We start from the raw sequence: 115,657 nt of genomic DNA, 5'->3' as shown, positions 1-115,657 counted from the left end.
TGACTAGTGTGGTGGAACAGTGGAGCATACGATTGTGAGATATAATTATTCAACTGGAAGAATGGATGGAGATCTAAGGGAAGTGGTGAAGCGGATACGGTGAGACTTTAAAACTTCCATTTGCCTCAACTGATGAAGCACGAATGGCCATTGATCTTATGTCACCACATCCCACTGCCACTACTCTCATCCACAACTAATTCCCCCACTGCCTTCTGTCGAGAACATTCTGCTGACTCTTTAACATTCCGTCCCGTGTAGTGGTGGGTCGTGGAAACCGGGAGCGGTGCAACTCTCCGGGAACAATTCGTCGGCGGAGGAATGGACGGCGTTCGCTTCCCGCCACTCACGCGCCGGCCACGCCCCTCGCGGGAAGCGTCTGGACACGTGCGGACAGCTCGCGCTGGCGGGGCTGCTGTCAGTGCGGCTGCTCTTCGTTTCTCAGACAACAGGCTGCTCCGGTGTTTCTCGGAGGTTAGTCGCCCCCCTCCCCCATTAGCGAACAATGAGTGGAGTGGAGCCGGGTCATTACAGGACGGCAGAGTCTATGCCGACGGGCACGTTAAGCGGGTCCCGTTTTGTGACGCGTCATGTTGCTTCGATCGGCCCGAGGTGGTGGGCAACGCAACCCCCGAACAGGTCCTCCGGTTCAGGGGATGCGCTCTGTTACGGAACCTGCGGCCGCGGCTGTGCACCATCTTGTTATGACCATTGTCACAACCGCCGAGCACCTTATATCCCGGACTCATTCCATTTCCCCCCCTCATATCACCTCCCGCATCCACCTCGGTCGCCTAACCCCGGTCCCACCGCCAATATCTGTTACCGTCTGGTTTTCCTCCTGATCCCCTCTCCGTTCCGAGTAACCCCCACCGCCCAGCCGTGTTTTGATCGGGCGCTGAAGTGCGGGGTTGTTTGTCTTCACTCGCAGATGTATCGGTGCTTGCGGCGATAACGGCACCTCTGACTGGATTTCTGTGTTCTTCGGGTTGTGTGGCTGAAACGGGGAATTGCTGAGCTCTGAGTGCATCGTCTTCACTCAAGGGGACCTCTCTCTCCTTCGACAAATTAAAACCGCAACAGTGGTAAAGCATTTGCATTCGACCTGTCTCGGGCAGATATTTGCTTTTGATTAACTCTTCCTATACATTTCGTGATCTGTTAGAATCGATCATCAATCCAATGTAAGCTTAAAACTCTTCAATCATAATTTCATATAAGATCATAAGTTCTTTACTTAATGGAAAAAGATGGGAATAGATCAGGATTTCATATATTAAATTGGGTAAGGCTAATTTCAATAAAATAAGAGGACCTGGCCAAGGTAAATGACAAACATCTATTTTGCAGGTGGGGAACATAAAAAAGGAAAAATATCAAGAGCTTAGGATCAGCGTGTTCTGATAAGGATGATACCCTTCAGTGTAATGTACACGGAACCCTGGATAATTAAGGTTAAGTGGGGGGGGGGGGTGCGCAGAAGCATAAGAACCTAAAGACCAGGAAGTCTATCAAGTGCATAAGGAGTGTAAGCAGGTTATTAAGAGGGAAATCAGAAAGGCAAAGAGCTATCATGAAACATCACTGATAGACATGATTAACATAAAACTGAAGTCATTCATATGGTAAAGGAGAAAGGATAATCAGAGAAAGCCAATCAACATACAACTAGAGAACAGGTGAGATCCTGAATGAAAGCGTTTCTTTAGTATTTACAAAGGAAATTGACTTTATAAATGGAGAGTTCATTATTAAATTTTAGTATGGGCTTAAAGGTAGATAAATGTAAACGCTGGTGAGATTTTTCCTAGGCTGCTGTTGATGGTAAGGAAAAAGATAGCTGGGGCTCTGGCTTGAGAATTTTAAAATCTGCTGGCCACAAGTGAGTTAACAGATCACTGGAGGACTGTAAATGCAGTTATTTTTTCAAAAACTGCAACATGGGAAAACCTAACAATTACAGTCCTGTAAGTTGAACATCAGAAGTTACTGGAAAAGTTGAGGGGCTGGATTAATGATCACTTGGAAAGGCAGGGACAGCTAGCAGATACAGCTAGCATTGCTTTGTCAATGGCATATCTTATCTGACCAATCTGATTGAATATTTTGAAGAGGTAACAAATGTATTTATGAGGACAGTGCAGTAGGTGAGGTTTACATGTTAAGTCTTTACAAAGTCCCACATGAAAGATAGTCCATATGTTTAGGGGCTATGGGACCCAAGGTAAGTGGAATCTGAAGTTGGCTTGAAGTAGGAACAGAAGGTAATGGTTGTTTTTTTGATTGGGTGCCTGTGACTAGTGGTGTGACCCTTTTGTACATGCAAGACATAAGTTTGTTAATGATGTAAAGGGTGGGATTGTTGGTAGTAAAGGGTAGTAGTCATAACCTCTAGGGTAATATGATACATTAGTGAAATGGGCTAGAAAAATGACAGTCATTAAATGTGAGCTAACATATTTTGGGAATACCAGTGAAGGTGAGTGACATTGGTGTATGTCCAAATAACCTTGAAAATGGGCATGTAGGTGGTTTGAAAGGCAGAAGGGACTCTAACGTTCATTTGTTCAAAGTTCAAAGTAAATTTATTATCAAAGTGCATATATATCACCAAATACAACCCAGAGATTCATTTTCTCATGGGCATACTCAATAAATGCATTAAATGGTTTAATAACCATAATAGTAACAATGAAAAATTGTTGGAGCCTTTAATAAAAGAGCAAGATGCTTAAATGTTATAAAACATCAGTCGGATGTCTGCTGCAGTATGGCATGCAATTCTAGTCAAGGTGTGATAGAGATTCTCCAGGATGTTGCCTGGGATGGAATGTTTCAATTATAGGGAGAGACTGGAGAGGCTGGATTTGTTTTCCCTGGAGTGCAGGAAGTTACGAGAGGCTATGAGCATAAAATTATAAGGAATAGATGGGTAGACTGCAGGTATCATTTCCCCTTATTAGAGATAGATAAGACTAGAGAATATAGATTGAGGGTAGGAATAAGAGGTTTAGTGGAGAACTAAGGAGATTATTTTTACCCAGAGAATGGTGAGTCCTGGAATACATTGTCTAAGAACCTAGTGGAGACAGACATTGACAGCATTTAACTGCACTTGAATTGCCCAGACATGGAAGCCTATGTGCCAAGTGCTGATGTAATTGATATGGATGGGTGCTCTAGGTGCTTTGGTTTCCTCCTACATCCGGAAAGGCTGCAAGTCAGTAGCTTAAATGCCCAGTGTATTGTCTGTATTGTGTAGATAAGTAGTAAAATCTGAGGAAAGGTTGATAGAAATGTTAGGGGAATAAGGTAGGTTAGGTCAGAATTAGTATAATTGAGTGCTTCAAATCTCACTTTTAAAGTCAATATTTAAGCATTGTCTCCTAGTAAGGTTTCAGATTCATATGCATGGACCATGATACTCCAGTTCCAGTGTACTTATCAGGGAGTACTGAATGTGTTATGTTTCTGTGGCATTGTGTTTCAGAAGCTAAAGTTCTAAGGCTTGTCACTCTGATGGTATGTACTTAGAAAAAAATCTCATAATGCTATTTTCTGACCATGAGGATGAAAACTTTTGGAATTATTAAGGAAGTGCTTGAAAAATATTAGAGGGTAGACAGTAAACTGGGATTTATGGAAGACAAATTGTTTTTTTACATATCAGATTTATGTAGCCATACAGCACAAAAATGGGTCCTTCAACCTCATGATTCTGCACTAACCATGAAGCCTCCATCTGCACCAATTCTACACTAATCTCATTAAATTTTCCCAACATTCCTATCACTTCCTCAATGTTTCCACCACTAGCCTGCATATTCAGGGCAATTTACATGACCAATTAACCCTTCAACCCATTGTTGGAAAGTGCAGAAACCACATCAGCTTGATGAGAGCTGTCTGGTGACGAGGAGAATATGCAGTCTCCAGGTCAGGATTGAATTTGCATTGCTGATATTGTGAGTCAGTGACTCCACAGCTGCGGCATCCTTAAATGGATTTGTTTGAAGTTTTAACTAGTGAACATTTGTACCTCCTGTACCTAATCAAGTGGCCACTGATTGTACATTTATGATCTTCTGCTGCTGTAGCCCATCCACTTAGATGTTTGGTGTGTTGTGAATTCTGAGATGCTCTGCTGCACATCACTGTTGTAATGTATGGTTATTCAAGTTGCCTTCCTGTCAGTTTGAACAAGTCTGGCCATTCTCCTCTGACCTCTTCTCATTAAACATTTTCACCTACAGAACTACTGTTCACTAGATATTTTTGTTCCACACACTGTTCCCTCCAAATTCTAGACCAGGGATTCTGAACCTGGGATCCATGGATCCCTTGATAAACAGTGAAGATCCATGGCATGATCAACGTTGGTATTCCTCCTCTCAGACTGTGGTGTGAAAATCCCAGGTGATCAGCAGTTTCTGATTAGACATTAGATTACAATTTTTCCCATTCTGATGTCTAGTCTGAACCTGTTGACCATGTCTGCATGCTTTTATGCATGGAGTTGCTGCCAAGTGGTTGCCTGATTAGATATTTGCATTGCATCAATAATAAAATGAGGGGTTGTGTAATACCAAGTGGTTTGATGATGCTAGCTAGATGACATTGTGATTCATGAGGAAGATGCAGAGATACAGAGAAGCTGCATAAAAGAGAAAGACTAGCAGACTGGGCCACTGCTATTTTGGTTAGAAAAACTAGTGATCATGTTGAGAAGTGTGATTTTTTTTCAAGTCGCTTGCCAGAGTAGATGCACAATTATTATTTCCCCTGGCCAGGGTGTCTAGAATTAGGAATCACATAAAAATAAGTGGTCAACCAATAAAGACAATTGAGAAGATACTTCTGCACCCAAAAGGATATTCCACTTAAGAATTCCACTCAGCTGGTTGCAGAAGGTTAATCGCTGAGTAAGGAGACACAAGAGATTGTAGGTGCTAAAATCTGAATATCATATAAAAAGCTAGAGAAAATTATTGGGTTGGGAATCATCAAAAGAAGGAAATTGGTAGTCATTGTTCTGGGTCAAGACCATCTGGACTCAGCCATTGTAGCAGAAAAACAAGTGTTAACGTTGCCTTTCATACTGAAGCTGCACAGCATACTGAAGTTACACCAGATTGCCTAAATAAAGATTGTGTTGCAGTTGCTCACAGATGAAGGCTAAACTTTTGTGTGGGCTTGTGTGCATTTCCATTTTGAATGTTTTGGCTAGTTGTGGACTTGTGCAGGCTTTGACACCAAACATTGCAGCTTTCACTGCCGTGCAAGCAGTATGATGCACACGTGTTACAGTGGAAGGCTAGCTTGCTGTCAGTTAAATCATTGCTGCATGGTTACAAAATCCATTACAGGCAGAAGCTTCCAAGTTTTTGAGGGCACTCCAGCACATTACAGGAGAAATTAATGCCCCACATTCTGAAAGTGGCAGTGGATCCATGAAATACAGATTTTGTGTGATGACAGACAATAGTCAGAAAAGGATTGGCAACAGTAATTAAATGTCTCTTTTAAATATGTCAGTTATCACTGGTGATAACAGCATGTTTGTTCAGAATTGGGCAATGATAATGCCACTTACAGTATTGTGGAAATGGTTTAATTGCACTTCATTACTAGATTTTGATTTGGAAAGATGGTGAATTGCAACAGTATTCCAAGTCTAATTAGTGGCAAGTCTTGCTTGATTTGGCTATAAACTGGCTCATAATGCCTTACTCATAATAAGATTTCAGGTGAACCTTTGTACAAAGACTGCCACTCTCTTTAGCTAGCTACTGACTTCTAGTCAAGTCCCAAAAGTGACTCTCCCTTACTATTGGCTCACAGCAGGTAAGGCTTTGTTCTTACTTTAATCGGCAAAGGTGAAGTACAAAGTCTTCTCTGGGCAGTACTATAGGGTGCTCCAGGAGTGATTAGAAGTGCTGTTTCTTCTCTTCCTCACCTTAGTTGCACTCTCTGCCAAGTTCCTTGTGACCGATTGTTGTGATTATAATTGCGTTTTTCATCCCCAAAACCAGGAGCTCAGATTTGAGTGAGGGACTTGTGATAGAGAATGTAACTTGTGCCTTCCATGTTTACCACTCATTTGTAGAAGGAAGTTGTAAAGGACTGATAACTCCCAGAAGGTGCAGATTCATTCTTAAAGGATCATAGAGGGTAATCTGTGCATTCCTGAAGATGAATGTGTTACATCAGCTTCCTGAATGCTTTCCTCTTGGACCAGAGACAATTTAATGTGTTCAAGGTGTCTCAGTCTTTGTAGGTTGGGGAGGCTCCATAGATTGCATTAGGATGGTATGTTTGTCAGAATTTACTGGATGCCCACAATCCTGGGAAATCTGCAACCTTATAATGTCTGGTTTCAGTCTATGAAAACAAAATGAGTTTCCCTCATTCTGAGTAGAGAATGCCAGTTTATTTGATTGTGAAACGTGGCATAAAGCAGATGGAACTTTCTAGAAGGGGTATAATTTAGAAGCCAGTGGGTTTTACTTCTAAAGGTAAAGTAGCACAGGTCTTTGCACTGGCCTTTCTTTGGACAACCTAAACTTTGGTTATACTGGTCCTCCAATTGTTGTAGGAGCTTGTATTTCAGAAGACTCCTTGCTAAGCCTGAAAGACCCTCTTCCTTCAGTTTCTGGAGGAGATGTCAAGAGCCACTTAGCTCCTCTTCTGCTTTGCTATGCTGAGTGGGACCAAACGAACCCACTTATAACGAATGATAATAAAAGCCTTCTGTGATCTCACATTCACAAAGATTCCATCCAACAGTTTCAAGTCTGAGGAATTAATTCTTGTTCAAGCCAATCCCAACAAACCTGCAAGTAATTGATGATTCTCTGAATAGCATTGATGTAGGGTTTTTTCTGCTGTGTGCTTCATGTGGATTGATGTCAACAAAGCACACTGTGGTACAGGGAAGTACTCAATTATCCAAGTTAAGAGGGTTTGATTGTGTTTTAGATTGACCTTTATGTTATAAATCATGGAGAGTGAATTGAAAACATGCTCTATCATTTTCTTTTGTACCTACAAAAAAAGAGAATCAAAGGTATTTAGAAGTTGTTTGTATTTGCTGGATGGAATGCAGTAGAGAGATTCGCCAGTCAGGCATGTATGTCACATGAGAGATTGAGCAGCTTGTGCTCCTATTCTTTAGAGTTTAGAAGAATTCAAGGTGACCTCATTGAAACCTTCAAAATTCTTGGAGGCATCAACAAGAGTGATAAGGGGAAGATGTTTCAAGATCAAGTTTAATTGTCATTCAACCTTACATGTACACCCACAATTTTAGCCAAGTGAAACAGCATTACTCCGGGGCCAAGGTGCAAAACAGCATACTAACAGACAGCACAAGGCACACGTAGCACATATAAGTTATCAGTAAAATACAGTCACACAAAAAAATATATAGTCCAAGATCCTGAGTCCATGAATGTTGCAGCAGTCTGGAGTCGAGCACGTCTTCTGCTGAGCGAGCACTGAGGTGGCAGAACTGACTCCAATTTGGCCACCACTCCACACTGTCTCCGGTGGAGAACACCAACTCTGCTGCCTCTCTCTTGGGCAGCTGTAAACAGATGACACCACGGCTTGAAGCCTAGTCCTCCCTATGACCAAAGCTATGCAGCTACCCTGCCAGTAAATCAGTGAATCAGACTTGCAGCATTGCGCATTAACAATGTCCAAAGAGTCTTGCAATCACAAGAAAATTGACTGAGACGATCATTCACTGTTAGTCTGCACACCACCTTGGTGCACCAACACCTCTCTGACACAGGCAGCATCACGATCTGAACCAATTCTAGCTCTTTCAAGCCAAGGACTCTAAAATGAAGGTATGAAAATAAGGGACAGGCCATTTAGGACTTAAATGTTAGTAAATGATCTTTTGGAATTCTCTATCCTGGGATCGTTCTGCAGGCTCAGTCATTGATTTCATTCAGCTGTGAGATCAGTAGAGTTTTAAATATCAGGGATCAATGGATATAGGAACATGGCAGGAAAATAGTGTTCAGAGAATATCAGTCATGAGATTGTTGTGTGATTGGGCAAGCACATTACTTAACAAATGAATTTATAAAAGATTGCAACATTTTGTTCTTAAAGCTTATCATTCAATCCATTCTGTCAATAACCTTGTATCAAGTACTTGTGTGGTTTTCCTTTAAAATAATCACGGCCTCAACAATTTAAATCTACTGTTGAAGATTCTTCAAAATATTCTGATTTGATGGCCTGTGAGTAACTCCCTGACATGTTTTCTATATTTGTTGAGTCTTGATTTACCCAAACCAATTTTAATATTCTAATTCTACATTATGATCTTGCTTTTGTACATCACACATCCCTTATTCAATATCTCATCTTTTCCTTTTTTCCTGTTATTCATAAACAATGAATTTTATATTTTACTTTAAAATACTTTGGTTATCCTATAGCCATGTTTCTCTATGGCATTTGGATCATAACAATTTATATCTGTGTTTGTGTTGTCAGTTCATCTATCCTTTTGCATGTGTAATGGCTTCTTTGTAATGTTTCTCTGCTAAGGCTAATGTAATGGCTTCTCTGTAATGTTCACTGCTGAGGTAACAGTTTCTCTGTAGCAGCAATGTTTGGGTTATGGCTGGAGATAACAGGACTGTCGTATGGATGTTAGCCGATCGGAGATTGTTGTTTTGTCTTTTGCACCTGGAAGGATGTTGTTTTCACGGTCTTTTGTCGAGGAGAGGTGAAGAGGGAAGATGCGTGTGGAGAGAGCAGGTAGACCACTAGACGCAGTGGACTGGGATCTGAGGGTCTAAAAGTTGGCGACATTCGGAGGAGACCGATAGTGGAAGAATGACTACTGAGTGAGCTCCAACATGACTTTGACTTGACTTGGGCCCTTTTTTTTATTTTCATTACTAACCCTATATTCAGATTAAGATTCATAAAGTCCAATCATTTAATTGCATATGATGTACTATCTGATATTCTGCATTGTGGGTTTGTAACTGGGGTACATTACACAGCATCCACACAAACGTGATTACCCAGTTTGGCGGGGCTGAAGGCTGTTACCCCTAAACGAGCACAAGCTGGACGGGCCTGAGGGTTACAGTTGTGGGGGGCTACATCCTGGATTGATTCTGTTGGATGCTGTGTGATTGTCCTGTTTAAATCTGTGCTGGTATGGATGCTGCTGGGGTGGAGCACTGGTGTGCCTCTGTGGGATTGCTGGTAATTAATGCGTGCATTTTGAGTGGCGTGGATATTCATACCCTGGATGAATTGTTAATTCGTTACTCAAGTATGGTTAAAGACTGTTGACAAAAGTTGAAATCGTAGTGCGAAGATTTGATAAAATGGCGGGCTCAGACCTTGTTTTAGTTCAGACTAGTGCTGACGTAATGGCGCTGGGACTGCCAGTGTCTATCAGTGCTTCAAGTGAGGCAGGGCCATGGGCTGTTAGTCAGGGAGGAGGAGAAAGGAGCCTAGCAGGCTGGGTCACAAGCTAAGTCGCTCGCGGTTGGAGGCGGAGATTTCAGACACAGGGTTCTATCATTTCTGAGGAGTGAGGGGGGTGGTCTGATTTGTTAAGCTTAATTAGTCCCCATCCCCCAGTGAAGACTGAGGGTTCTGAGTTGGGATCAGCTTCTTAGCTCCCTGACGAATAAGTGGCCCAGTACACAGGCAGCGGTTTCCCGCCACAAGCTAAGAATTTTCTCTGGAATAATGCCCACCTCCAAGGGGGAAGAGGAGTATGAGACTTGGGTGGAGAAGACCTCTCAGTTGTTAGATGAGTGGCAGTGCTCTGATGACGAAAAGCGACAGAGATCGGTTGAAAGTTTGAAGGGGTTGGCGGCTGGTGTAGTAAGAGGCGTGACAGTTAGCTAACCCTCTGCTCCCTTTGCTGAGTATCTAGACATATTAGAGAGCACTTTTGGTATGACAGAGAGCCCACTGGAGCTCCTCGGGGGGGGGGGGGGGGGGGTTCAAAATATGCGTCAGGAGAAGGGGGAGAAGCTTTCCACGTACCTTTCTCAGCTAGAGAGACAGCTAAATAGTTTGCAGTGCCGGGGGATGTCTTTCAGACAGCTGAGGTGGCTAAGTTTAGGATGGACCAGATAGCCAAGGGCGCCCAGCCTCAGGATGTGATTGCTTGGGGTCTCGGTAGTCCCATAAAATGCACCGCCCCCTCATTTGTTCAGCTAATCAGAGAGGTGCGGGAGGAGGAGAACACTCGAGTGGACTCCGTCAGTAGGGTACAGTCCTCAGTAGTAGCCCCATGTTGTGAAGCGACCAGGGCCAGCCCAACCCAGGAAATGCTTAAGAAGATGGTGGCGGAGCTGAGAACTGTGATGTTCTGGGTGTTAACAGTGGGTATGGACTGGTAGAGAGGCCCCCCCCCCCACCCAAGGGGACGGACTACGCAGAGGGCTGTGGGTGGCTGGGGTTCCGTGAGAAGAGGGGTGGCTGGTAGCATGTGCTGTAACTGTGGGGAAGAGGGACACTTTCAGCGGGGATGTGAGTGGCAGGAAGCCCCTCGAAGAGCAAGCCCCTGGGTATCTAAGCAGGGAGAAGTGTCAGGAAACTTAGAGGAGACCCAGTGAGGGAACGTCATGGTGTCTCTGGGGCAAACCTTTCCCAGCAATGTACCAAGGAACTTCAGAAAGCAAAAGACCCTATTCCTAAAGTCTAGAGGGACCACGCTCCAGTGTGTTGCTACGGATAGAGGGAATATACGCTAAAGCCATACTTGACACCGGGTCGCAAGTCACGTTACAGTACCATTCGTTTTACAACCGGTGAAGCATTTACCCTTGACACCATTCAGTGCACTGGAGATTTGGGGTATCGGTGATGGTGATTATCCATACGACAGTTATTTGCCAGTGAAACTGGAGTTCTCGGAGGCCAATGTGGGAGTGTATGAGGTTCTTGATACATTAATGTTGGTTTGTCTGGACTCTGTTGGGATGAGCAGCGTTTCAATTCTGGTGGGACCAACACTTCTCTTGTGAGAAGGCTAATGGGGTCCTGCAAGAAGAAAGTATGTGAGAGTTTTTTGCAGACGTTGTCCGTGCACCCAGTCTTTCGAACACTGGGCCAGATACCGAATTTAAACGAGTGACTGGGTGGTTCATTCAATCGAAGCCAATGGTGGTATGGCCAAGGAAGTAGCAAGTGTGATGGGGACCCCCAAATTTCCCGGAGTGCCTGAGGGCAAAGCCCTCTTAGTGGATGCTCCGGAAGACCATGACGGGGAGTTGGGATTTCCTGCTGGGGTGAGAGGGGATAATTTCAAAGGGGATGTGAAGGGCAAGTTTTTTTTCACAGAGAGCAGTCAGTGCCTGGAATGCACTGCCTGGAGTGCTGGTAGGGACAGATACATTAAAGACTTTTAAGAGATACTTAGATAGGCACATGAATATGAAGAAGGATGTGGACATTGTATAGGTAGAAGGGATTAGATTAGTTAATTAATTTGTTACAGCACAACATTGTGGACAGAAGGCCCTGTTCTTGTGGTGTACTATTCTGTATTTTATGTTTTTCTTGTGAATGATTATCTGATTTTATATGTATGTGATACTTCTGCAAGTAAGTCTATCATTGCACCTGCACATTACAGAATCAAAACAAGGTTGGCTGGCAGTGCAGTGAGATCAGCACCAGTCTTGAGAACAAAGGTTCCCGAGTTCGATCCAGTGACAGACCGCTCCCAATCGTGCTCTCCATCCATGCCGGGTTGATGTTGAGCTTGTAACTCCACCTCATTAAAAAAAGACACTGGCACCTCCAGTTTAAATTCCCACTCAGAATTTTGTGGAGGGTCAAATACCCAAACCCAGAGTCAGGTTTATTTTCTCCAGCATGTGTAATGAAATTTGTTAACTTAGGTGACAATAAATCGTACTTTGACTATGATCTCATCAAATTTAAAGAACTCCACAAAACACCAAACAATTCTTTTTTTGTAATTTTTTTTTGAAGTTCATCATCAAACAAACATTTTCATAAGATGTATTTCAGACATTGTACATATATATCATATAATCATATATATCACAAATCTCCACAAAGTATTTATCTAAGGTATACACTTATAGAAAAGAGTGGAAAGAAAAAAACAAGCAAAAGGAAAGAACTATGTACAAGTAGGGAGTGATTTTTTTTTACAACAGATTCATTGATTTGTGAGAATAAAATCAGGCCTATGAGGCATTATGTAGTTAAACCATTTTTCCCAGTATGAATCAAATTGTTCCAGCTTATGATTAACAGATGTTATCTTCTCCATTTTGTAAATGTCCATTGTGATTTCCATTCATGTATTTAAAGTTGGTCTCTCCTGTGGTAAACATTTCCTAGTAAGAGTCGTTTTACCAGCCACTAACAGTAAATTCATTATTTATCTCTTTTCATCCATCCTTGAAGTATATATCCAAAAAATATGGTCTTACTCTCGAAGGGTATTTCACATTTAAAGATGTCTTGTAGGGCATTGTGTATCCCCCTCCAATAGTTTTTGATAACAGGGCAGTCCCAAAAAATATGATAATAATTTGCATTTTGATTTCCACAATTTTTCCAGCAAACAGGGAGGTTGCTATCATAATGGGATTTCTGAGAGGGTGTAATAAAATATCTTATCAAGTTTTTCCATCCAAACTCCCTCCATTTCTGTGAATTGGTACACTTCCATTGATATCTCCATATTGTTGTCCATTCTTCCTCAGATATAATTATCCCTCCTTCCTTCTCCCATTTTGTTTTAATGTATGAAGTTGAATGTGTTTTAAGATTTGACAACCACTTATACATATTTGAAATGATTCTACTACCATTATCTGAATTGTATGCTTTTCTAAAGAGCTCTATCAAGCATGTATTTGCCTTGGTTACATTTTTAAGCATCTTATTAACACATTGTCGCATCTGTAAATACCGATAAAAATCTTGTTTTTCTAATAAGTGTTTCTCTTTAAGCATTTCAAAACTGAACAGTGTTCCTTCTTTCATTATGTTGCAAAGAACTGTTATTCCTATAGCTGTCCAGTCCATAAATGTAGCATCCAATTTATTTGGTGCAAAATCCAAGTCATATGCACACCATTTAAGAATTGCAATATCTCCCTCTCAATTATTTTCTTTATAGTAGTTTTCCATATTTTAAGAGTCAATTTCTCCCATGGGTTATCAATAATATTTATGTACCTTTGCAGGTTGTTATCAGCCAAAATTGCTTGTATGGGGATGGGAAGTACCTGCTCCTCAATGTTTTTCCATTGAGCGTCATATGATGGGTTGCACCAACATATCACAGCTCTCAACTGTGCTGCAAAATAATAATCTCTAAGAGAAAGTAGGCCCCATCCCCCCTTTTCCGTTGCTAATTGCAAAGTTTTGAGATGAACTCTAGGACTTTTACTCTGCCAAATATACCTTGATAGCAAACATGAGGAAATCTGCAGATGCTGGAAATTCAAACAAAAACATACACAAAATGCTGGTGGAACACAGCAGGCCAGGCAGCATCTATAGGGAGAAGCGCTGTCGACGTTTTGGGCCGAGCATCTTGTTCCATTCATTGAATTGATTTTGATTCACCTCCGTTGGTAGGGTCTGAAAGAGATATAACAGTCTGGGCAGTGTATTCATTTTAATAGAATCAGTCCTTGACTGAGACTGAAAAAAGGGATCAGGTTCCATCACATCTTCCTTAATTTTTTTATATTAAGGCTGATAATTACATTCTGATAATTTTGCCAAATCTTTTGGCATAATGATGCCCAAATATTTGAAAGGCTCTGTGCCATGCCCAGGGGTATTGACTTTCAATTTCTCTTGGTGGGCTTTAGTAATATAAACATAATTGGGTTTTATCTATGTTGATCTTGTATCTTGATAATTGACCATATTGTTCAAAGGATTGCATCAATTTAAGCAAAGAGTATGTTGGTTGCCCTAGTTAGATCAAAATGTCATCCTCATAACAAGCCAATTTATGCTCTGTCCCTTTAATAGTAATTCCCCTGATATCTTCATTTTGTTTGATGTATTGAGCTAATGGTTCCAGATATAACACGAAGAGTAGTGGTCACCATGTACAACCCAGTCTCATGCCCCTTTCTAGGGTAAGACTATTTGATAAATATCCATTGATTTTAATACAACAGTAGGATCGTCATATAGTGTCTGTATAGTTTTAATAATTGTGTCTTGGAAACCAAATCTATGTAAAACTCTGTAAAGAAAATTCCAATGAACTGAATCAAATGCCTCTTCAGCGTCCACGCTTATCACTATTGCTTCAATTTTTTTTTTGTATATGATCCATAATGTGAAGTATCCTTCGTATATTGTCTTAAGTCTGGCGTTGTCGTATAAAACCTGTTTGATCATTACCTATCAGTATGGGTAGAAACTCCTCTAATTGTTTGGCCATGATGGAGGTAAATAACCTATAGTCTACATTAAGAACAGATATTGCATAAAACTCCAAAATGCTAATATTGTATTCATTGTGCAAAGGGCATTATAATCTGCATGCAATGTACTGCATCTTGGGTTGCTTAAATCTGAAGACATCACATTAATAAAATGTACTGCCACTAATAGAGGACATCAGATGGTGTAGGGAATCTAATCAGCATACAAAGTGCTAGAACATGCATCCTGCAAAGCTATATTTACACTTTTGTACTGTTATCTATGTCTGTTTTAGTTATGGGCTGCTTGGCTGACTGAATTTTTTTCCAGAATTGCATCACCCTGTTAGTAGTGTACATTCCACCCCTGGCCAATGTCATGCTGGCACTTGGAGGAGCTGAGCATTGTGATCATAAGTCATGAGACAGTGCACTCTGATGCCTTACAGATCATTGCAGGGGAAATCAACTAGGCCAGCTTAAGGAAGTCCCTGACCAACTTACACTAATATATCACCTGTGGAACCGTAGGAGTCAACACACCTGACTACTGCTACATCACCAACAAGCAAGCTCACTTTGCCTACTGTGGAAGAAAAATGTCTTTAGAGACCAGACTTAAAGTGATGATACCTTTATTTAGCATGGTATCATGAAGAGCTTGCAGAAATGTGTAAGACTCCAAGTTACAGACAGATTTCAGCATACAGTCGGCCCTGCTTATCCGTGGGTTCCACATGCGCGGATTCAACCAACCGCAGATTGGGAATACCCGGAAGTTCTCTCTCCAGCACTTGTTGTTTGAGCATGTACAGACTTTTTTCTTGTTACTATTCCCTAAACAGCACAGTGTAACAACTATTTACATAGCTTTTATATTGTATTAGGTAGCATATGTAATCTAGAAATTATGTAAAGTACACGGGAGGATGTGTATAAGTTACCACGGATCGGGATCAGAAAAAAACCGGAAATTCTCTGAGTCAGAACAGGTACATCCGATATTATTTACCATCAGTTAGTCATATGTTTGTCTTAGTATATAGTATATACTTTACCTTCCTATGCATATAAAACACTTAGAAACGTAATTAAATAATTAAACCACTGCGTTGCTTAGTAATAATTGTAGCTTTCCATTATTCTTATTTTATCCTTCAAAGTTGTTCCGATCATTGAGCTATCACCCCCTAAATTAAGCCGCTGGCTGAAGCGAGAGTTACAATTGTGGAGGCTATGTTCGGGATTGATTCCGTTGGATGCCATTTGATTACCCTAAGCAATGAACCAGTGGGGCAGAATGGTTAATTCCACTGTTAAGTGTTGAAGATGAATTGTGGGCGGAGGTTTGATAAAATGGCTGGCGCAGCTCTTGTTTTGATGCAGACCAATGCTGAGGTAGCGGTAGCTGGGGGCAGAAATTTCAAAGACGGTTCTCTTTTCTGAGGAGGGAGGGGAAAGAGTGGTCGGATTTGGAATGTCTAATTAGTCCACGTCCCCTGGTGAAGAGAAAGAATTCTGAGTTAATATCCGCCCTGACTTCTCCGGCGAATAAATGGAAAAATCAGATTCAAAGTCCCAGCTATGGCAGGCTCCACTGTTATAAATCAGCAACATTGAATATATGATTTGAGACTGGTTTTTTTATAACAAATAAAACATTTATTAAACACTGTATATAAAAAAAACCCAAAAAAAAACAGAAGTAAACAAACGATTAACTTGCTGCATTATGGCAGCTCAAACAGTTCTTAAAGCGAGAATGCGAAAACAGTTCCTTGAAGTAGTAATGCGAAAGTCCAAATGCTTACTCAGTCCGTTAAAGGAGAGACTTCTTGAAATGATTTAAATCCTCTTTCGTGGAGTTACTGCTGATCCCAGCCGAAGTATGTTATTCCCCAGAGGATTTACAATCGAAGGAAATAAAACGGCTTAAAGGCACTGAACTGCCTTTGACGAAACTTTGTATCCAACCCTCTGCTCTTATGGCAGAACAGGAATTATCATGGATACTTGTTACTAATTCCTCGTGCGAAGATTAAACAAAGGTAGAATCTGTTTCACCGTCGACATTAACTTTCCCAATCCTTCGGGATTTCCGAACTCCTTTAAAATCTTCACCCTCCACTGACCAAACTGGCAGTATTATAGCGATACTACTGGCAATAACCTTTGAGACTTAAAACAGAAAGTAAAACTGCACTTGTAAACGAAACTGCATCATAATATCGGAATACACAGCAACATGGAGTCATTGGTGAATTCAGCCACGAAATATGATTGTAGAGGCCATTACGGAGACCTGGCTGGCACCAGGGCAGGAATGGATTCTCAATATTCCTGGATTTCAGTGCTTTAAAAGGGATTGGGGAGGTGGAGGGAAGGAGGTGTGGCATTACTGGTCAGGGATACTATTACAGCTGCAGAAAGGGTGGGTAATGTAGCAGGATCCTCTTTTGAGTCAGTATGGGTAGAAGTCAGGAACAGGAAGGGAGCAGTTACTCTACTGGGGGTATTCTATAGGCCCCCTGGTAGCAGCAGAGATACAGAGGAGCAGATTGGGAGGCAGATTTTGGAAAAGTGCAAAAATAACAGGGTTTTTATCATGGGTGACTTTAACTTCTCTAATATTGATTGGCACTTGATTAGTTCAAGGGTTTAAATGGGGCAGAATTTGTTAAGTGTGTCCAGGATGGATTCCTGTCACAGTATGTTGACAGGCCGACTAGGGGGAATGCCATACTAGATCTAGTATTAGGTAACGAACTGGGTCAGGTCACAGATCTGTCAGTGGGTGAGCATCTGGGGGACAGTGATCACTGCTCCCTGATCTATAGCATTATCATGGAAAAAGATAGAATCAGAGAGGACAGGAAAATTTTTAATTGGGGGCAAATTATGAGGCTATAAGGCTAGAACTTGCGGGTGTGAACTGAGATGATGTTTTTCAGGGAAATGTACTATGGACATGTGGTCGATGTTTAAGGATCTCTTGCAGGATGTTAGGGATAAATTTGTCCTGGTGAGGAAGATAAAGAATGGTAGGGTGAAGGAACCATGGGTGACAAGTGAAGTGGAAAATCTAGTCAGGTGGAAGAAGGCAGCATACATGAGGTTTAGGAAGCAAGGATCAGATGGGTCTATTGAGGAATATAGGGTAGCAAGAAAGAGCAAGAAGGGGGCATGAGAAGGCCTTGGTGAGTATGGTCAAGGAAAACCCCAAGGCATTCTTCAATTATGTGAAGAACAAAAGGATGACAGGAGTGAAGGTAGGACCAATTAGAGATAAAAATGGGAAGATGTGCCTGGAGGCTGTGGAAGTGAGGGAACTTGATGACAGTGAGGACAATATGAGTGAGGTTGATGTACTGGAGCATGTTGATATTAAGGGAGAGGAGGTGTTGGAGTTGCTAAAATACATTTTGACAGATAAGTCCCCGGGGCCTGGTGGAATATTCCCCAGGCTGCTCCATGAAGCAAGGGAAGAGATTGCTGAACCTCTGGCTAGTATCTTTATGTCCTCATTGTCCATGGGAATGGAACTGGAGGAACCTCTACTTTTAGTGATTTTTATTAAAGACCTGAATGTGGAGGTAGAAGGGTGGGTTGGCAAGTTTGCAGATGACACAAAGGTTGGTGGTGTTGTAGATAGTGTAGAGGATTGTCGATGGTTGCAGAGAGACATTGATGGGATGCAGAATTGGGACAAAGAGAAGACAGCATTTATATGTCCCCTGGGATTCTTCCAGTTTGAAAGGATGCACCAGGGCAAATCGGGAGCCTCTGCAGCCTTCCACTGGGTAACGGAGAAGACGGTGGGGGATATGAACTTGCTTGAGGTGTTGGTGTATTTGGATGACCTCATAGTATTTGGATCCACCTTGGAAGAACATGAAGCGAGGCTGCTGAAGGTGCTCAACCGCCTGAAAGCTGAAGGGTTAAAACTTTCCCTGGACAATCGACAGTTCTGAAAAACGTCTGTTAGCTATGTAGGTCATATAATCTCACAGAATGGAGTAGCTACAGACCTGGTAAGATAGAAGCAGTGACCACTTGGCCAAGGCCCCAGACTGTGAGCGCTCTGTGCTCATTCCTTGGGTTCTGTGGTTATTATTGGAGATTCGTGAAGAGCTACACCAAAGTGAGTTAGCCCTTGAATCAGCTTCTGTGTGGTTACCCTACCTTGGGGAAGAAAGGGATGGGGGAAAAAAGGACAGGAGGGTGGAGAATATCTAAACCCGTCAGAGCCCTTTGGACAGAGGTGGGATGTAAAATGTGAGGAGGCTTTTTTCAGTTACTTTCAGACCTCAGATTGCCATATGTACTGCACACAGATGCCAGCCAAGAGGGTTTAGGGGGCGTCCTGTATCAGGATCAGGGCACCATGTTGAGGCCAGAGTTTGTCGCCCTCCAAGAGAAACTATCCCATGCACAAGTTGGAATTCCTGGCGTTGAAATGGGTGGTGGTGGACAACCTGAGTGACTATCTCTATGGGGCTAAGTTTGAGGTGAGAACTTGTATCCTAACCTCAGCAAAACTGGATGCCACAGGCCATTGGTGGTTGGCAGCCTTGTCTGCCTATGATTTCAGCCTGGGGAGCTGGAACATTGATGTGGATGCTTTGTCCCGACGGGTGCCTGAGGACATGGATGAGGAATGGGAGAGCGTCCCCTGCCCCTGGGGTGAAGGCCATGTGTCAGTTTGCCATCACTGTGAAGGCAGAGGAAAAGGAGAGGCAGGATTGAGCAGTGGATCATTTGGGGTCTTCTGATGATGCCATACCCCAAGTTTACTGTAACCTGACTGCTCTGAAGACTAATCAGCTGCTGGAATTGACTTCTGGGGAAGTGGCAGTTGCTCAGCGGGATGATCTGGGCATTGGCACTATTTGGTCCATGGTTGAAAAGGGAGACATGGCTCAGGCGGAGAAGACAAAACACGGTTTGGTACCTCCATTACTGAAAGAATGGCCTCGGTTGGAGTTGAAGAACCAGATCTTACACCAGGTCATGTCACCCCCAGACCGACCTCGGCGTTGCCAGCTGGTTCTGCCCAAGAAGTATTGGAGGATTGCGTTGAAGTCACTTCATGATGATTCTGGACATTTGGGGGTGGAAAAGACTTATGGATTGCTCAGAGACCTGTTTTACTGGCCCCAAATGAAGTCGGAGGTTGAAGAATACTGCAAGTTGTGCATTTGCTGCATATGGCGGAAGACACTACCTATGTGGGCAGCTCCTTTGTCACACTTGCAGAGTGCAGGGCCCCTGGACCTGGTGTGTATGGACTTCCTGTCCATAGAACCCGATGCCAGCAACACAGCGAATGTCTTAGTCATCACGGACCACTACACCAGATGTGCTCAGGCTTTTCCTACCAAGGACCAGAGGACAACTACAGTGGCAAAAGTGGATACACAGTGACCAGGGACGGGACTCCATACATGGAGTAGAGAAGTCGAGGACCACACCCCATCACCCACAGGGCGATCCCCAGACTGAGAGGTTTAATCGGACCTTGCTAGACATGCTGGGGACCTGGAGATCAAGAAAAGCAGGTGGAGTCAACATATTGGGCATCTGGTTCACTGTTACAACTTACACGAAATGAAGCTACTGGGTACTTACCATATTATCTAATGTTTGGGTGCAAGGCAAGGTTGCCCATTGACCTTTGTCTTGGGACTGACAAGGGTGACTTACCACCAAAGCCTTATCTGAAGTATGTGTCTAATATGAGGAGAGAGCTGAAAAGGGCCTATGAATTGGCTGAGGTCGCAACCACCAAGCAGAATCAAGGAAATAGGAGGTATGATCAGAAGATGAGGTTCTTCCAACTCCTGCCAGGAGAAGGAATTTGGAGCTACCTGGAAAGCACAAGTTAGCTGACCGCTAGATGGCCATACCCTATGTGGTGGAGAGTCTGATGCCAAACCTATTAGTTTTCTGGATGAAACCAGAGGATGGGAATGGGCCTGTCAAGATTCTCCATCGGAACCACCTGTTGCCCCTGGGACAAGAGGTGCAGGTAGACCCAGAGCCTGACTTGGAGTGTACACCTAGTAAGAGGACACTGCGAAAATGTGGGGCGACTGCAGGGCCCACAGTAGGAGAGGCTGGGCTGGGCCCCACCCATGAGAGGGATACAGATTCGGAGGATGATGATCTGGATGTGTGGTACATGCTGCCTTTCGCTAGCTCCCCCATTGATTGAGGAAGAGACTCCTGACCCTGCTCTGACTGAGTCAGGTGGTGGGGGGGCTATCTGTGGACAGCCTGGGTTACAGCAGGACCCTGAAGGAGAGGAAGCGGGGCCTGGACACGAGACAGAGGGCTCCGAGTTGCAGGGTGGCATAAGTGATAGATTGAGGAAGGATTCGCCAAGTAGACCCGAAGTATCCCCAGTAGCATCAGAGCCTGAAGAGTTAGATGAGTAGGTACAGAGATTTCAAAGAATTCGGGGACCACTGGGTAGGTTAGCCTATGTTAGCGCTTGGGGAACAGGGCGTAATCTCTACTGTTTTGGGGAGCTATGTCATTGTCTTTTGCATCTGGATTGGGCTTTGTATTTTACAGGAAGGGGTGGCAAATTATCTTAACATCATGAGGACATGACTAAGTTTGGTGGGGGGGAGAATATAATGGCTTCTTTGTAACGTTTCACTGCTAAGGCTAATGTAAATGCTTCTCTGTAATGTTCACTGCTGAGGTAACAGTTTCTCTGTAGAAACAACGTTTATGTTATGGCTGGAGATAAGAGGACTGTAGTATGCATGTTAGCCAATCGAAGGTTGCCTTGTGTATCTGGAAGGATGTTGTTTTCGCAGTCTTTTGTCAAGGAGAGATGAAGAGGGAAGATGTGTGTGGAGAGAGCTGGTAAACCACTAGACAGAGTGGACTGGGATCTGGGGGTCTGAAGATCGGCGACTTTCGGAGGAGACCGATAGTGGAAAAATGACTACTGAGTGAGCTTCAACGTGGCTTTGACTTGACTTGGGCCCTTTTTTTCATTTATTTTCATTACTAACCCTATAATCAGATTAAGATTCATAAAGTTCAATTATTTAATTGCGTATAGTGTACTGTCTGTTATTTTGTGTTGTGGGTTTGTAACTGGGGTGCATTACACAGCTTCCACACAAACGCGATTACCCAGTTTGGCGGGGCCGAAGGTTGTTTCCGCTAGCTGAATATGAACTGGGCAAGCCTGAGGGTTACACATGTATTAACCCTGTTTCCCTTTCCATAGGTGCTGCCTGATATGCTGAGCATAACTAGTATTTTCCATATTTACTACAGGTTTGAGGGTAGCAAAAATGATGCTGTTCAAGAAAGGCGTGACTGAGTGAAGGGAACTGTTGACTTGGATGTCGGTAATAAGGAAATGCTGCAATCTGTAATGAAAAAAAATCCTGAACAAAGACCACATCTAAACACAAGAGAGTCTAGACACTTACTGTTGATATTCAATGAATGCCATCAACATTTTGTTCTCAAACTGGTAACCATTGAAACTACCAGGGTAGTTCAGATGCTGGCTTTCCTATGGTTGGTAGTTCAGCACTTGATGACAAAAATTCTCATGTCAGGAGTGTGATGCTGTCCTACTAATTGACCTATATGGACCCTGCACCACCAATGCCTGCATAAGAATCGTGTTAATTTTTTCATCAGCCAAAATCTCCTCCATGATCTTTAATTTCCTTGTCTAACCTTGTAACTGTCCCTTTGCAACTATTCCTTTGCTGTACAATTTGAAGGTGCGTAACCAACTGTGAAAGTCTCATCCTGTAGAGCTCTGCTTCATGCAGCATTGCACTTCCACTTTTGGTTTCTTTCCTCCTGATCTTCCCTAAAAATCAACAATTTTGAACAGACTTCTGGTTTCCATACTTAAGAACCATTCTTTTCCAGCACCACAAGCCACAAAATCACTTTTTTTCCTATGCCGCTGTAAGCATGATTAGACTGTTTATGTTAAACATGTAAGTGCTGATGATTTGATGGTTGTTGTAATGTGTGCAACTTAAAAATGTATTTGTTTCTAGTTAACCAAGGTTTCTGAAAAATTCCGTATGAGCAGAACTAGAGGTACAGAGCAGAAAATGGGAAATGTTCACCTTGTATTCTATGAAGTTTATTTGCCAGAAGATTAGGAGGGTTGTATCCCTCTATCTTGCAGATAGATAGACACTTCATAAATACAGCATTGGTGATAAAGGCACAAAATGCTCTTGGTGTGAATTGGTGTGTCAGACTAGTGAATTGTTTTGGCTTAAATTATAGCTCCTTTCCATTTGTGCACAAGTACTCATCCTGGCAATTAGTATAAAGTCTATCAGACTCCTGACTTGTGCCGTTATATAAAATGAAAAGATTTTGGATAACATCCTTTGCTGCAGACTCTAACATATTCTTACAACCAGATTAATTATGTAGCTGATCAAGTTAAGTTTCAGGTCTCTGCTTATTTCCTTGATGTTCATAGTTATGAGTTTGGTAATTGTAAGGTTATTGAATTTGAGGGGAAGATGGCCAGAATTTTCTCTGCTAATGATTATTGATATTGTGTTTCTGAGGAACATAGAAACATAGAAAATAGGTGCAAGGGTAGGCCATTCGGCACTTCAAGCCTGCACCGCCATTCAGTATGATCATAGCTGATCATCGAACTCAGAACCCTGTACCTGCTTTCTCTCCATAACCCCGATCCCTTTAGCCACAAGGGCCATATCTAACTCCCGCTTAAAATTGCCAATGAACTGACTGTGGCAGAAATTCCACAGATTCACCACTCTCTGTGTGAAGAAGTTTTTCCTCATCTCGGTCCTAAAAGGCTTCCCCTTTATCCTTAAACTGTGACCCCTCGTTCTGGACTCCCCCAACATCGGAAACAATCTTCCTGCATCTAGCTTGTCCAATCGCTTTAGAATTTTATATGTTTCAATAAGATCCTCCCTCAATCTTCTAAATTCCAGTGAGTATAAGCCTAGTTGATCCAGTCTTTCTTCATATGAAAGTCCTGCCATCCCAGGAATCAATCTGGTGAACCTTCTCTGTACTCCCTCTATGGCAAGAATGTCTCTCCTCAGATTAGGGGACCAAAACTGCACAAAATGCTCTAGGTGCGGTCTCACCAAGGCCTTGTACAACTGGAGTAGAACCTCACTACTCCTGTACTCAAATCCTCTTGCTATGAACGCCAACATACCATTTGCCTTTTTCACCGCCTGCTGTACCTGCATGCCCACTTTCAATGACTGGTGTACAATGATATCCAGGTCTCATTGCATCTCCCCTTTTCCTAATTGGCCACTGTTCAGATAATAATCTGTTTCCCTGTTCTTGCAACCAAAGTGGATAACCTCACATTTATCCACATTAAATTGCATCTGCCATGAATTTGCCCACTCACCTAACCTATCCAAGTCACCCTGCATCCTCTTAGCATCCTCCTCACAGCTAACACCGCCGCCCAGCTTCGTGTCATCCGCAAACTTGGAGATGCTGCATTTAATTCCCATGTCTAAATCATTAATATATATTGTGAACAACTGAGGTCCCAGCACTGAGCCCCACTAGTCACTGCCTGCCAATCTGAAAAGGTCCTGTTTATTCCCACTCTTTGCTTCCTGTTTGCCAACCAAAGAGTGGGGAACTGAGTGGGAACTGATTTTAGAAAAAGAATGGGAACTGATGTTACTTGCCATTTTATCTCCAAAAGCAAGCATTATCTAAGTGTTACAATCATTGTTTGAGCAGAGGCAATTTTCTTCAAACTTCCCATCATTGAAATCTGTAAATCAATCTATTTCTTCCCCATAGCACTGAAGTTAATTTATTGTCAAAGTACTTATATGCTTCCTTGAGATTTATTTTATTGCAGTTATTTACAGAAATAAAGAAATAACTATAGAATTTCTGAAAAATTACACTTAAAGACCGACAAACAACAATGTGCAAAAGAAGACAAATGTTGCAAGTAAAATATAAATAATACTGAGAACATGAGTTATAGACTCCTGAGTCATATAGTCCCTGAAAGTACGTCTGTAGGCTGTGGGATCAATACGGAGTTGTCATGAGTGAAGTTCGGGAGCCTAATGATTGTAGGGTAATAATTGTTCCTGGTGTGGGTCCAAAAGCTCCTGTGCCTTCTGCTCAATGATAGTAGTGAAAGAAGAGCATGGCCTGGATGTTAGGGTTCCTTGATGATGGGTGCTGCTTTCTTGTGTCAGTGCTCTAAGTAAATGTGCTCAGTGATGGAGAGGGCTATTCCTGTGATGGACTGGGCTGTATCCACCACTTTCTTTCCTGGGTATTGGTGCTACTAGGCTGTGATGTAACCAGTTAGGATACTCTCCACTGCGCATCTATAGAAGTTTGTCAACATTTTAGATGACATGCCCGGTCTACAAAACTTCTAAGAATGTAGAGGCACTTTGATGCCTTCTTTATAATGGTACTTACGTGCTGATCCTCTGAAAAGATGAAACAAAGGAATTTAAAGTTACCCACACCACCACCAATCCCCCAATGAGGATTGGCTCATGAACCTCTGTCTTCTTTCTCCTGTAGTCAATAATCAGCTCATTGGTTTTTGCTGACATTGAGTGAGAGGTGGTTGTTTCACCATTAGCATGGTCAAAAAGTCCCCCATTTTCATCTTCTTTCATTCTGGAGCTTCTGACATTGGCTCAGCCTGTATGTTTGGCAGAGTTTGGAGGATTTAACAAGCTATTGGAAATTTATTCAATTGCCTATTAAGAAGGGTCGTCCTAAATCTTTCTTTGATACTATTGACTCCAAAATATCTTCTTACTTGTGGCAGAACAAAAATCCTAGATTGGGCAAAACATACTTACAGAAGCCTAAGACGGAGGGCGGCTTGGCTCTATCAAACTTAAGATTTTATTATTGGGCAGTTAATATACCGTATTTAATATTCTGGACACAAGAATTGACTATAGCTGCTTGCCCACAATGGGTAAATTTGGAATGTAAATCTGTGCAAGATTTTTCACTGATTTCAATCTTAGGATCTTCACTTCCTTTTTCTTTATTCAAATTGAATAAACAGATCACTAATCCCTTAGTCAGATATACATTACGAATTTGGTTTCAATTTCGTAAATTTTTTGGTTTGAATAAATTTATTTTATCATGTCCTATAATATCTAACTATTTTTTTCGGCCTTCATCTATGGATCAAGCTTTTCTTTTATGGAAAACAAAAGGTACAACATGTTTTCGTGATCTGTTTCTGGATGATAACATTATGTCCTTTGAACAGCTATCTAATAAATATAATTTACCTAAAACCCATTTTTTTTAGATATTTACAAGTTAGAAATTTTTTGTATAATGAGTTACAGTCTTTTTCGAAAGAATGTCCATTGGACATTACAGAAAGAATTTTAGCCCTTAATCCTTATCAAAAGGGTTTAGTAGCCATCATTTATAAGATGATCATGAATTTACAGCCAGATGTATCAGAAAAAATTAAGAAGGAATGGCAAGAAGAGTTGCATTGTCCTATATCCACTGAGCAATGGGAAAAAATTTTATTATTGGTAAATTTGTCCTCTATTTGTGCTAAACATGCCCTAATACAATTTAAGGTTGTACATAGAGCTCATATGTCTAAGGATAAACTGGCTCGATTTTATTCTCATGTTAATTCAACCTGCGACAGATGTCATTCTGATGTTGCTTCATTGACTCATATGCTCTGGTCTTGTCCTTGTTTACAAAATTATTGGAAAGATATTTTCAGTATTATTTCAAGAGTTTTAAATATCAATTTTCAACCGCATCCTTTTACTGCAATTTTCGGTTTACCAATGATGGATAATAACCGTTTATCCGCTTCATTTCAACAAATGATTGCATTTGTTACATTAATGGCTAGAAGATGTATTTTATTGAATTAGAAAGAAATTAATCCTCCAACTGTATTTCAGTGGTTTTCTCAAACTATCTCTTGTTTGAGTTTAGAAAAAATTAGAAGCGTGGTTTTTGATTCTTCAGTTAAATTTGAAGAAACTTGGAGACCATTTATTCAACATTTTCATTTGAGTTAAATTGTCTTTTCCTAAACCTTTCTTTTATTATCCTTAATTATTTGGATGGAGGTTCGGAGTTATTGGCACTACTGTATGTATTTAACATTATATATTGGCCCATGTTGGTCAGTTTTTTTTCCCTCTTTTTTTGGGTTTTTTTTTCTTTTTTTTGTCTCTTTTACATAAATACTGTGAGTTTGGGAGGCCTTATATATTGATTATTATATATCTGATTGTTTATTTAAACTATTAATTATGTATTCTCAAACACTTTATTCATATTTCATCTGTTTTTCTTAAAATTAATAAAAAGATATTAAAAAAAGAAAGAGAAGGGTCGTAATGAAGTGAGACAAAATGTACAATGAAATCATGTAAGGTGAAGGTGTGCATGAGAGTCTACTGTCAACTAATATGATCCAATCCAGTTCTCTACAAATATCTGAAGCTCATTGGGTAACTTCAAGGTTGTTTAAATGCTGCAGAGGATTTAAGCTAATATTTTGGCAGGGGGATAGGAACCGGAATGTGGCTGAGGATGTGGCTTGTGGCAGTTGGTGTACATGTAGGTGCAGTGTAGTTAGACTGAGGAAGGATAGGTATGAATTGCAGTCAGTGGCATGAATTGAAGTTTAATATGGGAACAAAATTGAAAAGTATGATGAATGCAGGACTGAAGGTGTTATATTTGAATTCACGCAGTATATGGAATAAGGTAGAGGATGATCTTGTTGCAGTTAGACATTGGCAGGTATAATGTTGTGGGCATCAGTGTTGTAGCTAAAAGAAGATCATAGTTGGGAGCTTAACATCCATTGCATTGAAAACAATAGGGTGGGTGGCTCTGTTGGTAGAAAATGAAATCAAATTCTTTGAAAATTTCTAAGAATTTGATTTCATAGGATAGGAGGATATTGAATCTTTCTGGGTAGAGTTAAGAAATTGCATGATTAAAATGTCCTGATGGGTATTGTATGTAGGCCTTCAAACAGTAGCCAGGAAGTAGGATATAAATTACGATGGGAAATAGAAAAGGCTTGCCAAAAGGGCAATGTTATGGGGGATTTCAATATGCAGGTAGATTTGGAAAATCAGGTAGGTGCTGGATCCCAAGAGAGAATTTGTAGAATGTCTACGAGATTACTTTTTAGAGCAGCTTGTGGTTAAGCTCACTAGGAGAAAGTAATTCTGGATTGGGTGTTGTGTAATGAACCAAATTTGAATAAGGAGCTTAACGTAAAGGAACCCTTGGGATACAGTGATCCGAATGTGATAGAATTCACCCTGAAGTTTGAGAGGGAGAAGATAAGTCAAATGTATCAGTATTATAATAGAATAAAGGGAATTACAGAGGCATGAGAGAGGAACTGGCAAAGTTGATTGGAAGGGGACAGTAGCAGAGATGACAAGACAGCAATGGCTGGAGTTTCTGGGAGCAATTTGGAAAATGCAGAATAGATACATTCCAAAGATGAAGTATTCTAAAGCAGGATCAGTTATCCGTGGTTGACAAGGGAAGTCAAAGACAGCATAAAAGCAAAAGTGCGAGCATGTAACATAACTAAAATTTGTGGGAAGTGAGAGGATTGAGAAGCTTTTAAAAATCAGAAGAAGGCAATTAAAAAAAGCCATAAGGATAGAAAAGGTGAAGTATGAAGGTAAGCTAGACAATAATATAAAAAAACCGTGTTAAAAGTTTTTTCAGATATAAAGAGTAAAAGGGAGGTGTGAGTGGATGCTGGACTGCTGGAAAAATGCATCGATAGGATAGTAATAGGCAGACAAAGTTAAGTATTTTGTGTTAGTCTTCACTGTGGAAGATACTAACAATACACCTGAAATTCGAGAGTGTCGGGGCAGGAATGAGTGTAGTTGCTATTAATAAGGAAAAGGTGCTTGGGAAACTGAAAGGTCTGAAGGTAGATAAGTCACCTTGACCAGATAGACTACGCCACAGCATTCTGAAAGAGGTGCTGAAGAGATTGTGGAAGCGTTAGTAATGTTCCTTCAAGAACCACTGGAGGACTGGAAAATTGCAAATGTCACTCCACTCTTCTAAAAGGGAGAGAGCAGAAGAAAGGAAAATATAGGCCACACACTCAAAATGCTGGAGGAACGCAGTAGGTCAGGTAGCATCTATAGGGAGAAGTGCTGTCAATATTTCGGGCCGAGACCCTTCGTCAGGACTAGGAGTGAGGTTGGAATTGGAACAGGGTATGGTGAAATCAAGACGGTTGATGTCCCATTGGCAATTAGCAATAAAGAGATCCAGAGTGGGGTGTCCATGAAGAGGAGGAGGGTTGAAGATGGGAGAAGGGGTCATCGGTGGGGGTAGGAGAGTCCTTGCCAAAGAAGTAAGCTCGGAGATGGAGACGGCGGAAGAAGAATTCAGCATCATGGCGTATGCGGAATTTGCTGAGGTCTGGGTAAAGGGGGACAAAGGTGAGGCCCTTACTAAGGACAGAGCACTCTGCCTCAGAGAATTGAAGGTCAGAAGGAATGGTAAAGACACGGCACGGATGAGAGATGGGATCAGAGGTGGGAGGGAGGCTGGTGGTGTTGGTGGAGAGGGAAGGGTTGGGGTGAGAGGAAGATGGAGCCTTTGAGGGCCCAGGAGCTGATGATGAGATCTGAGGGAGAGGGGATGGCAGAGTAGTGGTGGGGGGAGGGGAGACGGGAGTCACAATTGCAGCATGTGAAGACCCGGCCTGGAGTTCAAGGCTGGAGTCACAGTCGGTGGTTGCGCAATCGCTTTGAAGCTGTCCATGGTTGTTGGAACCTGCATTGATGGTGCTGGAGTCCGGGTTGTGAATATGCCCTGGGTTGCTGGGGCAGCCGAGGTCGACGGCTAGGCCTGGGGCCGTGATACTAAGTCCATGCCTGCTAGTGGTAGAGCCAGCAGGCTCTGGGGTCTGCAGATGGAAGATCTTGCGATCCTTGCAGGACGTGATAAAGTCAAAGAAATGGTGATTGCATGCATGGATCCGACAGAGGATGAAATAACGGACAGGTCCATCGCAAATGGAGAAAATGGTGTCCCAGAGTCATGGATAGGATTGTGATAGGGACGCCAGGTACCTTCTCATGGTGGAGAGTGTCACCCTCAGAGCACGACGGGAGAAACAACGGGAGGCAGGGTCAATTAAATGTGTGTACCTGGGATCCTCAGAAGGTCCAAATTGAGAAGCTCGAAAACGGATCCTGAATCCAACTGGAGTCAGTTGGTGGTGGAGACACATTCCAAGGAAGGATGTATGGCTGTAATAGTGGGTCTGGGTCAGAATATGATCAAAAAGTTGAAGGGCCGAAGAAATTATAGATGGGCAACAGCAAGAGAGGGTTTCACTGAACTGGTGTCGAAGAGAAGATTTAAACTTGTTCAGTGTAGGCATCACTGACAGAGGCTTTGCAGTGGTGAATTTAAAAAGCAAACACGAGAAAATCTGCAGATGCTGAAAATTGAAGCAACACACACAAAATACTGGTGGAATGCAGCAGGCCAGGCAGCATCTATAGGGAGAAAGCGCTGTCGACGTTTCGGGCCGAGACACTTTGTCAGGACTATAAATATAGGCCAGTTAGCCTGACTTCAGTGGTTTGAAAGATGTTGGAGTCCATTATTAAGAATGAGGTTTTGGGTACTTGGAGATATGTGATAAATAGGCCAAAGTCAGCATGGTTTCCTTAAGTGGAAATCTTGCCTGACAAGTCTGCTGTAATTATTTGAGGAAATAACAGGTAGGATGGACAAAGTATTTAAGTCAATGAATGTTGAATTTTCAGAAGGCCTTTGACAAGGTGTCACACATGATACTGCTTAACAAAATAAAATCTCATGGTATTACAGAAAAGATACTAGCATGGATAGAAGGTTGGCTGACTGGCAAGATGCAAAGATTGGGACTAATGGTTGCCTTTTCTGGTTGGCTGCCAGTGACTGGCGGTGTTCCACAAGGGTTGGTACTTCTTCTTTTCATGTTCTATGTTAATGATTTGGATGACAGAATTGATAGTTTGTGGCCAAGTTTGAAGACAATACAAAGATAGATGGAGGAGCAGGAAGTGTTAGAGAAGCAGAGAGTTTGCAGGAGGACTTGGACAGATTGGGAGAATGGGAAAAGAAGTAGGTGGAATATTGTGTAGAGTAGTAGATGATCTAGTACTTTGGTGGCAGAAATAAAGGCATAGGCTATTTTCTAAATGGGGAGAAAATTCTAAAATCAGAGTTACAAAGGGGCTATTAGACCATAAGACATGGGGCAGAATTAGGCCATTTGGCCCATTGAGTCTGGTTCACCATTCAACCATAGCTGATCATTTTCCCCTCCTCAGTCCCAGGGAGTCCTTGAACAAGATTACCTAAAAGTTAAAAGGCTCTGGGCATGTACTGGAGTTTAGAATAATGAAGGGGGATTTCACTGTAACCTATTTAATATTGAAAGGCCTAGATAGAGTGGATGTGGAGAGAATGTTCCCTTTAGTGGGTAAGTCTAAGACCTGAGGGTACAGCTTCAAGATACCATTTAAAACAGAGATGAGGAGGAATTTCTTTAGCCAGAGGATGGTGAATCTGGAATTCATTGCCATGGATTTCTGTGGAGGCCAAGTTTTTGAGATTATTTAAAGTAGAGGTTGTTGGTCAGGGCACCAAAGGCAGGAAAGAAGTCAGGAGAATGGGGTTGAGAGAGAGAGAGAATAAATCAACCATGATGGAATGGTAGAGCAAACTTGATAGGCTGAATGGCCTAATTCTGCTCTTATAACTTATGGTCTTGCATAACCAATTCTACATTGCACATCTGGAAGACTGCCATGTTGAATGGAGAACATAGAATTGTACTATTCTCTGTAGAACAGTACCCCACAGGAGCAAGCCTGATAGCACACCATGTCTCTGCCACCCATGATGTCAGTCTAACTAATCCTGTCTACCTGCACATAGTCCATATCCCTCTATTCCTTGTTAAGCATTGCTATATCTTCTATAGCTTCTTTTGTCGTATATATTTTCTAGGCAACCACCACTCTGTGTTTAAAAAAAGAAAGTTGCCTTGCATCTTTCCTTTAAACTTTCCCCTTTTCATCTTAACCTTAGTCTTCTAGTGTTTTACATTTCCACCTTGGAATAATTACTCTATCTGTCCAATCTATGCCTCTCATAATCTTGTATGCTTGTATCGGTTCACCTCCATTGAACACAATTCAAGTTTGTCCGCCTGGTCTTTGTAACTAATATACTGAAATCTGCAAGAGAACCTGAAGGAATCTGAAGCCTCTCATCCTATAAGCAGCTCTTGCCATGAGTTCAATAAGTACTATCTTCTATACCTTCTCTCACTAGCGCAGCGTATAGGGAGTACAAACCTAGAGATCCTGCTTTGTAACTTAACTCCCTAAATTCCCTTTGCAAGGTTTCATCCTTCTTCCAGCCTGCATTGTTAGTACCAATAGAAACTGTGACTTCTAGTTGATCACACTCTCCTTTCAGAATAGTGGACCAAAATATCCTTGATCTCAGCACCAGGAAGGCAAAATATTGTCCTGGAACTTCGTTCACAGATATGGGAACAGCCATCTGTGTCCCTGACTTTAGAAGACCACTGTCAGTACAGAGTGCAATATACTTCATCCCTCCCAGAAGCACAACAGAACCAGTCTGGTATGGCTGCTGCGGTTGCTTTTCTCTGAGAAGCCATTCTCCACTTACAGTGTCCAAAACTATATTATTAGAGGGGGAATCATCACAGGGGTTCCAGAATTATCTTCTTTTACCTCTTTACAGTCACCCATCTAATGAACCTTTTTTTGTGAACACATTCTTGAAGCTTCCAGCCATAACACTTTGTACAACTTATATGCTACTCAGTTGATATAACTGCTGCTCCAAACAATCCACCCGCCCTGAGTAGAGGTGCTGCTGTGCAGACATAGTCACCAGAGGTACTTGATTTTGCCCACATCTCATAGAAAGAACATTCCACGTGACTCTATGCCATTACTACCCCTCTGGTAACTATTGGACTAGAAGAGAAAACATGTTAATACTACTTATCAGCATTACTGAAGTCCAACATTCCCCAAAGCTGCTGTTTAATCCCGATAGCAGAATTTTGACCTCCCACAAGATGTTGCTCCCCTTTTATTGCCAGTAGGGGAAAATTAATCTCTTACCTGGACCCCACTTTTTAAGTTGTCATTGCTGCTCCCCCTTTGTCTTCAACCTACCATTAGGGAAAACCTACTCTGACTACTTCTTTCCCAAGGAATGGACAAACTAATCTTTCCTTGTGAGAGAAGCTATGGCTTTTTTTTGTGATATTGTGACTGGTGATGTTGGTAGCATGCTCAAAAGACTAAGGAATTGAATGCTACTGTCATTTTCACAGTCACAGGCAAAATTAACAATCTTGTATATTGTAGTGGAGGTATATCTTGGTAGATAGAATATGAAGTAGTCTGTTGATTCCTAATATCAATTGTCTTATTGTATTTCAGCAGAAGATTTCCCAAGTTAAATCAAGATGTTTATATTGAACCCTCCTTCCAGTAAGTAAATCTTACCAATCACTAAAGTCTTTCACTTCTCCTCCTGGAACCACGGCCTTAATTTTATTAAAAATCTATTTTTTTAATCATTTTCATTTCAGCTGTCCAATGTTTTTATTTTGGAGAAATTTGTTCCATGTTTTGAATAGTAAATATTGTTTCCTGGTTTTAGAACATATATTAATACCTAATTTGCTGCATTGGTGGAGTACAGAGGAAAAAAAGGAACATGGTAATTCATTGAGTGTAATAATGCACAATATGATTATCTTTTTTATTCACTGCAGGGTGAAATCATCAAAATGTTATACATAGTTTCCTGAAGGATGCAAGTACAAGAACAGAATAACGGTCAAAATCTGGACCCAGACATGATTGGTTTAACCAAACACTGCCATGGTTAAGATTCTGTCCTTAATAGCTCCTTCTGCATAAAATAGTGGAGCCAAAGTCAAAAGGCTTTATTAAAAGTTTGTTTAGAATCAAATACACGAGTCACGTGGGATGAGTAAAACTCTAAAAGGAAAGGAGTATCTGGGGAGTGGGTGTTGGGAGTGCAGGGACAGGGTTGCCCATAACTCCTTAAGGGAAGTGACCCATGATATTATTAACCGGATTATCCTCTTAATTTTGAAGGGCAGTGCCATGTTCTGGGTGCCACATATTGCCAGATTCTGAGTCCTAGCTAATCTTGGGTCAAGAATTCAGAGCTCAACCAGGTCCTAAGGCTGGCAGTAACTATACTTTAAAATAATTGTTTTCAAGAGCTTGTTGCATACAGCCATTGTGAATCCCACTCCAGTGTCCCTCACAAATTTTATTTCTGATTGAGATTGTCATTTATGAGCTTCAGGGATTCTGAGAAGAAACTGATGTGAAATAGCTGCATCTGAAATTCTTCAAGGTGGCATAGGAGAAAATCATGACCAGGGGAAACTGGAAATGTTTTCCTGTCTGAATAGTTAGTCTTTTTTTTAAAAGATTTTTTTTTTGCTAGAGTGTTCTTGTATTTTCTGTGGAGTTCAATGTCAGGCCTCAAGAACAAATAGCCAGCAGATTCTCTTTGTTAGGTTAGGCAAATGGTCTATGACCTGAAAAGTCAATTCATTCCACAGATGCTTCCTGACCACTAGATGTTAGAAAAAATAGTGCCAGAGAGAGGCACCATTTTGCAGGTAGTAGGACACTTTTATACTTGAAGCATTTATAGAATTTTGAGTTTTTGTTTTAGATTTCTAGCAACAGAACATACATTGTTTTTCAGATCCTGTTTTATTGTTCCTAAATACATTGACAATTGTATTGCATTACAAGTCACGATGTGTGTTTGCCCTGTTGCTCACTTGTTAAGTAGAATCATTAGCTTTGGAGTTCTAAAGGCATTACAGTTTGGCACCACAGTGGTAAAAAGGACTTGTTCTTTATGTTGCTCAGTTCTGAGCTACTCTGGAAGTTACACAAGAACTGGGTGCATTTGGAAAAATACCTCGCATATTACAATTAAAATGATATATTAACATCTGCCATATTTGAGGTTGAGGTTCTATATCAGATGGGGAATTGTACAGATCTAATGTGTTGTATTCTATTAATGGAAGAGAATTATATTCAGAGCTACAAATTTGAATATCTGCTGTAAAGCATATTTTTGAATTTCCAGAGAAATCAATAGCAGTGCAGATATGTTGGCTGCACCAACATAAATTAACAAAGAACTGTGCAGAAAATCTTGAGGTGTACTGATGTGAGTAGCTGCTGTTTAGTTCTTAGTAGGGAAAAGGAATACGGGATGGGGTGAATTTCTAAAACTTAGCCTTGCCTTAAGATCTTACTACAATGAAATATTTCTTATGAATTATAAAATAGTTCAAACATGGGAATGAGCTGATGTTCTATGCTAATATTTTCCCCTAAGCTGTCTGACTTCCAAGGAAGTATAAGTGGATAATTGGATGATTAGGAATTAGATGTAAGATTGAGACTTGGATTTAAAATGATAGATTTTGGATCCAAGGTACAATAAATGGATTTTTATTTTTGAATGTTAATTGTGTTTTAATGTATGTCTCATTTTCAAGTATATACTTTGTACATTTTGGGTACAGAGTTCAAGTTATATAATATAGTTTCTACAAGCTAATGTCAAAATTAACAAAAATTTTGTAAACATTTTTAAGTATAATCTTAGTTTAGCTATTCCAAAGTACAAGTTTGGTTATTATACATCAATTATCAGAGAAATTGTTTGAATTGGTGGATAGTAATTTTTTTCTCTTTCTGGTTGTAAGTTTACTTCAAACAGTTAATGATAGTAACATTATACAATGAAGATTGCAAGCAAATGAGAGGCACTAATGCGTTAAATAGAATAAATACAGTGTTGATAACCTACATTATTAATACCAGCATTCCTACAATCATTGACTCAGTAATGTTTCAGAGGCATTTCTTAGCTTCTCCGTATTTTTTGAGGAAGTTTAGATGAAAGAAGTAGTGGGAAGAACATTGTTAGGGTAAACATTTGTTTTTAGCAGAAGGAGCTATAATGGTAATGATAAATACAAGTTGCGGGAAATCCAGAGCAACACACACAAAATGCTGGAGGAACTCAGCAGGTCAGGCAGTATCTATGGAAATGAATAAATAGTTAACATTTTGGGCCAAGAACCTTCTGAATCTTCACCATTATAATAATGGTAATGATTCAGTATTTCAATGATTCAATCCAAATGAAGGGTCTAGAACTCAAAACATTGTTTATTATCCTTCATAGATACTACCTATCCCACTGAGTTCTCCCAGCATTTTTGTGTTCCCCCAGATACCAACATTTGCAGTCACTTGTCTCTATGATTCAATTTTTATCTTGCTTAATTTTCATCATAACCAAAAGTATACTTTTATAATCTTGTGCAGGGATCCACAATTAGAGGAAATGTGAATAAATAGTAGGGTGAAATTCCAAAAAACGAGCACGGGTTACTTGATTAATTGATCATGTGGATGAAATTGGACAGCAAGTGCCTTTAGGGCTGGAAGGGCCTGTTGCTATGCTGCTGTTATATCACTAATATAAATAAATAAAATATTCACCCATATTGCCTGCTGGGTGTATGCAGAATCATAAAATTGCACCAGAAAAATTTATCTTCAAGGATGTACGTAAAAGAGCTCTTAAAATGTTTCTTTCATATGCACCTTGAAGCCAATACAAAGACAGTCAAACAAAAAATGAAAGTTATGATTTTTCAGCAAATTGATTTAAGGATTTGCTCTAAAAGAAATTGTGATATTACGTTTGTAGTTTGAATTCCATTGCAACAAACTGGAGATTTTTATTGAGTAGGTGCATACTGGTTCCCATTTAGCTTTTGATTAGGTTTTGCTCAGGTACAGTTTCATAAGAGTGAGTAAAAACAGCTTTTGCATTCATGCTATTTACAGCCTTGAGATCAACTGAAAACTACTTAATTGCTTTGAACATTCCTCTCTCTTGTTGATCCATTTCTTGAAGCAGAGCATCCAATTTGTGGACAATAAGCTCCCAGATACTCATAATAATGTTGACCAGTGATCTTATTTTTTATTGATAATTATTATTGATAACATGGGATAATATCCCTGTTGTTTCTTTAAATAATTTACAAGATTTTATATCTTCACCTGAGAGAGCTCTTTAGGTTTCTGATCATGCTGGAGAGTGTGCTTGTAATTGAAGTCATGTTCCTCTGAGGCTTTGTCCTCCATAGAGTTATGGAGCAATACAGCAGGGATAATCAAGAGGCCTATCTGGCTAGTTTCAGCCCATATCTCTCTAAGCCCTACCCTTCATGTATTTATCCAAGTGCTGCTTAAATAATAACCACTTCTTATGGCAGCTCATTCTATATCCTCACGCCCTCCCCCACCTTAAATTTATTTTTCTTTGATGTGAACTCTCCTACCCTGGGGAAAATACTACTTTCATCCATTTTATCTATGCCCTTCATGATTATAAGGCACTATAAGGTCACCCCTGTTCTACTACATTCCATAGGATAAAGACCCCACCTTTTCAGCCTCGCCCAATAGCTCAGGCCCTTTAGTCCTGCCAACATCCCAGTAAAAATTTTGTGTACTCTAATCAGTATTTCCTGTAAAGAGATGTCCAACAGTGCTCCAACTGTGGTCTCACAAATGCATTACTTCACATTTTTTATATCAATTGAAATCCATTGGCCTCTTCCCCAACTGATCACGATCACCTTATCATCTTTGATAACTCATAATTTTGTTTGATCTACGAATGTACTGATCAAGCCTTGTGCATTTGCATCCAAAGCATTTATATAAGTAATGAATAGGAAGGTCACAACAATAACCCTGGCAGGACACCACTGGCCTCCAATCTGAGAAAAACCCCATCCTTTGCCTCTTACCTCTGAGCCAATTTTGAATCCCTCTAACCAGCTCTCCCTGGGTTCCATAGGACCAAACCTTTCAAACGGCCTACCAGGCTGGTGCTTGTCAAAGGCCTTGCTAAAGTTAAGATAGACAACATCCATCATCTACCTTTAAAGGTCACAACTTCAAAAAACTGTAAAAAGTTTGTTAAGCATGACTCCCACACACAAAAGCAAGCTGATACTTAATCAGACTGTCTATCCAAATGTTGGCACATCCTATTGCTTATTATTTCTTGCAGTAACTTTCTCTACTTCTGATGTCAGGTTGATCAGCTTGTCTTTAGTATTGTTCTTAAACAATAGAGCAACATTAGCCACTTTCCAGTCTTTTGGAACTTCATCAGTGGCTAACAATGAAGCAAGAATCTGTACAGGCGGAGGTGGTTAACACAAATGACATATGTTTTGATGTACAGGTGATAAATAAGTTTGGATCTTGAATTGTGAAAATTATTACACTCCAACATTGTAGAAGTTATGCATTATTTTCTAATAGATTGACAGTGACTGATGAAAGTTTCCTCTCTATTATAAAATGGACAAACTAAAACAACTAGAAAAACAAAAGCACTTGCTATTGAGTATTCTCAAAATAAGACCATGTGCCATTTTCTATTTAAATGCATCTTTCTAGTGTGATGACTCTTCTATACATGTGTTGCAATTACAAAGTAGTTACTTGGAATTTCAGTGTTTCCTAAGCAAGCACTGAAAATAGCACCTTATGAACCTGGTAGCAAATAGGAATAATGGTGCTGATAGCTCCGGTCAAAGCCCTATCTGTTTGAAGATTGAACTTAGGCTCAACTGGGATCATGAGGTGGGCACCTATATTAATATTGTCATGAACTAATGCATTTATGCATAATGAATATGAAATAATCAGATGTTCTTCCCTCCCTGTATGCCGTTACTTCTGTGGACTCAGTTTTGATGTGCAGTTTCTTTCAGTTAGTTCCTGAATTCTAGCCACCCCTTTCATTCATCCTAAGTGGTTTATCATCTGCTGTACTTCATCTGTATAGTTTAGATGGTCCACCTGTTCTAAACACATCTTTCTGCATTAGGTCTTATTTTTGTCTGTGCCATGCCTATTCAAGTGTTTGTCCACATGTCTAGAGGATGTATTTGTTTCCTTTCACCACCATTACTGGCAGTGAGTTCCAGATTTCAATATTTTTTTCTGTATTAGAAAAACTCCCCTGCCCCCAAAGAACCCCTTAAAGCTCCTTCTCTCACCTTAAACCAATGCCCTCTTGTTTTTTATACTGCTACCATGGGAAAAAATATTCTGACAATCTGTAGTATCTGTACTATTATTTTATTTATTTAGTGATACAAGGCAGAGTAGGTCTTTCCAGCCCTTTAAGCCATGCTGCCCCACCAACCCCACAACCCTAACCTAATCATGGGACAATTTACTAATGATATACTAACCTACCTGCTATGTCTTTGGACTGTGGGAACTGTGCCAGAATTGAACTCTGAACTCAGGAATGTCTTGAGCATCACACTGACCGCCATGCTACCGTGATGTCCACAGGTAGTTCTGTAACAGATTACTTCTAAGTTTGATCACTCTTTTGCTGCTGGGAAAGGAGGGAAAATTAACACGGCTTATCCGATCTCTCTCTCCATAACTAAAGTTGTCCAATTCAGGCAATATCTTGGTATATCTCCACACTCTATCCTGCCTTCTGGACCTTTACTGACCCAAACTGCACAAAATACTCCCAAGTACACTCTGTGTTTTGTAATTTTTCAACATAACATTCCAATTTTATTCTATGCCCTAACTATGCAAGTAAGCATGCTTTGTGCTGCCTTCATTTTCTTTTCTATCTTCTGGAGGAGCATGGCAAATGAATCCTAAACCCTACTGTTCACCAATATTTTATATCCTGTATATCATTATATTCTTATTGGGTTTGTTTTTTTTTTAAATTTAAGTGCAATAGTGAACATTAGCCAGATCAGAAATATCCTATTTCACACCTCAAAATTCAGGGCTCAAACTTGTCAGGATTTAATTCCATTTGCCAACATTATGCCTGACTTTCCATCTAACCTATATCCTGCCAAAGCCTTAGACAACCATTTCTTACTGCAGGTCACAAATGCACATATAGCCTGTACATACAAATAAGTATTTGGAAAACAGATGTAATGGATGGGGATAGATTTACTGGCTGGTGCAGGGTTACATTTCTGCTGGGTGGGAAGGAGGTCATTTTGCATTGGATTCGTGCTTGTTTTGGATCTAATTAGCCAGCTTGCCTGAGATCCTATGTGCCTTAATATTCTGGACAGTCAGCCGTGTTAATACCATATAGATGGTGTCTACCACCCTGCCTTCATAAATTAGCTCAGTTACCTCCTCAAACTCAATCAAATTAGTGAAACAAAAATTTTCCCTGCATAAAGCTATGCCTTTCCAAATGAACAGAAATCCTATTTTTTCACCCCTTCTCTACCCCTCCCCACCCAACAAATGTGGCATCATTTTCCAGATTCTGATATTCCGTTTCATCCCCTCTCCCCCACCCACCTACCTTCCATTCTTACCTGGATTCGCCTATTACCTGGTAGCTTGTGCACCTCTCTGTCCCTCACCTATTTATTCTGGGTTGTGCTCTTTTCAGTCCCAGCCCTAATGAAGAGTCTCTGCCTAAAATATCGATTGTTCATTCCCCTCCACAGGCACTGCCTGACCTGCTGAGTTTCCCCAGCAGTTTGTGTCTGTTGTTTTTTTTTTCCCCTAATACTTACTCCAATAATAGCTAATGACCTGGAGAACATTCCAGTAAAATAATACTGAACTTGGCCAAGCTAGTTCATTATGGCATCTACCTGACATTGTGGGGAAAATTTGCCAGCTGTATGTCCTGGCCACAAGAAGGAGGGCAAATCCCACCTGGCCAATATCCACCCCATTGATCAACCTTGAATCATCGGCAAAGTAATGGAAGGGATAATTGATCATATGATTAAGTGGCACTTACTCAACAACAATCTCAATTTTAATTCCACCAAAATCACTCAACTCTTGAATTCATTATAACACTGGTCCAATCATAGTCAGAAAATTTGAACTCCAGAACCAAAGTGAGAGTTACTGCACTTGACATCAAGGCAGCATTTGATAAAATATTGCTTCTGAAAATCCAGGTTAAGATGGAGTCAGATGGGATCAGGAGGAGCCCTTGCATTAGTTGGAGTCGTGTAGCACAAAGGAAGTGGTTGCGGTATTTGAAGGTAATCATCTCAGCCACAGGACATCCCTGCAGGAGTTTCCCAATGGTAGTATACATGTCACTTAGCTGCTTCAGTGATCTTCCTTAAGTTATAAGGTCAAAAGCAATAATTTTCACTGATAATAGATTTTACAAGGTTCTGCGCCATTCATGACTCCTCAAATAATAAATAATAAAGTACAACTAAATGCAACAAGACCTGGAGAGTATTCAAGTCTGGGCTGAAAGGTGGCAAGTAACATTCATACCACACAAATACCGACAGAAAATCCAGCTATCACCCTGACATACACACGTTACCGTTCACGAACCTCCTACTATCAAACTGAACTGGAGTAGCTGCACAATCACAGTACACATATTAGAAAGTCAGAAGCTAGGATCCCCTCTCCTAATTCTTCAAAGCTTGTCCACCATACACATGGCTCAAGTCAGGAGTGTGATGAGATATTCTCCACTCTCTTGGGTATACTACAACTTTCAAAAAGTATCGCGTCAGACAGGAAGTTGTCTGTTTAGTAGGGGCACCCCAGCTACAACAATTCACTCACTCTTATCACCAATGAACAGTTGCTGCAGTTTGTATCATCTGCAGGATGCATTGCAACTATTCATCAAGACTTCTTAGCACCTTCCTAACACATGGGTCCCACCAGCGAGAAGGACAAAGGCAACAAAAACATGAGAGCATCACTGCCTGGAAGTTGCCCTCCAAACCTTACACCATCTGACTTGGAGATATATTGTCATTCTGCTGCTGGATCAGATTCCTGGAACTCCCTCCCCCAATGGTGGTATGAGTATACCCACACCACATGAACCACAATGGTTGAATATGACAGCTTATCACCACCACCTCAAGGGTGATTAGGGATGGGCAATTAAATACTGGCTTACCCAGTGAAGCCCACATCTCTTGAATGAATAAAGAGAACAAAGCTCAGTAGCTTGTAGTTACCTAGTTTTATCCTTCTTAACTAAGAAATCTTGTGAAGATGGTGCTGGCGAGACTCTGCAGGCAGCAGACAAAACTACTACCAATTCCACCAAATGTACTTACTCGAATTATCACTACAATCCGCAGACTGTAATTTCCCATTGGGAAGGTGTGCTTTTGAACTGTCTATGACTGGCATTTTTGTGGTATTTTGGAATATTTGGTGAACTAGACTCTCAAAAATGCAGGTACAACCAGGACAGGCAGATGATAATGCAAAATTGCAGTCAATGGGATGAGCTGCAGTGTAACATGGGGGCAAAATTGAGAAGGGTAACTGATACCGCACTGAAGATTATATTTCAATGCACCCAGTACATGCAATAAGGTCAATCATCTTTTAGCGCATTTAGAGATTGGTAGGTATGACATTGTAGGCATCACTGAGTCAGGGTTCAAAGAGATTATAGTTGGGAGCTTAACATCCATGGATACACATTGTATCAAAAGGACAGGCAGGTAGGCAGAAGGGGTGGGGTGGGGTGGCTCTGTTGGTTTAAAATAAATGAAATCAAACCCTTAGAAAGACATAGGATTGGACATGTAGAATCCTTGTGGGTAGAGATAAGAAACTACAAGGGTAAAAAGACCTTGATGGGAGTTATATAGAGGCCTCTGAACCATAACTAGGATGTGGGTTACAAATTACAATGAGAGATTAAGAAGGCATGTCTAAAGGAAAGTGTTCCTTTGGACTCAGTGTCAATCTCCTGAGTAAATACAGATGCAAAAATAAAACAATTACGATCTCCCCCAGCTTTTTTGGCTCCACACATGGAATACCACTCTGATCTTCAAGAGGACCAGTTTTGTTCCTTGCAATCCTTTTACTTTTAACATATCTGTAGAATCACTTGGGATTCTCCTTCACTTTGTCTGGGAACCAATATCCTTGTGGGCAGGTTTGCTAGAGCTGTTGGGAGTGGTTTAAACTAATACAGTAGGGGGATCAGAACCTGTATGATAGAGCTGAGGATGAGCCAGCAGGGTTACAAGTAGATGATTAATATGAATGTAAGGAAAGACAAGCCAGTCATTGACTGACAACTGCAGACAGTGCAAAGAGTTAAGTTGTACCACAGAGGCAAAATTCATAAGGGCGAAAAATGTAGGACTGAAGGTACTGTATTTAAATGCATGTAGTGTTCAGAGTAAGATGGACGAACTCATGGTGCAATTAGAGATTGGTCGGCATGACATTGTGGCTGATAGAAGGTCATTATTGGGAGTAGTTTAACATCAAAAGGGAATTACCCAGGCATGAGAGAGGAGCTGGCCAAAGTTGATTAGAGGGGGATACTAGCAGAAATGATGGCAGAACAATAATGGCCGGAGTTTCTGGGAGCAGTTCAGAAGGCACAGGGTAGGTGCATCCCAAGAGGTAAATGTGGGATGACACAACCATCACTAACATGGAAAGTCAAAGACTACTTAAAAGCAAAAGAGAGGGCATGTAACAAAGTGAAAATAAGTGCAAAGTTATAAGATTGGGAAGCTTTTAAAAACAAACAGAAGGCAACTAAAATGTCATAAGGAGAGAAAAGATTAAATATAAAGGTAAGCTAGACAATAATATCAAAGAGGATGCCAAAAATGTTTCCAGATATATGAAGAGTAAAAGAGAGGCAAGAGTGAATATCAGACCGCTGAAAAATGATGCTGGAGAGGTAGCAATGGAAGACAAAGTAATAAGAAATGGACTGAATAAGTATTTTCCATCAGACTTCACTGTGGAAGACAGTATGCAGGAAGTTAGAGAATGTCAAGGAGCAGAAGTAAGTGCAGTTGTTATTACTAGGTGCTTGGGAAGCTGAAAGATCTGAAGGTAGCCAAGTCATCTAGACCAGATGGACTACACCTTTTGTATATATTTGTCTATACCTGCAATGCACCTCCTTTTTAGACTCTTAACCAGAGCCTCAATATCGCTTGAAAACCAAGATTCCCTACACTTGTTATCTTTACAGTTTATCTTTACTGTTTATTCTAACAGGCACATAATCTCAAAATTCTGCTTTTGAAGGCTTCCCACTTACCAAGTACTCCTTTGCCAGAAAACAGCCTGTCCCAGAAAACTTGCCAGAATAGTAATTATGTGTGAAGCCAAAAGAGATTGGGGAGATCTTAAGTCAAGTCAGGTCAAGTCATTTTCATTGTCATTTCGACCATTACTGCTGGTACAGTACATATGAAAATGAGACGTTTTTTCAGGACCATGGTGTTACATGACACAGTACAAAAACTAGACTGAAATACGTAAAAAAAAACACAGAGGAAAGCTACACTAGACTACAGACCTACAAATGGATGTTTTTGTATCTGTATTTACTCAGGAGATGGACATGGTATATAAAAGTGAGGCAAATCAGCAAGGTCATAGACCCTATACAAGTTACAGAGGAAGAGGTGTTTATTGCCTTGAGGTAAATTAGGGTGCATATAACCCCAGGCCTTGACAAGGTGTCCCTTGGATTCTTTGGAATCCAAGCAGAAATTGCAGGGGCCCTAACAGAGATATTTATATCATCCTTAGCCACAGCTAAGGTACCAGAACACTGGAGGATAGATAATCTTGTTCTGCTTTTTAAGAAAGGCTCTAATAATATACCAGGAAATTGTAAACCAGTGAGTCTGATATCAGTAGCGGCAAGTTATTGCAAAGTATTCTAAGGCAGTGGTCCCTAGCCACCTAGCAAAGCATGTGCTACCGGGCCACAAGGAAACTACAAACCCCATTTCCAGAAAAGTTGGGATATTTTCCAAAATGCAATAAAAACAAAAATCTGTGATATGTTAATTCACGTGAACCTTTATTTAACTGACAAAAGTACAAAGAAAAGATTTTCAATAGTTTTACGGACCAGCTTAATTGTATTTTGTAAATATACACAAATTTAGAATTTGATGGCTGCAACACACTCAAAAGTTGGGACAGAGTTAAAATAAGATTGAAAAGTGCACAGAATATTCAAGTAACACCAGTTTGGAAGACTCCACATTAAGCAGGCTAATTGGTAGCAGGTGAGGTATCATGACTGGGTATAAAAGTAGCGTCCATCAAGGCTCAGTCTTTGCAAGCAAGGATGGGTCGTGGCTTACCCCTTTGTGCCAAAATTCGTGAGAGCATTGTTAGTCAGTTCAAAAGGAACATTTTCCAATGCAAGATTGCAGAGAATTTAGGTCTTTCAACATCTACAGTACATAATACTGTGGAAAGATTCGGAGAATTCAGAGACATCTCAGTGCGATGTCTTAGGCAAGGTCGGAAACCACTGTTGAATGCGCGTGATCTTCGAGCCCCCAGGCGGCACTGCCTAAGAAACTGTCATGCTACTGTGACAATTATAGCCACCTGGGGTCGGGAGTACTTTGGAAAACCATTGTCACTTAACACAGTTCATCGCTGCATCCAGAAATGCAACTTGAAACTGTATTACGCAAGGAGGAAACCATACATCAACTCAATGCCGAAACGCTAGTGAGTTCTCTGGTCCCGAGCTCATCTCAGATGGACCGAAAGACTGTGGAACAGTGTGCAGTGGTCAGATGGGTCCACATTTCAACTAGTTTTCGGAAAAAACTGGCGTCAAGTTCTCCGTGCCAAAGATGAAAACGACTATCCTGATTGTTATCAGCGAAAGGTGCAAAAGCCAGCATCTGTGATGGTATGGGGGTGCATCAGTGCCCACAGCATGGGTGAGTTGCATGTATGTGAAGGTACCATTGACTCTGAGGCGTATATTAGGATTTTAGAGAGACATATGTTGCCATCAAGGCGACATCTCTTCCCGGGACGTCCATGCTTATTTCAGCAGGACAATGCCAGACCACATTCTGCACAGGCTACAATAGCATGGCTTTGTAGACACAGAGTGTGTGTGCTTGACTGACCTGCTGCCTGTCCAGATCTATCTCCTATTGAAAATGTATGGCGCATCATGAAGAGGAGAATCAGACAATGGAGACCATGGACTGCGGATCAGCTAAAGTCTTATATCAAGCAAGAATGGACAAAATTTCCAATTGCAAATCTACTACAATTAATATCCTCTGTTCCAAAACGAATTTAAAAGTGTTATTAAAAGGAGAGGTGATGAAACACAATGGTAAACATGCCTCTGTCCCAACTTTTGTTGAGTGTGTTGCAGCCATCAAATTCTAAATTTGTGTATATTTACAAAATACAATTAAGTTGGTCCATAAAACTATTGAAAATCTTTTCTTTGTACTTTTGTCAAATAAAGGTTCACATGAATTAACATATCACAGATTTTTGTTTTTATTGTGTTTTTGAAAATATCCCAACTTTTCTGGAAATGGGGTTTGTATATGATTTGGCAGTATGAAGCGATATGAGTCAGCTGCAACTTTCCTCATTCCCTGTCATGCCCAGTTTTGAATTTGAACGCACACTAGGTCATTACCCACGCGAGGTCATCGGTCGGTCATTAATCTAAAACTACCTGATGAGTAAAAAACAAATGTCGCTTGAGAGTTTCTTTGAAAGAGGTGGTAGGGGACATAAAAGGCCTAATGATGATGATAGTGCAGAGACAGCTGAATCCGAGACTGCAAAAAAAAGCTTAACTCAATAGAAAATATGATGAGTCGTACATAAAATATGCCTTTAATGCGACCAGTGACTTGCAAGCTCCAAGCCCCTTGTGTGTGATATGTGAAGACAAGCTGTTTAATGAGGCAATGAAGCCCTCAAAACTGATTTGGCACCATGAGTCCAAGCACCCTGCACTGAAAGACAAACCCGTTGAATTTTTTGAGCGGAAAAAATGTGAGCAAGCAGGACAGAAGCAAGTGCTGAGAGCCACCACCTCCACAAATGCTGCTGCTCTGAGAGCGTCATGCTTAGTGGCTAGTCGTATTGCTAAGGCTAAGAAGCCTTTCACTATTGGTGAAGAATTGATTCTGCCTGCTGCCAAGGAGATGTGCTGTGAACTGTTGGGAAAAGCTGCAGCTAATAAGATGGCACAGGTTTCTCTTTCAGCTACCACAGTTTCAAGGAGAATCGATGACATAGTGGAGGAATCTCCCAGATGTATGGATGGGCCAGGGTCATAAGATATCAGAGGAATTGAGACAGATTGACATTAGGAAAGAAACTGTGATGAGTAGACTGGTAGGACTGAAGACTAATAAATCCCTGGGTCCAGATGGTCTGCATCCGAGGGTTCTAAAAGAGGTGGCTCAGGAAATTGCGGATGCATTGATAATCATTTTCCAATGTTCCTTAGATTCAGTATCAGTTCCTGAAGATTGGAGAGTGGCTAATGTTATCCCACTTTTCAAGAAGGGAGGGAAGGAGAAAACGGAGAACTATCGCCCTGTTAGCCTAATGTCAGTCATGGGGAAGATGCTTGAGTCCATTATAAAGGATGAAATAGTGGCACATCTTGATGGCAGAAATAGGATTAGGCCGAGCCAGCATGGATTTACCAAGGGCAAATCATGCTTGACTAATCTGTTGGAGTTTTTTGAGGGTGTAACAAGGATGTTAGACGAGGGTAAGCCAGTGGATGTTGTGTACCTAGATTTTCAGAAGGCATTCGATAAGGTGCCACATAGGAGATTGGTGAGTAAAATCAGAGCTCATGGCATTGGGGGCAGGGTTTCAACATGGATAGAAAACTGGTTGGCAGATAGAAAGCAAAGGGTAGCAGTGAATGGGTGTTTCTCGGACTGGCTGGAGGTGACTAGTGGGGTACCACAGGACTCTGTATTGGGACCACAGCTCTTTACGATTTATGTCAACGATTTAGATGAGGGCATTGAAAACTATATCAGCAAGTTTGCTGACGATACTAAACTGGGTGGCAGTGTGACATGCGAAGAGGACGTTCGGAGAATACAGGGGGACTTGTATAGGCTGGGTGAGTGGGCAGATACTTGGCAGATGTCATTCAATGTGAATAAATGTGAAGTTATCCACTTTGGAAGCAGGAACAAGAGGGCAGAGTATTGTCTGAACGGTGTAGAGTTAGGTAAGGGAGAAATGCAAAGAGACCTAGGAGTCCTAGTTCACCAGTCAATGAAGGTGAATGAGCAAGTGCAACAGGCAGTGAAGAGGGCAAATGAAATGTTGGCCTTTGTTACAAGGGGAATTGAGTACAAGAGCAAGGATGTCCTTTTGCATTTGTACAGGGCCCTGGTGAGACCACTCCTGGAATATTGTGTACAGTTTTGGTCTCCAGGTTTAAGGAAGGACATTCTGGCAATTGAGGAAGTGCAGCGTAGATTCACTAGGTTGATTCCTGGGATGGCAGGGCTGTCTTACGCAGAGAGATTGGAAAGATTGGGCTTGTACACGCTGGAATTGAGGAGATTGAGAGGGGATCTGATTGAAACGTTTAAGATCATTAAAGGATTTGATAGGATTGGGGCAGGAAATATGTTCCAGATGTTGGGAGAGTCCAGTACCAGAGGGCATGGATTGAGAATAAGAGGTCAGTTATTTAAAACAGAGTTGAGGAAGAGCTTCTTCTCCCAAAGAGTTGTGGAGGTGTGGAATGCACTGCCCCGGAAGACGGTGGAGGCCAATTCTCTGGATGCTTTCAAGAAGGAGCTAGATAGATATCTGATCAATAGGGGAATCAAGGGATATGGGGACAAGGCAGGGACTGGGTATTGATAGTGAATGATCAGCCATGATCTCAGAATGGCGGTGCAGACTCGAGGGGCCGAATGGTCTACTTCTGCACCTATTGTCTATTGACATTGAAGCACAGCTGTTAGCCTAACGACTCACCATGATATGCTATCCAGGTCAACAAGCCTACTGATGTCGACAAGGCAATACTGCTGGTTTATGTGCAATATATATTTCAAGATGATGTGCACGAGGATATGTTGTGTGCACTGCTGCTGCCAACTAAAACAACTGGGGCAGAACTATTCAAGTCTTTGAATGACTACATGTCAGGCAAACTGGACTGGTCATCCTGTTGGAATATGCACAGACGGGGCTGCAACTATGACTGTACAGCTGTCTGGTTTCACTACCCAAATCAAAGAGGTTGCTCCTGAATGCCAGTCTACACACTGTGTCATACACAGGGAAATGCTGGCTAGCCGAAAAATGTCACCTGATCTTAACAGTGTATTGAGTGACATTGAAGTTATCAATCACATCAAAGCAAAAGCCCTTAACTTAAGTCTGAGAAGCTTTGCAAGGAAATGGATGCAGATCACGAACACCTTCTCTTACACACTGAAGTCAGGTGGCTGTCAAGGGGGAAAGCCCTGGCCAGGGTTTTTGAGTTAAGAGAACCACTACAGAGATTTCCTTCAGGAAAAAAGTCACCACTGGCAGCACACTTCAGTGACGAGGAGTGGAAAGCAAAACTGGCTTATCTGTGTGACATTTTCAATGAACTCAATTTGTCACTTCAGGGGAGAATGACAACTGTCTTCAAGTTGGCAGGTAAAATGTCTGCTTTCAAAGCCAAACTGGAACTCTGGGGACGAGCAGTGGACCGGGGCATATTTGACATGTTTGCAACATTAACTGGGATTTTGGGAGAGACTGAGGCTGCACCGTTCTCACAGCTGGTGTGTGATCACCTATCTTTGCTGTCGACAGAATTCCAGTGTAACTTCCCAACTGCAAATGATCCAAGATGTACAAAGGAATGGGTCCGTGACCCATTTGTGAATGTGTCCAGTGAATCATCCATTTCAGCGCGGGAAGAAGATCAACTCCTCAAGCTTGCAAATGATTGTGAGCTGAAAAGTATGTTTGACATAACACCTCTTCTGGCATTCTGGATCAAAGTCAAGGCTGAATATCCTGAGATAGCCATGAAAGCACTGAAAACGTTGCGTCCACTTCCAACATCATATCTCTGCGAAGTGGGGTTTTCTGCAATGAATGCAACAAAAACTAAATTGTGGAATAGACTGGACATAAGGAACCCCCTTCGAATATCGCTGTCTCCCATCACCTCTCGATGGGACCGTCTTGTTGCAGGGAAATAAGACCAGGGCTCCCACTGATTCAGGGATATTGGTGTGTTGCAATGATTTTATATGTTCATACGAGGAAAATATGTGCTGTGTGTTTAATATTAAATTCATTAGATAAACCCTTATAGAAATGAAATTGAGTGTATTAGCCACTTATAAGTGAGCTAGTTGACTCATCACCTATATTCCGGTCGTGATTAGCACTAGCACCCCCCCCCCCCCCCCCACCCATAGACCGGTCTGCAAGAATATTGTCAATATTAAACCGGTCCATGGTGCAAAAAAGGTTGGTGACCCCTGGTTTAGCACAACAAAAGTGAAATCAGTAATCCTACATGAACTGCGGCCTGATTTTAAATGTTACTCTATTTTGCATGAAATCCAAAAGTACAAAATATGATTTCAAAGGTTCAGTAAAAAACAAAATAATTTTATATTACCGATGAGTTATGAAACATTTTCAAAAGTTATAATGAGTTAATGCAAATGAATCCTATTTGTGCTGTTGGTGTGTTTCAAACTAATTTGTGATATTTTTAAAAATTTTACAACATTGCAGTATACAGAACAAGTGACAAGTTCAATGAAGTACTTGAAGTAATTTTCATTTGGCACTGCCGCACTCTCGATATTAGTCACGATATTATAGTCACTTACATTTTTAAGTGGTCATTTGATAGAGATCTCTCACCATGACATGAATTATATTCAAGGCTGTTGTGTTTCTGAGTTAATTTTCAGGGGGAAAAAAGGATTTTGCTTGTGGTGTGTGCAACAATTATTTCATCTGCAGTATTATCTCTGCTTCAAAAGATCTTGGGTGAAAATAAAATAATTAATGGCGGCTAATGGGAATATTTACACACTTAGCTGTTATTTGTCTTTAATATTTCAACCCTACTTTTTAGATATCAGACACTTTATTTGTATGTGGGATTGAATCACAAAAAAACGTCAAGCCTATTGCAACCATTAAATAATTTGGCATACTTATGATATTAAAGCAGTATGTTACATAACCATTGATTGATGTAGTTAATTTTTAACTGCTTATGCAACTTAGAGGCAATTAAGGATGGATAATAAATGCCTGTAGTTAAAGTGATATCCATACTTCTGAAATTAATCAATGGCCTTTAGTCCAATGAGCTTTTTTCCACTGGATCACTATTAGAGTTAACTATTCTTCATTTATTCAGTTAAACACAAAGAATAAGGAAATATAGGGGAAGTGGGTTTTCAACATGCCATTTATATGAAGATATTTCTGGTCTCTCCAGTATGGGTTTAGCAAACATTTTAAAATGTAGTCTTGCCTTCTGTGTTGCTCTGATCTGCTGTTTTCTTTCAGATCGAGAAAGACTTGAACTTGGCTGGCTTTGGAAAACACGTGAAGTGCAGGGTGCAAAACACAATAGTAGGACTTGAAGCTTAAACCTTTCTCCCACGTAAAGCTTAGGATTTAGGTATTTAAAAAGCACGCACATTTGAAAGTTGGGAAATGTGGTAAAGCAGCATGATGTCTAGTGGTGGGAGTGGGCAGTGGGAGAGGGATAGAGAGAAGTCTGATTGTTTTATTTGCAATGTACTTAGTAGGATGGGAAAAGCTACAACTGAAATTGATGGAAATTTCAAAGTAGTCATGTGATTTGTAAAAGACTAGCCTATTTTATTTAAAAGCTTGAATAGTTTAACTATTTTTCCATTCATTCCTAAAAGTGAAAATGGTTCAGAAGTATAGTTCATGTTCTGTTCATAGGTCTAAAAATAATGCTCATTATGTGCTTACAGCATTAATTGAATGAAAATTAGAATTGGAAGAATTAATATGACCAATATTAGAAGGAAACACCAGGCTCCCAAATAATTATGAGCAAACTTACACTATCTTCTTCCCATTACTAATTTTAAGTCTTAATATTTTAACCATGAAAGGATCATCAAACACCAGGGGATCACGGAAATTTCAAAGAATGGTGCTGACCATTTTGCTCATGATAACCTTGCCTGCCAAAAATGAAACCGCTTAGATCACTACCACTTTCTGACTCTTCATCCATAGCCTTCAGGCTTCTGCTTTCTATTCATTCAGGTACCTTTTAAGTTTGACAAGGGCCTTTTCTTTCCTCTCCCGTTTGGACAATGAGTTCTAGATCCTCTCTTAGGATTAAAGCAGTTTTTCTTCTAATCTTCCATAAATTATTTTAAAATTGTACTTCCTAGTGCCTTCCTGCCAAGAAAAAATAGGTCATATTCATCCCTTTTAGTTATTTTGAATACTTCAGTTAAATTACCATTAGTTTCTCTAGCCACTCTCCTGATAACCATAATTTCCTAATCTTTTCAACATCTCATAACCCTCCTTTGCACACAAATTTGTGTTGTCACAACCTTAGTCATAAAGTGGTCTAAATACACCACTGTTCACACTATTAAGGTGTTGGACCTCCTACCAACAAACCTCATAGTCTGGATGCAAACCTGCTCTTCCCTCTCCATCATTCTCAAAACAGGTGCCTTCAGTGTGTGCTGACCCCACTGATATACACCGTGCTCACACACGACTGCACGGCCAAACAACCAAGTAGTTACATTGTCAAGTTCACCAGTAACATGACATTGGTAGTGTTCATCACCAGCAATGATGAGAACGCCTACAGATAGGAGGTGGAAGAGCATGAAGGCTTGTGCCAGGCACATGACCTCTTCCTCATTGTCAACAAGACAAAGGAAATGGTAATCGACTAATGGAGAACTCACATGCCCCTTTACATTGGCAGCACAGCAGTGGAAACTGTGAGTAGTTTCAAATTCCTGAGAGTGCACATCTTGTACAACCTTTCATGGTCTGGAACACGGAATTGAATTGAAAATGCACTTGGACTGAGATAACTGTCCTGTGCTATCACCAGTGGGATCATCCGTTGATCTGCCACCTGTCTTCAGAAGTTTCGGCCCGCTTATAATCAAGACTCCCTCGAGGTGGTGGGCCAGCAGTGCTAAAGCACCACCTCCCACTAGTGAGCTTAAAAACTTAACATCTGCCTCTAATAGAGTTGTTGGTCACTTCCATCCAACAGATAGTCTATTCTTCAGGTGCCTACGTAACGACTGAAGGGTTTGCAAAAGATGGATACACTGTCCAACTATCTGCCCCTCTGGACGTACTTGGTCCACACCCATGATGATCCTGCCTCTGCTGCCTCAGCTACAGCCCTGCTGGTTGACTTGATCTCTCATCTAGTGAAGCCAAGTCATGCAGCCACTTCTGGAAACTGGACGCAATAAAGCCACAGCAGCTTACTTCGAATGGGTAGCATGAGACCTTCCACCCTCTGTCTCTGCACTCTGATCTTAATTCTGCATACTTGGTTAACTTGAACTCATGGGCTTCATCGATGTTGTCTTCCCAGAGGACTGTGAGTTCACCAATAACCACTTCTCTTCTGGTGTCAGACCATACGATTAGACCCAATGTGGTGAAAGCTATTTGCTCCGGGAAACTGCTTTTCCCTTCCAGGTAAGCCTTGACACACCAATCATTGGCTGAAAAAAGTATGCTTGTTTGTGGGTTTGCACTGTCCACCCTTGACTTGGAGCCTTCTTTCACAAATGATATGCAATGTTCTGTGCAGCATGGGGCATGAGATAAGTTGTGCTGCAGTACTCTCTGCTCAACCGCTTCTGTTACAATTTTGAGAACATTGTTATGTCTCCAAGTGTACATGCCACTGGAAAGATTGACTCTGCATGCACTCAAAATATGCTGAAGTGTTCCTTTTTCGCCACAAGCAGCACCCCTGTCTGTCTTATTTTCATACCAGGTGCTGAGGTTGGCAGGTGTTGGGAGCAGGTTGTACACTTCTCTGTATAGAAAAGAAATGCGGAGCGGTTCCATCTACCACAGAACATTCCAAGATAGATGTCGTTCAACATTTTCCCACCAGGTCCAAGCCCCTTGTTTAGCCAGGCCAGCTGTTTTAGCTAACCTCTTCTCCTCTTCTACCCCTCATATTTCTTGCGTCACAAGCTCACGGCGCTCCTTACCTGTAGAAGATGACCACCACTTGTGGGTTGTCCATCTAAGTCCCTGGCAGCCTAGCTGGGTAGCCCCAACCATCTCCTTGTGCTTCAGTCTAGACTTAGCCTCACTTGCTGCCTGATCTCACATCCGGCTGGGTGTTCTTGATGACAGGGTCTTTTGAGTCTCAAAGCATCAAGAATGATCTTACCTTGGCTATCTTGACCTCTTCAACAAGGGATTGCACTGGGATGGTAAGTTTTGTCTGGCTACTGTGAATTGCAACATTGGTGAGGCTGCTCGGTACTCCAAGCCACTTCCTCACATACTTGTTGATCCTCCATTCCATTGTCTCAACATGGGACATTGCCACTTCATAGACAGTTAGTGGCCACATTATCCGTGGCATCAGTCCGTACTGCAAGCACCACAACTTCAACTTGCCAGGCAAGCCACACTTGTCGACAGATATCAGATCCCTGCTGATCTGTTCTCCTGTCTCTTGAACCCTCTTGGTGTCTCTCAGCTCCTCGGTGTACCATTGCCCGAGGCTCTTAACTGGTTGGTCCTGAATGGATGGAATCTCCTCTCCACAAAGGGTGAAATGAAAGTCAACCAGCTTTCCTCTCCTAAGAACAAGGCTCCTTGACTTCTTGGTCTTGAACTTCATTCTTCCCTAATCCATTAGCTCCTTGAGTCTAGATAGTACACTTTCCAGTGCCTCCATGGTAGGACCCAAAAGAGTGAGATCGTCCACCCTTGGTGGTAACTCCCTTCTGCCATCATTGCGACACCTAGTCCCACTGATTCTGCAGCCCTCACAACGACCTCCACGGCTAACCCAAAAAGGATGTGTGAAATTGCACATCCCATTGGGATTCCAACATCCAAGCTCTGCCACCTAGCTGTAAACTGCTGAGTGGAAAACCTCATCCGGAAATCTTTGTAGTACTACATAACAAAGTTCTTCACCTTAGCAGGAATCCATAGGAATTCCATTGCAAACTCAATCAGGACATGGGGAATGGAACCATACGCATTTGCAAGATCAAGCCAAACTACAGCCAGATTTCTTCTCAACCTTTTCAACTCCTGGATGGTATGTCATATCATACTAGTATGTTCAAGGCATTCCAGGAAGGCTGGTATTCCTGCCTTCTGCACAGATATATTTATCAATCCATTCTCTATCACAAATGAAGATATTCTTTTTGCTAGAATGCCAAATATAATCTTCCTCTCTACTTTCAGGAGTGAAATTGGTCAGAACTGATTCAATGTAGTAGAATTCTCTTCCTTCAGGATGTATACTCTTTCAGCCTCACTATGACAAATGAACAACACCATGTTTCCACACCACCTTTAGCAATCTCCACTCTTCACACTTCTTTAACACATTATACAGCACTCCATTGGGTTCTGGCACTGAACCTGACCTTACCTTTCTGATGAACTGTTCAACTTCTGCCAGTTTGGGTTCTGACAGGTCGAACTTCACTCTTGGCTCAGTAGGCTTCACAAGGCCTGAAATATCAAGCGAAAGAGTGTCCTGCTGTTCGTTAGAGTAGGTGCTTACCAGGTGATCCTCAAGTTCTTGTTGAGTCATGTTAAACTGCCCGCTCTTACTTTGTTCAAACAATTTCTTTGTGAACTGGTGAGAGTTCTCAAAGAACGACTTTCTTGCCTTCCCTCTCTTCTTTCTCTTTTTACGTTGTGACTGCATGACGGAGTGATGCTGACTTCAAACAAAAATGTTCTCGGAGATCAGCAAGCCCTGGCTTGTCACCCTCACTTGCTACCTTCCACCTCTGTCTCAAGGATCTAAGCTCTCTCCTCAACCTACTGATCTCCATCTGGCGCCTGCCTGGTGTCTGTAGGCTTTGCTTTCTTCAACTCAACTGAACCAAACTGGTACTTTCCAACATCGTAAATCATATCACCCATTTCTTCCATCTTTCTTTGATGTCCCACACCAAGCCCTCTTATCTGCCATTACTGGGCACTTGACCTTCCTCCTCTTCTTTACCTTCTCACCACCGCCATCGTGTCAAGGATCTACCTGGGTACTGTGGTCTGAAACCTGACCTGGGTTATCTCTCATCTGACCTGGAGTATGATCTTTTTTTTCAATCTTTTTATTGAATTTCATATATAAAAGAAACATAATATAATAATAAATAGGTTATAAATGCATAAGACTTGAAATTGAATTAGTAGTAGGATAACAATATCCTATTAAAATATCAACATAGAAACATAGTACATTATCAATCAAGTCTATAATAATTATATGAAAAAAATAAAAATAATCATCAAAAGAAAAAGAAATTATTAAAAATACAAGCAAAAAATATGAAAAAAATACTAAACTAAACTAACATGGGCAATAATAACAGTTTATTTGTATATGATAGTGCCAAAAACTCCGGAACTCCATACCTGAACAAGGATAAGTAAAGAGAAGGTCTGGAAGAGGCCAAATTAATTCGTATGAAAATGTCGAACGAACGGTCCCCAAGTTTCTTCAAATTTAATTGATGAGTCAAAAGACCTGGAGTATGATGACTCTCTCCAGAGCAAATCACTGTGGCTTGTGAATCAGTGGTTGAAAGGACCACATCATCTGTGCTTGGTGAACAATCAAGAAAGCTTACCAATGCTTCTACTACCTGAGGAAGCTGAAGAGAGCTGGACTAAACACATCCATATTCACAACCTTCTATAAGTGCAGTAGAGAGTGTCCGAGCATGCATGGTACAGAAACTCCACTGTCGCGGACAGTTAGGCTCCATGGCGGTTTTCTATGTCCTCTCCTATTTAATCTTATTCTTTTTATAGTATGGTGACCAGACAACACACAATATTTCCAGATGTAGACTGTATATATTTTAAACCTGTAACTTGCTTTTGTCCCCAGTGCCCCATTCAGTGAAGGTAAGGAAGCCATACACCTAATCATCTGTGTCACCACATTTAGGGAACTAGGTACTTTTTGGACCAATGCCTCTCTGTTCTGGAACAGTTGCCAGTGTTCTCATTAACCTAGACATAAGTCCTGCTCTAGGTTAAACATTTCTCAGTTGAGTTAAATTCTATCTGCCATCCCTTCACTCACTTTCCCAGTCACTTTAGATCCTTCAATGTCCACCACACCACCAATATTGGTGTCATCCACAAACTTATGTTCTCTACCAAAATGTTAATATAGATGATAAGCAACAGAAGACCCAGCACTGATTCTTCTAGCACATTACTGGACAATCCTCCAATACCAGTCTCTCACTACTTCCAACAAGCCAATTTTATATCCATATAGCTACCTTAGCTTGGATCCCATGTGATCTCACCTTCCAGACCAGTCTATTATATGTGACCTTGTCAAAGACCTTTCTAAAGTCCATATATCTGTCCATAGCGCTCCCTTTGTTAGTCCTTGTGGTTACCTATTTTAAAGAACTTAATTAAATTCATGAGACTTGATTTTCCATATACTGATCCATGAAGACTATCCCTAATCAGTCCTTGCCTTTCCAAATGTAGGTATGGATTTGTCCTTTTTTATTCCAGAATCCTCTCCAGTAACTTGCCCATCTCTAATGTAAGGCTCACTGGCTTGAGGTTACCGAAGTTCCCTGTTTAGCCACCCTCTAGTTTTCCAGTGCTTTACCTGTAGCTAAAGAAGATACAAGAATCTCTGCCAGGATTCTAGAAATGTCTTCCTTTGCTTCAAATACACATGATCTGGCCTCAAGGATGTATCCACATTTATGCATCTCAAGCCTGCCAAATTCCACTCCCCATATTTCTCATAGCTCTCCATTTTTGTCTTATTCTACCAGGTATTTTTCTCAATATCGATCGTAGATTTGGGAGTTAACCCATATTTTATTGAGAGCATATTTGTTCTAAATGTGTACTTCCATTGTAGGTATTCTAAATGAGGTAGAATCTGCAGTTCTTTTCTGCCAAATCATATTTGGTAGAGTTGGCCTTGCCCTGACATAAAAATTTTATTCCTGGTCTTCCTTTGTCTTTTTTCATAACTAATAATTCATGATTACTGCTTCCAAACTACTTTTCCTTAGCAATCCTTTCTAGGTCTAAACTTCTTAGATTCATCCCCCAAAACTGAGTACCATTTCCTTGTTGGGAATTCTACATTTTGGTTAAAGTTAGCTGAAGTGCATTTTAGAAATTCTTTCTTTTTCAAATCTTTTTATTATTATTATTATCCAAAATAACAAGAGTACATTGAAGTAAGTAACACTTACAATGACTCAGAAGAGGAAAAAAAAATACTAAGGATTGAAAAATATAGTGACACCAAAAAGAGAAGAAAACAAAACCCTACTAAAGCAAGAAAAAAGTGTTGGACAAAAAAGAACCTATTAGGTGATCAACCCTGGAGCCATGCGTCATACAAAAAGGTTCTAAAGGTAAACATCAAACCACCAGCAAAAAAAAATTATACCAAAATTTACAATTAGATCATGGAGGAAATCTGTCAATTAACTCAAATGGTGGTAACAAGTAAATGAACCCCATCTTTTCTCGAAATCAAACATAGGTTCAAAGGTTTGACTTCTAATTTTCTCCAAACTAAGACATATCACTTGAGAGAACCTTTGTGACAGAGTGGGAGCCGACATATCCTTCCACTTCACAGAATGGCCCTCCTAGTTATCAGTGTAACAAATGCAGTAACATGTTAGACAAAGAAGTACCATGGATATTTTGAGGTATGATTCCAAAGAGCACAGTTAATTTGTTAGGTTGTAAATTAATTTTAAGTGCTTTAGAAATTGTAGAAAAAACTGACTTCCAAAACTGTTCCAGCATAGAACAAGACAAAAACATGTGTGTCAGTATAGCTGTCTCAGTTTTACATCTATCACAATAACCATCAACATTAGGAAAGATTTTAGACAACCTCTCCTTCGTCAAATAATAACGATGTACAATTTTAAATTGAATCAATGAATGGCTAGCACAAATTGAGGAAGAGTTAACCAACTTCAAGATCCGCATCCAGTCCTCCGTTATAAAAGTCAAACAGATTCATTTAAAGGAAACAGTTCACTTGCTCCAAATTCATTAAATAATTTTAGCAAGGCAGGGATAGATTCCTCAGGATTAGATACATAAACCAGTAAATCATCAGCATAAAGAGAAATCTTATGAATGGTCTCATTCACAAGAATCCCATGAGTATCTTTAGCTTCACGAAGAGCAATAGCAAGGGGTTCTAATAATAAATAAGAAAGGACTTAATAGACAACCCCTGTGAAAACTGAAAAAAGGGGATCTACAATTATTAGTAATAACAGTAGCAATAGGAGTTTTATATATCATTCTAATCCAATTATTAAAATTAACACCAAAACCAAATTTCTGTAAGACATTAAATAAATATTTTCATTCGACTCGATCAAATGCTTTTTCAGCATCCACAGAGACAATGCATTGTGGAGTTTTAAAAGTAAATGAATATATAATATTAAATAATCTTTGAATATTTGAAAAGGAATAATGGCCCTTTATAAATCCTGTTTGATCTTTTAAAATAATTTTACCCAAAATATTTTCCAAGTGATTGGCCATTATCTTTGACAGGATCTTAGCATCAACATTCAATAATGAAATAGATCTACATGAGGCACAATCAGTAAGATCTTTATCCTTTTTAAGAATTAAAGAAATAGAAGCCTCATAAAAAGTAGAGGGTAAATCGCCTTTCACAAAAGAGTCCTTAAATATTTCCAACATATACGGAGAAAGCAATTTTCCAAATGTTTTTATAGAATTCTACAGGGTAGCCATCAAGTCCAGGGACCTTACCAGATTGCATTGAAAAAATAGCTTTATGAATTTCAGCTTCAGTAATTTGAGCATCAAGATTTATTTGATCAATGGAAATTTGAGGAAAAACAATCTTTCATTAAAAAGCATTCATTTTAGAAGAATCCACTGGAAATTGAGATTTATAAAGTCAGTATAAAAATTTTGAAGTATCTTATTAACTTCTTCATATTCCCAAGCCAGGGTACCATCTTTCCTACAGATTTTCAAAATTTGCCTTTTGGCTCTGGCTGTTTTTAATTGAGATGCTAACAGTTTGCAATTCTATACCTACACATCTCTACTAAGGCAGTCAGTGCAAATCTAATGCCCACCATTTATGCCTTGTCATTTTTTTCACGTCTTTGTTTTTTCTTTAGCATTATCATTTTTACCATCCACCTTTGACTCTTTGAGGGCCTATAGTATAGTGCTATTAATGAAACTGGATTATTACCTCTTTTCATCTGAAGTCAGCTGATTTGTTGATTTTTTTTCTTTTAATATGTTCTCCTTCCTTGCAGTTACTATTGTTTCCATAAGATGTTGGAACAGAATTAGGCCATTTGGCTCTCGCATCTGCTCCACCATTGAATCATGGCTGATCCTTTTTTCCCATCAACAGCCCCACTCCTGGCCATCTCCTGTAACTTTTGATGTTGTGTCCAATCAAAAACCTTTCAATCTCTGCCTTAAATACACCCAATGACCTGGCCTACACAGCTGCCTATGGTAATTAGTTCTACAAATTCACCACCCTCTGGATAAAGAAATTTCTCCGTATCTGTTTTAAATGGTCACCCCTCTTTCCTGAAGCTGTGCACTCTTGTCATAGACTCCCACCATGGGAAACATCCTTTCTACATCTACTCTGTCTAGGCCTTTCAACATTCGAAATATTTCAATGAGATCTCTCCACCCCACTCTCATTCTTTTAAATTCCAGTGAGCAGACACAGAGCTATCAAATGTTCCTTGTATGATAATCCTCTCTTTCCCAGAATCATCCTTGTGAACCTCCTCTGAACTGTTTCCAATGCCAGCACATCTTTTCTCAGATGAGGAGCCCAAAACCATTAATAGTACTCAAGGTGAAGCCTCACCAGTGCCTTATAAAGTCTCAGCATTACATCCTTGCTCATGTATGCGAGGCCTATTGAAATGAATGCTGACGTGGCATTTGCCTTCCTCACCACTGTCTCTACTTGCAAATTGGCTTCTAAGATATTCTACACAAGGACTCCCAAGTCCCTTAGCATCTCAGATTTTTGGATTTTCTCCCCGTTTAGAAAATATTCTGTACATTTATTTTTACTACCAAAGTGCATGAACATGCATTTTCCAATATTGTATTTAATTTGCCATCCTCTTGCCTATTCTCCTAATCTGTCAAAGTCCTTCTGCATTCTACCTATTTCCTAAATACTACCTGCCCCTCCACCAGACCTCATAATATCTGCAAGACCAAATATACAACATCCACTGCATCTCTTTTCCCTATCCTACTTGTAATCACCTCAAAGAATTCCAACGGGTTTGTCAGGCAAGATTTTCCTTAAAGAAACCATGCTAACTTTGTCCTATCTTGTCTGGTATCACCAAGTACTCCATGACCTCATCCTTAACAATTGACTCTAATGTCTTCCCAACCACTAAGGTCATAGAACATAGAACAGTAGAGCACAGGAACAAGCCCTTTGGTCCACAGTGTTTATATCCTTCCATTTTCCTCACAAACCTCACATGTGCCAATCTAAATGTCTCTTAGAAGTCCCTGATGTTTCTGCCTCTACCAACATTAGTTTTCCTAAACTAAAGTTTCTTATATCTACTTATTTTTTATCACCATCTCTGTCTCATCTATTAGTCATCTTTAAGCCATATTTAGTAATGGCCAGAATATACTTGCATAAGATCATTTTTGGCCTAAGCATAACACCTTTACCACAAATTCCTTGCATTGAAGTATATGTAATTAAGTATAGTCTTCCAGAATTGTTTACTAAATGCTCATCTTCTGCATCCTAATTCCTTTCCTTTTGAGACTGCAGTAATGTTTTTACTCCCACCAAGCTAATGTACATAATAGTTTAGATGCTTTGTGTTTTTAAAATCCCATTGATAGCATAAATTTAATAGAATGAGGTAATGAAAGTAAAATAGCCTAAACTTACTATTTTAATTATCCTTCCATTACTTAAACTATTTAAAATCAAAGGACTGTTTTAGCATTTTTAGCAGCTGGATGCATTCATCAGCTCAGATTTTTATGGATTTCTTGAAAAACAGTACTCCATATTATACCAACTGTGTTGTTCCATAATGTACTTCTTGAATTTTACTTCCATAGTAGCAAGCTTGAAATAGTTATTTTAAAATAATTATCTGAGCTTGGTGACATATAATAATGCATTAGTGTTTATTAATTTGTTTAGCTAAAGCAGAGGAGCTTATTTAATAATTTGTAAATGTTTCCAGTTATAGTGTAGTTTCCTTGATTTCATGTAACCACTGGCAACACATGCTTCCAAAAGGCTTTAAGTTATCCAGCAATTGATGGAGATTGCAAGGAGAGGTGAGCCATCCAGTTTGACATAATTTACTGCTTAGCTAGAATGATCAAAATTAGTTGTCCTAGGAACCAGATTTTGGAGAAAATAAAAATAAAATAAAGCACAAGTTATTGGGAGCCAGGAGTTTTCCCTCTAAGATATATAAACTAGTAGGTTAAATACAACTGTCACTGAACAGTAAAAATGAGAATTATTAGTTATTCTTGTCACTGAACATTGAGTGTACAAGTGTCATTTCTTAACTGTGGGCTGCATTTTCGTGGATTATTTATTTTTTGAATGGAAGAAGGTTAAACATTTGAATTGAACTTAACTAAAAATTAATTCCAATGATTGCTAATTAGTTATCACCAAAATTTGAAATTTCAGTTGTTCTATGTGGAATGTATGAGCACCAAATCTCTATTTGTTTTATTGACCTGCTTTATATAATTGCTATTTAGCTCTCATTAATCAAAATTTATTGTTTTAATATAGACACATTTTACTGACAGGCTGGATCCACCAAACATTGCCCATAGCTACCATAAGAATTTAAGGTTTTTGACCCAGGATATCCTGCAACAGATGCACTTTCAAAAATCTTCTGCTAATTTTTGCAATATTGTGATTGTATTGGAAAAGCTTGTAAGATAGGGATGTCTTGAAACTGACATCGACTGATATCTATATGTATATACATCTTTGTTGCTCTTTCCAGTATGTTCAAAATTAAGCACAAAACCCAAAGATAACAATGATGCATCAATAAAAGATTAAGTTGGCCATAAGGCCTTTGTTTATCAGAGGTAACATTTATGACAAGAATGTTCTGAATCCCATTGACAGTAAGTTATTAATTGCTTTCTGATTTAGATGCAAAAATACTGAATACTAGAACATTAAATCATATCATGACATCCTTATAGGATTGTTTAATCACATCCCCATTTGTCATCCCATGCAAAGTAGGAGGCCCTTTTGAGCAAAATTTATGTCTGCCTTTATTTCACAGCCAATATATGTCTGCTGATACAATGGCCTTTCTGTGAAGTTCCCCATGGGCTTTGTGTCTATACACTAGCTTTGTTTATTTGTTTAGTTAACTAGTCCTTCCAAATTCATGAACATTGTCATTGATGTTAATGGACTTAACAGCTGGTCTTCAGCTAGTTATTTTGAGCCTTTATGTTGATGGAGGAGACAAGTCTACATTGATCTGAAATTCAGAAATGTATTGCGTGTCCACAGTCTTACAGGTAGACCAAGATGCATTACATCTGAGCAGACTTTGACTTCCATTTATTAAATTAAGGAACATACTGTATAATGCTAGCAATATTATGCTTTATTTCCTCTTTACCAAACCTATTTATCCCTTATAACTAGAAATCATTCTTAGAATTAATATTGTAGTTACCTGATTGATTACATTTTTGCTTTTAGGTATTTTTCAGCACGCTAAGAAGTTGTTTCTTAGTGAGCAGGCAGGCCGAATCCAGGTTCAAGAATTTGTACGCAAGAATGCTGCTAATGCACTTTCTCTCTCAAATCTTGTAATGGGGCTATCTTCAATCTTATGCATCTTAAATGGGTAAGTATTAAAGATCTGCTTTTTTTTGTAAGATCCCTGTAGGTAATTATCTTGATTATATTTAATTACATACATTTTAAGCTATTTTCTGAAAGACTTCTTCATAGAAGTAAACTATGCTCAAGATGAATTTAGTTGCAAATATCAAATATAGGAGGCTTCACAGTACGTTAGAGAATATTACAATGGGAGGATGAAGGCAAAAATGAAAATGTGTCTAAGATTTACAGAAATATAGAGTTGTATTTTCAGGAATAAGGGAAAAATGCGATTTATAAACCATATAACCATATAACAATCACAGCACGGAAACAGGCCATCTCGGCCCTCCTAGTCTGTGCCAAACTCTTAATCTCACCGTCCCACCTACCCGCACTCTGCCCATAACCCTCCACTCCTTTCCTGTCCATATACCTATCCAATTTTACCTTAAATGACACAACTGAACTGGCCTCTACTACTTCTACAGGAAGCTCATTCCACACAGCTATCACTCTCTGAGTAAAGAAATAACCCCTCGTGTTTCCCTTAAACTTCTGCCCCCTAACTCTCAAATCATGTCCTCTCGTTTGAATCTCCCCTACTCTCAATGGAAACAGCCTATTCACGTCAACTCTATCTATCCCTCTCAAAATTTTAAATACCTCGATCAAATCCCCCCTCAACCTTCTACGCTCCAATGAATAGAGACCTAACTTGTTCAACCTTTCTCTGTAACTTAAGTGCTGAAACCCAGGTAACATCCTAGTAAATCGTCTCTGCGCTCTTTCTAATTTATTGATAACTTTCCTATAATTCGGTGACCAGAACTGTACACAATATTCCAAATTTGGCCTTACTAATGCCTTGTACAATTTTAACATTACATCCCAATTTCTGTACTCAATGCTCTGATTTATAAAGGCCAGCGTTCCAAAAGCCTTCTTCACCACCCTATCTACATGAGACTCCACCTTCAGGGAACTATGCACTGTTATTCCTAGATCTCTCTGTTCCACTGCATTCCTCAATGCCCTACCATTTACCCTGTATGTTCTATTTGGATTATTCCTGCCAAAATGTAGAACCTCACACTTCTCAGCATTAAACTCCATCTGCCAACGTTCAGCCCATTCTTCTAACCGGCATAAATCTCCCTCCAAGCTTTGAAAACCCACCTCAGTATCATCGGCATACTTACTAATCCAATTTACCACCCCATCATCCAGATCATTTATGTATATTACAAACAACATTGGGCCCAAAACAGATCCCTGAGGCACCCCGCTAGTCACCGGCCTCCATCCCGATAAACAATTATCCACCACTACTCTCTGGCATCTCCCAACTAGCCACTGTTGAATCCATTTTATTACTTCATTAATACCTAACGACTGAACCTTCTTAACTAACCTTCCATGTGGAACTTTGTCAAAGGCCTTGCTGAAGTCCATATAGACAACATCCACTGACTTACCCTCTTCAACATTCCTCGTAACTTCTTTAAAAAATTCAATAAGGTTTGTCAAACATGACCTTCCATGCACAAATCCATGCTGGCTACTCCTAATCAGATCCTGTCTATCCAGATAATTATAAATGCTATCTCTAAGAATACTTTCCATTAATTTACCCACCATTGATGTCAAACTGACAGGTTTGCTAGGCTTACTTCTAGAACCCTTTTTAAACAATGGAACCACATGAGCAATACCAATCCTCCGGCACAATCCCCGTTTCTAATGACATCTGAAAGATCTCCGTCAGAGCTCCTGCTATCTCTACACAAACTTCTCTCAAGGTCCTCTGTCAGGACCCAGAGATTTATCCACTTTTAAATTTCTTAGAAGTGCCTCTTTAATTGTCATAGGTTCCATAACTTCCTTACTTGTTTCCCACACCTTACACAATTCAATATCCTTCTCCTTAGTGAATACCAAAGAGAAGAAATCGTTCAAAATCTCCCCCATCTCCCTCGGCTCCACACATAGCTGACTACCCTGATTCTCTAAGGGACCAATTTTATCCCTCACTATCCTCTTGCTTTTAATATAACTGTAGAAACCTTTCGGATTTACTTTCACCTTATTTGCCAAACCAACCTTGTATCTTCTTTTAGCTTTTCTAATCTCTTTCTTAAGATTCCTTTTACATTCTTTATATTCCTTGAGCAATTCCTTTACTCCATGCTGCCTATATCTATTGTAGACATCCCTCTTTTTCCGAACCAAGTTTCTAATATCCCTTGAAAACCATGGTGCTTTCAAACCTTTAACCTTTCCTTTCAACCTAACTGGAACATAAAGATTCTGTACCCTCATAATTTCACCCTTAAATGACCTCCATTTCTCTATTACATCCTTCCCATAAAACAACTTGACCCAATCCACTCTCTCTAAATCCCTTCGCATCTCCTCAAAGTTAGCCTTTCTCCAATCAAAAATCTCAACTCTAGCTCCAGTCCTGTCCTTCTCCATAATTATATTAAAGCTAATGCTATTGTGATCACTGGACCCGAAGTGCTCCTTAACATGTATATCTGTCAGCTGACCTATCGCATTCCGTAACAGGAGATCCAACACTGCCCCATCTCTAGTCGGTACTTCTATGTATTGTTGCAAAAAACTATCCTGCACACATTTCACAAACTCTAAACCATCCAGCCCTTTTACAGAATGAGCTTCCCAATCTACATGTGGAAAATTAAAATCTCCCACAATCACCACCTTGTGTTTACTACAGATATCTGCTATCTCCTTACACATTTGCTCTTCCAACTCACGCTCCCCATTAGGTGGCCTATAATACACTCTTATCAGTGTTACTACACCTTTCCCATTCCTCAATTCCACCCAAATAGCCTCCCTAGAGGAGCTCTGTAATCTATCCTTCCAAAGCACTGCCATAAGATTTTCTCGGACAAGCAATGCAACACCTCCTCCTCTGGCCCCTCCTACTCTATCACACCAGAAGCAACAAAATCCAGGAATATTTAGTTGCCAATCACACCCTTCCTGCGACCATGTTTCACTAATAGCTACAGCATTATAATTCCAGGTATCAATCCACACTTTAAGCTTATCCACCTTTCCTACAATGCTCCTAGCATTAAAATAGATACAGTTAAGATACTCTCCACCTCTTCCTTTCTTTTCATCCCTAACAATGCATTCAAATTTATTATCATTTTCTTTCTTCTCCCTACATCTTCAGGCTGAGCGCATCCCTTCTCCATCATCTGCCTTTCCTCCCTCACACACTGTCTACTTACTTGTTCTACTGGTGAACTAACCTCCTCTCCCATAGTTTCCTCAAATTGATTCCCGCCCCCACCTCCATCTTGCTAGTTTAAAGTCTGCCCTGTAGCCCTAGCAAACCTCCCCGCTAGGATATTGGTCCCCCCAGGATTCAACCCGTCCTTCTTGAACAGGTAACGCCTGCCCCAGAAGAGGTCCCAATGATCGAGAAACTTGAATCCCTGCCCCCTGCATCAATCCCTCAGCCACGCATTCATCCTCCACCTAATTCCATTCCTACTCTCACTGTCGCGTGGCACAGGCAGTAATCCCGAGATTACTACCTTTGCGGTCCTTCTTCTTAACTGCCTTCCTAACTCCCTATACTCTCGTTTCAGGACCTCTTCCCCTTTCCTACCTATGTCATTGGTACCTACATGTACCACGACCTCTGGCTCCTCACCCCCCCACTTCAGGATATCTTGGACGTGATCAGAAACGTCCCGAACCCTGGCACCAGGGAGGCAAACTACCATCCGGGACTCCCGATCACCTCCAAAGAACCGCCTGTCTGAACCCCTGACTATCGTCCCCTGTTACTATGGTCCTCTTTCTTCTATCCCTACCCTTCTGAGCTACAGGGCCGATCTCTGTGCCGGAGGCCCGTCTACTGTCATTTCCTCCAGGTAGGCTGCCCCCCCAACAGTACTCAAACATGAGTACTTATTGTCAAGGGGTACAGCCACTGGGGTACTCTCTAGTACCTGCCTCTTCCCCTTCCTGACCGTGACCCACCTATCTGCCTCCCGTGGCCCCGGAGTGACCACCTGCCTGTAACTCCTCTCTATCACCTCCTCACTCTCCCTGACCAGTCAAAGGTCATCGAGCTGCAGCTCCAGTTCCCTAACTCGGTCCCTCAGGAGCTGCAGTTCGGCGCACCTGGCGCAGATGTGGACATCCGGGAGGCTCGCAGACTCCAGGATCTCCCACATCTGACACCGAGAACAACAAGCTGCCCTCACACTCATACTTCCCGAATAACTGAAAATAACAAGGAGAACTAAAAGATAAGCCTACTGTGCCCTCTTCCGCCTAAGCCCTCTGAGCCCAAGCCCTACACTCTGCTCCCAGCTCACTCCGCTGCCCGCAAACGAAGCTGCCCGCTGCTTAAGGCTGTGTTTTTATATCTTCCCTCCTTCCCAGGCCTCCTTCATGCGCCTGCGCAGTCCCGCCTCTCAGAACTCCGATCTGAGAAGCAATTTGAAAATGGCCGCCGCCGCACTTCCTCTCAAAGCCTCACTGTCTTCTTCCAAAAGATTTGTAGTAACAAGATAGTTATTTGAAATTGAGGTGTGTGCAAATACTTTCTTACAGGTGGTATGTTTTGGAATTCTCTACCATGGATATTTTTTAATGTTTAAATATTCAGGCATTGAGGGCCGTGGGAACATGCACAGAAGAAGAGTTATGGCCTAAGGCAGGTCAGCCATGATAGAATTGACTGACAGGATAGGCTTCCTGCTGCCATTTTTCTTATTCTCTTGTGAAAAGATATACAGGCACTGATGCACCAACAATAACTCTTGGAGAAGGGAGGCAAAAGATAGGCTTTTATTAGCTGCAAACATGACCACAACATCTTGGAGACTGAGGGAGGAGCAGTGCTTCCAATCGCCTTTATACAGGGGTCTGTGGGAAGAGCCACAGGAGCAGTCAGCAGAGTGGCATGTCCAGACAGGTATACACATAGTTTACCACAGGCACAAAACATGGTTATAAATACTATGCACTTGGTGAGTTTTCATGATTTTTGGAAAATTTGAATTGAAACATGAAAATGCTGAAAACATGCAATTAGTCAGGCACCAGTCTTCATGAGAACTGACAAGAGGACTCTGACACAAAATATTAACTTTGTTTCTCTTTCCACAGATGCCATCTGATCTACTTTGTCTGCTTTTTTTAACTGGAGTTGTATGATTCTTTCATTTTTAGACGGTCATATGTTGCCATCATATCATAGCCAAACCGATTGCTGTACGAAAATACATTTGTTTCTGAAATCCTGTTGCTATTGGTAATGAAAGGATGTGAAATACAGTGGTGACAGTACAAACAAATTATTGCAATAGAACAACAATGAAAACTTAGATCTTAAATATCAGTGTTTTGCTGTTAACGATGCTAATTCACTTTTGAGCACTTAATTTTAAAATATTATTCTGCAGGCAACATTTCTATGCTTGTTGGTTTCTCCTTTTTGGATTTCTTCTTGATCTGGCTGATGGAGCTGTTGCTAGACAACTTAATGCTTGTTCTGCTCTTGGTAAGTTCAGATTTCAGCAAGCATATAGGCCTTTCAGTTACATCCACTCCAGTGATACTAAATAAATGTTTAAGCATAGCTTAAATTGCCTCAAATTAAGAAGTTTTGTTTTATGTGTTCATCAATAATCTGTTACTCATACCAAAATAAGATTCTAAACTTAAAATATTACATTCTGATAACATTCTGAAGCTATAAGCAAACTTTTGAGAAACATTAGATTAAAGCTTTGATAATAATCTCCTTTCAAATCCTTCAGAAATCTTAATGTAACTGTCTCACCAAGTAATGTTTCCCAGGCGTGGACTTGTATACTCATCTGAGACTCACAGGGACCCTGGTTCTCATGCTGTCAGTGGGGAGTTTGTTTTATACTGTGTGACATATTTAAAAAAAAACAAATTTAAAATGTGTTGATGAATTAATAACATCCAGTCATTTTGAAAATCTACCAGTCCAACACTACCTTGCTGGCCAGATTATCAAAGTTTTGCTGTAAGTGATAAATGATTATGTACCCTTTATAACGCTGAAAATGACATTGGAAAAAATTAAAGGAATTCAAGATCATTTTAACTCAAAGGGTTAACTCTCTTGATGCATTGAAAGAGTTAAATTGGCTCATTTTGCCAGTTTTGTGATAACCTCAGTTACACACCACCAGTAAATTAGAAATCTGCTTTCCCTGTGATTGAATGCAAGTTAAAATAATATTCTGATTCATGAAAACAGGTAGGTTGGGCAAGATTAATGTTGGGAAACCTGACCCCAGTAAATCAAGTTCTAATGATATTGGAATAAAGTGAGATGAAAATTATCAAGAGATGGTTGTTCATTTTAATGAGATTGTGTGCCGCAAATTAGTTTATCCCAATAAACTATTAGAGGCAAAAATATCTACTTAGAACAATGTTTTTGAGCTAGTAGAGATGATTCCTTCCAGATTATGAAGCTTCTTGCCTTTGACATCAGATACCCTCAATCAAATTTAAACTCTCTTATACAGTAACATTAACTAGTTTGCTGCTTCCTTTATTGCTCACCTCTGTAAGCAGTCCCCACCTGACAGAGAGCTAAACTTGTGAATTAGGCTGGCTTCGCACCAGAAACTATGATTTTACAAAGTGTGCTAACATGTTTCTGAATACTTCCCACACCATCTCCCTATCTACCATGGCTCATAGTCATGTATTTCAATTCTATAGGAAAGATACAAGAATATCTTGTATTTGTTTCGGTTTAATCAGCAGTCCAGATAGGTTACTGTTGTAGCTTACATGGTAAACTGCCTGGATAAGGTGGAATTACAGATATACTCGAGTTTCTACTGATATTTTTTATAGTCTGTACAGGACAAAATCCACAACTTTACATCGGAACATATCAAGTGCAATGATAACAGAGGGAATTAGTTAATAAAATTAATAACAGTAATAGTATGAAAGCAGTCTATCAGCCTAACCAATCCATGCTGACCAAAGTGCTCCATCCAAGCTAGTCCAATTTGCCAATTTTTGGCCCATAACCTTCTAAATCTTTCCTATTCAGTTTACCTGTCTGAGTGGCTTTTAAAAGTTGTTATTATGCTTGCCTCAACCACTTCCACACACAATTCATTCCACAAACATACCACCCATTTTAATAAAAATAATTTTGCCCCTCAAGTTCCTAATAAATCTTTCTTCTCCTGCCTTAAACACATGCTCTCTAGTTCAAACGGCTCCATTTATTATCAGAGAATGTATACAGTATACAACCTGAAATACCTAGTCTTTGTAGACATCTATGAAGAACAGAAGAACCCCAAAAGAATGAATGACAGAAAACCATTAGAACCCCAAAGCCCCGTCTCCTCCCCCCCCCCGAGCAAGCAGCATCGATGTATCAACCTCCCCCTCCCCCAGCTATTTAAGTAAAAAGCTTCAGTGCCCAACACCCACCAAACAATAGCAAAACCATATAACAATTACAACACGGAAACAGGCCATCTCGGCCCTTCTAGTCAGTGCCGAACGCTTACTCTCACCTAGTCCCACTGACCCACACTCAGCCCATAACCCTCCTTTCCTTTCCTGTCTATATACCTATCCAATGTTACTTTAAATGACAGTACCGAACCTGCCTCTACCACTTCTACTGGAAACACGTTCCACACAGCTACCACTCTCTGTGTAAAGAAATTCCCCCTCGTGTTACCCTTAAACTTTTGCCCCCCAACTCTAAACTCATGTCCTCTTGTTTGAATCTCCCCTACTCTCAATGGAAAAAGCCTATCCACATCAACTCTATATATCCCCCTCATAATTTTAAATACCTCTATCAAGTCCCCCCTCAACCTTCTACGCTCCAACGAATAAAGACCTAACTTGTTCAATCTTTCCCTGTAACTTAAGTGCTGAAACCCAGGTAACATTCTAGTAAATCTTCTCTGTACTCTCTCTATTTTGTTGACATCTTTCCCATAATTCGGTGACCAGAACTGTACACAATACTCCAAATTCAGCCTTACCAATACCTTGAACAATTTTAACATTACGTCCCAACTCCTATTCTCAATGCTCTGATTTATAAAGGCCAACATGCCAAAAGCTTTCTTCACCACCCTATCCACATGAGATTCCACCTTCAGGGAACTATGCACCATTATTCCTAGATCACTGTTCTACTGAATTCTTCAATGCCCTACCATTTACCATGTATGTCCTATTTGGATTAATCCTACCAAAATGTAGCACCTCACACTTATCAGCATTAAACTCCATCTGCCATCGTTCAGCCCACTCTTCTAACTGGCCTAAATCTCTCTGCAAGCTTTGAAAACCAACTTCATTATCCACAATGTAACCTACCTTTGCATACTTACTAATCCAATTTACCACCCCATCATCCAGATCAAAACACCCAAAGAGAGACCATGATCTGCAGTCAATAAAATCTCTCACTCTCTCACACAACAGAAAGATGTGACACATTTCACACCAAAAGTCGTGATTAACAGACGCTGTGACAATGTTATAGTCTGCTGCAACACTTTTTATTCCAAGATTCTCGGACTCAAGAATTGGTAGCAAACTTGGGGGGGGGGGGGGGGGAGAAAGAGAGATATGCCTGCAGCATGCACTGCCATGAAATCCTGATGTTCCTTGGCAGCACCAGCCTGGAATCGGTCATCCATGGGCAGCGCAGAGCCGAACCTAGTATCTTCCATGCCACACCTAGAAAATGCTGGAGAAGAGCTGGTCAGTGAGCTCCAAGACGGGAACTCATTGCTGTGAAAAAACTCAGTTTTGAGTGCTCTTGCAGATAGAACCCTTTAATTTCCCAATGCTGGTGGGAAAGAAAGCCGAATGTGTTCACCCCATCTGTGCCCTTCATGATTTTATACACTTCCATAAGTTCATCTCTTAGTTTCCTGCTCTCTAAGGAATAAAGTCCTAGTATGTTCAACTTCTCCCTATAACATACTCCCTCAAGTACTAGCAACACCTTTCCTACAGCAGGGTGACCAGCTGAATGCAAAACTCTTAACTAAGTGTGGCCGCACCAACATCTTGTGGAACTGCACCATGACTTTCTAATTTTTATATTCATTGCCCTGATTTATGGATGCCAGCAAGCCTTCTTCACCACCTTGTCTACCTGTGACTCCATTTTCAGTGACCCAGGTACTTACACTCCAAGGATTCTCTGTTCCTCAGCTCTCTCCAGGGCCTTACAGTTTACTGTGAAAGTCCTGCCTGGATTTAACTTTACCAAACGCAACCCCTCACTTTTACCCAAATTAATCTCATTTTGCCATTCTTCAGCCCATTTACTCAGCTGACCAAGATCCTCTTAGCATATATAGAATTCAAAATCCACTGAAATTACTGATTACAATAAACAGGGCTATTGATTATTTTGGGTAATATTTGGGACAAATTACCTGATTATGGTATATCAGCTAAATTTGGAATTTTAAACACTCATATTTAGCTCTCATCACTGTGAAGCATAATCATGTAATCAAATTGATCTCAGCTGTTCTACAGATACTATATGATAAAGATAAGTAGAATTTTCTTTCAGCAGAATGAGGCTTCAGCAGAATGTGCAACCAATTTAATCAATGCACCAGCCTTTCCTACTCTCAGTGTTAGAATGGGAAAGAGCTATTAAATGACACAATGCATTTGTGGTATAAACAATTCTATCATTGTGAAGCTTGCGATAACAGGTTTCTCGCTTTTTCTCCAACTGTAGATATTTCCCAAATATCATTCATTTCACATATGTATCATACAGTTTATTTTCGTATAATAATTGTGCTTTCAGAAACTACAAGGGAATACAGTCTTCAACAGAGTACGCGAACAGTGTGTCCATTGGATATGTGACTAATCTGTTTACTCTCTTTAATGAAACACTGCATTACATTGCTTGGAGATAAAAATTAAGGCAGCTCAAAAGTTATGCTAAATCATTGCAACACTGCAACTTGTCAGACTAGTCCACGTGACTGCTTTTATCAGAAATATTTTGTATGCAACCCATGCCCTCACAAGGCTCAAGGGCAGCTTCTATGATTCTATCCTGCTGTTATAAGACTATTGAACAAATCTTTTGAACAATAATATGGATTCTTGACTTCACATTCTACCTCATCGTGGCCTTGGAATTTTTTGTATACTTGTCCTGCACTTTCTTTGTAGTTGTAGCTCTATGTTCTACATTCTATTATTGCTTTTCCCTTGTACTACCTCAACATTTTGATGTAATGCAATGATCTGTATGGATGGCATGCAAAACAAAGTGTTTCACTGTACCTTGGTACATGTCACATTAATAAACCAGTTTACCGATTTAAAATCAATTTTATGTGTTCTTTCCTTCTAATCTTCAGGAATTTATTTATCCTGTTCTTCAATATTGAAACTTTGTCTGGTTCAATCAAAAACCACAATAATTCATTTCTGCACTTTATGAAAGATTCAGTTGTTCTGTCTTCAGTTATTTCTTTGTCCTGTGACTTCTGATCAGTCAGTAACCAGAAGCAGTCTGTTACAATATGCCTCTCTTACCTGTTCAATATTTTAAGCACTCCTGCTTTTCTGTGTATGTAATTTCTCCAAAGTGTCATTCTAGTTAATTCATTCTAGTTTCCATTATGTCTTATGGTATTTCAGAACTACAGTTTTCTGTGTTAAAGTTTAATGAAGATGCATGTGTACACGTCATTTACAGACAGTACTTCATGAAATCCAAAGTTCTGTTAGTTATTTTGATATCTTTATCCATAAGGAGTTTTTGTAACCTGTGAATTTGAACACCCAAATTCTTGCTGTACCAAACTTGTGCAATTTTATTTGTATCACTAACAATGCTAACATTTATTTTCCATATTGTACCTGTGAAAAATAATGTTGATTCATCATATTGAACGTTTTCAGTCTTTGAGACAAAGCTATTGTCAATTCTATGCAAGGTCCCATTCCAAAATGCAACTATCCCTTTGCCTCCACTGATACTACCAAGTTCCTACAGCAGATTGTTTAATGCTTGAGACAACAACATCTGCAGTCTCTTTTGATTCAAAGTTATTGACATAAGGGAGAAGGGATTCCAGTATTCAAGTTAGATAACAATGGAATTATCTTTACTGTAACATATTAATTCCAATCCAATTATGGGATTGGTTGAGGAATTTAAGGTGTGAATGTTTGCAGACACTGGCTGCTCTTGACCACCTTGATTGAAGATGTCTTGGGTATGGGACGTATTTTCAAACAAATTTTGATACCTGTAAAAGAATAAATTGTTTTTTTTTCCCATTTCTATCTTCCCATCAGAATCTGAGGCATTAATTGCATCTATTTTAATATCTCCAAAACATGGTGTTATCATTCTCTGAAACAGAAATGTAGTGAACAAAATTGGCTGAGACTAAATGAGTAATACACTATGCTTAAACTGCTTGTTATCCATGCTCACAGCAAAAACTTTTCAGAATTTATCCTATTTAGCAACTCTGCAGAGCTTGATTTGTAAGAGAAATGTTTGAAAGAATAATTTTGCAAAGTATTAGATTCAAAGCTACATTGCAATTAGTGTAAGAAATGGAATAAGTGTACTCCGTACAGTCCCTTGGCCCAATCTACCTTTCAGATAACATGATTGATCTGATCCTCAGTTTCATATATGCTCTCCTGCCCTTATTTTTTAATGCTGGCTTTCCCTTTCATGCAACAGTTTATCTCGGTCTAAATAATTGGCATCTCTGTAGCATAGTGGTTAGCACAATACTATTACATTTTGCGGTATTGCGGAGTTTAAAGTTCAATTCCATCACCATTCTGTAAGGAGTCTCTATACATCCTCCATGTGGAATGCATGGGTTTTCCTTGGATGTTCCAGTTTCCTTCCACAGTCCAAAGGTGTACCGAGTAGGTTAATAGGTCATTGTAAATTGTCCTATGATTAGGTTAGGTTTAATCAGGGATTGCTGGGGTTCGCCTTAGTCTTACCAGCTTACCTCTTTTTCTGATAGTATGACCCTAATTCTGGACGCCCAACAGGAGTAATATTTGCACAATACTTATACTGTTCAGCCCTTCAGTCTTTCATGTTGCATTGACAACTTCAACCCATTTGGTTCCATCATTCCTCAAAAGGATCCCCACTGGTTACATCCTCAAAAAATATTAATAGATATATCAGACCCAATTGAGTTTCATGTGTCAACCTCTGCATCCGCATTCCTCAGCTTCTCACCAACTCCCAAGCTAAATATGAAGTTTCTTTAGCCCTATTCCCCACAGTTTTCACAATTATTAACCAAAGCTGAAGTTGACTCCACATGGATCACTGGCTGCAGGCTAATGTTGCTCATGATGCCTTTTGCCACCTATCCAGGTGGTCCAGTAGTTGTATGGAGGGCAGTGGGTGGCTGACAATGAGAACAAGGCTATGCTGTTTACTTTATCGGACCATTCACATCCTTGGCTTTCCTGGCTCAGAAGCCCAAGAAGAGTAGTTATGCACAGTTACGTTTTATATAAGAATATACCCCATGTAAACTTATTGCTTGTAATTCAATGATTTTTCTTGCTTGAGTCATTCTAGTTATCCTCTGTATTCTTGTCCAATTCCCTAATGCCTGACATGCTGAGTTCATCCAGTATTTTGTGTGTTCCTTACTGTTATGCAGGCACCTCAGACTCTCGATGATATTCGACACACCTTTCCACATAGAGCCAGGAAAGTACACACAGAAGCAGGCACTTAAGCCCATCTAGTCTGTGCCAAACCACTTAAACTGCGAACTCCCATCAACTTGCACCGCCTGGACCGTAGCCATCCACACCCCTACCTTACATGTAATTATCCAAACTTTCCTTAAATGTTAAAATCGAGCTTGCATGCATAACTTGCATTGCAGCTAGTTTCACACACTCACAAATCCTGAATGAAGGCATATCCCCTCATGTTCCCCTTAAAATTTTCACCTTTCATCCTTAACCCATGACATCTAGTTATAGTCCCACCCAACCTCAGCAGAAAAAGCTTGGTTGCATTTATCCTATCTATGCTCCTCATAATTATGTATACCTCTATCAAATTTCCTCTCAATCTTCTACATTCCAAGGAATTAAGTCGTAACCTTTTCAATCTTTTCATATAGCTCAGATCTTCCAGATCCAACAATATCCTTGTTAATTTTTTCTGTAATCTTTAGACTTTATTTATATCTTTCCTGTAGATGGCTGACCAAACCAGCACACAGTACTCCAAATTAGGACTCACCAATCTCTTATACAACTTCAACATAACATCCCATCTCCTGTACTCTGATTTATGCAGACCAATGTGCCCAAAGCTTTCTTTACAACCCTATCTACCTGTGACACCACTTTCAAACAATTATGGATCTGTATTCCCAGATCCTTTCATTCCACTGCACTCCTCAGTACCATACTGTTCACTGTGTAAGACCTATCCTGGTTGGTCCTATCGAAGTGCAACACCTCACTCTTGACTGCCAGCTGCCATTTTTCAGGTGGTCCAGGTCCAGCTGCAAGCCATGATAGTCTTCCTTGTGATGATAACATGATTAAAAGACCATAAGATATAGGAGCTGAGTTAGGCCATTTGGCCCATCGAATCTGCTCTGCATTTCCTCATGGCCAATCCAGTTTTCTTCTCAGCCCCAGCCCCTTGCCTTCTCTCCAAATCCCTTCATGCCCTGACCAATCAAGAATCTATCAACCTCTGCCTTAAATATAAATAAAGACCTTGCCTCCACAACTGCCTGTGGCAAAGAATTCCACATATTCACTACTCTCTGGCTAAAAAAATTTCTCCTCCTATAAGGATGCCCTGCTATTTTGAGGCTGTGTCGTCTGGTCTTAAACTCTTCCACCACAGGAAATATCCTCTCCATATCCACTTTATCAGTGCCTTTCACAATCCAATAGGTTTCAATGAGGTCACCCATTATTCTTCTGAATTCTAGTGAATACAAGCCCAGAGCTATCAAACAGTCTTCATATGACAAGGCATTCAATCCTTGAATCATTTGTGTTAACCTCCTTTGAACCCACTCCAGTTTCAGCACAGTCTTTCCAAAGGGCCCAGAATTATTCACAATACTCCAAGTGAGGCCTGACCAGTGCTTTGTAAAGTCTCAACGTTACATCTTTGCTAACATTGCATTTGTCTTATCAATGCAGACTCAACCTGCAAATAAACATTAAGGGAATACTTCACAATGACTCCATTGTCCAAGTCCATTTGCGCCTCATTTCCTCTCCATTTTGAAATTAGTCTAGCCTTCCATTTCTTCTACCAAAGTGCATAACCATACCCTTCCTGACACTGTATATTATCTTGTCATCTTTTGTCTATTCTCCTAATCTAAGTCCTTCTGTAGCCTCTCTACTTACTCAAAACTACCTGCCCCTCCACCTATCTTCATATAGTTCCCTGAAGGTGGAATCTCATGTGAATAGGGTGGTGAAAAAAGCTTTTGGTATGCTGGTCTTTATAAATCAGAGCATTGAGTATAGGAGTTGGGATGTAATGTTAAAATTGTACAAGGCATTGGTAAGGCCAAATTTGGAGTATTGTGTACAGTTCTGGTCACCGAGTTACAGGAAGGATGTCAACAAAATAGAGAGAGTACAGAGAAGATTTACTAGAATGTTACCTGGGTTTCAGCACCTAAATTACAGGGAAAGGTTGAACAAGTTAGGTTTGAATTCTTTGGCGCTTAGAAGGTTGAGGGGGGACTTGATAGAGGTATTTAAAATTATGAGGGGGATAGATAGAGTTGACGTGGATAGGCTTTTTCCATTGAGAGTAGGGGAGATTCAAACGAGGACATGATTTGAGAGTTAGGGGGCAAAAGTTTAGGGGTAACACGAGGGGGAGTTTCTTTACTCAGAGTGGTAGCTGTGTGGAACGAGCTTCCAGTAGAAGTGGTAGAGGCAGGTTCGGAATTGTCATTTAAAGTAAAATTGGATAGATATGGACAGGAAAGGAATGTAGGGTTATGGGCTGAGTGCAGGTCAGTGGGACTAGGTGAGAGTAAGCGTTTGGTACGTCTAGAAGGGCCAAGATGGACTGTTTCTGTGCTGTAATTGATATATGGTTACATATATTGTCTGCAAACTTTGCATAAAGTCATCAATTCAATCATCCAAATCATTGACATATAACGTAAAAAGAATTGCGCCCAACACAGATCCCTGTGGAACACTACTAGTTTCTGGAAGCCAACCAGAAAAGGCTCACTTTATTCTCACTCTTTGCCTCCTGCCAATCAACCACTTGTTTATCCATGCTAGGATCTTTCCTGTAATTCCATGGGCTCGTAGCTTGTTAATGGCCTCATGTGGGGCACTTTGTCAAAGGCTTTCTGAAAACATGAACCAATTCTCCTTTGTCTATCCTGCTTGTTATTTCCTCAAAGAATTCCAACAGATTTGTCAGACAATATTTTCCCTTGAAGAAACTATGCTGACTATGGTCTATTTTATCATATGCCTCCAACTTGCCTGAGACTTCATTCTTAATAATTCAGATTCAGTTTATTGTCATTTAGAAACCACAAATGCAATGCAGTTTAAAAAAATGAGACAACGTTCCTCCAGAATGTTATCACAAAAACGCATAACAAAACAGACTACACCAGAAAATCCACATAACATTTGGCAATCCCCAGTCCAGAGTCCGGAGAGGCTGCTGCATATTAATATCGCACTACCATTTTAGCGCGTTTCCCAGAAAGGAGCTCCAATCCCATCAGACAAACAAGACCAAAAACTAAAGCTACAAGACCTGCACAAAACCACATTGTTACAACATATAGTTACAACAGAGCAAACAATAGCATAATTGATAAAAAAAAACAGACCATGGGCACAGTAAAAATAGTCCAATGATGTTAAAAGACTATAAGTTCAAAAGAAACCACCACACAGTTTCCAGAAGTTCTCAGGGTCCCAATAGACTTATCATCTCACGCCGGCGGCAGAAGGGAATACCCCCGCTATGGACATCCACGGCGCTGCCCGTCTCAGCCTCACAGACACAGCACACACTGAAAGCGACCTGATCGCAGCGGACTCCGAATCTGTTGAACTTCCGAGCCTCCGACCATCCCCTCCAGTACAGCTTCTTAGAGCACCATCCTCTGCCAAGCGTATTAAGACAGCCCCGCCAACGACCATTGGCAACGCGACCCCGAGGACTGGGGGCCTGTTCTTCCCAGCAGAGACCCCTTCATGCTCCCACGTACGTTTTTCATCCGATTATGATTGCGCATGGCACCCCGCTTCACAAATTACAGATAATCAGCTCTGGAGTGTCTGCTGCAAGCTGCATCACACCGCTGTCTTGGACATTGAAAATGACTCTAGCTTCCCAACTACTGAGGTCAGACTAACTGGCCTATAGTTTTCTTTCTTCTGCCTCTCTCTGTTCTTGAAGAGTGGAGTGACATTTACAACTTCTCAGTCTCTAGAAATTCGCCCTCCTGGAATCCAGCACCAACCTGATTTTCCCAATCTACTGTACATCGAAATCTCCCATGACTATTGTAACATTGCCCTTTTGGCATGCATTTTCTATCCCATTGTAATTTGTAGACCACATTGTTACTACTGTTTGGGGGTCTGTATTCAACTCCTATCTGCGTCTTTTTACCCTTGCAGTTCCTTAGCCCTACCCACAATGATTCAACACCTTTTGACCTTATTCATTTTATACCAACACAGTCCCTTCTGCCTTCCTGCCTGTTTTGCAACAATATTAAGCTTAAGCTTCCAACAAAATCTTCTTTCAACCACGATTCAGTGATGCCTACAACATCATATCTGCCAATCTGCAACTGTGCTACCGGTTCATCTACCTTATTCCGTATACTGCACATTCAAATATAACACCTTCAGTTCTGCATTTACCCTTTTCAATTTTGTCCGCCTGTTACTTTGCAAGTCATCCTGTTGACTGCAATTTTGCCTTATCAACTCCTTCTTCTCACTATACATTGCCTATGTTTGTGAACCTGCTACCTCATGTTCAGCACTATCGTCCATCTTTCATCTGATTACTTGTTGCATCATGCAGCTCAGGACACTATTGTACCATGCTCAATCTTTAGATTCCTAACTTTGTCTGAGGTCTTACCAGCAACTCCCTCCAGAACTTTTCCACTATCTGTTCTGGCACTCTGGTTCCCATCCTCCTTCAACCCTAATTTAACCCAACCATGCAGCATTAACAAACTTTCCCACAAGATTATTAGTCTCCATACAGTTCAGGTGCATACCCTCTGTAAAGATCACACTTTCCCTGGAAGAGAGTCCAATGATCCAAAGTTCTTAGGCCCTCCCTCCTGCACCAACTTCTTAACCACATATTAAACTTATAATCTTTCTCATTCTGCCCTCACTAGCACTTGGTATGAATGGCAATCCTGAGATCAGAATCCTGGAGGTCCTATCCTTTTATTTAGCACCCAACTCCCTGAACTCCTTATGCAGAACTTCATCGCTCGTCCTACCCACGTCATTGGTACCTAAATGGACCAGGAGTTCTGGCTGTTCAACATCTCGTTTAAGAATTCTAAGGATTTGATCCAAGATATCCCAGATCTTGACACCCAGGAGACAACATATTCACCCAGGAATCTTGTTCTCACCCACAGAATCTCCGGTCCAGTCCCCTAACTAACAAATCCCTTATCATCTCAGTGTGCCTCTTCTCCTTACCCCCTGCCTTCCCTTCTGAGTCACAGAGGCAGAATCAGTGTCAGGGATCCAACCATCTTTTTGCTCTTCCTGACTGTCACCCAGTTTCCTGTGTCATGCAGCTTGGGTGTAACTACCTCTCTACATGTCCTATCTATCACCCTTTTAACCTCTGAAATGATCTGGAGGTCATCCAGTTCCAGCTCCAAATATTTAACGCAGATGGTTAGAAACCGCTGCTGGATGCACTTCTCACAGTTGTATAGTTGACAGGGACGTTTGAGATCTCCCTGCCTTTCGACATCCCACAAGAGGAGCATTCAGCTATCCTGCCTGGGATCTCTATCGTCCTAGCTGAGCAGATATATAGAAGGGACAGGAAAAAAAAACCCAACATGGAGCTCTTATTTGTTTTCTCTTACTAAAGCCTCTCTGCTCTGAGCTTCGAGAGCTAAAGCTTCAAGATTACAACTCTGATTCTGTCCTTTTCAGACGACGGCCGCTATGATGACGGCTGCCTTCCTTTAATTTGCTCTTGCTAATCAATCCCATATGTTGATTGGTCGATGGTCAAACTTCTTTTTTGCTGTAGTGACCCATTGCTGCGTTTTCTACTCAGGTAGTGGACCTGATTGAAATCCCCTCCTCTCAAAACTTCTGATGTCCAGATTGATCGCGAGTCAAACCTCATCTTACAGTAGAGACAGGATCATCTTACAATTTCAGCTCAATAGTAGACTTTCAAAGGGTTCCAATAACTAACTTCCAAGGAATTTCTCCAAACAAAACTTTGTCTTTCTCGGACTGATTTCCACCCTAAGCCCTTCTACCACCCTCTGTTCAACTCCTAGACCAGACGCACTGATGGTATTTCACTCCTAATTTTCTCTCTCATACCCACCATGTCCAGTGTAGAACATGGTCAATTGCTGTCCTTCATAGATTACCTCGAAGAGGCTTGCAGGATAGTGCATTTCTATTTTTGAAATATTTAACAACATGCTGAACCTTGGAAACAAGTGAACTTCTCATAACAGGTATATATCCACCCTGTTTGCAAATTTACTTGGTGCATTTCCAATGCCTCCCTCCATTTTCTCAATGTCTCTACCTCTGGAGATAATTTATCTACTGATAGCTTTTATAAGCTCACTTATTCGTACAGGTACCTGGACTATTTTTATTCCCACCAGGTCACTTGTAAAAATGCTATCCCCTTCTCTTACTCCTCCATTTCTGCCAGATCTGCTCTCAAGATGAGACTTCATTCCAGAACTAATGAGTTCTAACTCCTCCTCCTTCAAAAAAGGGTCTTTCCTTCCTCTACCATCAATGCTGCCCCCACTCACATCTCTTACATTTTGTGCATGTCTGCCCTCACTCCATCCTCCCACCAACCCACCAAGGAGAAGATTCCCCTTGTCCTCACCAACTATCCCACCAGCCTTGCGTCCACACAAAATTTTCCGTAACCTCTGCCATCTCCAATGGGATCCCACCACCAAGCACATTTTTCATTCCCCTGCATTTTCCACTTTCTCCAGGGACCATTCCCTTGTCCATTCATCCCTCCCCACTGATCTTCATTCTGGTACTTATCCTTGCAAGTGGAACAAGTGCCACAGCTGCACCTACACCTCCTACCTCACTACCATTCAGGGCCTCAAACATTCCTTCCAGGTGAGGTGACACTTTACCTGAGAGTTATCTACTGTATCTGGTGCTGACAGTGTGGCATCCTGTATACTGATGAGACCTGACATAGATTGGGAGACTGCTTCGCCAAGCAGCTATGCTCTGTCCACCAGAAAAAGTGGTATCTCCTGGTGACCATCTGTTTCAATTCTATTTCCCATTCCCATTCCGACATGTCTATCCATCGTGTCCTATACTGCCATGAGGCCACACTCATATTCAAGGAGCAACACCTTAAATTTCATCTGGGTAGCCTCCAACCTGATGGCATGAATAACGATTTCTTGGACTTCTTCAGTCTCTCACCTATCTTCTTACCTGACCATCATCACCCTGTGGTTCTCCTCCACCTTTCCTTTCCTTCATGCTCTTCTACCTTCTCCTATCAGATGTGCCCTTCTCCAGCCCTTTATCTCTTTCTGCAATCAACTTCCAAACTCTTTATTTCACCCCTCCTCCTCTCCCAGTTTCAGCTATCGCTTACCACCTTGTACTTCTTCCTCTCGAAGCGGCAATGGAAACGCTTCTGAGGGAGGTCGGACCAGTACCATCTGGATGGTCTACATCTGGGCAGGGCGGGGATCAATGTCCTAGGGAGATTGTTTGCTACTGCTGTTGTAGAGGTTTTAAACTAATATTGCAGGGGGATAGGAACCAACACAGAAAAGAAGAGGAAAGTGATGCAAAGACCAAAGCTGGAGTTAGTACAGAAAAAAGTGCATAAAAGTAAAAAGCAAAAATCACATAGGTCACTAGATTCTAAAAGGGCAATGAGTATATGGGCACTTTACCTAAATGCCCATAGTATTAGAAACAAGGTTAGTGAACTTGTGGCGCAGATTAGTACGAAGGCATATGATTTAGCGGCCATTACAGAAACCTGGTTGCAAGATGGAGATGACTGGGAATTAAATATCCAAGGGTATCAGGTAATACATAAAGATAGGCAGGAAGGCAAAGGAGGTAGGGTGGCACTCTTAATTAAGGATGAGATCAGGGTGATTGTGAGAGACGATATAAGGTCTATGGAGCAGAACGTTGAGTCCATCTGGATAGAGATTAAGAATAATAAAGGGGAAAAATATCACTGGTGGGAGTTGTCTATAGGCCACCTAATAAAAAGGTTGCAGTGGCAGAGGTGATTAACCAAGAAATAACTGAAGCTTGTAAGAATGGAATGGCAGTTGTCATGGGGGATTTTAACTTCCACATAGATTGGGTGAATCAAGTTGGTCAAGGAAGACTTTGAGGAGGACTTCATAGAATGCATCCGTGATGGATTTCTTGAGCAGCATGTTAGTGAACCTACAAGGGAAAATGCTATCTTTGCTATGATTGAATTTTGCATACAGATGGAGGATGAAATTGTTAGATGTAAAATTAGTGTATTATGCTTGAACAAGGGAGATTACAACAGGATGAGGGAGGAGTTGGCTAATGTGGATTGGGAGCACAGGCTATTTGGTAGGACAGTTGAGGAACAGTGGAATTCTTTCAAAGAGATTTTTCACAGTGCTCAACAAAAGTATATTCCAGTCAAAGGTAAGGACAGAAGTGTGGGGAGAGCCAGCCTTGGATAACTAAGGAAATAAAAGATCGTATCAAATTAAAAGCTCGTGTACAGAGTTGCAAAGAGTATTGGGAGACTGGAGGATTGAGAAAACTTTAATAAGCAACAAAGAAAAACTAAACAAGAAATAAGGAAAGGAAAGTTCTTTGAGGACATAATGAGTGCAGTAGATAGAGGGGAACAGGTGGATGTCATATACTTGGATTTCCAGAAGGCTTTCAATAAGGTGCCGCGCAAGAGATTAATAAATAAGATACGGATGCATGGGGTCAGAGGAAGTGTATGGCATGGATAGTGGATTTGGTTAACCAATAGAAGGCAGAGAGTGGGAGTTTCTCTGGTTGGCAGTCAGTTGTGAGTGGGGTGCTGCAGGGGTCGGTGCTGGGCCTGCAGCTGTTTACCACTTATATTGATGATTTGGAAGAGGGGACCGAGTGTGGCGTAGCAAAATTTGCTGATGACACTGAACTGAGTGGAAAAGCAAATTGTTTGGAGAATGTGGAGAGTCTGCAGAGGGATATAGATAGGTTAACTGAATGGGCCAAGGTCTGACGGATGGAATACAACATTGGTAAATGTGAGATCATCCACTTTGGAAGGAATAATAGAAGAGCAGATTATTATTTAAATGGTGAAAGATTGCAGCATGCTGTTGTGCAGAGGGACTTGGAAGGGCTTGTGCATGAATCACAAAAAGTTGGCTTGCAGGTACAACAGAAGACAAATGGAATGTTGGCCTTCATTGCTAGAGGGATTGAATTCAAGACCAGGGAAGTCATGTAACTATACAGAGTACTGATGAGGCCGCACCTGGAGTACTGTGTACAGTTCTCGTCTCCATACTTGAGGAGGAATATACTGGCTTTGGAGGCAGTGCAGAGGAGGTTCACCAGGTTGATTCCAGAGATGAAGGGGTTAACCCTTGAGGAGAGATTTAGTCGCCTGGGACTGTACACTCTGGAATTCAGAAGAATGAGGCAAAATCTTATAGAAACATACAAAATTTTGAAAGAGATAGATAAGATAGAAGTAGGAAAGTTGTTTCCTTTGGTAGGTGAGACTAGAACTAGGGGACATTGTCTTGAGGTTCAGGGGAGAGGATTTAGGACAGAGATGAGGAGAAACTGTTTTTTCCAGACAGTGGTGATTCTGTGGAATTCCCTGCCCAGGGAAGCAGTTGAGGCTTCTTCACTAAATATACTTAAGATACAGTTAGATAGATTTTTACATTGTAGGGAAAGTAAGGGTTATGGGGGAAAGGCAGGTAGATGGAGCTGAGTTTACAGATAGATCAGCCATGATCTTATTGAATGGTAGGGCAGGCTGGATGGGCCGGATGGCCTACTCCTGCTGCTGTTTCTTATGTTCTCCCCTTCCCACCACCTTCTCATTCTCATTTCACTTTTTTTCTTTCCAGTCTTGATGAAAAGGGTTTCAGCTCTGTTTACTCTTTTTCACAGATGCTGCCTGGCCTGCTGAGTTCCTCTAGAACTTTGTCTGTATTGCTTAGATTTCCAGTATATTGCAGATTTTCTTGTGTTTCGGATAACAGGTGCATTGGCCTGTGTAGGATTTTTTATTTCTCTTAATTGTAGTTCATTTGTTTATCTATCCGTACAGTTTCGAAGCATAGTTAAATCTTCTTGTAGAATATCTTGTTTAGCTTTGAAATTAATCACCTTCATTAGCTGTGAATCTTGCACAAAACAAATCTTTGTAAATTTCTCTGCTTTAAACAGCAGAGATTATAAGCAAACTCCACTAGTATATCACATATAATGCCTATAAAAATACTCTCTTCCCCCCCCCCCCCACAGAAGTTTTCATTTTTTACTGTTTTACAACACTGAGTCACAGTGGATTTAATTTGGCTTTTTTTGACACTGATCAACAGAAAAAGACATTTTGTGTCTAAGTGAAAACATACCTACAAAGTGATCTGAATTAATGATGAATATAAAATGCAAAATAATTGATTGCATAAGTATTCACTCATTTTAATAAATCATCACTGGTGCAGCCAATTAGTTTTAGATGTCACGTGATTAGTTAAATGGAGATCACCTGTGTGCAGTCAAGGTGTTTCAATTGATTGTAGTAAAAATACACCTGGAAGGTCCAGCTGTTGGTGAGTCAGTATCCGAGCAAAAACTACACCATGAAGACAAAAGAACCATTCCAAGCAACTCCACGAAAGTGTTATTTAGAAGCACAAGTCAGGAGATAGATGCAAGAAAACTTCCAAGTCACTTGGAGTATAGTTAAGTCAATCATCAAAAAAATCAAAAGAATATGGCACAGTTGTAAATCTGCCTGGAGCTGGCCTTCCTCAAAAACTGAGTGACTGTACAAGAAAGGGACTCATGAGGGAGGCCACCAAAAGACCAATTACAACTCTGGAGGAGTTACAAGCTTCACTGGCTGAGTTGGGAGAACTGTGCGTACAGCAACTGTTGCCCAGGTGCCTCACCAGTCACAGCTTTATGGGAGAGTGGCAAAGAGAAATCCACTGTTGAAAAACACTCATATTAAATCTCAGCTAGAGTTCGCCAGGAGACATGTGGGAGACTCTGAAGTCAGCTGGAGGAAGGTTCTATGGTCTGATGAAACCAAAATTGAGCATTTCGGCCATCAGACTAAACACTGTTTGGTGTAACCCAAACACTGCACATAATCAAAACCACACCATGAGGCATCACCATGGTGACTGCATCATCCTGTAGAGATGTTTCACTGCAGCAGGCCCTGGAAGGCTTGTGAAGGTAGAGTGTAAAAATGTAGGAAAATACAGGGAAATCATGGAGGAAAACCTGATGCAGTCTGCAAGACAACTGCAACTTGGGAGAAGATTTGTTTTCCAACAAGGCAATGACCCCAAGCATAAAGCCAAAGCTACACAGTAATGTCCTGGAGTGGCCAAATCAGAGTCCAGACCTCAATCCAATTGCGAAGTTGTGGCTGTGTTCTCCAGCTGTGTATCCCTTTTGCGAATCAACTTTCCAGCTCTTAGCTTCATCCCTCCCCCTCCCGTCTTCTCCTATCATTTTGGATTTCCTACTTTCAAATCTCTTACTATTGCTTCTTTCAGTTATTCATGATGAAGGCTTTCGGCCCGAAACGTCAACTGTACTTCTCCCTATAGACGCTGCCTGGCCTGCTGTGCTCCACCAGCATTTTGTGTATGTTGCTTGAATTTCCAGCATCTGCAGATTTCCTAGTGTTCATGTAATTTCATTCAGCATCAGTTGCCCCATCATTGAAATGGAGACACTTTTAAGGACTCTTAATGTCCTGCTTTTGATATTTATTGCTTATTTATTATTATTTCTTTTTTGTATTTGCACTGTTGATTTATGCACACTCGTTGAACCCCCACGTTGGTATGGTCTTCCATTGATTCTGCTCTGATTATTATTCGATAGATTTATTGAGTATGCCTGCAAGAAAATGAACCTCAGGGTTGTGTATGGTGACGTGTGTACTTAGATAGTAACATTTCTTTGAACTTTGATAACAAAACAAAAAAATGCAGCAGTCAGAGACAGTTGAACTATGAAACAGTTGCAGCCCAAGATGTTTGGGTATGCTGATTCAAGCAACTATGAAGGTAAAGATCTAGTTTCCTCATAAAGATATACAGCATGAAACAGGTGCTGGCCCGTTTCATTCATGCCAGCTGTTAGGCTCCCATTTTATAATCCTAATTCTACACTAACTCATTTATTTTCCCAACATCCCCACAAGTGGGAGGAACCTGGAATTTCTGGAGGAAGACCTTATGTTCACAGGGAGAGAATAGAATTTCGACACAGAAGGTACTGGGGCTCTGAATTTAATCTTGGGCTCCAGCAATCAAACTGTACCACCATGCCATCATTTGGAAGGCAGGTGGTTATGTTGGCATGTATGCAAGGGGATTGGATCATGAACAGATAAGAATTGTATTTAAAAGTAAGACAAATCTTATCAAACAACATAATTCCAAATGAATATATTAAAATTAAATTAAAGCAAAATATTGCAGATTCTGGAAATCAAAAATAAAAGCTCAAAAATAATGGAAGTGTACAGCAGATCAGTGACATGTGGAGAGTGAAACACAAGACTGCAAATGCTAGAATCTGGCACAACGAGCAATATGTCCAAGGAACTAGGTGAGTTGGGTAGCATCTGTGGAAGGAAGAGAATTGCTGACAACCTTCCAACGGGAATAAGAATAGAGGAGTATGAAAAGGAGAAGGGGAATGGTGGACCAAAGAAAGGTGAAGGTCAATGGACAGGATGGAGCAAGGTAGGGGGAAGGGAGATGTGGACCTTTGTACTCAGTACTTTGATTTATGAAGACCAATGTGCCATCTTAACAAACCTATCTACCCGTTATGCCAATTTCATGGAATCGTGGATCTGTATTCCTAGATCCCTCTTCTCTACTGCATTTCTCAATGCCCTACCATTCACTGTAAGTCCTACACTTTTCTGCATTAAGTTTAATTTCCCAATTTTCAGCCAAATTTATTCCAGCTGGTCCAGATCCCACTGCAAGCCATGATAGTCTTCCTCATTGTCCATTACACCCCCTGTCTTAGTGTCATCCACAAATATGTAGATCCAGTTATCATCTAAATTGTTGACATAGATGATAAACAGTAACGGACCCAGCACCAGTCCCTGCGATACGCTATTATTCACAGGTGTCCAGTCAGAGAAACGGCCGTCTACTACCAATCTGACTTCTCCCGCACACCCAATGTCGGGTCATGAGAGTGTGGAATGAGCTGCCAGCGCAAGTGGTGCATGCGAGCTCAATATTGAAGTTTAGGAGAAGTTTGGATAAGTACATGGCTGGCAAGGGTATGGAGAGGTCCTGGTGCAGGTCATTGGGAGTGGGCAGTTTAAATGGTACAGTGTGGACTAGATGAGCCAAAGGGTCTGTTTCTGTACTGTACTTTTTATGACTCTAAACTGAATTTGGAAACCAGATAACCACCAGACGCTAGAAATTTGAAATCTCTGTGCTCTTCACATACAACACCATGCTTCCTTAATGTTGAATTTTTCCTGGTTAATAGTTCAGTGAACTATTAACTTTGAGTCCCTCTCTAATACATGCTTCCTAACCTGCTGAGCACTACCAGCATTTTCTGGTTTTTTCAAATTTCAGTTATCCAGCATCAGAATTTTTTTGCCCTTTCATTAGTTGTAGCACAGTTTGATTTCTCTTACTGAGAATTTATTCTAACTACAAGCCTTTCTTCCTTTATTTATCTTCAAAAGTTTCCAAATGCAGCAATAATTTCTGTACTGCTGAGCATGCTTCTTTAAGAGATATTGATATAGTTACCTTATCCAGCATTTAAATCGGAAAATCTCATCAAGGCTGTTAAGTTCTGTATTCAAGCTGTATGAAATAGGATTCTTGAGTAACTAGAGGAAATGAATTGATGCCAACTGACAACAGTCTAAAGATTTCTTTGATATAGTATTAGGTTTTAAGGGTATTGGGTATAACCATATAACAATTACAGCATGGAAACAGGCCATCTCGGCTCTTCTAGTCTGTGCCGAACGCTTACTGTCACCTAATCCCACTGACCTGCACTCAAGCCATAACCTTCCATTCCTTTCCTGTCCATATACCTATCCAATTTTGCTTTAAATGACAATATCGAACCTGCCTCTACCACTTCTACTGGAAGCTCATTCCACACAGCTACCACTCTCTGAGTAAAGGAATTCCCTGTCATGTTACCCTTAAACTTTTGCCCCCTAACTCTCAAATCATGTCCTCTTGTTTGAATCTCCCCTACTCTCAATGGAAAAAGCCTATCCACGTCAACTCTATCTATCCCCCTCATAATTTTAAATACCTCTATCAAGTCCCCCCTCAACCTTCTACGCTCCAAAGAATAAAGACCTAACTTGTTCAATCTTTTCCTCTAACTGAGTTGGCTGAAACCCAGGTAACATTCTAGTAAATTTTCTCTGTACTCTCCCTATTTTGTTGACATCTTTCCTATAATTTGGTGACCAGAACTGTACACAATACTCCAAATTTGGCCTTACCAATGCCTTGTACAATTTTAACATTACATCCCAACTCCTATTCTCAATGCTCTGATTTATAAAGGCCAACATACCAAAAGTTTTCTTCACCAGCCTATCCACATGAGATTCCACCTTCAGGGAACTATGCACCATTATTCCTAGATCACTCTGTTCTACCACATTCTTCAGTGCCCTACCATTTACCATGTATGTCCTATTTGGATTATTCCTACCAAAATGTAGCACCTCACACTTATCAGCATTAAACTCCATCCGCCATTGCTCAGCCCACTCTTCTAACTGGCCTAAATCTCTCTGCAAACTTTGAAAACCTACTTCATCATCCATAACACCACCTACCTTACTATCATCTGCATACTTACTAATCTAATTTACCACCCCATCATCCAGATCATTAATGTATCTGACAAACAACATTGGACCAAGTACAGATCCCTGGGGCACACCACTAGTCACTGGCCTCCAACCTGACGAACGGTTATCCACCACTACTCTCTGGCATCCAGCCACTGTTGTATCCATTTTACTACTTCAATATTAATACCTAAAGATTGAACCTCCTTAACTAATTTTCCATGCAGAACCTTGTCATAGGCCTTACTGAAGTCCATATAGACAACATCCACTGTTTTACCCTTGTCAACTTTCCTCGTAACCTTTTCAAAAAATTCAATAAGATTTGTCAAACATGACCTTCCATGCACAAATCCATGTTGACTGTTCCTAATCAGACCCTATCTATCCAGATAATTATATATACCATCTCTAAGAATACTTTCCATTAATTTACCCACCACTGACGTCAAACTGATAGTCCTATAATTGCTAGGTTTACTCTTAGAACCCATTTTAAACAACGGAACCATATGAGCAATATGCCAATCCTCTGGCTCTATCCCTGTTTCTAATGACATTTGAAATATTTCTGTCAGTGCCCCTGCTATTTCTACACTAACTTCCCTCAAGGTCCTAGGGAATATCCTGTCAGAACCCGGAGACTTATCCACTTTGATATTCTTTTAAAGCACCAGTACTTCTTTAATCATCATAGTTTCCATAACTACCCTACTTGTTTCCCTTACCTTACACAATTCAATATCCTTCTCCTTAGTAAATACCGAAGAAAAGAAATTGTTTAAAATCTCCCTTTCTCTTTCGGCTCCACACATAGCTGTCCACTCTGATTCCCTAAGGGACCAATTTTACCCCTCACTATCCTTTTGCTATTAATATAACTGTAGAAACCTTTTGGATTTACTTTCACCTTACTTGCCAAAGTAACCTCGTAACTTCTTTCAGCTTTTCTAATTTCTTTCTTAAGATTCTTCTTACATTCTTTATATTCCTCTAGCACCTCATTTACTCCATGCTGCCTATATTTATTGTAGATATCTCTCTTTTTCCTAACCAAGTTTCCAATATCCCTCGAAAACCATGGATCTCTCAAACTTTTAACCTTTCCTTTCAACCTAACAGGAACATGAAGATTCTGTATCCTGAAAATTTCACCTTTAAATGACCGCCACTTCTCTATTACATCCTTCCCATAAAACAAATTGTCCCAATCCACTCCTTCTAAATCCTTTCGCATCTTCTCAAAGTTAGCCTTTCTCCAATGAAAAATCTCAACCCTGAGTCCAGTCCTATCCTCCTTCATAATTCTATTGAAACTAATGGCATTGTGATCACTGGACCCGAAGTGCTCCCCAACACATACCTCTGTCACCTGACCTATTTCATTCCCTAACAGAAGATCCAACACTGCCCCTTCTCTAGTAAGTACTTCTAAGTATTGCTGCAAAAAACTATCTTGCACACATTTTACAAACTCCAAACCATCCATCCCTTTTACAATATGGGCTTCCCAGTCTATGTGTGGAAAGTTAAAATCTCCTGCAATCACAACCCTGTGCTTACTACAAATATCTGCTATCTCCTTGCAAATTTGCTCCTCCAATTCTCGCTCCCCATTAGGTGGTGGATAATACATCCCTATAAGTGTTACTACACCTTTCCCATTCCTCAATTCCATCCAAATAGTCTCCCTGGACGATCCCTCTAATCTATCCTGCCAGAGCAGCGCTGTAATATTTTCTCTGTCAAGCAACTCTTGTCCCTCCGATTCTATCACACCTGAAGCAACGAAATCCAGGAGTATTTAGTTGCCAATCACACCCCTCCTGCAACCATGTTTCACTAATAGCTAGAACATCATATTTCCGGTTATCAATCCATGCTTTAAGCTCAGCCACCTTTCTTACAATGCTCCTAGCATTAAAATAAATGTGTTTAAGAAATTCTCCACCTCTTCCTCTCTGTTTTTCTCTAATAGTGCAAACAACTTTACTGTCTTCTTCCTTCTCCCATACATCTGTTCCTACACTCTGGTTCCCTTCCCCCCTCGTATCTAATTTAAATCCACTGGAGCCTCTTTTGCAAACCTACCTGCAAGTTCAGATGTAAACCATCCCACCTTCTCTGGAAAACTGCCCAATTATCTATAAATCTGAAGCCCTCCCTCCTGCACCATGTCTTCAGCCATGTGTTGATCTGCACTATCTTACTATTTCTAAACCCACCTGCACGTGGCACTGGTAGCAATCCTGAGATTGCTATCCTGGAGATCCTATCCTTTAACTTGGCAACTAGCTCCTTAAACTCACCTTTCAGGACCTCCTTACTCTTCCCACCCACATCATTGGTCCCTACATGTACCAAGACATCCAGCTGCTCACCTTCCCTCTTAAGAATATTGAGAACTCGATCTGAGATTTTGCAGACCCTGGCACCAGGGAGGCAACAGACCATCCAGGATTCTCGATCTCTTCCACAGAACCTCCTATCTGTCCCCCTAACTATCAAATCCCCTGTCACTACTGCTCTCCTCTTTTCCCTCCTTCCCATCTGAGCTGAGGATTCAGTCTCAGTGCCAGAGATGCAACCACTGCAACTTGTCCCTGGTGGGTCGTCCCAACCAACAGTATCCAAAATGGTATGCTTATTGTTGATGGGAATGGCCACAGGGGTGCTCTGCTCTTCCTGTCTATTCCTCTTCCCTCTCCTGACAGTCACCCAACTACCTATCTCCTGACTCCTGGAGGTGACTATCTCCCTGAAACTCCTGTCTATATCTGCCTCTCCCTCCTGTCTATTTCTGCTGGAAGTTCATCCAGCTCCAGCTTCAGTTCCCTAACACGGTTTGTCAGGAGCTGCAGCTGGATGCACCTTTTGCAGGTGTAGTTATCAGGGACAGCTGTGCTTGCCCTGACTTCCCACATACTGCAAACGGAGCACTCAGCTGCCCTAACTGCTGCCTCCATTACCTACACCTAATCTAATTAGATTAATTAAAGGAGCTTACCCGGCCTTACCTCACCTGGAGTGAAGCTCGTGCTCAGCCTCTGCTCCCGCTGCCTCACGGGCTGACTTTCACGTGCTTGCGCAGTTGTGTCCCGTTCAAACCTCGCCTCTGCCTGTTCTCGCCGAAGTCTGGTTGAGCCAAAGCCAACCCACTCTGCCTCAGTCCAGTCCAACGATGGCCACTTCGACAAAGTACTCCATTGTTTACCAGGAAAAGTTATTACGAGTTCAACTATTACATTTAATACCTTCAGTGTAACTGAGATAAACTACATAATGAAACTGTCACATCAAATGCAGTTAGTTTCAAATATAAATTAACATTTCCGATTTCATTTGATTACAGGAGCCAAAATGGATGACTTTGCAGATTTTACAACATTCGGGATTGCAACTTCACTATTACTGCAGACCCACGGCCTACTGAGCAATATTTTCATCATCTGCTATGTGATGGCTGTATTTGCACGTCTCTGTTTCTTTTCTAGTGGTAAGAATTCACTTTACTTCTTCTGTGAATTGCAACAGATTATTGTTGCAGTTTAAAAATAAATTTTACTTCCTCGATTAAGTGAAGTATTGCATTGATTGTGAAATTTCTCTTAAAAATTATCAGTAGCAACTTCTAGAAGTTTGGGCCAGATTGTGTTGAATGCTATCTGGCATTTATGTAAAAAAAAACAGATACCTGCAGTGCACACATTGATTTATCTGGATTTATCTGCCTGTGTACGGCAGCATGGACAAACAAAGGATGCTGGGGATCAGATGGGGTTCATTAAACCCTTTGCTCCATTTATGAACATGTTATTGAGTCCAAGGAAGTTTTGTAACACCTTGAGCAAAGGGATCATATTCACATGGAATCCAGCCTGCTTCACGCCTGGCACAGTAGGCAGATCTATCATGGTCCCACTCATTTGAATGGGATCATCAACCTTCACTAAATCTAAGCAACTTATTATTTTAACTTAATAAAGAAGGCATGTGGCTTGCTTGCTATCATTGGTTGGCACATTAGTCACAAAGTCATGCTGTGCCGTATAAAACTTTGGTTAGTGCATATTTACAATATTGTGGACAGTTCTGGTCACACCATTACAGAAAAGGAGGCTTTGGAAATGGTGATGTTCACCAGAATGCTGTCTGGATTAGAGGGTATTAGCTATGAACAGAAGTTGGACAAACTTGGATTGTTTTCTCTAGAGCATCTGAAGCTGAGAAGAAACATGAAAGAGGTTTATTAAATAATGAGTGGCATAGATAGGGTAAAGAGAATCTTTTTCCTGGATAGAAATGCCAAATACTAGAGGCATAGCTTTAAGGTGAGAGGGGGAAATATTTAAAGTTAAGTTTTTTTTTACACAGACTGATCGGTGTTATGTCCCACCAGGAATGGCAGTAAAAGCAGGCATAATAGTAGTGTTTGAAACTTTTAGATAGGTACTTGAAGATGCAAGGACTGTAGGAATATGAATCTTGTGAGTCTTTTGCTTTCAAATCAAACCTAAAGCCAAAAAGCCTGTTCCTGTACTGTACAGTTCTTTGTCAATGTTAATCAATATTAATATATTTGATTAATTTTATTAACTTAGGTATATAGAGCCATAAAGTAAATATAGCATGGAAGCAGACTGATTTCTCACCTTCTTTCGTCATTTGTGATGTTGAGTGTAAATGCTGGGAAATCATATGGCAGCTACATACAGCTTTGGTGAAGCCACATTTAGTATAATGTGTAGTTCTTGTCACCACACTACAAGATGGATCTGGAGGTTTTGGGAAGGTTCACCAGGATGTTGCCTGGATTAGAGAAGATGTTAGACAGACTTGGATTGATTCCTCTGAAGTGTTGGAGGCAGAGGAAGTATCTAAAACAATGAGCTGTTAAATGGTAGATAGTTAGGCTTTTTCACAGAGTGAAAATGCCAAATACTAAAGGTTTAAGCTGAGTCAAGAGAAGCTTAAGGAGATTTATGAAGCCATTTTTTTAAACATGGAGTGGTAGCCAGCTAGAAAACACTGCCAACGAAGGTGGGGAGGCAGATATTATAGCAACTTTTAAGAGACTTTTAGATAGACAAAAGAACAGGCAGGGAATGGAAGGATATCATCAGAGTGCAGATTGATACAATAGTTGGTATGGTCATCTTGGGCTGAAGAGCCTCATCCTGCTCTGCATGTTCTATGTAATATGAATCCACACAGGCCATGAACCTGGCCATTGTTTTATAACCAATTATACATTAATCCTAATGTATTTTCCCCACGTTCTCAACAATTCCACCCACCTCTCCCCCACCCCAAAGGAGCAACTTAAAATAATTGTGACTTAAAATAATTTAAATCATTAGGAAGCAAGTATTGATGGGATGAAAGGCTGAAAATAGTAGCCCCCTCATTCCCTTTGTTTCATATGAAGTGGTTGTAGAGATAGTGGAAACATCAGAGTAAATGAAGCAGGTTGATCACAGAAGCAGGCCCTTCAACCACCAATTCCATACTAACAATCAATGAGCCATTTACTCTAATTCTACACCAATGCCTCTATTTTTTTATTCTCTTGACATTCTCATTATTGTACCACTTGCCACTAGTGGGAATTGATAGTGGCCAATTAACCAACCAACCCAATGTCTTTGTTATGTGGGAGGACACTGGGGTATTTAGAAAATCTAGGCATTCATAAGCAGAATTTTCAAATTCTACACAGAAGGAACCCATGATCAGGATTGAACCTGGGTCGGTGCTAAGAGGCAGCAGCTCTTCCAGCTGTGCCAATGTACCATAATGTGTTATTTTTTTATAACTGCTACAATGCTTTTGAATTATTTATGATCACCAGAGTTATTTAAAAACCATGAAAAAGACCTTTCACAGCATGAATTTTCTAATGTGGCAGTATTAGGTTTGTTGTTGCAAAGCTCTGAACTCAAAAAAAGATCTGATATAGATATCTACGGGTACTCTTACAAAAGGGAGGGTATATTGTATCTACCTACTCATTGAAGGCTAGATCACTTCCCTGTTTATCCTCCAAGGCAAGGTTAAATAAAACACGTTTAAATTTAGGTAGGTAGACAGACAGACAGACATACTTTATTGATGCCGAGGGAAATTGGGTTTCGTTACAGCCGCACAAACCAAGAATAGTGAAGAAATATAGCAATATAAAACCATAAATAATTAAATAATAATAAGTTAATCAAGACAAGTGGAAATAAGTCCAGGACCAGCCTATTGGCTCAGGGTGTCTGACACTCTGAGGGAGGAGTTGTAAAGTTTGATGGCCACAGGTAGGAATGACTTCCTATGACACTCAGTGTTACATCTCGGTGGAATGAGTCTCTGGCTGAACGTACTCCTGTGCCTAACCAGTACATTATGGAGTGGATGGGAGTCATTGTCCAAAATGGCATGCAACTTGGACAGCATCCTCTTTTCAGACACCACCGTCAGAGAGACCAGTTCCACCCCTACAACATCACTGGCCTTATGAATGAGTTTGTTGATTCTGTTGGTGTTTGCTACCCTCAGCCTGCTGGCCCAGCACACAACAGCAAACTTGATAGCACTGGCCACCACAGACTCATAGAACATCCTCAGCATCGTCTGGCAGATGTTAAAGGACCTCAGTCTCCTCTGGAAATAGAGACGGCTCTGACCCTTCTTGTAGACAGCCTCAATGACCAGTCCAGTTTATTGTCCATTCATATCCCCAGGTATTTGTAATCCTCCACTATGTCCACACTGACCCCTTGGATGGAAACAGGGGTCACCAGTGCCTTAGCCCTCCTCAGGTCCACCACCAGCTCCTTAGTCTTTTTCACATTAAGCTGCAGATGATTCTGCTCGCACCATGTGACAAACTTTCCCATCGTAGCCCTGTACTCAGCCTCATCTCCCTTGCTGATGCATCCAACTATGGCAGAGTCATCAGAAAACTTTTGAAGATGGCAAGACCCTCTGCAATAGTTGAAGTCAGAGGTGTAGATGTTGAAGAGGATGGGAGACAGGACAGTCCCTTGTGGAGCCCCAGTGCTGCTGACCACTCTGTCTGACACACAGTGTTGCAAGCACACATACTGCGGTCTGCCAGTCAGGTAATCAATAATCCATGACACCAGGGAAGCAGCCACCTGCATCACTGTCAGCTTCTCACCCAGCAGAGCAGGGCAGGTGGTGTTGAACGCCCTGGAGAAGTCAAAAAACATGACCTCACAGTGCTCGCTGGCTTGTCCAGGTGGGCATAGACACGGTTGAGCAGGTAGACGATGGCATCCTCAACTCCTAGTCGACACTGACAGGCAAACTGGAGGGGGTCTAAGTGTGGCCTAACCATAGGCCGGAGCTGCTCTAGAACAAGTCTCTCAAGGGCATTCATGATGTGGGAGGTGAATGCCACCGGTCTGTAGTCATTACAATTCTTAAATTGCATTTAACACTCACAAAGGATTTCTGTCTTAGAAAAGATTATCAAATTACAAATAATTTCTAAAATACAAAGGATTTCCAAAACACAGGTACAATTCCTATAAGCTAAAAAGACACACCAACGAATTACAGACAAACGAGTCATCCGCTGCTCAACTTTCTGTCATCTTGTTAGTCCTTAGTCCTAACAGGCCCGACTGCTCTCTAACATTTTTACTGTTTTTGCTGCTTGAAGACCTGTGAATACATTGTTTAATTAAGCCTAAGCAGAACCCATTATTTTCTCTTGATTAAATAATGGGCAAATAAGGTTCACTTGTTTATGACAGGATACTGAGCAAGGAATATTGGTTGAAAGTTTAACTTACTGAAAAGACGCCAGGAAGAGACGGCTGCTGTGTTAGAAAGCTGAGCTTGACAAAAAAGCTCCAACACCCCCACCCCCACCAGCCCAACTTGCAAAGTGAATATCCGTCACATAAGAAGCTATCAGGGTCTAATGGAATACAACCATAGATTTCTTTCTTCCAAGAGTCTATACTTAAATATGTATCTAATTTCCAAGTAACTGCAATAGCTTTTTTGGCTACTGCCAGTGCAATTTTTATAAATTCTTTCTGGTATTTATTTAGTTTGAGTTTTGGTTTTATCCCTTCAATATCACCTAATAAGAGTAATATTGGATTATGAGGAAATTGTGTTCCTGTAATTTGTTCCAGTAAAAGTCTTAAATTTGTCCAAAAAGGTTGAATTTTAGAACAAGACCATGTAGAATGTAAAAAAGTACCAGTTTCCTGGTTACATCGGAAACACTGATCTGATAATTTTGGATTTAATTTATTTATTTTTTGTGGTGTAATATATAATTGATGTAGAAAATTATACTGCACTAATCTTAACCGAACATTTATTGTATTTGTCAAACTATCAAGACATAGACTTGACCAATTTGTTTCTTCAATTTTAATATTCAAATCACTTTCCCATTTTTGTCTTGACTTACGGATTCCTTGTTTAATTGCCTGTTTTTGAATCAAATTATACATACAGGATATAAATTTTTTAATATTTCCTTTTTGAATTAAAATTTCTATTTCATGAGGTTTCGGCAATAACATTGTTTGACCTAATTTTTCTCTTAAATAAGCCCTTAATTGAAAGTAACAAAATAAAGTGTTATTTGATACTTTATATTTATTCTTTAATTGATCAAATGACATTAATATACCTCCTTCAAAACAATTCCCTATATATCTAATCCCTTTTTGAATCCAATTATATAAAAGTTGATTGTCCATTGTGAAAGGAATAAGTGAATAAGTCTATTTTGAATTAAAAATTTGGAGCCCTTATTTACAAAAGACAGGATTAAATCTATAGATGCTCTGAAGATGAAACAATTGGTTATTTGGGGAAAGAAATAAATATACATATTAAAGTTTTTACAAATTCCATGGAGCATGTGGAGATCTTCCAACAACCAGACAATCTTTCTTTCTTTCTTTTTCTCTTTCTCTTTTTTTTTCTATAGGGCAGTTAGGGGGGAGGGGTTAAGGGGAGGGGGGGAAGGGTTATATACATTTTTTTTCATACTTCATTTTGTAACTACTTAAAAATGCAATAAAAAAAGTTTTCAAAAAAAAAAGAAGGGATCCGTATGCTCCACGACCACTGGACTAAGTGTGTAAATGTAGGAGGGGGCTATGTTGAAAAATAAATGTGTTGGGTTATCTAAAAAAAAGAAGCTATCAGGGTGATCTTGGTAAGGGACCATTTGGTCTATGCCAGCCAAGATTCCTTGCTAATCTTATTTGCCCATGTTTGATCCATATTCCTTTAAGCCAGGAGTTCCTAACCTGGCGACCACAGACCCCTTGTATAATGGTATTGGTCCATGGCATAAAAAAAGGTTGGGAACCCCTGCTCTAAGCCTTTCCTATCTATGTGAACCTCTTGGTAAGAAAGTTATTCTCAGGTTTTTATTCAACCTTTCACCTTTGTTAGATCTGGAGATATTATCTAGAAGGTTCTTTGGAATTCAAAAATGAGGCATAGCTGTACAGCTGTTTTATTAGATTTTCTTAACAAAGAATTGACAGTAGAGCACAACAGAAGATAAGTAGCTCTCACAAGATGCTGGACGAACTTTGGAAAGGAATAAAGAGCTAGTGTTTCAAGCTGAGTCCCTTCATTAGGACCAGTTCCTCAGGCATTTTGTGTGTATTACTCTGGATTTTCAGCATCTTCAGAATCACTGTGTTTAAGGTAACGAACTCTAACTGTAACTAACCCATTCTAACACCTCATAGTCTTTATGCTGAAAGCTGGTTCAAGTTAAATAGATAAGTGAATCTTCTCTATAAGAACACCTCGTGAGACAACAGTCCTGATTCAAAGTTCAAAGCAAACTTATTATCAAAATTACATATATATCACCATATACAACCTTGAGATTCATTTTCTTGTGGACATACACAGTAAATCCAAGAAACATAATAGAATCAATTAAAGACTGTACCCAACAGGACAAACAAACAACCAGTGAGCAAAAAACAATAAACTGTGCAATACAAAATAATAAATAAGTAAATAACTAAGCAATAAATATCAATAATGTGAGATGAAGAGTCCCTGAAAGTAAGTCCATAATTTGTGGGAACAGTTCAGTGATGAGTGAAATTATCCACACTGGTTCAAGAGCCTGATGGTTGAGAGGTAAATTTCCTGAATTTCCAGGTTCCTGAACCTGGTGGTATGGGTCCTGAGGCTCCTGTTCCTTCTTTGTGATGGCAGCAGCGAGGAGAGCATGGCCTGGATAACGGGAGTCCTTAATGATGGTTGTTGCTTGGCTGCAACAGGGCTCCATGTAGATGTGCTCAATTGTGGGGAGGGCTTTACCCATGATGGAGTGGGCCAAATCCACTACTTTTTGTAGGATTTTCCATTCAAGGGCATTGGTGTTTCCATACCATGCTGTGATGCAACCAGTCAATATATTCTCCACCACATATCGATAGAGGTTTGTTAAAATTTTAAATGTCAGGGAAAATCTTCAACAACTTCTGAGAAAGTAGTGGGACTGCTGTGCTTTTTTCCATAATGGCATTTACATGCTGGACCATGGCTATACTGTGTGTAACCATGATAACTCTGGCTTACAACTAAACTATACAACTACAAAACTAACAATGCTACACATTACTGAAAATCCACTGATTACCTACAGGCAAATAGGGATTATATAAACATATAAGTAAGCATAAAGAAAGTTAAGAAACAAGAAAACAACACTTAAACCCTAATCCAATCTCTTACCTTAGACCTCTGCTGTCTAGTTTTTGATTTCCCTAAACAAAAACAAAGAAAATGCATTCACCCAATCTATGTACATTATTATTTTATATATATATATCTCTAATGATACCACCCTTCAGATGTGAATTCCAAAATTATATTAACATCTTGCTAATGTTTGCTTTTTAGGAATTCCATTTGTCTATCGTGGCTTACCATGTCCCTATGCTTCAGCTATCCTATGCTCCACGTTTGTCTTGACCAAAGGGAATTGCTTCTTCCTCTACGTTGCTGCAGTGGTGATGATCCTCTTCATGACTGACCAAGGCAATTATCCCCATGACAAGATCTTAGAAACACAGCTTTGGAAAAAGGTGGTTTACATTGGAGGTGTGTAAATCTCTGTTAACTGTGAGGCTGTTTTCAAGTTGAGAGTATAGATTTTCACTTATATGTTATAATTTTTTGTAAAAATGCCCCACATTTAAATAATTTTGTAATATGATCATCAAAGTAAGTTCAGCTCACTTTGCACCTTCTGTTTGAAAAGACTTTCACTGAGCAAGCCAAAAGCAGCATACTGAGAGTAATTGAGAACCCTGGACTTCTGTGAGCATGAGGGCAATTTTTAATCAATAATATTTAAGAATTGAGAAGGTTAGTTAGTCGCTAGGTATACATGGAGAAGTAGTAAATTGGATTAAATTGGCTCAATGGAAGAAGCTGGAGAGTGGTAGTGGAGGATTGCTACTCTTAGTGGAGGCCTGTGACTAGTGGTGTGCCACAGGGATCAGTGCTGGGTCCATTGTTACTTGTCATCTATATCAATGATCTGGATGATAATGTGGCAAATTGGATCAGCAAATGTGCTGATGATACCAAGATTGGAGGTGTAGTGGACAGTGAGGAAGGCTTTCAAAGGTATTGCACTTCAGAAGGTCAAACCAAGGTGGAACATACAAGGTAAATGGTAGGACACTGAGGAGTGCAGTAGAACAGAAGGATCTGGGAGTACAGATACACAACTCCCTAAAAGTGGCTTCACAAGTAGATAGGGTTGTAAAGAAAGCTTTTGGTACATTGGCCTTTATAAATCAAAGTATTGAGTATAAGAGTTGGAATATAATGGTGAGGTTGTATAAGACATTGGCAAGACCAAATTTGGAGTATTGTGTGCAGTTTTGGTCACCTAATTACAGGAAGAGTATTAATAAGGTTGAAACAGTGCAGGGAAGGTTTACAAGGATGTTGCTGGGACTTGAGAAACTGAGTTACAGAGAAAGGTTGAATAGGTTAGGGCTTTATTCCCTGGAGCATAGGAGAATGAGGGGTGATTTGATAGTGGTGTATAAAATTATGATGGGTATAGATAGAGTGAATGCAAGCAAGCTTTTTCCACTTAGGCCGGGGAGGGAAAAACCAGAGGTTATGGGTTAAGGGTGAAGGGGAAAAAGTTTAAAGGGAACATTAGGAGGGGCTTCTTCACACAGAGAGTGACAATAGACAATAGGTGCAGAAGTAGACCATTCGGCCCCTCAAGTCTGCACCGCCATTCTGAGATCATGGCTGATCATTCACTATCAATACCCAGTCCCTGCCTTGTCCCCATATCCCTTGATTCCCCTATCCATCAGATATCTATCCAGCTCCTTCTTGAAAGCATCCAGAGAATTGGCCTCCACCGTCTTCCGAGGCAGTGCATTCCACACCTCCACAACTCTCTGGGAGAAGAAGCTCTTCCTCAACTCTGTTTTAAATAACTGACCTCTTATTCTCAATCCATGCCCTCTGGTACTGGACTCTCCCAACATCAGGAACATATTTCCTGCCTCAATCCTATCAAATCCTTTAATTATCTTAAACGTTTCAATCAGATCCCCTCTCAATCTCCTCAATTCCAGCGTGTACAAGCCCAATCTCTCCAATCTCTCTGCGTAAGTCAGCCCTGCCATCCCAGGAATCAACCTAGTGAATCTACGCTGCACTTCCTCAATTGCCAGAATGTCCTTCCTTAAACCTGGAGACCAAAACTGTACACAATATTCCAGGTGTGGTCTCACCAGGGCCCTGTACAAATGCAAAAGAACATCCTTGCTCTTGTATTCAATTCCCCTTGTAACAAAGGCCAACATTCCATTTGCCCTCTTCACTGCCTGTTGCACTTGCTCATTCACCTTCATTGACTGGTGAACTAGGACTCCTAGGTCTAGAGTGGTGGGAGTGTGGAATGAGCTGCCAGATGAAGTGGTGAATGTGGGCTCACTTTTGACATTTAAGAAAAACTTGGACAGGTATACGGATGAGAGGGGTTTGGAGAGATACGGCCCAGGTGCAGGTCAGTGGGACCAGGCAGAAAAATGTTCGGCACGGCCAAGAAGGGCCAAAAGGCCTGTTTCTTCGCTGTAATGTTCTATGGCTCTAGTAGAGAAAAAGAGAAATTAACTAATTTACAGAAGATAAAAAGCAGAAGAAAAATAAGAACAATTTTAAAAATGTAGAAACAAAGAAAAAGCAAAAAATTGGATTGAGAATAAAAGGAAATAAAAATATTACATTTAGCATTTTCATGTTCAGTCGATGATTCCAGGCTTGAATGAATGGGAAAAAAGCAGCATTTGCACTATTTAGTATAAAGTCTCAGTGGAACAATGTTGTGATGTGGATGACATGCAGATTATTGTGTCCATATAATCCATTGTATACAAACAGCGCTGCAGGCCATTCTAACATTGGACGCTTGGGGCTGGAGCCCCTGAAAATAATAAAAAGGAAGAGCAATCCACCTTCACTGCTAGATTACCTAGCAGCAGCAGGAGGTAGGAATGGGCCTTTTAGATCATGGAGGAGCAAGACTTAACCTTCAAAATAGGATCTAATCCTTTCTTTTCATGCAGATACACTGGCAGGGCCAGCAATTATTTCCTAATTATCTTTAATCCCCTCTTGAGCTACGATAATATTTCCACAGTGCTGTTGGCTAGAAAATATCTAGATCTAGATCCAGCAGTGACGAGGGACCAGCAGAGTATTTCCAAATCAGATGTGTAATTTGATTGGAACACCTCCTCGAGGGTCCCATTGATCTTTCCCTTATTGGCTAGCACTTGTCAGGTTTGAGAGGTGCTGTTAGTGTAGCCCAGGTGAGTAACTGTTTGGCATTTTGTAGATGGAGGTGAGGCTTTGCCAGCTGTCAAAAATTTCCAAAGAATGGTTCTGAGCTCTGGCATCACTCCAGGCTACTCTTTACATGTCTTTACATTCTTTAAATGAATAATGGTTTGCTTACAGGACAAACTGAGACTTGTTATTAAATACATAACAAATTGAGATAGTGTAAGAATTAGTTATTGTTAGTTCCGAAAATGTTGAGGCTGGTATTCAGTTTGCTGGTTGTATGCACTGTCGGCCCTCCTTATCCGTGTGGGATTGGTTCCGAGGCACCCCATGGATACAAAAAAATGCGGGATGCTCAAGTCCCTTATTTAACCTGTCTCAGTGCGGTGGTCTTTAGGACCCAGCAGTACCCTGGACTTTATTTAACATGTCTCAGTGCAGCTCTGTTACCGCAGTGTTTCTGTTCACGAAAATAATCACGATCACGATTGAAAATAAGGTGGAAGTAATAAAGCAATTGGAAAGAGGTGAAATTCCATCGGTCAATGGAAAAGCATTAGGCTACAGTCCGTCAAGAATCGGAACAATTTTATGTAAAAGGCCCTGTTCTGATGAAAGCTACAATTATTACTAAGCAAACAGTGGTTTAATTATTGAAATACGTATGTTTCTTAAGTGTTTTATATGCATAGAAAGGTAAAATATGTACTATATACTAAGAAAAACATTTGACTCTAACGGATGTACCTGCTCTGACTTCAAATCTGACTTAAAGATAGACTCAGAACGGAACTCATGCATAACCCGGGGACTACCTGTACTTTTAAGTCATTTCTAGATTACTTACAATACTTAATACAATGTAAATGCTATGTACATAGTCATTATACTGTATTGTTTAGGAAATAATGACAAAAAATAGTCTGTACATGCTCAAACAACGAGTGCTGGAGAGAGAACTTCTGGGTTTTCCCAATCCACGGTTGGTTGAATCCGCGCATAAGGAGGGCCAACTGTATATGAAATAAACACAGAAAATCCTTGAATAAAGAGCAGCATCTGTAAAAGAAATAAATAATATTATTGATCTAAATAATAAATTTATTGTCTGGACCTAATTTGATGGCCTGTGCGAAGTAAGAATAATGGAATTGTAAAACTGCTAAAACTTTAGTTAAAAACAACATACACAAAATGCTGGTAGAACACAGCAGGGTAGGCAGCATCTATAGGGAGAAGCGATTCAAAGTGATTTCCAGCATCTGCAGATTTCCTCTTAAAACTTTAGTATGTATGATTGTAATGGAACGTTATGAAAGAGAAAAGGGGGTAGGTGATATATATTCAAGACATAGAATATTACAGCACAGAACCAAGCCCTTTGGCCCATTTAGTCCATACTGATTCCTGCTAAAACAATTTGCACCTGGATCATAGCTCTCCATATCACTCCTATCCATGTACCTATCTAAACTTATCTTCAATGTTGAAATTGAGCTTGCATGGACTACATGCGCTGGCAGCTCATTCCACACTCTCACAGCCCTCTGAGCGAAGAAGTTTTCTTCATGTTCCCCTTGAATTTTTCACTTTTCTCTCTTAAGTCATGACCTCTGGTTGTAGTCCTACCCATTCTCAGTCCCATCTTCCCTGGAAGAGAGTCGAATGATCCAAAAATCTTAGGCCATCACTCCTACACCAACTCCTAAGCCACATATTAAACTGTATAATCTTACTAGTTCTGGCCTCACTAGAACATGGCATGGGTAGCAATCCTGAGATCACAACCCTGGAGCTCCTGACCTTTAACTTCGCAACTAATTCCCTATACAGAAACTCATCATGCGTCCTTCCCATGTCAGTGGTGCCTACATGGATGTTCATGGCTGTTCACCTTCCCCATTAGGAATGTTGAGCACTCGATCCTGGATGTCCCAGGCCCTATCACCGCATCACATCTCTTCTACCCCCTTCCCATCTGAGTCACAGAGCCAGACCTAATGCCAAAGGCCTGACCACTGTGACTTCCCTATGTTAGGTTGCTTCCCTCCCCCCCCCCCCCCCCATAGTATCTAAAGTGATATATCAGTTGCTGAGTGAGCTGGCCACAGGGATACACTGCACTGGTTCCTTAACCCCTTTGCTCTTCTTACAGTCACCCAGTCTCCTGTGTCCTGCACCTTTGGTGTAACTACATCTCTACATCTCTATTACCCCTTCCACCTCCTGAATGACCTGGAGTTCATCCAGTTCCACCTCCAACTCCGTAATGCAGATTGTTAGAAACTGCAGCTGGATGAAGTTCACATAGTTGTAATCGTCAAGGACACTGGAGGTCTCCCTGCCTCCCCACATCCCGCAAGAGTAGCTTTCCACTATCCTGCCTGGCGTCTCTACTGTCCTAGCTGAGCAGATATAAAGAAGGGAAGGGAAAAAAAACTTAACCTAGAGCTTTTCTTTTTTTTGTAATTTATTTTAGTATTGAAGTTCATCAAACAAACATTTCCATAAGATGTATTTCAGACATTGTACATATATATCATATGATATATCATATGATATATATATGATATATAAAAAAAATTACAAAAAAAAAAGAAAAGCTCTAGGTTAAGTTTTTTTTTCCCTTCCCTTTTTATATATATATATCACAAAATCTCCACAAAGTATTTATCTGGGATATACACTTATAGAAAAGAGTGGAAAGAAAAAACAAGCAAAAATGAAGAACTATGTACAAGTAGGGAGTGATTTTTTTTACAACAGATTCATTGATTTGTGAGAATAAAATCAGGCCTATGAGGCATTAGTAGTTAAACCATTTTTCCCAGTATGAATCTCAAATTGTTCCAGCTTATGATTAGCATATGTTGTTATCTTCTCCATTTTGTAAATGTCCATTGTAATTTCCATCCATGTATTTAAAGTTGGGTTTTCCTGTGATAACCATTTCCTAGTAAAAGTCTTTTTACCAGCCACCAACAGTAAATTCATTAAGTATTTATCTCTTTTCATCCTTGCTTGAGGTATATATCCAAAAAATATGGTCTTACTGTAAGGGTATTTCACATTTAAAGATGACTTGTGGGGCATTGTGTATCCCCCTCCAATAGTTTTTGATAACAGGGCAGTCCCAAAAAATATGATAATGATTTGCATTTTGATTTCCACAATTTCTCCAGCAAACAGGGAGGTTACTATCATAATGGGATTTCTGAGAGGTTGTAATAAAATATCTTATCAAGTTTTTCCATCCAAACTCCCTCCATTTCTGTGAATTGGTACACTTCCATTGATATCTCCATATTGTTGTCCATTCTTCCTCAGATATAATTATCCCTCCTTCTCCCATTTTGTTTTAACTTATAAAGTCGAATGTGTCTTAAGATTTGACAACACATTATACATGCTTGAAATGATTCTACTACCATTATCTAAATTATGTGCTTTTCTAAAGAGCTCTATCAAGCATGTATTTGCCTTGGTTACATTTTTAAGTATCTTATTAACATATTGTCGCATCTGTAAATACCAATAAAAATCTTGTTTTTCTAATAAGTGTTTCTCTTTAAACATTTCAAAACTGAACAGTGTTCCTTCTTTCGTTATGTTGCAAAGAACTGTTATTCCTTTAGCTGTCCAGTCCTTAAATCTAGCATCCAATTTATTTGGTGTAAAATCCGAGTCATATGCACACCATTTAAGAATTGCAATATCTCCCTTCAGATTATATTCTTTTATAGTAGTTTTCCATATTTTAAGAGTCAGTTTCACCCATGGGTTATCAATAGTATTTATGACCCTTTGCAGGTTATCAGCCAAAATTGCCTGTATGGGGATGGGAAGTACCCGCTCCTCAATGTTTTTCCATTGAGCATCATATGATGGGTTGCACCAACATATCACAGCTCTCAACAGTGCTGCAAAATAATAATCTCTAAGAGAAGGCAAGCCCCATCCCCCCCCCTTTCCTTTGCTAATTGCAAAGTTTTGAGACGAACTCTAGGCCTTTTATCCTGCCAAGTATACCTTGATAGCATCTTGTTCCATTCATTGAATTGATTTTGATTAATCTCTATTGGTAGGATCTGAAAGAGATATAACAGTCTGGGCAGTATATTCATTTTAGTAGACTCAATCCTTGAACTAAGTCTGAAAAAAGGAATCAGGCTCCATCTTACCACATTTTCCTTAATTTTTTTATATAAAGGCTGATAATTACATTCTCAAAATGCTGGTGGAACACAGCAGGCCAGGCAGCATCTATAGGGAGAAGCGCTGTTGGCATTTCGGGCCGAGACCCTTCGTCAGGACCCTAAGTCTCGGCCTGAAACGTCGACAGCGCTTCTCCCTATAGATGCTGCCTGGCCTGCTGTGTTCCACCAACATTTTGTGTGTGTTGTTGTTTGAATTTCCAGCATCTGCAGATTTCCTTGTGTTTGATAATTACATTCTGATAATTTTGCCAAATCTTTTGGCATAATGATGCCCAAATATTTGAAAGACTGTGTGCCATGCCCAGGGGTATTGACTTTCAATTTCTCTTGGTGGGCAATAGTAATATGAAAGTAATTGGGTTTTATCTATGTTGATCTTGTATCCCGATAATTGACCATATTGTTCAAAGGATTGCATCAATTTAGGTAAAGAGTATGTTGGTTCTTTTTGCTTTCTCTGACTGAAACCTCTTTCTGCTGAAGCCTTGAAGAGCTAAAGCCTCAAGATCACCACTCAGACAATGGTTGCTGCATTTGCCCCTGCCTTCCTTTAATTTGTTCTTGCTAATCAATCTCAAACACAAATTGGTCGCTGGTCACAACTCTATTATGTAACCCATTGCTCCCTTTTTCTACTCGGGCAGTAGACCCAAGTGAAATCCCCTCCTCTCAAACTTCTGATGTCTGGATTGGTCACTGTTCAAAGCTCTGGTACACTGCTGCGATCTGATGCTCCTTTTTTCTACTCGAGCAATGGACCTGAGAGAAATCCCTTCTCAAACTTCCAATGTCCAGATTGGTCATTGGTCTAAGCTCTGTTACATCTGTGTCCTTCTCAAACTAGCTATTCTCCAATCCTCTGGCTCTTACCTGTGGCTTGAGAAGATATAAAAATATCGGTCAAGACCCTAGCAATCTTTTCTCTTACCTTTCTCGATAACTTGGGATAGATCCCACCAGGACCTGGAGTCTTCTCCACCTTAGGGCGCCACTATTGCAACTGAGAACATTCCAGAGCTTGGAGTACAATTCTGGTGCCATTCTGTAAGAAATCTTTGTGTGTCCTCTCCATGGAATGCATGGGTTTTCTCCAGGTGCTTTGGTTTTCTTCCACAGGCTGAAGATGGACCATGTTGGTTAATTGGTCTTACTAAATTGTCCTATGATTAAGTTAGGGTTGTGGGGTTGTTTGAAGTGGTGTGGCTGGAAGGGCGTACTCCATGCTATGTTACTAAATAAAATAAAATTAATATTCTTAAAGAAAAAAATTATCCTCCATTAATTGTATCATATGGTATGTTAACATACCCCAGATTAACCTCACTATCCTGCATGTCCATTTTGGTGAATACCAAAAGAAAAATACTCATTTATTGCCTTGCCCACTTCCCCTAGCTCCAGGCATAAATTTTCTCTTGGCATCATCCTAGCTACATATCTATTTTCAGTTCTACCCTCTTGGTATTTGTCCTTCTAAGCAGTATTATCTGTTAAAGAAGTTAAGCAGTTTTGTCTTTTCAGTATAAAGTAATCATTTGCTTCCAGAAAACATCAAGCACTTGAGTAAATTTTTCTGTTAAGTGTACAAAAGGCTGCATTGAAGCAATAGTTACTATTCCAGTTGATAAAAAAGATCTGGTTTTTTAGTGTGATCCCTTATGGGAAAATGATTGCTGTTAATGACTACCTCCATTTGTGAGAAGCCAGGAATTATAGAAAATCCCAGCACCTGAGGTGCAGTCTGTTATCCAGTGAAATGAAAAGATATAGTAATTTATTTCCAAATTGTGTGCAAGACTGCTCAGATGCAGTAATGAACACCACATGAGAGATATGACAGATTCCCCTATGGTTAGAATGATTTTGTGTTAAGCAAGGTAAGGTTCAGCTTTGTCATCCATTAGACAGTAATCCAGGCAAGAAAGCAGGCAAAAGATTTTCATACAGAATGTCAAATATCTTAGTGATGACTGCCTTGTAAATTCTGATCTTGTAAGTATGTTGTTTATCAGAGAGGACCAGGTAAGTTAAGGTACCTCTGGAGAATCTGGGAGAAAGCTATGTGCAAATTAAAGAACATGCTATCAGTTTTGGCACAAGTTAGATAGATTGAGTACCTTATCAGAGAAATATTAGGAAAAATGCTCCCCATTGTTTTAAGTAGTGTTTGAACTCTGCAATTAATTCTGAAGTGGCTCAGTCAAGTTTCCCAAAGTCGGAACAAAGGAAGTAAATAGTGCAATGTGTTCTATATATATCAAGTATGGATTGCCTTTTACACTTAAAGATTGGTGAGAATACTTAAAGAATGTGGAGAGAATAGTTCACAGGTAAAATTAGTGAATGAATAAGAGTAGTCTGTGAGTCAGCATGAGCTCAATGAACTGAATGGCCTTCTAAGTCACAAGAAAAGATGAAAATGTATACATACAGTTTTATCTCTGTAACAGCCACCTCCTTGCTACTCAAAACCAAGAAAGAAAGTTATTGCCTAATGCTGATTTGATTGGCAAATATTCAAAAATATGTTATACAGAACCTCAGAAATAATACACTAATAGCTAGATCCATAATCAGAAACTTAAAAGTACATCATAAATACTAACTACAATGTGTATTTTAACCTTTTTTATATAAGACCATAAGACATAGAGCAGAATTAGGCTATTCAGTCTATCAAGTCCACTCTGCTACTTCATCGTGGCTGATCCCGGGTCTCATTTAATCCCGTACACCTGCCCTGGCACCATAACCCTTGAGCCTTAACTAATCAGGAAACTGTCAACTTCCACTTTGAATGTATTCACAAATTGGCCTCCATTGCAGTCTGTGGCAGAGCATTCCACAGATTCACCTCTTTTTAACTAAAAAAGTTACTCCTTTCTTCTGTTCTAAAAGGTCATCCATCAAATTTAAGGCTGTGCCCACTAGTTCTGGATCCACCTTATCTAGTTCTTTCAATATTCGGTAGGTTTCAATGAAATCCCCACGCATTCATTTAAATTCCGGTGAGTACAGGCCAAAGACTGCTAAATGCTTCTCATATGTTAACCTTTTCATTTCCAGAATAAACCTTGTGATCCTCCTCTGGACTCTTTCCAATGACAACTCATCCTTTCTGAGATATGGGGCCCAAAACTTGACAATACTTCAATTGCAGCCTGACCAGTGTCAGTATTATCTCATTGTTTTTATATTCTATTCCCATTGAAATGAATACCAATATTGCATTTGCCTTCTTTACCACAGACTCAACATGTGAATTAACCTGGGAGTCTTGCCCAAGGACTCCAAAATCCCTTTGTATCTCTGACATTTGAATTTTCTCCCCATTTTGATAATAGTCTGCACTATTGTTCCTTTTGCCAAATGCATTAGCATACATTTCCCAACATTGTATTCCATGTGCCACTTTTTTGCTCATTCTTCCAATTTGTCGAAGTCCTGCTGCAACCACATTGTATCCACAGTACTACCTACCCGCTGCACCTATATTCATATCATCAACAAACTTTGTCACAAAGCCATCAGTTCCACTGTCTAAATCACTGACAACCAATGTGAAAATTAGTGGTCCCAATACTACCCCTGAGGAACACCACTAGTCACTGGTAGCCAACCAGAAAAAGCTCCCTTTGTTTCCACTCACTGCTTCCTACCTATCAGCCTTCCTAACCACTGTGGCTAGGCTAACTGACCTATAATTTCCTCTCTTTTGTCTTCCTCCCTTCTTAAAGAGTGGAGTAACATTTGCAATTTTCCAGTCATGACCAGTGCATCCATTATGTCTTCATCACTCTGGAATGTAGTCCATCTAGTCCAGTTGACTTGTCCACATTAAAAACCTTTCAGTTAGTCACCTAAACAAACTGAAAGATTCGGGGGAGTAAATTTAGGATGGAGATGAGGAAGAACTGCTTTTCCCAAAGAGTGGTGCATCTGTGCAATTCTCTAACCAATGAAGCAGTGGAGGCTACCTCAGTAGATATACTTAAGACAAGATTGGATAGATTTTTGCATAGTTGGAGAATTAAGGGTTATGGTCAGATCAGCCATGATCTATTGAATGTCAGAGCAGGCTTGATGGGTCTGCTCCTATTCTTATGTTCTATGTCTAGCACTTTTTCCTTTCTAATGGGAATGACACTCATTCATGCTCCTTGACACTTACGGACTTCTGGCATACGGCTTTTTTTTTACAGTAAAGACTTGTTAAGTTCATCTGCTATTTCTTTGCTAAAGTTATAATTTGATATAATTTCAATGTGAACTGTATTTCACATACAGTTTTGTGCTTTACATAGGCTTTGTGATTACAAGCATAAGAATTTTAAAACTAGCAAATAGCATGTATGTTCACATAATGTAATATACCAGAAATGCTAAATTTAGCACATAATTTTCAAACATCTCTCTGTTTTGACAGAGGTATATAAAATTATGAGGGGTATAAATAGGGTAAAAAAAAAGCAGGCTTTTCCCATTGAGGCTGGGTGAGACGAGGTAATAGGTTAACCATATAACATTACAGCATGGAAACAGGCCATCTCGGCCGTGCCGAACGCTTACTCTCACCTAGTCCCACCGACCTGCGCTCAGCCCATAACCCTCCATTCCTTTCCTGTCAATATACCTATCCAATTTTACTTCAAATGACAATATCAAACCTGCCTCTACCACTTCTATGGGAAGCTCATTCCACACAACTACCACTCTCTGAGTAAAGAAGTTCCCTCTCGTGTTACCCCTTAACTCTCAACTCATGTCTTCTTGTTTGAATCTCCCCTACTCTCAATGGAAAAAGCCTATCCATGTCAACTCTATCTATCCCCCTCATAATTTTAAATACCTCTATCAAGTCCCCCCTCAACCTTCTACACTCCAAAGAATAAAGACCCAACTTGTTCATCCTTTCTCAGTAACTTAGGTGCTGAAACCCAGGTAACATTCCAGTAAATCTTCTCTGTATGCTCTCTATTTTGTTGACATCTTTCCTATGATTTGGTGACCAGAGCTGTACACAGTACTCCAAATTTGGCATAACCAATACCTTGTACAATTTTAACATTACATCCCAACTCCTATAATGCTGTGATTTATAAAGGCCAGCTTACCAAACGCTTTTTTCACCACCCTATCCACATGAGATTCCACCTTCAGGGAACTATGCACCATTATTCCTAGATCACTCTGTTCTACTGCCTTCTTCAAATGTGAAAGTAAACTTAGTGGGAAGGTGAAGTAAATTTGAGAATCTGGAAGTAAGCTCTTTGCAACACACTAAGTCACTGTATATAATTCCATATGTGTTAATAAACTAATCATTTTTAAAAAAAGTTTAATTCAGTTAAATTTGATCCTAAAGTCAAATTAAAATCAATTTGGCTTAAGTAAGTGCTTTGCAGTATGGAAAGTGCACATAGAAACAAATGCAAGTTATATAAAATATTTAAAACTTTTTCTTCTCTGTTTTCTAGGTCTGATGATGTTGTTTTGCTGTCCACTGCAACTGACCTGCATGTACTATCTGATTTGGTGTTTCTCCTATACTCTTTTCCCTTGTACTCTGTGGAACTGTGAATATTAATTCCTCAATTCCCCCTTTATATGGACAGGCTTGGTGCTATTGTTCAGCAACCAGATGCAAGATCGGTTCCTTTAAATGAAATCACATAAAAACAATATTGTACATGAAATGTGGATTGACCTATTTTGACCTAGCTGACAGACTGAGTTTTCATGTCTCTATATTTTTTCTGAACAATATGAAAGTATTTATATTTTGCATCCCACTTATAATTTATTTCATTTACAGTGATATGTAATCTCAGATTTTTTCATGGGTCCCCAAAAAGCAAGCAGAATGTAACATCCCAGTTTCAATTATGAACTTGAAAGAAATCTTAGTATTTAAATTTAAATCATACATTATATATTTTAATTCACCCAAGTCATTAGTCACATACTCAAAAATGTATTTTCATCACTTAAAATATTAATTTAAGTAAAGTGAACAAGTCATTCAGTTTTACTTGCCATGAGAACTAGTAGTTCAAAGAAGCCCAAGTTACTAATTAAGTGGATCATCATCTTTTAAATCTTTCTCTGGACAGGTCAGATATGGACTAAGTTTTATCTAATAAGTATTAAAATGTGTTTACCAATGGACTAAAACTTTTGAGATGTTTAATAGTCTTTCTTTCTCTCATTTTTTTACTCCACACTATGCTGTATGATCTTTGTTCCTTGGCTAACTTCTTAAATTTCTCTGCCACACTCCTTAAGTGGATCAAAGAATGAAGGATCCCAGAGTGCTGATACGTTCCAAGAGTTCTCTATTCCTTTATACTCATAACATAAGCTGCATGAAACAATTCCCTTCATTCCCATCAGAAATTCCATTTCAAATCTCC

General features: G+C 40.4%; 1 protein-coding gene across 7 annotated transcripts; it reads left to right on the top strand.

Moving 5' to 3' along the window:
- The first annotated feature begins 361 nt into the window (after positions 1-361).
- Positions 362-115,386, top strand: tmem269 (transmembrane protein 269). 7 transcript variants are annotated; one of them, XM_059951686.1, is made up of 9 exons: positions 370-474; positions 932-1,085; positions 32,996-33,046; positions 51,071-51,185; positions 63,576-63,723; positions 69,167-69,264; positions 94,532-94,675; positions 102,103-102,303; positions 114,722-115,386. In XM_059951686.1, the coding sequence occupies exons 5-9, from the start codon at positions 63,689-63,691 to the stop codon at positions 114,829-114,831; spliced, it is 588 nt and encodes a 195-aa protein (XP_059807669.1). In that variant the 5' UTR covers positions 370-474; positions 932-1,085; positions 32,996-33,046; positions 51,071-51,185; positions 63,576-63,688; the 3' UTR covers positions 114,832-115,386. The 7 variants fall into 7 exon arrangements, with proteins under 7 accessions (XP_059807665.1, XP_059807669.1, XP_059807668.1 ...); XM_059951685.1 differs by lacking the exon at positions 51,071-51,185 and having other exon boundaries at positions 32,999-33,046; XM_059951684.1 differs by lacking the exon at positions 51,071-51,185.
- Positions 115,387-115,657: the final 271 nt, after the last annotated feature.

This window comes from Hypanus sabinus, chromosome 27 (genome assembly GCF_030144855.1).
Source record: "Hypanus sabinus isolate sHypSab1 chromosome 27, sHypSab1.hap1, whole genome shotgun sequence".
Taxonomy (NCBI): Eukaryota; Metazoa; Chordata; class Chondrichthyes; order Myliobatiformes; family Dasyatidae; genus Hypanus; species Hypanus sabinus.
The sequence above is the reverse complement of the archived record's forward strand: the minus strand, read 5'-3'. Positions and strand labels throughout refer to the sequence as shown.

Coding starts and splice junctions, on each gene's coding strand:
- tmem269 (XM_059951682.1), top strand. CDS start 33,022: ATGTTTATATTGAACCCTCCTTCCA. Junction 63,724..69,166: donor ATCTTATGCATCTTAAATGG/GTAAGTATTAAA, acceptor ATTATTCTGCAG/GCAACATTTCTATGCTTGTT. Junction 69,265..94,531: donor TAATGCTTGTTCTGCTCTTG/GTAAGTTCAGAT, acceptor ATTTGATTACAG/GAGCCAAAATGGATGACTTT.